Source organism: Labeo rohita, chromosome 5, assembly GCF_022985175.1.
Source record: "Labeo rohita strain BAU-BD-2019 chromosome 5, IGBB_LRoh.1.0, whole genome shotgun sequence".
In the NCBI taxonomy this organism is placed as follows: domain Eukaryota; kingdom Metazoa; phylum Chordata; class Actinopteri; order Cypriniformes; family Cyprinidae; genus Labeo; species Labeo rohita.
This window is the reverse complement of record NC_066873.1, coordinates 37,230,758-37,372,672: the sequence shown is the minus strand read 5'-3', so window position 1 is coordinate 37,372,672 and position 141,915 is coordinate 37,230,758. Positions and strand designations below refer to the sequence as shown.

The 141,915-nt window shown below is 35.2% G+C and overlaps 1 protein-coding gene across 1 annotated transcript; it reads right to left on the bottom strand.

Moving 5' to 3' along the window:
• Nucleotides 1–28,724: 28,724 nt before the first annotated feature.
• Nucleotides 28,725–141,701, bottom strand: galnt9 (polypeptide N-acetylgalactosaminyltransferase 9). Its single transcript, XM_051111095.1, has 11 exons — nt 140,844–141,701; nt 124,742–124,922; nt 109,913–110,079; nt 99,109–99,283; nt 73,559–73,756; nt 65,735–65,852; nt 44,418–44,603; nt 39,854–39,991; nt 38,715–38,810; nt 32,856–33,023; nt 28,725–30,826 (listed from the first exon to the last, which is right to left on the bottom strand). Exons 1-11 carry the CDS (start codon nt 141,082–141,084, stop codon nt 30,680–30,682), a joined length of 1,815 nt encoding a protein of 604 aa, XP_050967052.1. The 5' UTR covers nt 141,085–141,701; the 3' UTR covers nt 28,725–30,679.
• Nucleotides 141,702–141,915: the final 214 nt, after the last annotated feature.

Sequence of the window (141,915 nt, the reverse complement as noted above, 5' to 3'; positions counted from 1 at the left end):
TCAGCTTAATTCAGTTCTCATCAGACAGTGTTGAAGCAGTCAATTCGATAATATTACTAAATATAAAAGTCTTTTGATGCCATTGCTAACCAGCCAATATACTGCCTAGAGAGTTTTCAGCAAAACTTGAAGTGCAAAATGAATTAATTCATAAAATGTAAAAGACAATCTAAAACAATATATATAAAATTATGCATTTTTGTATCTGGAATTTTGACTCAGAACCTTATAGTTACTGAGATAAAGCCCTTGTGACAACTAGCCCCGTTTCCCCTTTTTGAACTTTCAAAAGTAATACAGAGGTCAGATATATTCAGGTGTTTCATAGTCTGCTAATGTAATTCTTTGAATCAGTTCCTGGCACCATCGGTGTCTCACAATGTATGTGCTGAAGGACCTGTAGGCCCATGGCAACTTTCTGCTCTGATGCAAGACTTGCGCATACCATGGAAATGATTTCTGCATTGTAGCTCAAAGAGATATTGTGAAGACATTTGCTGATATGAATGAGGGACTGGAAGTGCACCTTGCAACAGCAGGTCTTTTCTCTATTTTTTCATCTCTCTCTGTCAGACTTTCACACTGCCCTATTTTTCTACTTCTCTCTCTCATCAAAAGCCTCATCCTCCCAGCTCTAACCTCTCTTCCACTTTCTCAACCTCAGCCTCATTCCACTCCCATTCCTGAATTCATTTAATTCCCACCTGCCCTTGTTCTTCCTAGGCTCTTTTTGGAAACAGATGGCCCACGAAATAATGTTTGGCTGAATTCATAATATAGCATTATTAGTATTTCTGCCAAGTAAAGAATAAGCATAAAATCTAAAAATTAATGCAATCTGTGCATTAGTGAGGAACATTTTTAACTTACTCACTCAGCAGATTACACAGATACACCAGTATGTGGTATGCGGAGTCGTTGACTCATTCATTCAACTGATTCTTTTAAAAACACTAAACAATGGACCTTAGTCAGTTTAGACACCATAATACATTTAACACTGGTTGAGGCTGTAAGAGATAGTTTACATTCTTTACAATGGCACACACTGTATAAAGGTCCTAATTTAATGATTAATAACAAGAATCCAAATACATTGTTCGGAAAGGAAATTATTTGTACTACAGAACCCCTAAAGGGAATAAATATGAGATGGAAGGAAAAAATATATTTTACGCTACAGCGATCAAAAGTACGAAATCACTTATAACTCCTAAAACGTCAGTTACGAAAAATTTAGGGTATTTCGCATTTTTTAAAAATACTTACTTTACTGGGTTTTTCGCCCGATCGGAACCGAAACAAGGCAGAAACATTCTCTGGAGAGTGAATATAAAGGATTATCAAAAACAAAGCTAAACTTCGCTGTTCCAAAGGGGTGCCAAAAAGTTTGAAAGGGGCAGGGCCACTTTTAGTAAAATGCCTATAACTCCTGACCGGAATGAGATTTCTCCAACAAAATCCCAAAACACTTATGTAAGAGCTCAATCTGAGGTCACAGGGGGAAAAAATGCCTATAACTCCTGACCGGAATGAGATATCTCCACCAAAACCCAAAACACTTATGTAAGAGCTCAATCTGAGGTCACAGGGGAAAACATTTGAACTGGGGGAAAGGGGGGGGGATATTGCATTTTTAAGGGTGTAAACGATTGTACATTGCACGTTTTTTTGTACATATGCCCGATATTCATATCACACAATGGAACTCCTCATTCCGGACAACTTTGCCTACAGAACTACTGCTGTCAATCAAATCGTTTGTTAAATGTTTGAGAGAACGTAAAAAACCTACTTTTGGGAACTAGTCCTAGGTTTTTCACTCAATCTGGAAACAACTACTGCAGTACAATTCTCTGGACTCTCTAGGGCAATAATTATCAAAAAAATGTTGAAATTTACCCATTGGGAAGCCATAAAAGGGTCATTTAGAAAAGGGGCCTGTCCAAATTTACCCAAAATCCTATAAAGCCTAAATGAAAACTCAAAACTTCACGAAATCTGCTGAGCACATGCAATGATTCTAAACAAGCATGCAAAGTTTTAAGGGGATCGGACCACAGCTGGTGCTAAAACAGTCATAACCATTAAAAACAATAATATTTCTATGGTAAATTACCTAGGTTTGCCAAAATTGCTTTTTAAATCATTGATTTAGGTGGTTACAAGCTTGCTAAATAATGTCATTTTTCACACATGCTTAGATGCTTTAAAGCGCTTGAACCCCAATAATCGATCTTTTTTTTTTTTTGAAAGATGTTTAATCAACTAAGCAGTGATTAATGTCAGAAATTAAATATGCCTCTATCCTGACTAAGGTCTATTGAAATACAAAAAAATTACTCATTCATGAATAAAACACGTGCATTGCTCAGATTTCCAAGTTAATTCTTCTGTGGCTAAAACAGAAGTTACTCAATATTAACCTATTGTTTGATAAACTGCTGTATAAAATCAATCACATTCACAATCGACTGTTTAATTTGCACGGCTGTGATTAACTGCAATGTTATTCAGAACAACACCTGCTCCTGATATTGCTTTAATTATAGGCTACAGTTATTTTCACACAAATCTGTTATTGTATTTTAATCTAGTTCAGATAAACCGGCCTGCTGCATGTAAAAATGAACTGTAATTTACTGTTCACAATTGTCTACAACAAAACTGCATTCCCCATTACATCTTCTCCACTCCCGTTTTCTTTCCTCTCAGACCATCTTTCGTCTTCCTTCCTGCACGTACCCTATCCTTACTTTTGTCAGGAAAAAATGAGGTTTAGTTACCCTTACGATGTTCGCACAAGGTTATGCAACCACACAACGTCCCCACTCAACGCTATGGTTCAGTGGAAGAATATCAGTATCAGACTGATGAATAATACATCCTGATAGCTGTCACATTTATGGGCTATGATGCCCTACAAACACAGGGTTCATGGTGAGGGTAAGCAAGTTGCTCACCACAATAAACATAAATTGTCCTGCTACCTCAGCTATCACGGACTATGATTCTATAGAAGTGGTTTTGATTGAGAACATCATTTCATGAGAAGGTCTAAAACATGTCAGCAAGGTCTGATTTTATGGTACAAACAAGTACAACCAAACCAACTAATCATTAAATATAATGCAATATATTTAAACGGCAATGTCAAAATGAAAACTCTATATATCTACATATACATATAACCAGAAGTACAGACTTCATAATGCTAGGACCACAGAGACACTACAGCTTAATAGAAAAATAATGCTTCTAAAATGGTTCTAATTTTGATTTAAATGGAAGATTTTGACTGTTTTGGAGCAGTATACTATACAGTATGCACGGCAGTGAATCAATAAACAAACAGTTTAGTCTCTCTCCAGACTATCAAGGTCACTTTGCACAGAAATTGTATGAAGGCATCCCGGATGGGAAGTCAAGGTTTTGTTTGTTTGGTTTGTCTGTGAAAAGAACTAGAGGTTCAGTTCACTTCCTGTGAGGATTTGGGATGTGATATTGTTCTTGATCTTGTTCTTCCTCAAACAGAGGCTGGCATCTTCAGCCTTAGTTCTTACAAAAGAACCTGCATAAATTTGATTCCTCAAACTTCTTTAGAATGTTTGGAATAAAAACTTGTCAGTAAAACAAAGCTAGTGCCTTAAAATGCCCAGTCACACTGGCTTACATAACCAAAATACAGCGTTTAAGTATAGTAAAATGCAGTTAATGAGTTAAAGAAATGCAAAGTACTAGTTGGAAATGTTGCAGGAAAGATTAATGAGCGTACGTTGGCGTATCATTTTAAAAGTTGTTGTAGTACAAAATCTTTTGACAAGCAGTAATTGATTACAAGACTCAGGCATCAGGTACAGAATATTGCTTTTATCTCTGAATGTAAATTGTGTGATTATGATTAATGGGCCCTGGCCTCGGGAGTTTTGACTTTTGCTTATTCTGCATCTGGGGAAAAGCATGAAGTTGATGCTGCGTTTAGAAACAGAGCAGCTTGGAAAACACAAAACTGCCCTTGTGTCATTCAGCCATCGGTGAGGCTGTCACCGCATCAGTGTTAAATTCTGCTTTTTAAAAAAGTAGGGTACCACAAAGACCGATTTAATAAAAATGGCATCAGCTTGACCGGAAAGGTTTATAAGCTGAATTTATAAGCAAAATCTGCTTTTAATGTGGAGAAAAGCCATGATGAAAGGTTATCTCAAGAGGCTGTCATTTTCTAAATAAACCAATTCCCTTATTTACATTAGCCATGCTAAGCCAGCAGATAACCTGAACTTTTGTATAGAAAAAAAGAGACAACAAATGTGAGGTGATTTTTTTTTAAACTAAAAGAACAGATTGAAGTTTAGAGCCTCACTTTTAACTTCAGATGGAGGAAAAGCAATAACTGTGAAGCAAAACCCTGAAGACAGTTCAGAGATTCTGATGTTCACTCAAAGCTGTTATTCTAACAGAGGAAATATGACCTTATAAAGCTGGAGGGAGGGACATTTTATCTATGTCATCAATCAAACTCAGAAAACAATTTAATGCCTGTCAATAGAAAATGTTGCATGCCGTTCAGCACAGACGCCTCCAGAAGACATGACTAGTCAAGCAGACGACTGACACTTTCTCCAAATAACCTTTTGAAGAAAACTCAAAACTGTGATTTTTTCCCCCCCTTGTTATCCAGATACAATTAATGTTCAGTTGAGATTGAGTTTTCATCTATCTTTCTGTTTAGGGTCCCAGATAGAGCTGTGAAGCGATTCAAGAACGATTTTTGCAAAACATTTTGAACGATTCGATTCCAGATGATTCATTATAAAATTTAATGTGCTTCGATCAAGGTAAACGTCATTTATCGTTCAGTGAAATCGTGCGTATGCTTTTAGACACTTCCATTGTTTTTGCTCCGTCCAAACGCGCAGCCTCCAACTGCTCAGGTAATGTCAATGGTATGACTGAGCCACTAAAAACTACTACTAGAAAAGTAACACTACTTTACTCCAACTCTAGCAGTACTGGCCACGAGTACTAAGGAGAGATCACACATTGGCTGCTCAAAAGATGTGTCGATGAGAGCGCGCGCGCAATCGTGACGGGCGGTAAATGGAGCGCGTGAAGGAGAGATGTGAGGGAACGAACAACACTGTACAAGGTCTCTGTTAAAGGAGAAGTTCACTTCCAAAACAAAGATTCACATATAACGTACTCACTCCCTTGTCATCCAAGATGTTCATGTCTTTCTTTCTTCAGTCGTAATGAATTTATGTTTTTTTGAGGAAAACATTTTAGTATTTTTCTCCACATAATGGACTGATATGGTGCCCTGATTTTGAACTTCCCACATACAGTTTAAATGCAGCTTAAAACGATCCCAAATGCGGTTGTAAACGATTCCAGCTGAGGAAGAAGGGTCCAGCGAAACGATCGGTTATTTTCATAAAAATAATACAATTTATATACTTTTTATTCTCAAACACTCGTCTTGCCTTGCTCCTTGAACTCTGTGTATTAGGGTATGTTGAAAAACTCTGATCGTATTTTCTCCCTCAAATTCAAAAATCATTTCAAAATCATCTTACATCGCTGCAGAAGTACCGACCCAGTCTTTGCAAAGTAAACATGCAAATACGATCAAACACCCTTAACAAAAAAAAGGTAAAACAGCGATATAGGGCGATTCTGAAGTTGAGGGAGAACATGAAATGGGAGTTTTTCGTCATACCCTAACTGTCATGAACTGGAAAAAAACAGTCCAGGCAGAGTAAGACAAGACGAGCATTTGGCATTAAAAAGTATACAAATTGTATTATTTTTATGAAAATAACCGATCGTTTCACTAGATAAGACTCTTCTTCCTCGGTTTGTTTACAACCGCATTTGGGATCGTTTGAAGCCTCATTTAAACTGCATTTTGGAAGTTCAAAATCGGGGCGCCATATGGAGAAAAATGCTAAAATGTTTTCCTCAAAAAACAATTTCTTTACGGCTGAAGAAAGAAAGACAGGAACATCTTGGATGACAAGGGGGTGAGTACATTTAATGTGAATCTTTGTTTTGGAAGTGGTCTTTTCCTTTAATTCGTGCTTATAGTATTTTAATGTGGATATACTTTAAAGCACTGAATCACTATAGAAATCGCGATTCATTCGATTCTCAGTGTTTTAAATCAATTACTGGCAGAAATCAACGATTCATGATTCAAAAATCCATGTTTCAAGATCGATGCATATGCATCGGCAGGTTTTGTAATCGATGCATTGACAAAAAAGTAATAGTAATATAACAAAATAGTAATTTAAAATATGTTTTTCTGTCTTATCCAGAATTGTAATATTGTTCCCTTTGGGATCATATTCAGTAACATGATACGCCATAGAGAAAAGCACTGAAAATCTGAAAATGCATTATTTATAATCATGCTAGAGTCTCCAAGTCCTCAAAGGGTTATGGTTTCTTAGACATTTCAACCTGACATTTCAATTTTCTATAACAAAAGAGTGCAGGACACTAACTTGTCTGACAAATGGTTTTCAGACGATATTCTAGGTTTTTGTTGAAAAGTAATTTCTGTGTGATGGAAAAGAGCCCACAACTTTTCCCTATTGATGTATTCTGAGGACAAATGTGCCTTGATCTTCAGAGACAAGAGGGCTTTATGGAATGAATCGAAAAGAATGAATTTGCAGCACTTTCCATGTCAATAAAGCCTCACCATCAAAGGTTCTCTTATGAAGAAAAACCGGTTTTATTGAAGACTGAGGGATTGTATTGCCATTCACTACACTATTGGCCTTTTTAAAGAGAATACAGATAATTTCAGCTCCTTACTCTGGGACAGTGAATGTAGTTTTCTTTCTTGCTTGCTTGCCGTCTTTCTTTTACTCTTATGAACATTAGCATTCCACTCTCCATTTTCAGTACTTCAGTTCTTTTTAGAAATGTAACCCAATGCAACATTCGGCTAACCCATTTGCTCATATTTGACTAAAGCTATTTCTGGTAATCCAGTAGACCGTGACTGATTTTATTGCGTATTCTCTGTGAGTGCTTGACTATTACTTGCCATATTAGCAAAAAATGAATTTGCACACATTAGCCTGAAGTCCTTCTTGTGTTGAACCACTTTTTATATTGATGATAATCTTCTTCTCCAAGAACCCTGGAAATGGTGATTAAATGTTGATTTTCCATCAGTGGAGCGGCAGATGAGATTTTACATCCCTGTATCCCTGAAACCAGTCGAGGACAGATAAAACGAGCCATCTGAAAGCAATATCCCCTATGTTTCAGGGGTGATAGGGTCTGCATTCTGTGTAATAAATTATCTTATTGCTTTTTAACTAGAAGACAAAATAGGAATTTGCAATTTTGCTTCAAGCCAAATCTTCATAATGAAGCGCTCTACTGTCTCATCAGGTTTAGTGCAGTTCTTCAGTTCAGTTCAGTCAGAAATATTGTAATTACGTATCCAAGGAACTTTGCATTTAAAAGTAGGAAACTTACTTGGAATTCTAGATCTAGATCTAATCTAGATTCTAGATGATACTTAAGTTGCCAAGTTGTGATGTTAGAAAGGGCATGTTGATTTGAAGCATGGCAGAAACACACACACACACACACACACACACACACACACATATATACATATATATATCTTTATATAGAGATCAGTAGGCCAGTCATGGATTGCTTTATGTTACAAATCCATTTAGTTCTTATACAATACATAAACAATTGATAGAAAGGAATATTTTCATCATTTTGAATTCAGATGTTGAAAAGAGTTGAGCACACATGAATGCCCCAATAAAGTTGTAATTATGAGAGGGAAACTTTCTTTATGCCCAGAGTTTCCAAATTGTGTTATTGAAAAAATACTGAGGACATCATCTGTATTGATGTTAAATTTGTTAAAATATATAATATTATTTTTTTCTTGCACAATAATACTAGTTGCATGTGCAAAATAAGATAGTATTGAATTTTAAGTATATAAGATAGTGAATTTTTAAAAAAAGTAAATTTATGAAGGTGGTGTAAACGGAATTGCTTTACATTATAATGTAATAGTACAATATTGTCAAATTTTGTATGTTACTTAATATGTTTTGTTATTTTAAAAAAGTAAACAAGACCATCAATACTATGGAAGCCCACTTCTGCCACTGAAGTAAAAAAGGTAATTGTGACTTTTTAACTCACAATTCTGATTTTTTTTCTCAGAATTTTAAGATATAAAGTAATTTAGAGTTACAAACTCAAAATTCTGAGATTTAAACTCACAATTCCAAAAAAGTCGCAATTCTGCAATTTTCTATTTTTTTTTTTTTGTTTTATTTTGCGGAAATAGAAGTGTGTATGTCGCAATTATGAGATATAATCTCACAATTCTATGAAAAAAGTCACAATTGAGATTTTATACTCGCAATTACCTTTTATTTTTTATTCAGTGGCGGAAACGGGCTTCCATTCAGACACTGCATGTTTTGCGTTCCAGATACAGTATCATGCGAAGGTTTGGGAACCCCTTGCAGAATATATGAAAATGTGAATACTTTTAACAAAATAAGAGAGCTCATACAAAATGCATGTTATTTTTTTACTTAGTACTGTCTTGAGTAAGATGTTTTACATAAAAAATATTTACATATAGTCCACAAGACCAAAAAAAAAAAAAAAAAAAAAGCTGAAATTATTAAAATAACCCCCTTCAAAAGTTTGGGAACCCTTGATTCTTAATACTGTGTGGTTACCTGGATGATCAACGACTGTTTTTGTTTAGTGATAGTTGTTTATGAGTCCCTTGTTTGTCCTGAACAGTTAAACTGCCTGTTGTTCTTCAGAAAAATCTTTCAGGTCCCACAAATTCTTAGTTTTTTCAGCATTTTTATGCATTTGAACCCTTTTCAACAATGCCTATATGATTTTGAGATCCATCTTTCAGTTGTCCTCAGTTGTCTTCACACTGAGGACAACTGAGGGACTCAAACAATGGAAACACAATGCATCAAGAGCCGGGTGGTGAAAACTTTTTGAATTTGAAGTTCGAGGTAAATTGCAAGTATCAGGAAACATACAAGTACCTTCTGTTGCTTCCAAAGGGCAGTAATAAATGGGAAAAAAATTATATAACGATAGAAATATTTTGACATCTTCATCCTGTTCAGCCACCCCTGTGTTTGAGTCCTTCAATTGTCCTTGGTTTGAAAAGATGGATCTTAAAATTATACAGTCACTGCTGGAAAGGGTTCAAATATGCAAAAAAAAAAAAAGGTGGAAAACTGAAGAATCTGCAGGACCTGGAGGATTTTTCTGAAGAACAGTGCTCAGTTTAACTGTTCAGAACAAACAAGGGACTCATGAACAACCATCACAAAACAAAAAAAAAAAAAACAGTCGTAGATCATCCAGGTAACCATACACAGTATTAAGAACCAAGGGTAACCAAACTTTTGAAGGAGGTTATTTTAATTCAGCTATTTTTTTGTCCTGTGGACTATATGTAAACATCTTTTATTTAAAATATCTTACTCAGGACAGTACTAAATAAAAAATAACATGCATTTTGTATGATCCCTCTTATTTTTGTACAAATTATTCACATTTTCACATATTCTGCACATATTCTCCTAAACTTTTGCATGCCACTCTATTTATCATGGCATGGAACCCTGCACTCAAAAAGTTAGTTTTTGTATTATGTTAGTGTTTTAGTTGGAGTTTTGTATTATGGTGTTGTTGTGGTATTCATGTGGGTTCAATTTTATGAAATGTAATTTCCCCATCTTTCCAAACAAATTGATTCACTACATATGAGACAGAGGACAGTTTCCTGTAGTGTGTTTGGTAATTGCATCATGTTCGCTGGCCTAAACTAGGCTACAGTTCTGAAAACAACTGAGCTAGGCCTACTGTTTGTGTACCATAATAGTATTTTAGGGAAGTCTCAGTACCTGCCTGTCCTAGTACTTTACATTCATTTATATTGTTTGATATCCTCTCTGTCAATAATCCATTACATTTATCCACTCTTTATTAAAGCCAAATTGTCTTCTCCAATTTCATACTTTTGTTTATGAGTCTATCATTGAGCGAGTGCCGGGTAATTTCAGAGTCCGTCAAAAAACGCATTTCATTCCGCTGCTGATGTCAGGGAAGATGGAGTACTGTGCAATGTATCATCGCAGGGCTTGGACGATGCCCAATGAGGGGACGCCAACTCTGACAATTCAATTAAATCATCCAGCGGCCATACTGTGCCCAGCTGACCCGCTTGTCCGCACTGAGGCTGCAACAAAATGATGGTGTCATTTGCCTGAGTGTTAGAGAGTTAAAATCAATTTAGGCAGCTCGAGCAGCTATTCATCAGACTAACTAGAAAGGTACTAATAGAAGGCAGCGAGCTGAGAAGAAATCCATATGTACGATGAAATAAGATGCATTGTATGATGTACTCATTTAATTTTACTAGAAAGAACAGAGTGTTCTTTTTGGAAGCGCATTCGTGGTACTGGAGCGTGTGCAGTACAGCTTAATTGTGAAATGAGGTGCTTTTCTGCTAATTGTCCTAGGTAGAGAGGGACTTGCCTCAAGTGCTAAATTACCAGTGTATTTCTGACTTCATTAACAAATTGTTCTACTGGAGGCAGAACGACGGTGCCTCTGTGCTTTTGTGCTTTTTTTGTCGGCAGCTGTGCCCAGGTGCGCTTCTTACCATTGTAAACGCCATTTGTTTTACTTCCAACATTTGTTTTGCTACAACAAATAATTTCAGATCAAGTATTAAATAGCTATTTGTGTTTGTTACATGACTTTTCATCTAAGTGTGACAGTTGTTTTGTAAAATAAAGTACAACAAAATGTTTTCACACAAACTTTCCAGACAGTGGTGGAGATTTCCCAGTGACTCTTTTTGCATACGCTGATACACCAGCATTGGACTGTCGTTTTGAGTCACTGAATTATTCATTCAAATGATTCCTTCAAAATGCTGATTCATTCAGGAAATAAACAACTGTCTTGATGACTTTATGATTGATTTATTTATTCACCGAATCATCTGTTGTAATTTTTTTAAAACAACTTTAATAAAAAAGGCAATTGACGTTATGCACGGGACTACTTACATATTGATGCAGCCTGATCTTATGACAAAAACGCACCTTTGGGAACTTCTTCGCAAGACACAAAATACGTACCGCCATGTACGTTTTCATGACATATTCGATGTGAAATGTCCACTGAGTGGCGCTAAAAGAGTGTTTGTTTTTCCCCCCAAAACAGATCAACGTACATATGATCCGTTTTATGTGACATTGGTTTTGTATGTGTGACCGCAGTTCTGACTTGCAATGTCCACTGAGTGCCGCTATAACTATGCACTACACCTAAACCCACCTGATAGTATGAACAAAAGCAAATGTGACTTAAAAACGCAATCGCAAGCATGCCATATTTTTTGCTTGTTTTTCGATCTCTCAGCTCTTTTATTGTGAGTAATGGGATTTCGTACCCAAGGATTCCGCATCCCAAGTCCAAGCAAGGTTGTTACGTCCGGAAAGTGAAGCATATGGAGCTGTAATCATAACTAGGGCTGTCACGGATTATTTTGGTAATCGAGTAATCTGTCGATTATCCTGACGATTAATCGGATAATTATAATACATTTTTTTGTAGTAATAAAAATAGACTTGTGAACAATAGCCTTTAAAATTACTTAAAATACATATATCATAGCAATGAGGCAATAATAATCAGTTAAAAAAACATCAAAACCAAGTAATCGTAAGGTTTTATTGAACACAAAATGTATTCTAAACAATAGAGCTAATGCACATTTTGCAATAGAACAAATGATTGCTGAGGGCGCCAACGGCCTGACGACTGTTTTTACACTTTACTGCGCAATCTAATCCATGTTTAATATTGACTCAACCACATTTAATTCCAGTGCTCACTTAATCTTTAATATTTGGCCATTTCTTTATGATAGAAAAACTACAGCCGCTATAATATCTTGAATATGTGGACATCAAAATGTGTAAACTTAAGGGTTTAAACTTTTATTTTGAAATCGTGATGAACAGTTAGCATATTGAGAAAGATAATGTTGTATTCTCCTGTGTTTGCACAGGTTTATAAATGATTTACCTCACAAATCTGCATCTGCATCTTACAAATACGCATCTGATGGTGCACATTGTGTTCCCAGATGAACATTATAATAAACCCAAACTCACAACAACATGCAGAGATGGCGTTTAAGATGCTCCACACATGTAAATGATAACAGCTTGTGTAGGAGTATTTACTGTGAAGGGAGCCGCTCTGAGATGCATGTGCATAACCTACAAGCATGTACATAATTAAAACGCATATATTAAACCTGCATCGCATATATTTATTTAATTGAATTGTAGCATTTGTGAATTCTTAATAGCATTATGCTTTTGTATGAGTATTAAATGGGTTTAATATGTGGAATGTGCCACTTCCAGTATATTGCTGATTACTCAACATGGGCAAAATGCAAAAAAGGATTTTGCAGCCCTAATCATAACGGTGTATAAAAACGATTACAAGTGCTCACTGTTTTACCGCCTCTAGTGTTCATTTCTGTTAGAAACTGCGGTGATATGTACTTATTGGTATGTATTTTGCGTCTTGCGGAAAAGTTCCCACAGGTACGTTTTATTGTTATGAGATCAGGTAGCATTTATGCTAAAATCTCAGCTACGAGAGCTTCCAGTAGGCTTATAGCATACCAACGCTATCTTACAGCCAATTCGTACGTATTTTACAAGATGGCAAATTTGCATGAATTCATATGACCTTATTCGTACGATTTCGGTGATGGTTAGGTGTGGTCCTTCGTACGAAAATACATAAAATTTTTCACAAATTATATGAATTAGTATGAGTGAGGTTGTACAAATGCATACAAATTAGCAACCTTGTCAAAAATGTACGAATTACAAACCGTGGTAGCAGCAAACTCTTTCTGTCATATTCATAATAACTGTAGATTACAAATAATTACATTACACTATAATATAGTGTATATATAGCCTACTAGCATATGATTTTAAACCATTTTAAACCATATTAAACCACAATGTTTTAGTAATAAGTTCTACAGCGTAAGAAATGACCGTGACTTTAACGGTAAAAGACTGTAAAATGCTACGGTAAAAAACTATTAACTGGTTAACGGTAAGTTTCCCTACTATATACAGTGAAAAACTGTACTGGACATTACAAGTAATTTTACAGTAATATACCATTCTTGGAAGTGAAAAAGAATGTATATATTTACAGTGAATAACCGTAAATTGACATTCCCAGAATTCCCTGTGTTACATTTCACATTTGATGTTTTTTCTGCTTTTGGTGGTTATTAGTGTATTGCAAAGATACAAAACAGATTTCAGTACTTTCATAGGTTGGTATATTAACACTATATCAGTTAAAGAAATTACAGTATTTAAATATTAATACAAGTTAAAACCTAAAATGTTGCTACCATATTTGTACAGTAAAATTCTGGCAACCATAGCTGGCAGTTTTTCACTATAGACTTTATGGATTTTTTTTTTTTTTTTTTTTTTTAACAGTAAAGAAGTTTTAAATACCTGCAGTGTGAAGGTGGATTGCATCAATATTTGTTTGTCCCATCATGCAATAGTTTCTCAAGATTTAATTTTGTTGTGGTAAATTTTTTTTGTTGGCTAACCACGGAAGTGCTTGACAGTTATTTTACAATGGGGAAAGGTGGGACTTTTTATTCTTTCTGGACGGTAACATTTTCTCAATTTTTAATGAGCGTGTTTTATTTTATAATATTTTAATTTCATATATAAAGCATATGGCTTTAGATAAGAGTTAGCGTTATTTCTGACTTTTAGACCAGACTTTCTGCTAGTAAGCATATCAAACGTGGTCCAAAAAAGGTATATCTTCTAGAAAAGGACCTCAAATGCACTTTCAAATAAAGTATGGGAATCACATTCTCCAGGCTCACATCAGAGAGCTCTACTGTTTTTTCAGCCTTCTAAGAGGCAACCATTATAACTGTCACTTCTCATGATGCATAAAGGACTCTGAGCCGATTGGATGACCTTGGCAGAACTAATTTGCATAACCCTCAGCACCCCACCACCCCTGCCAGTATGCCATTCTCAGTTAAGGCATGAAAATGCAGCTTGCGTTCTAAAAAAAAAAAAAAAAAAAAAAAAACCCACACCCTCACACCCTTTTCCCCTCTCAGACACACAAACATTACATGATACACACTCTGTTAGTCATTTTCTGGAGAGCGTTGGATATTATGAGATCTGCGGTCTGTTGTAAATAGAGTCTATACTTATGACTTTGCAGAGTGCTCACTGATGCTGATCTCCTGCAGTCAATTCAGCCTTTATTAGTCTTTAAAAGTAGAAGAGACGTCGCAATGTAATTATTTGAGTATTGTCTATGTTGCCGCATAGCTTCATGCAAGCTAATTAATGTGTTTGTGACTGCAGACGGAGAAAGGGTGGTAGACAGACGGATGATTGCGTTTGCATTTAGGTTTTTATCATCATTACTGAATAATTAAATCTGAGGCTTTTTGAGAACAGAAAAATGTATTTTAGAAATAAATTGAAAATAATGATTGTGACTCCTCCTTTTTGATGTTCAAATGAAACCTGTAAATCATTGCTCAGATCAGTGTTAATCTTCCTCATATCAAAACTTCTATGTCTGATAGATTATTAGTTTTTGATATATTTCTACCATCTTAACTTTCACATAAATCTCACATTTACGAGGATCTCTAACTTTTTGTGAATAGGTGTGATAGTTCATTCTTTAGAGTAATTGCAGTGGCTTTTTAATTACATTTTCAATCTCAGTCCAATCACATCTTTGCATTCCTACAATAGAGATTTACATTTAAATTGACATTTTATCATGAGAGCCTGGCAGAGGTGCTTTAGCACAAAAGATGTTTCATTCTCTCAGGCTTTAAGTGAAAACTTCTCTCATGCTTTTCAGTCACTGTTGAATTCAATGCATCTGATATGTGAGCAGCAAGAGTTTGGAGATTAGAAGGGTTTAACTAGCATTTTATGCATCTTCAAATCCATTGTTTAAAGTGTGCATTTACTCTGTTTACAAAATCCAACTTTTATGAGAACTTATATCATTTACGTTGGGTAGAGTATGAATTAAGAAAATCAGATGCTACCCTGACAAACTGTATACCATCATACAAATACTACACCTTGCTAAAAGAAAAAAAAAAATGTTTGAAATGAACGATCAGATCAAAGAAAGCCAGGATTTACCATTCACAGAAGCTAAACAACGTGAAATATCACTCTCACGTGCGTACGGCAGTTAGCACAAGCGGTTTATGAAGTTTTAAATGTGGATATTTTTCTTACAGAAATGCATTGATTCGCTTCAGGAGGCCTCTATAATAAGAATAAATTATTATGGTATTTATTCATATAAATATTTGATATAATAATAATAATGATACATAATTCAGATATAATTGATACAATAATAATAATAATAATAACAATAATAATACATTTTATGGTATTTATTTATATAAATATTTGATATAATAATAACAATAATAATACTACTACATAACTCATATATAATTGATACAATAAAATAATAATAATAATAATACTTTTAAACGTACACAAAGTAGTGTGTGTATATATATATATATATATATATATCAATGTATTATATTAGATTTAATAACAGTAATTACATTAGTCAATATCAGTCAATAATGATTAAAACAGTAATATATTAATTTTCTGTATAAATATACTGCTATTCATTGCAATAATAATAATAATAATACATAATTTATATATCATTGATACAGTAATTATAATGAGAATACTTTTACGTTATTATATTATTACTATAATACTTATACAAAGCAGTGTACAACTAATTAATATACTAATGTATTATATTAAATTGAAAAAAAAAATATTTTAGTCAATAATACAATAATACATCTATACATAAATTTTCTGTATAAATATACTACTGGTTGACAGTTAATGTGTCACTAATTAAGATATACATATACATACATATACAACTACTGTGCAGAAGTCTTAGGCCACCAGTATTTTCACCATCACCAACAAAAAAAAAAAAAAAAAACTGGTTTAATTTAAAAAAAAAAAAAAAAAGGTTTATAAAGTTTTAAATATGGATATTTTTCTAACAGAAATGCATCAATTCGCATCGTAAGGCCTTTATTAGGCCTGTGTGGAGCACTTTTTATGGTGGGTGAATGCACTTTATTGGACAAAATATCAACACCCATTCAGTGCCATTATAAAGCTTGGAAGAGCCAGGACATTTTTTTAATAAAACTCTGTATTCATCTAAAAGAAGAAAGTCATATACACCTAGGATGGCTTGATGGTTATTTTTGGGTGAATTATCCTTTTAAAAGCTTTATTTCTTTAATTCCTTTAATTAAAAGGATGATTACATTTGTGACAGTCCCCTAAACACACACACATGCAATCTAGCATACCATGTTCAAGGTATGGTTATGGCCTTGGGTGTAATTGGTCTCAAAAGTACACAAAACCCTTTACAATCCAGCCTGATTGGACTGGGAAACCAGCTAAGACCAGTAGCTACGGTTTAAAGCAATACAGGCCTACAAGCTTTTGAATTACAGTAAAACCAAGGCCAATTTCGTATGATTTTGAAATTGTTCCAATGACATACACTTAAGGCAGCACTGTGCAGATCAATACAAAATCAACGACAACCATTTGAAAGCCTGGAATAAAAATACAGGACCAGAAAGATCACTTTAGAGAAGAAGTGCTACAGATTTATTGGAAAAATGAGGAGTGCAGAGGCTCCGAGTCATATACGAGGGCACTTAAATACACCACACCCCACTTAGAGATGACCCGAGCCATGCTGCAATTCAGCCCGAATATTTCAGTCAATGACCTTGACGTCTAAGCCAAAGAGTGCCTGATATCAAAAAAAAAAAAAAAACAGATGTGAGACCAGTGGCCTGCTGTGACCGGCAGGCAGGAGGCAGCATCAGCCAATCAGACGTAAGGACACACTGATATGGACACACAAGTGGTTGTTGCTAATGAATATTCTGCACACGTCTAAATCAAAAGCTGAGCAGAGTGGTCAGTTACAGTGGAATCTGGGGAATCAACTAAAACATCATAGACATTCAATGAATGTATTCAAAAGAAGATGATATTTCAGCTTTGTGTGTGTGTGTGTCAAAAATCAAATGTGAACATGACATTTACTCTCCATTCTCACTGTAATACACAGCACATTGAAATTAGAGCAAGTGCAGCTGCAATGTTTGTGAAATGTGAAGGCTTTTTCTGTGAGAAAATATCTATCAAATTATTTCCCATCAGTTTTTGCAATGATAATTTGAATATTTATTTATTTAATTAATTTAATTTGGACAATACTTAACTATAAAGTTATATACATTATATTAGCATCAACAACCTTATATTACATTTAATATAATAAAATAAAACTTAAAATAAAATAAAATTTAATATGATACATTAGTATATTAATTTGCTCAAAAAAGGCATTTTTGGTATATTTTACAATAAAATTATAAATATTAAAATGTGCCAGGTATTCTGAAGTAGCAACAACAACAACAACAACAACAATAATAATAATAATAATAATACATTTTTATGGTATTTATTCATATAAATATTTGATATAATAAAATCATTGATAATACATAATTCATATATAATTGATACAATAACAATAATAAACTTATACAAAGTAGTGTACTGCAAATTTTATATATATATATATATATATATATATATATATATATATATATATATATTAATGTATTATATTAAATTCTATAACAATAATTATATTAGTCAATATCAGTCAATAATTGTATTAAAACATTTATATATTAATTTTCTGTAAAAATATACTGCTATTCATTGTAATAATAATAATAATAATAATAATAATGATAATAATAATACATAATTCATATATCATTGATTCAATAATTATAATAAGAATATGTTTACATTATATTATTAGAATAATTATACAAAGTAGTGTACAGCTAATTAATATACTAATATATTACATACAATTTTAAAAACAATAAATATATTAATCAATTTAAGTCAATAATATATTAATACATTTTTTGTATATATATTATATTTTTGTATGTATAATATATTATTACATTTTCTGTATAAATATACTGCTATTTATTGATTTATTGATAAGTTAATGTGTTACTAATGTAATGTTTATATATATATATACACACACACACACACACACACACTACTGTGCAAAAGTTTTAAGCCACTAGTGTTTTCACCAACAAAAAAAATTATTTTAAGTCAGTTATTTCTATCTTTAGTGTGTCTGTCGAAAATATCATTAATTGTTAATTTTAATAATCCATTGAAATCTGATCTCCATCTGGAGTGACAGAAAAAACTGAGACAGACAAAATCCAGAAGAACCGAGTCAATGTCTCCAGGACACTTTAAGAAATCTATCTGCAATATATCAGTAAATCAGATTTTGAGATGTGTCTACATATTGCACTATCGTGGGCTGTGAGCTGAGGATGAATTTTCCGGATTTCGACAAGTAAATGAGAAATGAATGCTGGGTGACCAGTCACATCTGATCAAACCGGTCCAGCTGACGTGTACGGTTTGTATGACCAGGTCATTCACTGCACTGAAGACCAAAAAGTGTCTTGAAATGAATCCTGGCAGCTGCGGGGAGCCAAGCAGAGACCTGAGCAAAGACATGATGTGTGAAAATACATCAATGTCAAGCAGTTTTATTCTCAATGTTGATGCAGTCCAAAAGGAATAAGTTACAATAGCTTGATACACTATAGAAACTTGGGTTTGTGCATTTACATTGTGAGAGTCGGCAGTGGAATGTGACCAGTGAAGGTCGGTTGGTTGTCTTGACTCCTTCGCTTTGTACACTCCAGGGGATGACTATGTGACCTTCCTGAGATAAAATTGAATTGAATTGTGGAGGTTTTTCTAGGAAGGAAAAGGATCTTAGTCTTGAATAAACTATAAGTCAGTGGGTAAAATAGACAAAAGTAACCTCATGCTTCTGGACGATTTTTTAAAATGTTTTTTGTTTAAAGAAGTCCTGCATTTATTTGATCCAAATACAGCAAAAGCAGTAAGACTGTGAAATATTTTTACTCTTTAAAATAACTGCTTTCTATTTGAATATATTTTAAAATGTAATTTATTCCTGTGATCAAAGCATATACGCTGATCCAGAGCATCCCAAACATGCTTAATGGGTGACATATGCTGACATGTCCGGTGAGTATGCTGGCCATGCAAGAAATGGGATGTTTTCAGCTTCCAGGAATTGTAACATGGGGCCGTGCATTATCATGCCGCAACATGAGGTGATGGTCGTGGATGAATGGCACAACAATGGGCCTTTAGGATCTCGTCACGGTATCTCTGTGCATTCAAAATGCCATCAATAAAATGCACCTTTGTTCGTTGTCCATAACATAGGCCTGCCAATACCATAACCCCACCGCCACCATGGACCACTTGATCCACAACAGTGACACCAGCAAACCGCTCACCCACACAACGCCATACATGCTGTCTGCCATCTGCCCTGTACAGTGAAAACCAGCATTCATCTGTGAAGAGAACACCTCTCCAAAGAGCCAGATGCCATCGAATGTAAGCATTTGCCCACTTAAGTCGGTTATGACAGCGAACTGCAGTCAGGTCGAGATCCCGATGAGGACGACCAGCATGCATATGAGCTTTCCTGAGACGGTTTCTGACAGTTTGTGCAGAAATTCTTTGGTTATGCAAACCAATTGTTGCAGCAGCTGTCCGGGTGGCTGGTCTCAGATGATCTTGGAGGTGAAGATGCTGGATGTGAAGGTCCTGGGCTGGTGTAGTTACACATGGTCTGCGGTTGTGAGGCCAGTTGGATGTACTGCCAAATTCTCTGAAATGCCTTTTGAGACAGCTTATGGTAGAGAAATGAACATTCAATTCACAGGCAACAGCTCTGGTGGACATTCCTGCAGTCAGCATGCCAAACCCTCAAAACTTGCGACATCTGTGGCATTGTGCTGTGTGATCAAACTGCACATTTTAGAGTGGACTTTTATTGTGGCCAGCCTAAGGCACACCTGTGCAATAATCATGCTGTCTAATCAGCAACTTGATATGCCACACTTGTGAGGTGGATGGATTATCTCGGCAAAGGAGAAGTGCTCACTAACACGGATTTAGACAGATTTGTGAACGATATATGAGAGAAATAGGCTTTTTGTGTATATAGAAAAAGTCTTACATCTTTGAGTTCAGCTCATGAAAAATGGGGGCAAAAACAAAAGTGTTGCGTTTATAATTTTGATCAGTGTATATACATATATATATATATATACACGCACACACACACACAATTTTTAGGAAAGAAATTATAGAAATTAATACTTATATTTAGCAAGGATGCTTTAAATTGGTCAAAAGTGATTATAAAGACATTTTTAATGTTAGAAAAGATTTTTATTTCAGATAAATGCTGTTCTTTTGAACTTTTCTTATCAAAGAAACCTGAAGAAATTCTACTCAGCTGTTTTCAACATAATAAATGTTTTCTGAGTAGCAAATCAGAATACTACAATGATTTCTGAAGGATCATGTGACCGGAGTAATGATGCCAAAATTCAGCTTTGAAATCACAGGAATAAATTACATTTTAAAATTTATTCAAACAAAAAAACAGTTACTTTAAATAGTAAAAATATTTACAAATTTTGGTGTTTTTGCTGTACTTTGGATTAAATAAATGCAGGCTTGGTATGCAGAAGAGACTTCCTCAAAAAAGCAAAAAAAACTTTTGACTGGTAGTGTATGAGATTCTCTATGCTTTGTAATACATCCATGCAGTCAACAGCTTTAACAACAAATGATTGCTGTCGCTACTTTATTATAATTGTCAACATTTTTTTCTAGGTGTATTTGCATACAAATACAGTCACGCAGGGTCTAGTTTTAATTGTGTCTTGGAACGACATCTTTCTCTCTCTCCTCTGGAGATCTCATTACAGTTTCTGCAAGCTGTTCGGCCTCAGCAGTTGTCGCACATGCTCATCATTATAACACGGCTTTGCTCACTGATCTGAGAACGGTTGTGGTGGACCACCTACAGTGTCTAAAATTATGTTGAAAGTACTCAGTCGAGATCACTGCATAGAGACAGATCCTCACCTCTATTGTTTGGATTTACTCTTATTATATTCACATCAAATGAGTGACAACTATGTACCCACAGCCAACAGACCTCTTGATTCACTTCCCATTTTGCCAACAATAGCATCTTCTCACTTCTATTTTATTCCCACCGGTTTCTCAATCCTCTGAAGCCGACACTTACAAAAAAGCACTAAAGGGAATGTGATGCCTCGAATAATAATACCACAAATATAACCTTAATAGATACAATGGTTCTTTAAGGAATACCATAATAATAATACAGTGCAAAATAAAATAAATCTCTGCACTCACTCAATTGCTGTTATAACTAATTATTACATTTTATTGCACATTTATTTAAGAAATTAATAATTATATTTGGTAAGGACATATTAAATTAATTAAAAGTAAAGACATTTCTAATGTTACCAAAAAAAAAAAAAAAAAAAAAAAAAAAAAAAAAAAAATCCTGAGAAACAGTAATTGTTTCCACAAAAATATTGAATTTAAATTAAAAATATTAGCACCATAATTCATAATATAGAACCAATAATAATTAACCATCAAATCAACATATTGGAATGATTTCTGAGGTATCACGTGATGTAATTGATGACATATACCACATTTCACATTTAAATAATAAAACACTGTAAAAGAAAAGAAAAGAATCATTGCCTAATCATTGAGATACAAACGAAGGTAAAATAAAAATAATAAAATAAAATAAAATAAAATAAAATCACTGCACTCACTCAGTTGCAATTATAACTAACTATTACAATGTACTGCACATTTATTTAAGAAATTAAAACTTTTATTTAGCAAGGGCATATTAAATTAATCAAAAGTAAAGACATTTCTATTGTTACAAAAACTCATAAAGAAATCCTGAGAAAAACTTTCCACAAAAATATTAAATGTAATATTTAACATTTAATTAATATTTAATATTAATATCTAATATTTATTCAATAATATTTAACCATCAAATCAGCATTTTGGAATGATTTCTGAAGAATCATGTGATGTAATAACTATTCTTGATGACATACCACATCTCACATTTCAATAATAAGAAATAAAATAATAATAAAATAATTGCTGTTATAACTATTACAGTTTACTGCACATTTATTTAAGAAATGAATACTTTTATTTAGCAAGGGCATATTAATCAAAAGTAAAGACATTTAAAGTAATAAAATAAAATAAACTATAAAATTACTGCATTCACTCAATTGTTTCTGACTGTAATTTCCAACAACACCACCTTTATTAAACCAACTTTCCATCATTAGTGATTAAATGATCTAACTTAACTATCAGACAAGTGTTTGGAATAATTGAGATTAAGTAATATTTTTGAATATTTAGAATTTTAATTTCATATATTTCATTAATGTTACAAAAAAAAAAAAAAAAAAATCAAAAATACTAATATATATATATATATATATATATATATATATGAATATTTCATCTATCTATCTATCTTACAAAAACATCAAAAATCCTAAAAAAAGGAGAAGAAAAAAGGAACATGGTTTCCACAAATATATTCACTTTAAATAATAAAAAATTTTTTTTTTAGAACCATAATTAATAATTTAGCACCAATAATATTTAAGCACCAAATCAGTAAATTAGAATGATTTCTGAAGGATCATGTGATGTAATTAGTATTCTTTATGTCATATACCGCATTTCCCTGCCCTAGCAATAACCCATTATACCTAGTATAGACAAAAACACATTGAAAAATGTAGAAAAACTTCAGTTCAGCAATGTCCTTTCTATCTTTATCAGACTTTTTTTTCCAGTCAGTACCTCAGTGAAAGTATTCTTAGGAAGGTGTCCTCGTGACCTGCTTCTCTACTTCTTCTCATTCCCATCCTGCCTTCCTCCTCAAAGCTCCCCATTACTCTGTCCCGCCATCCATCCTGAGTGTCAGAGAAAAGAATGGAACGGATAATGTGAGTCATACATCAGTTTCCACTCTGGTGTTTTGTGAGGGGGGCTGCCCTTGTCAAAGGCGTGAACCTGTAACTGTCCTCTTTGGGCAAATTGAAAGCTGTCTCTCTCCTTTTGTGTCCTCTGGGTGTTTAACAACTCTGGGAGTGAAAACATTAACATTTTACAACTTCTACTTTTATCCTGCAAGGCCAGACTACACAACACATTTGTTTTTTTTTTCCCTTTTAAATGAAAGAGATGCTGTTAGGGAGACACTAGTTATCTGAAGACATTCACAATCATAAGGTACACGTATCTCGTCTGACAGAGTTAAGATAAAAGCAGAGGCATTTATTTTGCTTTGTTTTAGACACAAGACATAACGTGACATTTTTTAGAATTTGTTTAATGAATCATTGTTATCGCAGTTTAGCAGACATTTTGGTCCCTTGTGAGCTTATTACAAGGATGGTTTTTCAGAGCAGCCTTGGTTTAAAGTTGGCATGAAATTAATATTCATTCTATGTATTAAATCAAATCGATAAATAAATTAATGCTTTGCGAACACTAACTAACTAACTGTAACTAACTAAATCAATAAATAAATGATAAAATATCTATTATATCTACTATAATATACTAAAATATTTGGTGATTTATGTCTAAAAAGTGTAGATAGTATAAAAAGTGTAAACAGAATACGTATTTCAGAATTAACATCAGTGGAGATGACAAATTTTTTCAAATTAATTTTTAAAACAAACCAACAAACAAATAAATGATTGATTGATCATTGGTGAAACATCTATTATATCATCTACTATAATAATAGTTTTAGTAAAAAAAGGAAAAAAAAAAATATATATAATACAATAAAATATTTGTAAAAAACCAAAAACCAAAAAAAAAAACATGTATAAATAAGATGATTATTGGTAAAACGTCTATTATACCTACTAAAATACTACTTTAATATAATAAAATATTTGTAATTTGTGATAAAATATTTTTTGAAGTATTTTTAAATACAGAAATGGCTAAACATTGATTATATCTACTTTAATATAATAAAATATTTGTGATTTATATCAAAAAATGTATCAAGACAGAATAAAAAGTGTAAACAGAATGCATATTTATGAATTAGCATCAGTGGAGATGACCAATTTTATATAATCAAATATTTGTAAAAAGTAATGCATGCATAAATTTAATAATTGTTGGTAAAACGTCTATTATATCCACAATAATATTTTATCAAAATAAATAAATATTTTTAAAATAAATAAATAAATGACTATTGATAAAACATTGATTATAAATATAAATATAATATATAGATAATAAAATATTTGTAAATATCTAAAACGTGTTCTAGACAGAATAAAAAGTGTAATCAGAATACATATTTCTGAATTGGCAACAGTGCAGATTATTATTTAATGAATATAAAACAAACAAACGAATGATTGATCATATATAAAACATGTTTTATTTATATATATACTTCATATATATATCTAATATAATAATATTTGTGATTTATATCTAAAAAGTATTACAGACATAATACATGCATATTTCTGAATCTACAGCATCTACAGTATGGAGAAATATGCTTATGCCCTCATTTATCAACAGTGCGTATGAACAGTTTCGTAAGGTGAGTAATGGTTGCGTTAGAACAGTTTCGCACAAAATGTGGGATCTACCAACTTGTACTTATAGGAATGTGTGTATATATAAGCACAACTCTGAACAGAAAATCTACTAAATCTATGTAGAAAATCTACATATGAACTATTAAAAAAACAATAAAAGACACACTGCAAAGAAAAAAAGGCTTATCTTACTTACTATTTACCCCCATCCCCCCACATCATGATATCTTTTAGATATTTAGATGACTAGAAACAAGACAAAAATACTAAGTAAGATAAGCCTTTATTTATTTATTAGCGGTACATTTATTTTTTAGGAAGTCATTTAAAAAAGTAGCTATAGTGTCATTGTATACTTTCATGTGATTTACAAAGGGAGGTGCTGTTACCATATATGGTTCATTGGAGGCGTTTCTGAATGCAAATGACCACGATCGTGAACGAGCATGGTGCTTAACATGTGGGATTTATCAACAATGATTACTTACTGGTGTGCGTAAGAACCACATGCGCACGTTTGATAAATACAGATTTTTTTGTACTTACACACATTCAAAATTTCATTCGTAGGACAAAATATAGAATCTTTTCTACGCACTGTTGATAAATGAGGGCCCTGCAGAGTTCAGCTCCAACCCTGACCAAACACACCTGAACCAGCTAATTAGGATCTGAAGGAGCACTTGATAATTACAGACAGGTGTGTTTGATTAGGGTTGGAACTAAACTCTGCAGGAAGGTCGATCTCCAGGAACAGGGTTGGGCACCCCTGATCTAAACCCTGCTTCCTTTGTGTTATGGAGCCAAGCTCCTTATACAAACCTGAAGGCAGAGAAGGAAGAGAGTGTGTTCTGTTTGGCTGAGTTTTTAATTGGTCAGGAAAAAAAAAGGTGAGCTGGCCACCCAAAACGTTGTTGTTTACAAAGTCTATGGCTGTCACAGAGATGGGAGAATTCTCAGGACACCTATTTCAGTGATATCTGTCAGGTAGCAGGAACATTTTATGCGTGGTATTCAAGAAAAGCACCTATTAAATAGCTTCTCCTATCACAGCTTAATGTGCACAGACAAGTCTAAGTAAGCCTTTGGTAGGCTGATTTCCCCAAAGACTATAAACACTGTGACTCTGCAGAGCTTTCAAAACATGCTGTGCTTGTTTGCTGTGTTCCCACGTCAACTTATGAATCAGCCAATGGAGTGAGTTTAGGGCCGGACTATCAGCTTTTTTAAAATTATTTATTTACTTTCAATACATCTTAATAGAATGTCAGTATCCCATCAATGAATCAGCAGTCTTTGGATTTGAATTGCAACATTCATAACCAAAATAACCAAAATTCACTGGTATAGAGTGTCAAATAAAATCGATTTAGCATTTATGTGATGTTTTCAATGGTGCTTTTAGACTAACCATGTGCCAGTCCATTAATCAACACCATTACTGAGTATTTTCTCCTTAAAACTGTAGTTTTCCAAAGGCTGTCCCAAAAACGCAGTTTGAAACAGCCTTTTTTTTTCAATAACCAATCACGCCACTGGATAAATTCCTTTCATTAGCACACAAAATATACCAAAATATATAGGATTATCAATAAAACATAGGATATGCCAATACGATTGTCAGCACAAAACCAAAAAATAAAAAATAGAGCATACGGAGCAACAGAGGTACAGTAAATTTACAGTCATATAAATCTGAAAGCTAATGCAAACGTTTTTAAAATACCTTCTGGATGTTACTTATACAATTATTTTAATGTTTTACATTTATAACTTACTCCCTTAAAAGTAAGTACATAAGAAACAACAATCGAGAGTCTTTAAAAACCCTATTTTGTGCGAACTACTTCCTTCCGCTACAGATGAAATTTCAGATTGACAGTTTAACAGCTGAGCCCAAGCCTTAATAATTCAAAAACATTCACATTAGAACTAGCAAGGAAAGAATGTTGAGCAAAAAAGCAAAAAATTAAAAATATTTTTAAAAATAAATATTATCTTTATTAAAAAAAAAACCAAAAAAAAAACAAACAAAAAAATGCATATTTGAAGTCTAAACAAGTACATTCTCCCCTAAAAAAACTCTTAAAACTACATTACATGACACAAAAGCAGTACTGTTTATAAAATTATACTGGATTTGGGCGTCCGCCATAACACTCGCTGTGAGAAATACTGCAGCAAATAATAAGAGCAAAAATTGTTAATAAAACTGCCAAATTACAGAAGTGCTCGACCTTATTCATTTGAAATTGTCAAATCTGTGAATGTATAAGCCTAAATATTCAAAGTTTTTCTACATTCCCTGCTGAAAACTGCTAAAAACAGCCTGAGCAGCTAAAGAAGTGGCCAAAACCCATCTAAAACCAGCCTGCTGTGCTATGACCAGCTAAAACCAGGCAACCAGCTTAGGCTGGTTTTAGCAGTTGTTTTTCTGCAGGGTTTGAATCAATACTTAAGGTCATTGCACGCTGAGTTAGAAATTTCCGTCCAAAATTTTCACGTTAAAAAATAAATATGACCTCACATTGTCAATCGAGTTTACACACTCTGACCGAAACTTTTGTCCATCATATAAAAGGATAGGACAGGATGACGCATACGAAAATTTTGGACTTTTAGGCCTAATGGCTTGGATCAATTTGTAAAGGCTTTTAAATATAACAAAAAACATCCTAAGTTTAATTAACTTGTAAATTAGAGCTCTAATTTAATTGATTTTAAATCTATATAAAGTTCTAATTATGTTTTTTTTTTTTTGACTTACCTTTTTCTTCCTGTAGGAGTGGGCACGGCCATTTGTAAATTTTATGGATCTGGCTTCTAGTCTGGTCTCATCTGCGTCCAGCTATTTTTCGCTGTACAAAGCTGGTTTTGCCGCTTGATATTGCAAATTTGTGTCTTACCATATTATTTTCATGTATTATCTTAATTATGAACACACTGGTTTGTAGTGCAAACCACTTTAACATTTACTGCACGTTGTTGTTATTCTCGTTATTTCCCCACAGCGGATAATGAACCTGAAGTCTCACCCATAGGCTTACTTCCGCGTTGAAGAAAAAGGTGGATAGAAAGCAATACTTTCACCTGTTATATTTATTTAACCACTAAATCATGCTTTTTGTGTTTTTTTTGTTTTGTTTTAGTGCATCACCAACTCCCTCACTTACTGGCTCAGAGTGTAAGGCTCAGCAGGTCTACTGCATTAGTTGGTCGTCTTGGAGGAAGCAGATTGTGGAATGATTCATAGATGCGTGCTCACTATGCGTTTCCTCCTATGACTTCATCGCCGTGTATGTGTAAAAAGCATAAGCAAAAACACAAGCACCCCAGCCTGCTAATATATTTCTCCTATTTATTTCATTGCACCACATGCCTGCTATGGGTGAATTTGCAGCGACAGCGTTTGTTGGGTCTCCAGTGTGGTTTTAAATAAGATCTTCCCCTTGTAGATGAGTGGAGGGAGAAGACGCTTGTTTATGAAACCATTCGAGCTGAACAGCTGAAGCCCGGTTGAGCAGGTTTCTGCAATCTCTCTTAGTAAACGCGCTGGAAAACAAATTAAAAAATGCCTTGAGAACACAGGTGGTCATATAAGAAGTGCTTACAGTTGGATGGTTTCTTCCAAGCGTTTGTCAGACATTGCACTCTCTCTCTCTCAGGACTACATGAGCAATGAACACTTGAGAGGAAAGAAATGGAGTGGCTTTCACTGCAGATGAGAGAGGAAAAAATGAGTGAATACATCAATGAAATGCAGTAACATTTATTTTCGAGAGTTGTGAGCTTTTGAGTTTGCTTCAAAGAAAAAAAAAAGAGAAGCTGCACGCTGAGTTTGATCGCTTTGAGAAGCATTCAGTGCTTTAGTGATGAGTTGTGTGGTTTATGATTAGATTGTACATCCTGCAGTGAAAGTGTGTTTAAATGCAAAACTTAACTCTGGTTGTCCTTCATTTTTCTTAACTAGTTCCTCAGGACTCCAGACATAGGGCTTCAGAGAATCTATGGAGGCAAAAAAGTTAACAGCAAAACAAACTTCATTCTGTCTTTTATTGGCACTGATTTGGAGAAATTTAGCATTACATCAGTTGCAAAACAATGGATCCTCTGCAGTGAATGGGTGCCGTCAGAATGAGAGTGCAAACAGCTGATAAAAACACAATTACCCAGAAGTAATCCACATGATTTAACACAAGTTTTCACTGAACAAAGCAATATTATGGATAGAGGACTCTATAGAGCCAGAAAGCAATGGTTTAAAATGTAAAAAATGCTTTTCGCTTCACAAGATGTTAACTGATGGATTACTTGCTTATTATTGTAAAGTTTTTATCAGCTGTTTGGACTCTCATTCTGACAGCACCCATTCACTGCAGAGGATCCATTGGTAAGCAAGTGATGTAATGCTAAATTTCAGATGCCAAATCTGTTCTGATGAAGAAACAAACTCATCTACATCTTAAATGGCCTGAGGATGAGCAAATTTTCAGCCAATTTTTGTTTTTGGGCAAACTATTTCTTTAACATCTAATGAACACTTGCCATTGCACAAAAGGGTCTTTATAACAAAAAAAAAGTTCTTAAAATTATAAAAATAAGATTCACACTAAAAAAGAAAATGATTCTTTTAAGAACTGTTTACAGGAAAGTTTCTTGTGGAACCCAAAATGGTTTTGCTGTGGCAATTTTACAAAACTCCCCTTTGCAACCTTTATTTTTAGAATGCACTTTTTTTCAGTTTCCAATATATAACTTCAAATCCTGTTTACAAAATCACAATATTGAAATACAATGGGTTTCAAACAATGTTTCACGTTGACTTTGCTAGAAAATGAAACATTTCATACCAGTACTTATTGCTTCCGAATGTGGTTTCATCAATCAACACTGATCATTTTACTGTACTGATTTGCACATCAATTAAATCACGCAACGTTGTACAAAAGAAAAGAAAACTTGTTTTTATTGTTTCGATCTTCCTGGATTATCATGTTTTAAGTATTTTACAACGTGTTTCTACAATAAGACCTCTTAACATTATATTCATACTTTAATTAATTTAAAATCAAATATTTTGTACATGCTTAGGGAGGAACATTCCCTGGTCTGATGGCATAAAGATGGAGAAAGGCACATGAGTTCTTGAGTGAACACATGGTTTTGTTGTGCATTAGCAATTAAGTCTGTAAATCAAGGAAAGAAAATACTCAATAGCTAAAATAGCTGAAACTATTGTGTCAGATTAAAGTCTATACTACTTTCTTTTTTTCTTCTGTAGCACTTGGGATACCCATTTAAAGTTTCAACGTGGATATTCAATTATCCAAAGCAATTCACAGCCTGAAGAAATAAGTGTTGATATGGCAATTGATAAGAAGTAAAACTCGAGACTTTGCTCAGAGGGGTCTGCAACTTTCGTTTCCTCTTTCTTTGTTCATCCGTAACGCTTTTGAATATTTCTCAGCTCATCAGAATTCCACTCGGGAACACAAGTGCGCTGCAGTAAACTGGAAGTCTATACAGAGGACTTGCAAGGAGCAAGTGTTTCTCTTTTGATGACGGCCTTCTGCTTTATCTGCTCGCTCAACAGTAAATGCATCCAAAGATAGTATTTCACCTTTAGACGTCTATATTGAAAGCATTTTCCCCAAAAGAGAGTTCTTCTTGTCTGTCTCAACCCCAGACTCAGGGTTTGTGTCTATGGCTGCTCTCCAGCTCAGGGAGGTTATTTTTCAGGTTGGACGTTCCTCAGTGTCTGGGGTGTTTTATCCAGTTCCGAATCATCCATTTCTGCCCTGAGCAACGCTGGACGACCAGCCGCAGACCAAAGTTCGCATCTTTTGACATTTCAACCTCCAAACAACGTCCCGTGTCTCGACTTATGATGGGTCCATTCTAAGAAACAAATATTTAAGAACAACTGTGAATATCCTCGGCATTGCACAATAGTACAGTAAGTAAAAGAACACTTTTATTCAACAAGGATGCATTAAACTGATGCAAATCAAAATTCCTTTAATCTTTTAACATATAAGAGGTCATTGTGCTATAAAAACATACTGTAAGTTTCTTTATAGTTAGTCTAAAAACAGCTTATATTGACGTCAATCTGCCAAAACTACAAGTTGTGTATTGTGCCACTTTATGACATAGTGTAACCTAAAAAATTTAGGAGCACAGTCAAAATTTTAGCAGCACCTTCTAATCAATAATCCAAAAATCTGAGAAAAAAATCCTTTTCCATAACAAGGTGATATTTGACTCCTTAAATTGATTTACAGGGGAATATTGTTTTTACCTTTGTAATGGCATTTTTCTTTTTTAAAGTATGTCAATGTTTATGTCAAATTTTTTAAAAATGATATTTTATAAGCTTTTTAAAATGTATAATTAACAGAATAAGAACAAGTAGAATGAGAATAAGTTACCAATCAAATGAAATCAGTATTAACTAAACTAACTTGTACTACAGAGGTGACATAGAAGAACACAAAAGTGGCTTATAGGTGTATTTTCATGTTTAATGAGGCCCAGAGGTTGCATGAGTGCAATCAAATTCATAAATTCATGTTGAGATTAAAATTTTAAATATAAAATTTTGAACATAGAAATATTAAATGGTTTAAATAACTGAAAAGATACTTTAAAAATGAACTAAAACTGCCAGTAGGTGGCAGCAAGTCACTGATTTAATTACTGAATCATTCATTCATTTGATTCTTTCAAACATTGATTCATTAAGGAATAAATCACGTGACTGTCTTTATGAATGGGAAATTGATCACTGATTCACTAGATTCGTTTAAAAACGCACGTTCATTCATAAACTAAACAAAGCTGTGTTTGAATGGAGATGCGCAGCAGATCAGTTGTAAGTGTTTCAAACTATTTTTGATGACGAAATACAGCAAAATCAGGCTATAGTGTTATAGTCAGACAATGTACGTTACTTAATATTAACTTCTTGTTTATTGAACTGTTGTATTAAATCAGTATCTCATTTAGAAACTCCTCTAAAAATCATTAAAAGCTGTCACTTATTTTAGTTCATCGCGATCTCACAAAGTTCCATTTTAATCAGTGAAGCTCTCTACACTGCACAATTAATCTCTTTTTTACAGTCTCTCTACACTTTGTTTATGAAAGGATTTGTGAGATATGTCTGTGATACATTACTCAATGTTGCACAAACATGTAGAAACCTTTGAAGCTCCCCTCATCGCAAACTCAATTATGCTGATCGTGTCAGTTGCACTGGTGCTCCTAAATATTTTTTCATAGTCGCACGCAGTAGTTTTCAGTTGCAATGCGTTTACTTCAGAGTATACAATTTGCCATGCCTATTCAAACAGAGCATTCCAATAAGGGGGCTCAAAACAGGACAGAAAATAACATATTACTTGTAAATTATGTTTATTTTTTATGTAAAATCTTGATAACATTTTAAGCAGACCTCAGAGAACAATGCAAAATAATAAAAAAGGCAGTTCATGACTCCTTTAAGTGATAGTAAGACATAATGTTACAAAAGATTTATATTTCAAATAAATGTTCTTTGGAACTTTATATTCATACAAGAATCCTTTAAAAATATGTATCACAGTGTTTTTTGATCAAATAACTGTAGCCTTAAAGAGCATAACAAAGCTTTTTTTAAAAAAAACAACAAAAAACAAAAAAAACTTTGAAACATTGTACATTAATAAAATACATCTTAAGGGTGTTTTTTTTTTTTTTTTAATTCCTTTTTAAATCCAATTTAAAACGTGCATTTTTAAAGTATTAGTAATGGTTTTCTTTGACCAAATGACCTTCTCCATTTAGGTCCATCAAATGCTTAAGTTTCAAGCGGAAAATAAATTATTAATGTGAAGCATTTAGCAAGCTAATAAATAAATTGTTTTGTATGAGTGCATTCACTTACCTGAGTAAAATCCCAAAGCCTCTGGGAAGACCTGGTGACAGCATCGCATTTTTTTAAACTCGGAGTCCTTCCTCTTCCATCATCCACCAGGCATTTTGTGTCAGGCAGAAACGTAGTCGACCCCAGGGGTCCTAACTGCAATAAGCCTTCAGTGGTGTACCTCGCCAGCTGAAATAAAACATGGAGTTACAATGTGAGAAAATCAAGTATGTGATATATAAAATGAAATGGAAGGTCTTAGAAATACAGCTTAAAGGCATAGTCCTCCCATAAATGAAAATGCCATTATAGGTTTCACACCCTCATGTTGTTCCAAACCTGGATGACTTACTTTCTTCTGTGGAACACAAAAGAAAATATATACAAAAAATAAATAAATAAATAAATGCCTCAGTGTCTCTTTGTAGAAGTCAGTGCGGTCCAATGTTGGCTTTAATTGTATGGACAAAACCAAGCATTTTTAGCTGTTGCTTTTGGGCAAAACATCCCAAATGATCCATCACCTGCTGTCTCTCACATCAAAATTCACAGATATATTTGTTCAGTTTTCACTTGAAATTAATATTTTGGATAAAGGACTCTTCTCTACTTTACTCGGAAGCAATGGTTTCAAGTTAAAAACATTTTACTTTTAAATTTGCAAATTACAAATGTAGCTTTTTTGCTACATTCTCATTCTGACAGCACCCTGGATCACAAAATCAGTCTTAAGTAGCACTTAAGTATATTTGAAGCAATAGCCAAAAATACATCATTAGGTAAAGATCATGTGCCATTAAGATATTTTGTAAATTTTCTATCGTGAATATATCAAAACCTAATATTTGATTAGTAATATGCATTGCTGAGAACTGCATTTAAACAACTTAAAGGCAATTTTCTCAATATTTAGATTTTTTTTTTTTTTTTGCACCCTCAGAATCTAGATGTTCAAATAGTTGTATCTCAACAAAAAATTGACACTTGTAACTGGTTTTGTGGTCCAGGGTCACATTTATATCTTGAATGGCCAAATATTGACCTATCCTAATAATCCATACATCAATGGAAAGCTTATTTATTATCAGCTTTTTAATGTAGAAATCTCTCTCTCTCTCTTTTTTTTTTAAACCATTATAGGTTTCACACCCTCATGTTGTTCCAAACCTAAATGACTTTCTTTTTTTCTGTGGAACACATAAGAAAAAAATGCTGTAGTGTCTCTTTGTAAAAGTCAGTGAGGTCCAATGTTGGTTCGGACTCTAATGGCTTTAATTGTACTGACAAAACCAAGCATTTTTAAGGCTTTTTAACGGTTGCTTCTGTGCAAAATATCCCAAAATATCCCCCATTGTCCTCTCACATCAAAATTCACAGATATATTTGTTTAGTTTTCACTGGAGATTAATATTTTGGATAAAGGAAGCAATGGTAATATTTTAGCCAGAAGCAATGGTTTCAAGTTAAAAACATTTTAATTTTGAATTTGCAAATTACAAACATGTATCTTATAATCCGTTTACTGATGGACAGGAGTTGTATGGATTACTTGTGGATTATTGTGATGTTTTTATTAGCTGTTTGGACTCTCATTCTGACGGCACCCATTTGCAACAGAGGATTCACTGGTGAGCAAGTGATGTAATGCTAAATTTCTCCAAATCTGTTCTGATGCAAAAACAGACTCATTTGTGACCCTGAATCACAAAATCAGTCTAAAGTAGCACGGGTATATTTGTAGCTATAGCCAAAAATACATTGTATGGGTCGATTTTTCTTTTATGCAAAAACACATTAGGATATTAATCATGTTCCATGAAGATATTTTGTAAATTTCCTACCGAAAATATATCAAAATTTAATTTTTGATTAGTAATATGCATTGCTAAGAACTTCATTTGGACAACTTTACAGTCGATTTTCTCAATATTTTGATTTTTTTGCACTCTCAGATTCCAGATTTTCAAATAGTTGTATCTCAGCCAAATATTGACCTATCCTAGCAAAGCATACACCAATGGAAAGCTTATTCAGATGATGTATACATCTCAGTTTCAAAAAATTGACACTTGTGACTGGTTTTGTGGTCCAGGGTCACATTTATATCTTGAATGGCCTGAGAGGGTGAGTAAATTTTTAGCAAATGTTAATTTTTGGGTGAAGTATTCCTTTAAGAACACTCCCACATATATAGGCAGTACTTAGCTGTATGATTAAGAGCACCATGACACTGAGGTGTACACAAACTATCTAGAGAGATGGAAGTCTAGATAGCAGCTATCTATTACGGTAAGTACACGGCACTGAATAACACAGGTCAATAATTCAGCTGAAAGTCAATCTCTTAGATATCAGATCCCAAGGTCGGCACATCACAATGAAGTACAAGCTGACATTCAATGAAAATCAAGCTCGCTCTATTGAGTAAAGTTAATCTATAGAACCGAGGGTAATTGTCCAGTTACCAAGGTGAAAACTGCAGGAGGACAATAGAGTGAGTTCATCTTCATGCACACTGTAACATGATTCCAACTCTCATAGCGGCCATGCATTCACTTAGATGATGTATCACACATAGACACGCTCACAGAAGACAAAGCAACTTGAAGGACTTGAATATGCTTCTGATTTCGGATTGAATTTACAAGGCTACAGATATTTGTAATATTAATTTAAATAAATTAAAAAAAATAAAATAAATAAATGTAAATGATTAATTATTGCTGTGGCTTCAATGACAAAGTGGCCATGAATCATTCCTGTTTTTAATTTGTCGTTGGGCAAGGAGATGAAAAATGTGGAGGAAAAAAATGAAGCTTAGCGGTATCATGTAAAACCAGCTTTTATTGTAATTTGATGATACAATGGGAATATACTTCAATTGCTTTATTTCCCTTAGGCCTGGATTATGGACTAAGACTGCCATTCCCTTACAAGATTTAGGAGGAAGGAAGACAGAACGAGGCGGAGAGAGAGAAAGAGACTGTATTTTTCAAAGGATCATGTCTCTATTGTGTATGAATGACAGCGAAAAGGTCAAATCGTGCTGTCAAAGGTCACAGCCCGGTAGGAGAACTGTTTGATTATTCCACATCCATTTAATCCGAATGAATAAAAATGTCAGATGTCAAAGTCACATAAACTGATGACTTATAACAACTATTTTGCAAGGGTGGCAGTTATGAAAGGACAGGACACAAACTGAGATACAATCTACAGGTAATTTCAACCTAGGCTGCTCTCTTTCTCCAGGCAATGGTGCAATGCACCACGAATGTGAAGTAAGTGTACACTGAGGTTGACAAGATGTGTTTCAATTACAAATCTAATTTAATTCTCGCGATTCACATCAATATGTGCTTGTAAAAATTATGATTTTTTTCCCTCCAGACCGCTGCATATGTCAATCTTGATAGGGTAATTTATCTTTGCGAACGTGGCATATTCTTGGCTCTCTGTCCTAGCATTTGCAAGTAACATGATTCTTGCTGTCTGCTCGGGATACAAATGTAATGTAAATGCAAAGATGTAACCACAAGAAGATTGAGAACAAGATTGAGAGGCGTTTATATATATATGTGTGTGTGTGTGTGTGTGTGTGTGTGTGTGTATATAAACTTGATAAAATTTCACACAGAACTGGACAAAAAAAATGGACTGGACAAAATTATTGGCACCTTGTCATAATTGTAATTTTCAAGCATGTGATGCTCCTGTAATTTGTATTTAGACACACCTGTGGAAAGTAACAGGTATGGGCAATATAGTCATCACACTTGCAACCAGTTAAAATGGAGAAAAGTTGACTCAACCTTCGTGTTGTGTGTCACACTGAGCATGGAGAAAAGAAAGAAGTGTAAAGAGTTGTCTGTGCATTTGAGACAAAAAAATTGTGGAAAACATGGCCAATCTCAAGGCTACAGGTCCATCTCCAGAGATCTTAATGTTCATGTGTCCACTGTGCGCAATATCATCAAGAGGTTTATACCCCATGGCACTGAAGCTAACCTCCCTGGACGTGAATGGAAGAGCAAAATTAATGAAAAATTACAACGAAGGATTGTTTGAATGGTGGATAAAAACCCTGATTAACTTCCAAACAAATTCAAGCTGATCTGCAGACACAGGGTACAACAGTGTCAGCTCGCACTATCCGTCGCTATCTGAATGAAAAGGGACGCTATGGTAGGAGACCCAGGAGGACACCACTGCTGACACAAAGGCATAAAAAGCAAGACTGGAGTTTGCCAAAACTTATGTGACAAAACCACAATCCTTCTGGGAGAACGTACTGTGGACAATGAGACAAAAGTAGAGCTTTTTGGTAAAAGACATCATGGCACTGTTTACGGAAAAAGAAATGAGGCCTTCAAAGAAAAGAACACAGTCCCTACAATCAAACATGGTGGAGGTTCAAAGATGTTTTGGGGTTGCTTTGCTGCTTCTGGCACTGGATGCTTTGACTGTGTGAACAGTATCATGAAATCGGATGATTACCAAAGAATTTTAGTTATTTTTTTCCAAACGGCGTGCTACCAAATATTAAGTTTAAGGGTGCCAATAAGTTTGTCCAGTGCATTTTTTGGGTTCTGTGTGGAAGTGTATCAGATTTGACTTTTCTTCTCAGTTTTTTGTGTTGTTCCAATGCAAACAAACAAAAAAATAAAGATGTGAGTACCAAAACATTTGCAACTGCAACAATTTTCTGAGAGAAGCGTTTCATTTTCTGACAGAATTGCAAGGGTGCTGATATTTTTGGCCATATACACACACACACACAGTATACACGCTGCTGTTCAAAAGTTTGGGATCTGTAAGATTCTTAGTGTTTTTTAAAGGAATCTCATCTGGTCAACAAGGCTGCATTTATTTGATCAATAATCCAGAAAAAAACTGTAATATTGTGAAATATTATTACAATTTAAAACAATGATTTTGTATTTTAATATACTTTAAAATATAATTTATTTCTGTGATGCAAAGCTGAATTTTCAGCATCATTACTCCAGTCTTCAGTGTCACATGATCCTTCAGAAATCATTCTAATATGCTGATTCATTATCAATGTAGGAAACAGTTGTGCTGCTTAAAATTTTTTTGTAACCTGTGATACTTTTTTTTTTAAATAGACATCTTTTCTAACAATACAAGTCTTTACTATCATGTTTTATCAATTTAACATTCTTGATAAATAAAAGTATAAATGTCTATCAATACTTTAGTTCTTTTTAAAGATGTATTCATAAAAGAATCCTGAAAAAAAGTTTCGCAGGTTACAAAAAATATTAAGCAGGACAACGGTTTTCAACACATAATAAATCAGCATATCAGACTGGTTTCTGAAGGATCATGTGACACTGAAGACTGGAGTAATGACTGAAGAAAAGTCAGCTTTGCAACACAGAAATAAATTATATTTTAAAGTATATTAAAATAAAAAAACAATTTTTAAATTGCAATAATATTTCACAATATTACTGTATTTTCTGTATTTTGTATTTCAAATAAATGCAGGCTTGATAAGAAAACTAAAGAAAACATTTAAAATCTTACTGATTCTAAACTTTTGAATGGCAGTGTATAATTATATTTTTCAGTATTCTTTCCTAAATAGAAAGTTCAAAAGAGCAGTGTTTATTTCAAACAGAAATATTTTGAAACAATGTGAAAGTCTTTGATCAATTTGCAATAAAAATAAAATGAAACAGAATAAAAATAAAAGTATTAATTACAAAAAACTTAACAAATAAATATATAGAAAATTTAAATAATAAATACAATATTAATAATAATAATAATAAAAAAAACATACTGGCCCCAAACCAGTGGTGTAATTATTCTAATAAAAAGCTAGAAACACTAGAAAAAAAACACACTTACCTGTGACGACATGCCGTGACATGGGTAGAGTATGGCCCTGTCGTCCTCCTCTGACCCCTGATCAAGGCAGTATCCGCTGGCTTTACTGTTTCGCACCTAAAAAATAAGCAAACGTTAATAAACACAGGCAGCTAAATCATGACGCATGAAGCGTGAGCACACTGTGTACTATTAAGTTTCCCAGTTTAGCTTATAGCATTAGTGCTGCTCTGAATGTTGAACATAAATGCACGCACACATGCTTTGTCAAATCCATTTGGGAGATGACAACATTGACCGTCCATTAAACCTAATACTGGACAGAGGATGAGATATGTGGAATTTGTGGTCTGGCAGGGATATTTTCAGAGACAAACTATTCCAGTATAGCTATAGATTTCCCGCCCATGCAGTTCCAGAAATCAATGTAGAAAAGCAGGTCTCATTTTTTCTTCAACAAATTGAAAATACTGTACGATTTTTCTTCTTTTGAGATTTAGCACTGTTGAATTCTCTCTCTCTCTCTCACGCTCACACACACACACACACACACACACACACACTCCTCCCTCCTTCTACCCACACACACTCCAAAGTTAATAAGGGCCTCATTAAATCTCATTATGAGGAAATTGGAGCTAATCCCAATGCTTGCTACACTGTTGCTATGGAAACCAATTATCTTTACATTTCTACTGTATTACTGCGTTTTTTACCATTTGGTACAAAAATACAAATTGCAGTGCTTAATGTAATCATATGGAAATTACCATATAGTCAAGAAATATAGTTGTTTCTCAGTCGCCTTAGCGAGAATCACAGAAAAATAACATATTAAACTTTGATGTAGCACTTTAATTGTAATGGTTCCTTAATGGTTGATGGTTTTTGTTAAATGAACCATTAATTACGTGTACACACACACACACACACACACACACTCGTAGATAGTATATACAGGTAGTATATACTTTGAATCTTTAGCAAGCTGTTAAAGTGAATTATTACTTTAATATCTGCCAAAAACAAAGTGTAACAGAATGATGGATCTTCACAGGATTATAGAGACATTAAACTAACAGTGTGTGAAAGTATATGCCTTTCTATGAAAGGTTTTGTTGGTTTAAAAGGTGCATGAAGGGTTGGTTTGTCTTTATCACCTCTCCGTAAGTGATGGTGTTATTGTAAATCCTCATCTCGGGATAGACATGCTCGAGGTACCAGCGAAAGTTCCTGCAGTTCATTTTCTTCCTCAGCGCTACACGTTCTGACACGTCTCCAAAATCCACTCCTGGGTTCTGCAACAACAGAAAAAGACTGTTAGTAGTCATTTGGCAGGCGCTGTTTTATGCAAAACAACATAAACACACTAATTACAGGAGCAGCTCCTCCGGGACTCTGTGTTAAAAAAAATACCACAAGCCACTTTATATGTATGAATTCTAGTATATGAATTCTTTTATTTTACTTACAATATTAATATCACTATCTATATATCTATTATCTACAGTTTTATGTAAAAGTTTGAGAGCCCCTTGCATAATCTGTGAAAATGTGAATAATTTTAACAAAATAAGGGACATCACACAAAATGCATGTCATTTTTTATTTAGTACTGTCCTGAGTAAGATACTTTACATAAAAGATGTTTACATATAGTCCACAAGACCGAAAAAAAAAAAAAACAGCTGAAATTATTAAAATAATCCCCTGCAAAAGTGTGGGAACCCTTGGTTCTTAATACTGTGTGTGGTTACCTGGATGATCTACAACTGTTTTTTTGTTTTGTGATGGTTGTTTATAAGTCCCTTGCTTGTTCTGAACAGTTAAACTGAGTACTGTTTTTCAGAAAAATCCTCCAGGTCCTCCAGATTCTTCAGTTTTCTAGCATCTTTTGCATATTTGAACCCTTTCCAGTAGTGACTGTATGATTTTATGATTCATCTTTTCACACTGAGGACAATTGAGGGGCTCAAACACAACTATTAAAAAAGGTTCAAACATTCACTGATGCTCCAGAAGGAAACATGATGTATTAATAGCTGGGGGGTGAAAACTTTTTGAATTTGAAGATCAAGGTAAATTGTACTTAATTTGTCTTCTGGGAAACATGCAAGTATCTGCTGTTGCTTCCAAAAGGGCAGTATTAACTGGAAAAAAGATATTTCAACAAAATAATTAATCCTGTTCAAAAGTTTTCACCCCCCAGCTCAAGGTGACTGAAACCCTGTGACAGGAGGTTGTCCAGATGAAGGCCAAAAGGATGACCCTTTCAGCCACTGCAAGAGAAGTTTTTCATTGCAAATCTGTGATTTCTCAAATATTGCAAGTTTACAATGACACTAATTCATTCAAGTCCCCCAAAAAGGCAATGCAGAGACTCTCAGTGAGGAATTGGTTCAACACTGCAGCTGGAATTGCTTGCCAGTTCAGCGGGTAAGAATCTGTCTCAGCCAAGCGGCAACCTCCTGCTCTCTCTATTGAAACCAACACGGAAGAGACTTAAACTGCAACTCATCGACTGGCTGCTAGAGACCGGCTCCAAAAGGGAGTCAATCCCATAGACTCCCCATGTTAAAATGCCCAGCAGAAAAAAAATGTTTACAGCCTGGTTCAAAAAGTGATTTTGGTCTATGTAGCTAATTGTGCCCTTCATGTCAATTGTGAGGGGGGTGATTTTATTTATAACTCATCCGTTTAAATTATATTAAGCCTTGAAGTTCTGCATAATTTAGGGCGTGGCCACTTGAGTGACAGGTGGATTGCCGCTGATGTCACCACTGTCGCACTAGGCGGGCGTGGTTTCACCAACCAGCTCCACCCACGCCCCGCTTCTTTGCCCATTTTCCATTATCTGGGAGTGACATGCAGTGACGCGATTCCAAGATGGCGACGGCCAACTCCCACCCACTAAGACCTTCAAAAATGCTCTTCAGAAACCTATGGGTGATGTCACAGACACTACGTCCATATTTTTTACAGTCTATGGTCTCAGCATATTTAAGAGAAGTTGGACTGAAAGTGCACTCTTCAGCAGAAAGAATCAAAAGGCTGTGTGGGAAGAGGAGGATTGGTTCAAAGTTCACTTTAGTGATGAGAGCAAATTTATTTGGGTCTGATGGGAAACATTTTTTTTTTTAAAGACTAAAGCCCAAGTGCATAAAGAAGTCAGGGAAAGGTGGAGGAGGAAGTATCATGGTTTGGGGGATGAGTTGGGCCTCTTATACAGCTACAGTATACGGCAGGGTGAATGCAAATGTTTATCAGAAGCTCCTTCAGGAAAATGTGATACCTTCCCTGTACACATCTCCCAATCAGCCTGCAATTTTAATGCAAGACAATGCCCCCTGTCACACTGCAAAATGGGTAAAGCAGTTGAAGCTAAGAACATTGAAACTGTGAAACAGCCAGACCAGAGTCCTGATCTAAACCCAATTGAAAATCTCTGGAAAATGCTTGGTGACAAAGTTATGGCCAAAAAACTCACTACAGTTAGCAAACTATGGAAGACAGTGGAAATCAGCCGCAGATGTGCTGAATTCATTCATAGCAAAGGCCTCTACACTTCCTACTAACTTCTGACAGCTGTAACCCTCCAAACTTTTAATTGTTATCTTCTTTCATGCTACAGTGGTTACTGTGCTCTAATTTTGATCACCGTGTTCTCCTCAAAATAAAGATTTTTTTGAAATGCCTTGGATATTTTTGTCAAAAATGTTAGTGTATATATATATATATATATATAAGTATGTTGTATAATTATATAAATACATAAACACATTTATATAAAAAAAAAAGTTAAATCAATGACCCCAAATGTCCAAATGTTGTCGGGCCTTATTGCCACACTAATAATAAATGGTGCTACAAATTTAGCTGGCTAATTAAAGAACTGTTCATTTATTAATTTAGTGGGATTACATTCCCACAACCTGCTGTTAACTTAACAGACCGCTCAAGCTTTTTATAGATAGTTACGAGCTTAGGACAGTCTGTTCTTGTACTTCGTATTCGTCATTCACCGTGTTCCATCATCAGACCATCGCTCATGAACAAAAGAGCTCTAATCCGTCTGAAAATTGTCAGGGAGAACAGGAGGAGTGCGTGTTTGCATTTATGTCAGTCATGGGAGACTGCAATTGTTCTTTCATTAGGAGCCGCTAACATGCTAATCATCTGTTTAATTACCAGCGCTAGCGAGTGGGCTCAAGTAAGCATGGAGAAGTGCTCAGCGGATTGAAGCAAAGAACTTCTAATGGTATTCAGGAACTCTGCTAACACACTCAGAATCTAAAACTCAGCCTCTGATGCTGAGTGCTAGCACTAATATGAGTAGGGTTGCCAACCATCATGTAATATACAAAAATGGTCCTGTTTTTCAGGGAACAGAACTATGTTTAATGCATACAGAATGCAGTTGGTTCCATATTTTAAAGGCGTATGTCCAAATAGCTGAGTTCAGTATTTAACTATACTTTTAACAGGGTTTGACGTTCTGTTAATTAAAATGTCTAAAATACAAAGCACTTCCAATGGGATCCTGTTCAACTTGAAATATTAATATACAGCCACAATTCTCTAATGTTATAATTTGTCTATGTAGAAGCTAAATTGCTGTGTTTAATGATGTGTAGCAATTTATTATGACATTAAAATTCATTTATGTTTACAACAGACACAATGAAGTCATATAAAAGTGGCTGTATTTCAAATGCATTTTAGCACTTAATTCAGTCAAGCAATTATATATTTAAACATTTATAGCTGCAAGCATACTAGGAGTGTGCCCTGAAAAAAATGGTGTAGAAACCATTATATACAGGTAAAATAAAATACTTAGTCACTCTTTAAACCTATTTATTATCATCTTTCTTTCTGTCGCAACACTCTCACACTGCTTGAAAAAAAGATGTCTGAGATAACAAATGTATAAATTATTTTCTGTCTAAATCTGCAGTTTGGATATGCAACAGTAACACTGACTAGACTACTTTTGCAATTATGTGGCTTTTTTGTTTTATTAGTAAACATCACTATCATTATTGAGTTCTGAAGACCAGTTATGAGCACAGCGGGGGTATGTTTGTAATAGTACGTGTGTAATTGAACTCTACTGCTTTATGAATATCTATTAATAATGTATACTTGGCTATTATGAACTTGTTTTCCATTTCAAAACTGTGTGGAGATATAATTTTTAAGAGGTGAAGTATCTCATTCCATTTATTGACCAAGGCCATTCCTGAAACACTTCAATGCAATTAAACCTTTTAATAACTTAAGTGCTGGCTCTAGTTGAATTATCTTTTCAATACACCGCTGTTGCTTTCAGGAAGAAAATGAGCCTAGTGTTTACATATCAAGATTCTTAAAATGAAATGCATATTATATTAATTATAATGCTAGTTATTGCAAGGTACAAGAGTGCCCTTCATAAACTCATAAGGAAGGTATTTACAGCATTTTTGTGCGAAACTCAGCATCACTTAGTGCACAGACAATAGCTGCGGTAATTGTGTGCTAAGGACAACATTAAAACTGACTGTGACAAGTTGCCAAACTTAATCTACAAGCTCGTTCTGTGTATTGTGCCTTGCACAGAAGATGCGCAAGTAAATTAATCAGGACAGAATTAATCACAGCAATCATTTTCCATTAACCATTGGCTGCCTAGACTCAAGCAAATGAGGTTAGGTGAGCCTGATTGATAAAACTTTGACTTACATTCATGGGGATATTCCAGGCCATGTAGACATGGGACTTAAACTCATCCATCCAAACTTCTGCTGCCCGCAACGCGTTCCGCTTGGCGTAGTAGTCGATGTCATTGTTGTATGGTTTCTTTGTGCGTTCAATGTGAGCTACTCTGGCACACGGGAGAACCTCCATACTGCCACCACACTGCCACACCTGCAGAGACAGTAAACAAGTTTAGTGAACAACAGGTTCTTATGGAATCACAGTTCCACCATGGAATTAAAAAAAATTAAGACCCTAAATAAAAAGCAGTTCATTTTGAGCTCATATATTTGGTTGAGAATATTTAGATGGCAATATGATGTAAATTGCACATTGCATTTGTTATTGTTATACGCTTACTCTTACAGTCAATGCAATAAAGAAAAACAGTCAAAAAATGGAGTTCAAATTAACTACTTTATTATTCAATTATGGGCACCTTAGCATCAGTGTTGCTCATACTAGAACCTATGGAAGCTTGTTAAATAAATAATAAAAAGGTAAATGGTAAAAAGGTAAATGCGACTTATCTTGCAATTCTGAGTTAATATCTGGCAATTCTGCCTGTGTCTCACAATTGCAAGTTTATATCTCATAATTGTGACTTTTTTCTCCTGATTTTAAGATATGAAGTCAGAATTGCTTGACATAAACTCAGAATTGCTTGATATAAACTTGCAATTGTAGGATAAAGACAGAATTGCCATATATAAACTTAGAATTGTGTGATATGAACTCAGAATAGAGAAATGTTAACTTGCTATTTTGAGAAGAAAAGAAAACGAAACTTGCAATTGCTCGAAAAAGCCAGAATTGTGATATAAAAAGTTACTTTAATAAAATAATTTCATGGTGGAAAAATGGTGGAGTTTTTATCAAGCAATTCTGTCTTTATTTCACCCACTACAAGTTTATATCTCATAATTCAGACTTTTGTCTTACAATTGAGACATATGAACTCAGAATTGCTTGATATAATAATATACAGGAAAAGTCGTAATTGTGAAATATGAAGTCAACATTTCTTGATATAAACTCAGAATTGAGAGATATAAACTTGCAGTTGCAGGATAAAGACAGAACTGTCAGATATCAACTTAGAATTGTGTGATATAAACTAAGCATTGTGGAGAGGTTAGGTTGCTATTTTGAGAAGAAAAGAAATCACAATTGCCCAAAAATGCCAAAATTGTGAGATAAAAGGTTGCAATTACTTACAATTACAATTAAAGTTGCATGGTGGAAACAAAAACATAAATTGTTATTTGTAAACAGAAAATTTATGTTTATGTTTATGTGTCTATCAATTCTGTCTTTATATCACAATTGCAAGTTTACATCTCACAATTCAGACTTTTCTGCTCAGCATAGCAAATTAACATCACAACAATAGAGTTTACATCAAGCAATTCTAAGTTTACATCATGCAATTCTGAGTTCATATCTCGCAATTGGGAAAAAAGTCAGAATTGTGAGATATTAACTCAGAATTACAAGATAAAAAGTCACAATTACATTATTTATTTAGGTATCTATATATTTATTTAAAGGAGAAGTCCACTTCCAAAACAAAAATTCACATATAGTGTACTCACCCCCTTGTCATCCAAGATGTTCGTGTCTTTCTTTCTTCAGTCGTAAAGAAATTATGTTTTTTGAGGAAAACATTTCTGCATTTTTCTCCATATGATGGACTGATATGGTGCCCTGAGTTTGAATGTGGCTTCACAACGATGGTAAACGATCTCAGCCTAGAAAGAAGGGTCTTATCTAGTGAAACTACTGGTTATTTTCATTAAAAAAATACAATTTAAATACTTTTTAATCTCAAACGCTCATCTTGTCTTGCTCTGCCTGAACTGAGTGTTTTCTGACTCAAGACAGTTAGGGTATGTTGAAAAACTCCAATTGTATTTTCTCCCTCAACTTCAAAAAACACTTCAAAATCATCCTACATTGTTGCAGAAGTACCAACCCAGTCTTTGCAAAGTGAACATGCAAAGAAGATCAAACACCCTTAACAAAAAACGGTAAAACAGCAATATAGGACAATTTCGAAGTTGAGGGAGAACATGAGATGGGAGTTTTTCGGCATACCCTAACTGTCAAACACTCCAGGCAGAGTAAGACAGAACGAGCGTTTGGCATTAAAAAGTATATAAATTGTATTATTTTTATTAAAATAACAGATCGCTATGCTGGATAAGACCTTTCTTTCTCAGCTGGGATCGTTTGAAGCCGCATTTAAACTGCATTTTGGAAGTTCAAAATCGGGGCACCATGTCAGTCCATTATATGGAGAAAAATGCAGAAATGTTTTCCTCAAAAAACATAATTTCTTTATGACTGAAGAAAGAAAGACATGAACATCTTGGATGACAAGGGGGTGAGTACATTATATGTGAATCTTTGTTTTGGAAGTGGACTTCTCCTTTAATCCTGTGGTGGAAACAAGCTTCCATAGGTTTTAGTATGAGCAAAACTGATGCTAAAGGGGACATATGATGAAAATCCGAATTTTTTACGTGTTTAAGTGCTATAATCGGGTTCCTGGTGCATCCACCAACCCAGACAATGTTAAAAAGGACAACCCAGTAACTTTTGGTAAGCCTTTCTCTGCAAGCATGTCAAAAAAATGAGCTGCTCAGATTTCGCTCCCTGTGACATAGAAAGGGGATCTTATTATAATAATACCACCCAGTTCTAATGCCATGGAAAAATTTTGAACAAAGCATGCTAAATGTTCTATCGTTGGCTGCACAGATGAGCACAAAACACTTTTTAGAGTCCCAGCCTCAGAGGAGACAAGAGAGCAGCGGATTTATTGATTTATTTACTGTATATTTCACCGCTGCCACACAGACCTAATATAAACATACGATTTCTTTCCCAGCTTTTTACCTTCATAGACATAATGACTGTTTTTGTAACTCATGCGTTTTTAACATTAACGTACATATTTGCGCATACAAGCGCAATAAGACATGAAAGAGAACTTAGTTTAGTACTCACATGCCGTGTAACAGCCTGTTCTGGAAAAGGGGGCAGGGAGCAGCAGCTCATTTTCATTTAAACAGACATGCACGAAAACAACGTATTTCTGCTTCCACTCAAAACAGGCACATTCAAAATGATATAATAAATTGATAGGGGAATTTTAAGTTGAAACTTTACAGACACATTCTGGGGACACCTGAGACTTATATTACATCTTGTAAAAAGGGGCATAATAGCTCTCCTTTAAATATAAATTGAACTCCATCTATTTGTGCTTATTGCATTCTATGCTGACTGTCCTTACTGTGAGAGTCAGCATATAACCATAGCAAGTGATATGCAATTTACAGCTTATGAAAAAAGAACAAAGTCAAATTTATTTCCATCTAAATATTCTCAACCAAACATCAGATTGAGCTCAAAATGAACTGCTTTTTATTTAGGGCGCCTCAACTTGCCCGTTGAGGTTTGCCCCCATCATAATAGAAAGTGTGTGAGCTTGCTTGATACAGCAATTAAGTGTTAAGGGCCATTAGTTTGTGCTGAGATGAGAGAATCAGGGGATGATAAATGAATGTGTGGAAGAACGAGTGCAAATATGTTCTTCCCCTGAGACCCACCAGTCACACTATTATGCTGACTCTGTGTGTCTGCCTCCACATCACAGAAATATATGAAAAAACAGGCAGTAAATGTATGCCATTATAAAGCAGATCCAGCTTGCTGCTGCAGTGATGACAGGGGCACAAGAAAGTTCAAGGAAACAGTGCTGAAACTGCTTGGCTGCTGGAGATTAGATACAGAAGGTCTACTGACCTGAAAGGCCAGAGACTTACAAATGAACATATGTAGATTAATAATCGGCTATTAATGTTACAGGTGGATAGCTTGGAAAAGATTACGTATGGCACTGGACAAGGCATCCTTGGATTTTGAAATAGAAATACGTAAGAGAACAACAGTGACAGTGCTATTAGATTTGAAAGTACTACTTTCTTTACTTTTTAGCGCTTAACTGAAGATTCTTGTACCAGAGAATTTTTTTACCTCACCTTTTGACTTTGACAGCTTTAAGAGTTGTATATGTACAGTAAATGAAAAAAAAATGTCAAAGAAACAAAGGCTTTAATTTAGCAAGGATGCACTGAATTGATCAAAAGTGACAGTAAAGACTTTATTTTAAAGATTATTACAAAAAAAAATCTACTTGCAATTCTTTTAAACTTTTTATTAATTAAAAAACCTGAAAAAAAAAATCACAAAAAATATTAAGCAGCATAACTGTTTTTAACATTCATAATAATAAAATGTTTTCAAAATTATGAAAATCCAGCTGTACCATTATAATGTTAATTGCATTTTAAGATATATTAAAACAGGAAACAGTTGTTTCATATTGCAATAATATTTTAATGTATATTTGATCAAATAAATGCAGCCTTGGTGAGTGTAAGCAAATTCTTTCATAAAAAAAATAAAATAAAAAAATTACCAACCTCAGACTTTTGAAAGTCCATTTAAAAGTCTGCTCAAAGTACAAACATCTTTTATTAACATAAATTAAATTTCTGTGATTATATGCTGCTTGAAAAAACAGTATTCAGTCAGAATACAAAGCTAATTTTCAATACTCTGCTTTCTGAAACCAGGTGACGTAAACAGGGACGCTAGAACAAGAACTAATTGAAGACCAAATTAATATTTTGAACTAAAAGAAATTCAAATAAAAGAAGAAGTCAAAAGCACAAATACACAAAGGAAAAAATAATGAAGACGCTTAGAATTAATCAAGACAGAAAAAGGCATAAAATAACAAAGACTGCCTCGAACAGCGTTGTGCATTTTTGTTGGCTTTCGACTTGAGAGCTATCAGCCGAAGCGCGCTGCCTCTCTTTCACACACCTTGGCTTTGAGAGCTAGGGGTCCTCTATCTTCCACTAACCGTGACATTAATGGAACTAGCTTTGCATTCACTGACTTTCATTAGCTGTGAAAATACTTTCAACTTCAGCACCACTGATCCATAGTGCAACCTTGGTGTACAAAATCAATCTCAAGAGTAGTAGAGTTCTGTTATGGTCTCACAACCAGACGACACATGCTGTAGGTCTACCTTTTTCCTGCTCTCTCACTCTACAGTGAATACTCCATTGTGTGCTTTGTTCAAGCTCGATAAAAGCCTACTTTCAGTCACGGAGCAGACAAAAGACAACAAATTAACTTGTTAGCCTTCAGTGTTTGGATTAGAGTTGAGTAAAGAGACTGCCCACTCTCTCAGAAGGAAGCTGAAAACCTGTATTAAACAGCACAATGCTGGTGTTACCAAAGACAATTAAAACCCCCAAACCTATCGCACAATCACTTTACATGATGATAAGGAACAACGCTGAGATAACAACCCATGACATCAAAATACAAGTTAGCATTGAGGCTATCTATATGCTAATGTACTAAATGTTGACTAAATTAACTTGTAGCACATCATTTCTGTTGAACCAAAAATACTGATAACTTGTGTTGTTTGGAGAGGCATATTAATTTGTTTTTTGGCCAAATAAAATGCTCTGTAGTATAAGCATGTCGCAATCCCTTTAAATAAACACCGCCTGGTTTCTGGTGTCTTCATTGCTTTTGTGTGCAAAATCTGTCAAGAGAGGTTTTATAGGCCTGTGATGTAAACTAAATACTGCTGACTATTATGCTGAAAAATAAATAAATAAACAAACTTCCTGTTTCAAAAAGAAATGCATTAACACAGGTAAGAAAATACAAAGCCAAATTCATTTTGTTAGTGTGCATTATCAAACATGCAATATTCAGCTTGGTATGTAAAAAGATTAATTAGTTAATTAATCAATTAATTAAAACAAATTATTGGAGTACGTTTTACAAGAAAATACTATTTCAGTCTTTCTACAATACAATTTCATGTATAATTCAGTGTTACTTGCCATTTCTTTTTAACTATTTGTGAAATTTACTAGCAACTTCTCAGTGAAAATTGACTGAAATCTTACATCTACCTAAATCTTACCGTTTTTAGGTAAGTGATTAAAGAAAGTGCTTTATAGTGGCTTTTTCATATCTTACAATAACTTGTGTTTTTACGCTTGCTTCTGAATATGGAAGCCCTTTTCTGCCACTAAATAATTGCAACTTTTTGCAATTCTGAGAAAAAAAAAGTCTGAATTGTGAGATTTGAACTTGCAATTTGGAGGAAAAAAGTGAGAATTGCAAAATATATATTCTTTTATAATAAAAAATTGTGAGTGAAAAAGTCTGCAAGATATAAGCTTGCAATTCTGACTTTTTTCTTAGAATTTAGAATTTTAGAATTTAAACTTGCATTTGAGTTGTATCATGCAATTCTTAAAAAAAAAAAAGCAGAATTTCAAGTTTATATCTCGCAGTCGTAATTCGCAATTGTTTATATCTCGCTATTCTGACTTTTTTCCTCAGAATTGTGAGTTTAAATCTCGCAATCATGAGTTTTTTCTCATACAGTTGCGAGTTTATATCACTTAGGAAAAAAAAGGCAGAATTTTATCTCAAATTTTTTTAACTTGCAACTGCGCGTTTTTATCTTATAATTGCGAGATATAAACTCTTAGTTTATATCATGCAATTCTGAGAAAAAAGTCAGAATTGCGAGTTTAAATCTCGCAATTATGAGTTTGTAACTCGCAATTCTTACTTTAACTTGCAATTCTGAGTTTTATATTGCAATTGCGAGTTTATCCCTGCTGAAAAAAACAGCTAAAACCAGCCTAGCCTTGGTTGGTTTTAGCTGGTTTAAGCTGGAAGTAGCTGGTTTCGGCTGGTCTCCCAGCCTGGTCACACTGAAAGTGGCCAAAACCCCTCTAAAACCAGCCTGCTGACCAACTAAGACCAGCCTGGATTACCAGCTAAAACCAGCCATCCACCTTAAGCTGGTTTTAGCTGTTTTTTTTTTTTAGCAGGGATATCACACAGCTCTTACAAAAAAGTCAGAACTGCGAGTTCATATCTCGGAATCATGACTTTTTAACACGCAATTGCAAGTTTATATCTCACAATTGCAAAATATAAACTCGCAATCAAGACTTTTTTTCAGAATTGCAAGTTTATATCTTTATCTTTTATATCTTTATCTTTATAACTCTCAATTGCGAGTTTATACTTCACGCAATTCTAAGAAAAGAGTCTTGACTGTGAGTTTATATCTTGCAACTTTAATGAGCAATTTGCAAGTAAAAAAGAACTCAGAACTGCAAGATTTAATATTAATATTTAATATTTAATATCAGTCTTTTTTTTCACCTCAGAATTGGACATTAACTTGCGTTTGAGATATAACTTGAGTTTATATCTCACAATTCTAAAAAAAAAGTCAGAATTATGAGTTTGTAGAGATGTAAACTCGTAATTGCGAGGAAAAAAGTCATATTTGTGAGATAAAAAGTAGCAATTACCCTTTTTTATTGTTTATTCGGCAGTGGAAACATGCTTCCATCATCTGAATGACTGGATATCACAGAATAAATCTGCACACACTGAGGCAAAATATATTCTGACAAATCATATAGGCCCATAATTGCATATATGTAGGATGTCCTCTATAAAAATAGCCTCTGTTACTGTTTATATTTGACCTTCTTTGCGTATAAGCGGGAGTGATATTTTATGATTCAAGAGACAGTAGGGCACTATCATGCAGATCACGTTCCTGCACGTCTTCCTGCAGGTTTCTTTCATAACATTAGTAAAACAAATCATACTCTCTCTGGACTCAGGAGCCGTGTTGATGAAATGATGATTGTTGAAGAGCACCGACAGAAGCACATTTACCTCACGCTGAGAGGGTGGGACTGTCATTACTGAGTTCCACTTTTTTCCAGCCGTAATTAAGCGGTCTGGAGACGAGGCATCAAGGTCAAACAACACATGTCGAGCAAGATGGTGGCAGTACAACTGAGCTAGAGCCAGGAACACACTCTATAAGATTTTGCTGTCTGAGACAAAGTTTTCTTTAAATATTGGGCAAAGCCATTCAATACTGTTAAAACCAATACTGTCTAAAGCCCTCAGATGAGCATTGTATTGAGTATTGATTAGTTTAACAAGCAACAATAAAAAGGTGAGTGTACAAATGACTAAAAAATATACTATGTGTTAGTGCAATGCCAGATTTTTTTTACTATAACTATATAAAACACTAAGTATGATTCACTTTGTTAAATAATTCAATGCATAAACCATCTGCAATCTAGTTTAATCACACATCACCCTGCAGTAGCTATCAGATCCGATCTCCCAGACTGGCAATTGTGGTGAGCAAAATTCGCTCAGCACAGATTTTGTGCGATTGCAGTTACACGATTTGCATAATTCCTTTAGTGAACCGGGCGCTAAAACAATGCAAATAGCGCATGCAAATTAATGGTGCTATCAGCGAGTGCAATTCATTTACTCCTCCTTCTTACTCTTAATCAGCCATGTTTGGCCAGTGTTAGACTGATGTATTTTCATTTGTTTTTAAAAAGTTACATCATCTCATCCACTGAGACACATCCCAACCCTCTGAGAAAATCCCGCACCTCCTCTCTTGCTCCCTGAGCATTATATTTTCTGTCTCACTCTCTTTCCCATTCTTTCTGTGACAGGGAACAGACAAAGCTTTGCCATCTATTATTTTAATCACGTTAATTATACCAGACGGTTTTATGTGATGTACGGTTCAGATCAAGCACTGGCTAATTTAATTGGACCCTCTTGCCAGCCTGTGCTCTCTGAGTCATATTTCAATGATCAGCCGCTATTGATGATCATTACAATGATAAAAATAGCAATAAAAGGGCATGACTTAATGCTGTCAAACTAGGGGATAGATAAAAGTGCCACGGTAATTCATACTGAGACTTTAAAAAAAGGTACTAAAAACGATTTTGACATTGTGTCTCACTACCGCTCATTACGCTTCACCTGTAGAAATGATTTGGTGGTGAACAGCATAGATCCTCTTACAAACATTAACCATGGTGATATATACAGTATATACACAAAAAAACCCCAACAACAATAAAAATGACTAAAGCACATAACACAATTACTAAAACTTACATTCAAAATAAGTTAAAGTCCTAAAATCACAGAAACTAAAAAAAATTGTACATGTATATAAAATAATAGTTAATCATTAATTTAATTTCTTAATAAGTAATTAATTAAAGCTATATAGTAATATAAAAAAACTAATAAAAATGACTAAAGCACATAACAAAATTACTACAACTTACATAAAAAATAAGTTGAAGTACTAAAATCACAGAAACTAAAATAAATGTTTACATGTATATAAAATAATAATTCATCACTAATTTAATTTCTTAATAAGTAATTAATTAAAGCTATATAGTAATATAAAAAATAAAAATGACTAAAGCACATAACAAAATTACTAAATCTTACATAAAAAATAAGTTGAAGCACAAATATCACAGATCACAGAAGCTAAAATCCATTTTACATGTATATAAAAGAATAATGAATTATTAATTACATTTCTTAATAATAATTAAGCAATTAATTAAAGCTATATAATAATATAAAAATAAAAAAAAATAAAAATGGCTAAAGCACATAATGAAATTCCTAAAACTTAAAACTTCCTAAAACTTCCTAATAATAATTATTAATTAAAGCTATATAGTAATATAAAAATAAAAAAATAATAAAAATGACTAAAACACATTACAAAATTAGTAATACTTGCATAAAAAAATAAATTGAAGTACTAAAATCACAAAAACTAAAATAAATCTTACATGTATATAAAGAATAATTAATATTTAATTTAATTTCTTAATAATAATTAATGAATTAAAGCTATATAGTAATAAAAATAAAAAATAATAAAAATGACTAAAGCATATAAAATTACTAAAACGTACATAAAAAATAAATGAGTTAAAGTTGAAGTACTAAAATCACAGAAACTAAAATAAATAATAATAATTAAGTAATTAATTAAAGCTATATAGTAATATAAAAATAAAAAATAATAAAAATGACTAAAGCACATACAATTACTAAAACGTACATAAAAAATAAATGAGTTAAAGTTGAAGTACTAAAATCACAGAAACTAAAATAAATAATAATAATTAAGTAATTAATTAAAGCTATATAGTAATAAAAATAAAAAAATAATAAAAATTACTAAAGCACATAAAATTACTAAAACGTACATAAAAAATAAATGAGTTAAAGTTGAAGTACTAAAATCACAGAAACTAAAATAAATAATAATAATTAAGTAATTAATTAAAGCTATATAGTAATATAAAAATAAAAAATAATAAAAATGACTAAAGCACATAAAATTACTAAAACTTACTTAAAAAATAAAGTACTAAAATCACAGAAACTAAAATAAATTTTACATGTATATAAAAGAATAATTCATTATTAATTTAATTTTTGAATAAAAACTAAGTAATTAATTAAAGCTATATAGTAATATAAAAATAGAAAAAATAATCAAAATGACTAAAGCACATAACAAAATTACTAAAACTTACACCAGAAATAAGTAATTTTAGGTTGAAGCACTAAAATCACAGAAACTAAAACAACATTTAAATAAAAACTAATTAAAATATTTATATATTTATATATAAAAAATGACTAAAGAGAATAATAAAACAAAACTAAAAATTAAACTAAAAAATAAATAAGTTGAAACGGAAGTACTAATACTAAACTAAAATTGTATTTATTTTTTATTTAGTTATTTTAATTTTAAATTATTTATTTATTATTTTATTTCCTAATAATAATAATTAGAAATTAATTAAAGCTACATAAGAATATAAAAAATGAATAGAAATGATTAAACGTAAACTAAAATTAAACAGAAAATCTAAAAATAAAATAAAAACTAATCAAAATATTGATAAATACTACAATAGTACAAAAATATCACTAAACTACAACAATGATATTTATGCATATCATTAAATGACATCCAAAAGAAATGCTTGACTTTATACTAGGATAGGCAGGATAAATCTGGCTAGACGTGTCTAGCTTTGGCTATTGGACTATGAAAGAGAAACCTTGAGCCTGAAAGCATCTGTCCACTGGTAAAATAGGTAAAATGAGTTTATTCCAGATCTGCAGGGTGAGCTAAGCCTAATGGAAATCATAAAACTCAATTTTGGCTCAGATGAGAAAATAAATATAGATAGTACAGTGAGGGAAACACTGGAACAAACATCTCAGCTCAGGTTTTTACAAGCTTTCTGTGCCTTATTAATAATTTTGTCAGCTGTCAAGCAATATCTTTATTAAATGACTTAAGCTTTATTTTTGCCATTTTTTAATTTTATTTTAAAAATGCATATCATTAAATAACATCCAAACAAGATGCTTGAGTTTATACAAGGCTAGGCAGGATAAATCTGGCTAGACGTGTCTAGCTTTGGCTACTGGACTATGAAAGAGAAACCTTGAGCCTGAAAGCATCTGTCCACTCTGAGAAACTCAAATAGGATAATCGACTTTTCCATTGTGCCCTCTGGGGACATTCAAAAAAAATTCCAATTACATATTCATTTTCCCTCCCAGGACTCACAACCAGGATAAGATGCATGGACTGCATTTCTGCCAGTGAGCTTTACTAAATGAATTATAATTTCCCCTTCAGCCGTCGCTAACTGTGTTTGCAGAGGATCTTTAAACTATTTGGATTGAGTTGCATGGTAATACAGTCGTTTTTGCAAAGACATGAAGATAAAAATGACATAAGGAAATGGAATCGGATGACTGCACATACTTATGATAATGTCTAAGCATACAAACACTAGCATTCAAATATGACTTAACGAGGAATCCTTTGAGATAAATAAAGGTTTATATTTGCCATTCAGCTGTTCAAAATACACAGTAAATGTTTTCTCCTTTCATATTACATGTCTACATGTAATTCTAAATCACTGGTAGGAAGGCTGCATGCTGTGGAGTTCTTGGAGCGTAGCAGGAAAAATAATCTTCTCACGCAGAGCATGTGATGATATATAATGCAGTGATGTTTGAAGGTTAATGTTAAGTTTAAGCTCAGGGACGTTAGAACTCATAAATCAAGACTTGGCTCTAAACTGTCAGACAAATGCAAGCACGCAAAGGCCCAATTCTCTATGTAATGGGCTAACTTTCAGATGGCAAGGACCACACGATATGAAGATCTCCTTTATAAAATATAAAGACGGCTTTAGAATTGTATGTACAGTATAAACACCTGTTTATGCTCTGAGAGAGAAAAAAAGTGATATTACAAAGATATAAAATGCTTGCAAAATAAAATAACTGCTGTAAAAAATGTCAATGTACTAAAGCCAAAATAAATTCAAATAATAAAATAATTATTACAGGAGAACTCCACTTCCAGAACAAAAGTTCACAAATAATTTACTCACCTCCTTGTCATCCAAGATGTTCATGTCTTTCTGTCTTCAGTCATAAAGAAATTATGGTTTTTGAGGAAAGCATTTTAGGATTTTTCTCCATATAATGGACTTCATTGGTGCCTCGATTTTGAACTTCCAAAATATAGTTTAAATGCAGCTTCAAATGGCTCTAAACGATCCCAGCTGAGGAAGAAGGGTCTTATCTAGCCAAACGATCAGTCATTTTTTTCAGAAAATAAATGTCAATATAATTTTTAAGCACAAAAGCTCAAGTAGCACAGGCTCTGGGATGTGCGTTCACTACGCTACGTACTATTGAATCAAGAAAGGTCACGTGGAACGTAGGCGGAACTACTGATCCAGTGTTTACAAAGCGAACGCGCAAAGACTAAGAAAGTGCAAGTACGTTTGTAAACACTGTTTACAAACAAAAAGGTACAACGATGTCCTCTCAAGTTGTAGGAGAAAATAAGATATACTCAGACATACTCAGTAAACAGACAACGAACTTACACGTGATTCGTAGTAGTGACGGGAAGTTCGGATCATTTTACCGACTCTGACCTTTGAGTCTCGTTCAGCAAAATGAACAAAACTTTTTTCAAGCCATTTCGTTCATTTTAGCAAAATATAATTAAAATGTTACGTGTTACTTCCCTAACACATCTACTGCTTACAAAAATGTTGATCACACTACAAACAAGACAAAACTATAATGCTATAAGAAACAGAAAAGATTAATTCATTGTTTACCTGGGTCTTTAGTCTGTGATTACCTCACCTCACTTCTTATCTGACAAGTTTTCGGGTTTGAGTTGTTTGTTCATCACGTGACAGCCACATAAGAAGAACGAATGACTCGGAAAACCCGAAGACTCGAAACAGCTGAACTAATTCCAGTACTGAACCTAATACGATGTTGCGCATGCGCGACTGAATGAATCACTCCCTGAGACGATTCGTTCTTCCCGAGTCACATTGAAGATTCGTTCAAAATGAAAGAATCGTTCAAAAATGATCCATTACGAATTCGTAGCATTGTGGACGCGCATCACAGAGCCTGTGCTACATGAGCTTTTGTGCTTAAAAAGTATACACATTTTTATTTTTCGAAAAAAATGACCAATCGTTTCGCTAGATCCTTCTTCCTCGGCTGGGATAATTTAGAGCCCTTTGAAACTGCATTTAACTGCATTTTGGAAGTTCAAAATCGGGGGCACAACTGAAGTCCATTATATGGAGAAAAATCCTGAAATGTTTTCCTCAAAAAACACAATTTCTTTACGACCGAACACAGAAAGACATGAACATCTTTAATGACAAGGGGGTGAGTAAATTATTTGTAAATTGTTGTTCTGGAAGTGGACTTCTCCTTTAATATTAATATTGTCTAAACTGCAAACAACAACAACAACAAAAAAAAAACAATTTGTTGAGTCAACTTAAAATAATTTGTTACCCAACTCAAATAAGTTTATTCAACTTAAAATGTCAAGTTGTACTAGGTCACAACGTAGATATTTGAGTTGACTAAACTAAAAATTTGGTTTGTTAAACGTAAAAGCTGGGCTTGTTACCTAGCTGCCTAAAAATGTTTTAATTGAATCAACTAAAATATATCTGTTGTCACTTACTACAACTTAACATTTTAAGTTGACTAAACATTTTTAAGTTGACTAAACTTAAAATTTTAAAGTCAGCCAGGTAACAAATTATTTTAGGTTGACTCAACAAATTGTTTTGTTACAGTGTAGAAACTATTTACTTCTATTTACTCAGTAATCTTTTTTCTCTACCCTCTATTTATTTGTACAGAACTTCTATAAAATAAATATTGCAGCAAAATATTTTTATGAAGAATATTATCCTCTAATTCAATAATAGTAGGTACAAACTCAAAAATAAAATAAAAGAAGAAACAATTTATCAGTTTTTATGTTGCAAAGTTAGATCTAAGGCTGTCAAATGAATAATCAGGATTAATCACATGCAGAATAAAAGTGTTTACATAAAATGTACAAAGTATGTATAAATACACACGCATACATGTATGTAATCAAATATGTTATATGTATAATTTATACGTACATATAAATATTTTGTAAATAAATATAATATTTTTAAAATATATTTGGTAAACACTGTTATTTTGTATGCGATTAATTGTGAAAAAATCATCTGACAGCCCAAAATAGTTCATCACTTTTTTGTCACAAAACTGTATGTTGATTTTTTATTTCTTAATCTTAAACTATGTTTGTCAACAGAGTGAAATAATTGCCATTAATCTCACATTTTTTATTCATAAAGCAGAATAAAAATTAAATAAAAATAATATTAAAGTAAATTTGCATTTGTAGTGTATATGATTAATATATCATGATATTTAATAGCTAAGTCTCTGTAGTACATGAACAGTGGCATCAGCTCTAAAAGAAAATGTTTAAAATTCAGCTCATGCCATCTTTTCTTTACTTTACAAGCACTTACTTCAAATTGTGACGTTCTTGACATTTGCTCTTTCCCTTTAATATGTGTTTGATAAGCTGTAGTCTCTTTCCCCCCGGCGCCAGCTGCAAGAGTAGTCAGGCTGTCCCAGCCGAGAGCGCCAAGCCGAGAGAAAGCCACCATGAAAAGAAGAACAGCCATCCATTCCTTCTATTTTAACAAATTGTCAAAACTTGGTGCCTCAACTGAAGCACAAAATTACTAGCTCTCTCAGTGCACGTGTACAATGATGGGTAGGTACGCTACAGCGAGAAGATGTACCAGCACACACACACACACACGTAGACACGTAGACACATCGCATCCCTGGAGAACCAGTCCACTGAAACAGCATGATCTGTGGGATGTATCAAAAACCTCATACGAGCCATAACGGAGCCAAGCTCCGGCCCCCCAGAGTGCATGCATCTCTCATCTCCTCTCTCTTTTCACTAAACACAGAACAGGAGAGGTAAAATGAGTTTGTTCCAGATCTGCAGGGTGAGCTAAGCCTAATGGAAATTATAAAACTCAATTTTGCCTCAGAGGAGAAAATAAATATAGATAGTACAGTGAGGAAAATACTGGAACAAACATCTTCTTAGCTCAGGTTTTTACCAGCCTTCTGTGGCGTGTTAATAATTTTGTCAGCTGTCAAGCAATATCTTCAATATACAATTTTAGCTCTTTTTTTTATCTATCTATTTATTTATTAATACACCTTTTTAAACATCTTTTAAAGGGGTCATCGGATGCCCATTTTCCACAAGTTGATTTTTAAGGTCTTCAATGAAAATTTCTCAATGGTAGTGTAAATAACTTTTTACCTTGCCAAAATCAGCTCTGCAAAACTCATCCTGTTTTGGTCGAAGTTGCTTTAAATGTTAATGAGTTCTGCTCGCCCCGCCCCTCTCTTCTCTCTGTGGAGTGACAAGCCTGTTTACTTTAGCCGCGTTTAGCCACTGAACTTGCTAACTAGCACATTATTAGGAAAGGCGCTCGCAAAGATTCATAAAAGCCTTATACTCACTTCTGCCGTAAGTGAAGCTGGATCATGAATGATTTGCGCGAACATGGATATATGTAGATCGGGAGGCGCACTCCCTTCACAAACAAGCGTAATCCACTGCATCTTCAGCGGCTCAGATGTCAGGAGTAAATGACGACCACTATGTTTATTATTACATCCAGCAACACAACACCTCAATCTGAGATATTCTTGTCTAATTTACATCCCTGGTCTGGCATCGAAACAATGCAGATCGGACTGTTACAGCTGATCTGAGGTAAAACGCTCATGTCACTCAACTATGGTGGGAGTGGCCTCTGTTGGTGTGACACCATAAAACTAAATAAAAATGAAATAAGGAAGAGAATATGAACATAAATGGTAATAAGACAGTAATTTAGATTAAACTCACATTTTTGCTGTTGTAATCATCAATAATCAATAATCGGCTGCTGTAATTGGCAATCATCTTAAAATTTCTATAGGGCTAAATTTTTTAACAAGAAAGGAATACAGTAGACTTCTATATAAGCAGTCTTCTTTAATTTGAAATGAGTAGCTGCTCTTGCTAATGGTTTGTGAGCTTGCTGTCGGGTCCAATATAGTTTGCAGTTCCCCATCTTTCATTAACAAGCTCTTTGGAAAGCTACTTTACTTCATGTTATGAGAAAACGTGTCTAAAATGTGCTGGGAAAATGGTTTAAATATGTGATGTGCTAAGGACTCTTGTTAAAAATAACCTAATAAATAAATAAATATAAACAGATACATTTTTCAAAAAGTTCAAAATAAGCCTTTTGCAGCTTATTTTCTGATGTTTTTGGGAGGTTTGTGTTCAAAGGATTCACAAAAATGTTATTTGTCATGACCCTTTTAAAACAAATTACACTACATTCCAGTTTTGATGAGTTTCTTTGTCCTCCTGATGGTTATATCAGATCGGTTGTGATGTTACCTTGAAATGTCTGTGATTCAGAGATCTGAGCTTGTAAACATTTTAGAGTCTGCTGATCTTCTTGAATATGATCCATACAGACAAGGGAATGAGCTCCCAAAGAAAGCGTTCTGTCTCAGTGCCTCAGCCAATTTTCTAAAGCAACTAATAAACACATTCCCCCAATAACCCAATTAAAGAGAAAAGCTGCACTGATCCATGTGGTTAGTCACTAGTTAGTTATGCAAATGAATTCCATCTATCTACATAAAGCAAAGAGAGACAGACGCTCAATAATCAAGCAGCTTCCCATAGTGCATATCAACAGGACAAAATATATGCCTTTGAGTCCATTAAAGCTGCATTCGATTGACCAAAGGGCAAACCAATTGTGAAGGTACAATACGACCTCAAGCGAAGACGCGCTCAGAAAGATTTAAAAGCTTTACAATTCGGCAACATGATCCAAAGGTCATCTTCCTTCTCTCCCTTCACTGGTTTGTTTTGTATTCGCCTTTCAGAGTACGTATGTGTGCGTGTGGGTGTGAAGTGAATCGACGGCAGATGGAAAAGACCCTCTCGCCTGTGTTCATAATGAAAAAATTGCTCCCTTTTGGAAGGTTTGAAGCAAGGACAAAAGTCACTGGAGATCTGACATGCTGCTTTAGCCTCTGTTCAGGTTTTGCTTTACATCTGATTCTACATGAAATCCATCTCATTTAGTCCTTTAAATCATTAGAAAAGGTTCTGCAGAATCCGGTCTGTATCTGAGCAACAGAGTCTCGCTGAATTTGTTCATCGCCATTAGTTTCATCAGACCTGAATAAAGGAGGGAAAAAAACGACTATATGAAAAGGCCATTTTATGAAACAGTGTTTCCCCTGCCTTTATTTTAGGGGGGTGGCCCGCCCCCCCAATGGCACCCCCCGCCCCCCTTGAAGGTCAAGTTAATTTTATTTCATTTTATTTTCTATACAGTGCCAGATTACAACAAATGTCATTTAAGGTTACCTTTCCTATAGAACAGGTCTATACCTTGTTCTTTTATTAAACAAACTAAATGGTCTTATGTTTTTTATCTTATTTACACGATGCGCGTCTACAATTTCTCCCGCGCGAAAGCACGGACGGGATCGCGGAGTTCATTAATAAAAACGGAATTTACTCTATAGAGCGGAATGCCACTGAATTTGTAAATTTTTGGATGAATAAATCAAAACTAGGTCTGTCACTTAATTCATTAGCAATATGGACTAATGTCTGTGAATATTAAATGGTTTAGATATGAATCCTGCATATTCCACTTGGCTCTGCATGTATAAATGGCGGAAACGCAGTTTTGTTTACTACACAAATACTGAAGCATACGTGAGGCTCGCTGTGATTTTCGGCCTCTGCATCTCATTATATGAAAACTTGAACACATGAATCTCCAGAGCTGCTGTAAGAGTCATTTCATGTGAATTTTACCATTTCATTTGAGAAAATTAGCATCATATCAAACTGTATGCACACAGAAACTTCACGGCAACCTGTCAAAATAAAAGTATGGTTTAACGTGTAACAGAAATATATTACTCTTGTATTACTTTTGTACAGTATAATGTACTTTATATATATATATATTTACAACCAGATTAACCACTTAGTTGTAGAAAAAAAAATCTACAATTATTATTAAAACTTTTTTTTTTACAGAATATTCACACAAATTTTCTTCCATGTATTAATTTTAACAGTAAAACTTTTTTTTGCCAAAAAATAAAAGGGTTTAATTTTCATTTCATTAAAAATAAATAAATGTTTAATGCCTTCATTTGATTATCAGAAAAATTAAAACACAAACATTTCTAAAAAAAAAAAAAAAAGATTGAAAGAAAAAGATTGTAGGGCCCTATTGCAGAGTTTTGGACTCTTTTTTTTCACTGAAATAAATGTTTTTTTATTATACAGAGAGTAAAGTACCGAAAAAAGGCATCCCTGTGCAGCATCTTCATATACTGCAAGTTAAACACTGTTACTAAGATAACAGCATCTGCAAAATTCACAGATGTAAATGAAACTCCAGAGGTCTGAAAAATCTGCAGCTGGAAAAGAAAGTAAACAAATTTGTTGATAATCCTCATGCCATAAAACAGCGCTCACAAAAAAGGACCCCTGTGAGTCACCCTCCCTCAGCCTATGAACTCCTGCTTGCATTGGTAAAACAGCAAAATGTCACTTCAGGATAAAATCTAACTGATATACACTAAATGCAATTACTTTGGGCTGTAAGTGTCAATTCAGCTCTTTCTAAGCCACTTTACAGCACTTTTAATTTCCCTCGTGGGCATTTGGGACAACTTCACACAAATTAAACTCCCATCATACCGCTGCACATTTCTTCTAATGTTTTTTAGTCTTCATATAACCTATTCAATCAGAGCCTAGTGCTCTACAATATCCTGTCTTTCGACTCCCTGCTTCTCTTCTTTACAGAGTGAACTAAGGTTGTCTGTTTGGTGTGGCATAAGGTTAATTATTAAATATGTAGCTGTCAGTCAAAGTTATCCCTCCTGAATGAGCTGCATCAGCTTTGGAGGATTAACCAGAGGCTGAGATGGATCATATGTGCCATCACTGTGTTCGGCATCAATAAGCATTTGGTTTATTTCAAAGCTGGGAATTTGATGCATTTGCTAAATTGGAAATTCTGTCATTTTTGTCTGTTACAAGAAACCTTCTGCAGCATGTAATGACGGAACAAATGGAATTCACACTGAACAGCCTGCTGGGCTCATGCAAAAGATAAGAACACATGCTAATATAGGATAGAGTGGGGTAAGGTATAGTTTACCCAAAAATAAATTTAATTCAACACGAGAGTGAGCAAATGATTACATAAATTTCAATTTTCTTTGAATGAATAGCTCAGCCTAAAATGAAAAAGTTGTCTATGATATATTTCTTCTAAACATGCAGCATTATTGTAATGTTTTTAGCAGCTGTTTGGACTCTGATAGTTTGATCCTGATGGCACCCATTCAGTGCAGAGGATCCGTTGGTGAGCAAGTGATTTAACGCTAAATTTCTCCAAATCTGTTCTGATGAAGAGACAAAGTCATCTACATCTTTAATGACCTGAGGGTGAGTACATTTTCAGCAAATTTTCATTTTTGGGTGAGCTACTACTTTAAGTCCACTAGATCAAGCAATTTCAAACTAGGCTCAGAAAAAAATGTGCTAAAATGTAAAACAGTAAGAATCTCATCAAAAGTGGACTGTGAAATATTGGTAAATATGAGAATAATTCACATTTCAAATAGAAAGTCTTTTGATTTGATGTATAAATTAGTCTGGATATGTGACGGATACACTCAATGCCATATTTGTTGTACAAAAACAAACAAAAATGTCCTTAAAAATAAGTATCAGCAGATAAGCCGCTATGCAAAATATCAGAACATGATGCTGTTGGGGTGCAAACAGTCGCTGTGCAATTTTAATCAATACTAATTCTGTAAAACGCCTTTGACGTTTCAGTAAAACTGTTGATTCGGACTTAATGCTGATATGCAAAAGAAAGTACAACATTCTAGGAAACTAACCGCAAAGAAAACCACAAATGACTCAGTCTGCTTTTGTATCAACTGTCACTGAAACTTAACAAACAGACAATTGAAACTGTCTCCAATCAAACGTTTCAAACAGTACTATTCGTCTCCATAGTTCAGTCTGTCATCAGGCTGAAAAGACATTTCTGTCAACCAACACTGGCAATGAATCTTTAAAATGAATTAAAGGATTTTTATCCAAATTATGCAAATCTTCCAAGGATATTCACACCCCACAGAAAGAACCGCTTCTGAATTTAAACAAGTTCAATTCTCCATTGGCTCACAGACCATGTGGGCCATGAAATTTCTCTCAGGGCCTGCAGCTGCAGGAATATACTTTCTTTTTACCCTACCGCCTTTAAAGCATTCAAGCTTGTGTAATTTGGCACTGAGTACTTTCATTTCCTTCGGGCAACATATTTACTCCTTGATGCAGGGGGGAATCTGCATGCTTACGTCTCTAGTATGACGCCTTGGGTATGAAAGCATAAAGAAATGTAATTAATCATATGTCAAATTCTCAGGCTTTGTAGATAGAGTCAATTATATCATCACCTGTGAATTTACAGAGAAGATGGCAACAATCGTAAATTGTAATTTCTGAGAAGGTCTCATATGTTAAAACACCTCCATGCTTAATGAATCCCAATTACATGAATACAGTGGACTGTGAAAGTCTCAACTGAACAAAATTAATGAGGCAGACACTTATTTGTCTCTATTACAATTTAAAACGGTTTTATGTGAAAATTTTTACATCAACAAACTTCACTTGTCAAAGGCAAATAATGACATGAGTGCACAAATATGGATTTAGGAAGGACCGTACTTACCCTCATACCAAGTTCAATGTTCTCTCCTCCGTAGACCTCCATGCCTGGATCAAGCAGTCCAATTTCTCCAAAATACTCACGATCCACCACAAAAGAGCAGCCAATCATTGCAGGTGTCCTGTGCACAAGAAATATACATGAGCAGTGCATTCATATTCAGAAAGACTGGATGGGCACATGGAATGACAGACATACAGACAATTAGATAAATGGATGGATGGCAGGATGGATTGATGAACGGACGGGTGGATGGATGGATAGGAATTTTTAGAAAGAAAGAAAGAAAGAAAGAAAGAAAGGGTAGATAGACAAATGGATGGATGGATGGATAGACAGACAGACGATTGGATAGAGCGATGGACAGATGAATGGATGAATGGATAGGAATTCTTTAGAAAGAAAGAAAAAAAGAAAGGATAGATAGACAAATGGATAGATAGATAGATGGATGGACAGATAGACAGACAGATACACATGAATGGATAGAGCGATGTATAGATGAATGGATGGATGGATGGATAGATGAATGGATGGATGAATAGAAAAGAAAGAAAGAAAGAAAGAAAGAAAAAGAAAAAGGATAGACAATGGATGGATGCATGGATGAATGGATGGATGGACAGATGGATAGACAGATAGACAAATAGATAGAGCGATGGATAGATGGATGGATAGGAAAGAAAGAAAGAAAGAAAGAAAGAAAGAAAGAAAGAAAGACAATGGATAGATAGATGCATGGATGAATGGATCGATGAACGGATGGATGGACAGATGGATAGACAGATAGACAAATGGAAAGAGCGTTGATAGATACGAAAGAAAGAAAGAAAGAAAGAAACAAACAAACAAACAAAAACAAACAAACAAACAAAAACAAAGGATAGATAGACACATGGATAGATAGATGGATGCATGGATGGATGGATGGATGGATGAACGGATGGATGGGCAGATGGACAGACAGACAAATGGATAAAGCGACAGACAGATGAATGGATGGATAGGAAAGAAAGAAAGAAAGGATAGATAGACAAATGGATAGATAGATGATGCATGGATGGATGAATGGATGATTGGACAAATGGATAGATAGACGAATGGATAGAGTGATGGATAGATGAATGGATGGATGGGTGGATGGATGACAGACAGACAGACAGACAGATATGATACATAGATAGAAAAATAGATACAAGGATGGATAGAACAACAGATAAAACGACAGGCAGAACAAGCTGACTTTGAATATGTCTGGGGAAAGAGGTGCTGATGAATTAATAAGTCTCAGAGAGAGAAGTCGACTGGAAATCATTTACGAATCAGAGGTTGCAGAATTTGCCCTCTCACAGAGCATGAAGAATTTCTGTTGAGTGGGAGTGAGATGAGCCAGAAGTCATATGTAAAGTAGAAACTGTGTGTGTTTAAACCGAAATCCACACCACTGAGAGACTGTGTGCTGAGATTAATCAGGCATATAGTTGAGAAAAGTGTTTATTTGTTTTTGTAAGTGCTACTCTCTTTCTTCCCACTCTCCCTGTATTCCCACACGGTTTCTTGCTCTTTGCCGTGTAATATTAAAACAACTCCACATATGGCAGTTTGCTGAGATGGCAGTTATCTCTAGTTTCTCAGGTCAGAGATGCACTCAATTTAAAAACCCTTTCCAAGGTGTCCAAAGTAAATGTCAAAATGAGATATATGATACTTTTGTACAATTAATTACAGTAATTTGATGTGTTTAAATGAAAACACGCATATTAGCAAAAATGTGAAAGCCTTGTGTGAAAAAAGTATGTTGGGGTCATAGCAAGAACTGAGTTTTGTAAATGCTTACAGAGTTTACTTTTTACTTGTGTTCCTTCTAAAACTCTTGCCTTTTGTTACAAAAACTTTTGGGTCAGATCTAAGGTTTGTTGCCAACACAGCAAGGGGCAAGACGATTTTGAGTTGCCTCTACAAGCCTGTCAACTCTCCACAGACAAAAGATCTGTTGTGTTTCAGAAACTAAAGATGAGCTTAAAATTGAATGCCATTTTTGGTTTGGTGCTTTGCTGGTGGGTTGAAAGTGAATTGTTTGTTGGCTAACCACAGGTGGGCTTCTTTGAGAGACTAATGAATGCTACATGTACAAACATTTCTACTGTGATCAATTATTTAGATCACAAAGAAGGGAGGAAAAAAAGTCTTTGTGTAAACAGCGCTTTCTTAAGGAAAATATTTCACTTATTTCAGTATTGATTTAACTGTGATTTAGTAGAACTCAGTCACTACAGATACTTTTGCAAAGAGCAGATAGTTTGAAAAGAAATGTTTTCATTGCAGGAGTAGTCTGTGTGGTATGCTCTATTGACATTCTTTTTTTTTTTTTTTTTTTTGCTCTTGCAGTCAAGTACAGTGACTAAAATATTCACACCCTTGGAATATTTTATGTTTTATTTTCTAACAACATTGACAACGGACAAAGGAATTGAACAAAGGAATCCACTTTGGCCGTTTGTAACAATCAACAGAAAAATATTCTTTTGTCAGACAAACTCTTGCATTTGTAAAGCATCTGCTAAATGCATAAATGTCTATTGTTTTTTTAATAATAATCCTATTCAAACGTACAGTATTTCATATAACTGCAGGTCTTTAATGTCATATTTCTGATACATAAATAAAAAACTTAATTTCTGTAATTTCTTTCTACATTTTGTAAGCACTATGTTCACACATTAGTGAAAAATAAATATTTTATGCTAAGTATGCTACAAATATATTTACATATTATGTACTTAAAAATACCATGAAATTGTACTTTTAGTATACTAAACTGGTATATTTAAAGTCTGCTAAATTGGAGCGTCTAATTTTGTATTTAATGCACTTTGATTGTGTGGACGTAGTGCTGAAGTCCAACCAAATATATGATGAAGTACAGTTTTATGCGAAAGTTTGTGAACCCCTTGCAGAATCTGTGAAAATGCAAATACAAAATGCATGTTATTTTTTATTTAGTACTGTCCTGAGTAAGATATTTTACATAAAAGATGTTTACATATAGACCACAAGACAAAAAAAAAAAAAAAAAAAAAAAAAAAAAAAAATGCAGAAATCATTAAAATAACCCCCTGCAAAACTTTTTGAACCCTTGGTTCATAATACTGTTTGTGGTTACCTGGATGATCTATGACTGTTTTTTTTTTTTGTCCCTTGTTTGTTCTGAACAGTTAAACTGAGCACTGTTCTTCAGAAAAAAATCCTCCAGGTCCTGCAGATTCTTACATTTTCCAGCATCTTTTGCATATTTGAACCTTTAAAAAAGGTTGAAACATTCACTAATGTTCCAGAAGGAAACACAATGCATTAAGAGCTGGGGGATGAAAACTTTTTGAATTTGAAGATCAAGGTAAATTGTACTTAATTTGTCTTCGGGGAAACATGCAATTATCTTCTGTTGTTTCCAAAGGGCATTACTAAATGGAAATATATATATATATATATTTTAACAAAATAAGAAACAAATTGGACATCTTCATCCTGTTCAAAAGTTTTCACCCCGGCTTTTAATGCATCGTGTTTCCCTCTGGAGCATCAGTGAATGTTTGAACCTTTTTTAATAGTTGTGTTTGAGTCCCTCAGTTGTCCTCAGTGTGAAAAGATGGATATTGAAATCACACAGTCACTGCTGGAAAGAGTTCAAATATGCAAAAGATGCTGAAAACCTGAAGAATCTGCAGGACTTGGAGGATTTTTTTTTTCTGAAGAACAGTGCTCAGTTTAACTCTTCAGAGCAAACAAGGGATTCATGAACAACCATCACAAAACAAAAAAACAGTCATAGATCATCCAGATAACCACACACATTAGGGTTCCCGAAGTTTTGCAGGTGGTTATTTTAATAATTTCAGCTATTTTTTTGTCTTGTGGACTATATGAAAACATCTTTTATGTCAAATATCTTACTCAGGACAGTACTAAATAAAAAATATGCAAAATATACAGCATGCATTTTGTATGATCTCGCTTATTTTGTTAAAGTTATTAACATTTTTAAAGATTCTGCGAGGGCTCACAAACTTTCACATAAGTGGAACTATTGCAAGTATACTTTAGGTTCACTTTAAATGTTTTGCATTTATTATTATATGATATTATTTAAAGATGATACAATCCTCATCAATAGTGACATTAAAACATATTTTAGGCTTAATATTAAGAAATGTGCATTGTGCACAAGTAGTACTCCACATAAAGTTTAATTACAATTTTTATATCAGCAAGTCTCGAGCGATATGTCAGTAAATATGTTAATAAACTTGAACTACACTTAGCATAAAATAAATGCTGTTTCAGTCAATTACTTTCTTACTAGGGCAGCCTAGCCAAACTGGTCTTTTCTGGAAAATGTTTATGTGGAATATCATAGGAATCATGGCGTTTCTCCCCTTAGAGCGACTAATTGCTTATTTACAGACATTTGAACTGGACTGTCCTTCATTTAACAGTAAACATGAATCATTTAAATAAACCCTGCTGCAGTGTGCTATGAGTATTGGGATTCTCAGTGCTGAATAGCCACAGGCTAGCTGAGCCACAGTGGATACACAGAGAGCTTGAGAGAAGTGGAGCTGGAATGATTTCCAATAGCGCACCTCATTGACACACTGCAGGCCTGCGGGCGGCCATTTTAACCTGTCAATATCAGCACTTCAGAAAAGGGCTGCATGGACAATGACTGCTGCCTTTTTCTGAAATGAGATTTTGTTCAAACGTTTAACTCATATTGTTACCTCAGGTCACATATATGTGTTTTTTTCTTGTTTAATTAAGGGTTTGAGGTACAGTAGAAATCAATCTGGAGAGGTTCTAATTATATTAGTCTAACCCTCATGTTATGTTCCAGCAATTTTGACCTGGAGAGGATTTTCTTTTTCTCTGAAAATGCTAGTTAACGTTATTGCACTGGGATAAAACATCTCACTGATCTGAGTTTATGCACCTCAGGTTTTGGTTGATTACTGCAAAAAATGATCCACAAGTAAAGCTTTTTTCCCCTCAAAAGCTAAGGTGCATAAGCTCAGATCAATGAGGCCTCACAATCAGTTTCAAAAAGAAATACAAAACTTGTGCTAATTGAACGCAAACAAGTTCACAAAAGATTAAATCCAAGATTTGGTGATAATATAACATAATGAGAGTTTTGCAAGCAATCTTTGAACACCGATAACACCAAATTAGCTAAAGGATTTTAAGCACAGAGCAAGGACTAAATTAGTTTGGAAAGACTCACTAATTAAGATCCTAAAGCTGTAGCTCATCTGGTGAGGCATGACGCTAGCAACACACAGATCCTGAGTTTAATTCCCAAGGAACACACTTGCTGATAAAACATTTATACCTTGAATGCACTTTGGATAAAAGCTTCTGCCAAACATGTAAAAAGAAAAAGCAACAACTTTGCTTTAAAAGATGTCTTAGGCACATACAACATAGGCTGATAATGCTATATTTACAATAAATAAAAGTAAATAGGTTTGCTATATGTGAATTTGCCTGTGATAGCAGACATGCAAGCTTTTTGAGTTTTAGTGACAGTTAAATTCAGCTATACAAACAGTGCAAATGACTTTAATAAGTACATTTACACAAGAAACGTATATGTTTTAGATGCTACGTTCTACATACAAAAATGTATGTGTACACTTTAAGTACAAATAGCTATGAAACAAATGAGCTCTTGGATGCTACTGAAAAAACAAAACTTTTCAGTAACCAATATGTGGCATCACAGGGATCATCTCCAGTAATATTGGGCTATAGGCCTAGTTTCTCTCTCCAAATAGCTATCAGTCAGAGACATGAATAATGAATGGGATTTCTGCTGTCCTGATACTCTCACACAATAGTGACCTTGACCAGATTTCATACGAAATGAAAAAGTCCACTCTCCTCCAGCAGGGTATATCCATTGCTCTCAGGGGTTTAGGACTGAGCTGTAACAAAGCTCATTTCACCAAGTTGGTTTTAAGCATAAAATGAGTATTTCACTGTAGAGGTTCATGATTGGAGAATTGCAGTGTGGCAGGGCTGGATAACATAAAAATGTTGGCTGCGGTATGACACCAGCCTCTGCATCTTGTTATGAATACCAAATCAATATCTTCCAATAATTCCTAATTAATCTTTTTTGTTGTTGTTGTTGATAATATAAACTTATTACAATTCTACTTGCATGAAGTATCTGTACTCTTAAAAATGTCTTAATTGCACTGCATTAGTGGCATCTACAAACAAATCTTAGATGTAATTAGTGCTGCGACAATAAATCGAGCCATTGTGATTCGTGGATTGATTCTGAGATTTTCCGAACGGATCACGGTTTTCTCTGGAATTGATTCTGAGCTTAGTTTTTAATAGCAGATGGTGCTCTAATCTAGTTTTTAACCGCACACTCAAACGCTCATCTCGGCTCAGAATGCTTTTATGACATGAGATTAATGTAAACACAGCCTTACAAACACCCTTATAATTCGCTTCAACCTTTTTGAACTTTATGAATGATTATTTTAGGTTCAAGTGTGTGTAAGGAATTGGAAGCAAGCAGAATACGGATGTATTAAAAACTGCTATTAAAAACTAAGCTTAGAATTCAATTTGAGAGAGAACCACAACGCATTTGGAAATTTGATGCAGAATCATTTCTTGATTCGCGCTGCATTAATTTTAGTGCTGTCAAAACGATTAATCATGATTAATCGCATCCAAAATAAAGTTTTTGTTTACAGAATATATGTGTACTGTGTGTATTTATTTTGTATATATAAATACACAAACATACAGTATATGTGGCCCTGGACCACAAAACCAGTCATAAGGGAAATTGAAATTGTGTGTATTTATATATACATAATAAATATACACAGTACACACATACAGTATTATGTAAACAAACAGATTTATTTTGGATGCGATTAATCATTTAACAGCACTCATCGATTTATTTTTTAGTCCTGGATGTAATGTCACTATACTGATTTATATTTAATGTTTGACAACCAGTAAGTGTATAAATTTCTTGTCTTTTTGTATATACATGCATCCAAAATCAACAGTTTCTATTATATTTCATGCTTTTAGTGACAGTTAAATTCAGCTATACAAACAGTGCAAATGACTTTAATGACTTTATATCTCCAAATACCTTTTGGTATGCAAGTAATATTTGAACAAAAATATGAGATTTCATTCTTGTAGACCTCTGATGATAATTAAACTGAGACCTCGACAAACAGAAGTGCTATCAAACATAATATTAATACTGTTTCACTTATTTTAATGTGCTGATCAGCCATTTTGGATCCTGAAGTCTGGGTTTTTGTGGTTCCCCTGGGTTTCCGAGTCTGAATTGAGTTTCGGGTAGTCAGAACTTTTATCGTCACATTGTGTTACTGCATACGTTTTATTACTTCATCCATTTCCTGGGAATCAAATCTTACATGATCCTGTTGTTACAACCGTCTGAACTAAAATTCCGAGTAGCAGCACACTGTCGTGTAGGTCAGACACCAAAAATATCAAAAACAGTGATGTCTAACTGTGGTAACCCATGGTAGTTTTTTAGTACTGGCTGTGCAATGTGGATTGAAAAGTTTTTCTGCACTGTATGAAATAACACAGACAAATCCTTCAAGCAAGCAAAAACATTCATACATTTATTGCACATCCAGGAAACTAGCACCACCTTATCACTTCTAAAATATTCATCTGTTATATCCCTGGTCATTTATATTTCAGAGAAAGTCCTCATGCATTATGGAGCGGACCACTGGATGCCCTTACCTGATGGGGGCAGTCTCATCGCCTTTGTCCAGCCAATCCTGTGGTGGGATGATGTACATGCACCAGAGGCCCCAGTTGTAGCCGTGAGCCGCATTAGCGTATTGTTGTACCTCAAAGGTGTTGTACTTGATATTATCTATCGCAGGGAGGATTATCCTAGTGTGATCTTCTTTCACTCTGGTGAGGATAGGTTCAGCCCTGAATAAATGATAGAGATCAGAAATAAAAAGAAAGAGAAAGAGATTGAGAGTTGAGACATACTGAGCCTTTCTTGCTTTCAGTGCAAATAGTGATCGTTACATTCCTGGTACAAAGAGCAACAGAGGTAAAACAAGTGTTAGGATGTCAATGTGAAATGTTCTTGCAATATTTTGTTAAAATGTTCTCCAAAACGCCTGTACTAGAGGTTGAAAGCAGGATTGATGAGGGAACTACTATTCTACAACTGGGAAACATTTTTACACTGAATGCGCAGAATGTATGAATCGTCTCAGATTTCATCAGTGTGTTTTCAATAGCAAACTGTATTTAACAAGATATAATTTTCAAAGTTTCTTTTTGCATTTGATGAATAATTAAAGTTGATGACAAGGTGTTACATTTGTGAAAACTAATACAACATCACACACTCCACATACTTAATTGCAAATGTCTCTAGCAAACTGACAGTGTAAATAACCAAAACAAATTAAATGCTACTTTCTTATTCAATTCATCCACCTAGTATATCGCTTCTGCGTTTACTTTAAAATACATGTGGCTGTTTCCAAGAATAATCTTGGGTAGAAAATTGATTCTGTCATTTTTGGAAACAAGCTTGTATTCCATTATCAAAACCGGTGTTGGTTTAAAAGGAGAACAATCAAGCCTGACAGTGTAATCATCACATATTGACATTTGCAGCAGAAGCAAACACAAGACTAACAAGAAAACCTGCAAAAATTTTCCATCAGTCCCTCCTATCAATGTCCTTTTTTTTTTTGTACCGTTTACACTAGCTCAAATCATTTTTGTCTAGCATCATTCTTTGACTTCTGAATGTACTATTTGTTCATGTCTCTTCCATTGGTGTCCTTCATCTTTTTTAAGGTCATCTTTAAAAAGCTCAATCACATTAAGATAATGATCAACACTGAGATAAGAGTTTATAGGGCTGTGAATGGTGCTTTCAGAAAAAAAAAAACAGCCTGCTGAGAGGCTTCTTAATGTAAGTGGCCAATTAACAAGAAAGAAAAAGGTTTAAAAGGGGCTGTATATTGGTATCATCTAGGACAGAGGTCTTTTTATAGAGAATGCGTCAGGATTTCCATAGAAAGCAGTTGTGGATCATCTTTAGGGCAATACAATATTGTCCCAAAATTTGGGATCGGTAAGATTTTCTAATGGTTTTAAAGTCTGTTATGTTCATAAAGGCTGCACACTGACTTTTAACAGACCCCGTAAAAATGTGCAGTGAGTTTGGTGGGGGGTAATTGAGAATGAATGGAGAAAGTCACATGGGAGGAGGCAATGCCTCCATCACGATATGACTGGATATGACTGGTTTTGATCGGCTGCGATTGGTTCATGTGATAAATCCCACCTCTTGTATTTGTGCACGTTCACAAATCAGTCTGAATGAACAATATAATGGCGAAAAATAAGTAAGCAACTCACATACTGTAAAGAAGAGTCTACTGAAGTGGCAAATTGTTGATGAACCCAAATCCAAAAAGTGAAATCCACAGTGAAATCCACAGTGAAATCCAAAAAATAATCCAAAATCCAAACAAACAAAGACTTGACCTGACTTGATTTAAACAGACTTGATATAAACAACTCACCGACAGCAGGTTACATTAATACACGACAAGGAACAACGGCTACATGAGGGCTATATATACCAAACAAAGAGGGTAACATGACATGAACCAACCAATGAGCAAACAGACACGTGACTAAAGCAACCAATCAGAACATGACACATACAAGAGGGCAAGGAAATCACATGACTAGACAAGGACCATGGGAAAACTTCAAAATAAAAGACATGAAAACAGGTACATGAAAAAAAAACCAAACACCATGTACACATACTTAGTAGGGGTGTAACGATACATGTATTCGTACCGAACCGTCACGGTACGGGCATCTCGGTTCGGTGCATGAGGCCTTACAACGAATACAGGCAATTCACCCTGAAACCAGAAGGGGACGCCCACAGTAATGCAACTCTGTTTGATAACCGCCAGCAGAAGAACAGTGAATGCCAACAAAGTCCACTAGACAGTGACCATGTGCTGATTCCGTATGCGTCTCTCACTGACAAAGGAGTAAATATATTTCAAGTATTTATTCCTTGTATGTATATATGTACTGCAGATTTTATAGCTTATATATTACATTAATTTGATGTAGTATTTTCACATGTGGAAAAACATTGTAATTTGTACTACTGTCTGTTTAAAATAAATGAAAAGAAACCTAGCCTAGATTTTTTTTTCTGTTGTACCGAAATCGTATCGAACCGTGACCCTCAAACTGAGGTATGTACCGAACCAATATTTACCAAATTTGATGACTGATAATCCAAAAATTCAAACACAGTTAAAAGTTAACTTAAAAAAAAGAATGGCTGAACATACACAAAAAATGTGGTTTTATCATTTTATTGGGTTATTTTTAATATTTTTACCCAGGTGCTGGGTCATTTTTAACGCTAGGTTATTTTTTGTTTTTATTCCCAACTGCTGGGTTGAGCCTGTCTCTGACAAAACAACCCAGCTGCTAAGTTACAGTCAGTCAGACTGTGGGATTTTTGAGTCCTCTACAGGAGAGAGTGGTTCTCAGCGCTGCCGATTTGCACTTCTTAAGTAAAATAAAGGTCTGTATACATTTTATTTCATTTATAAAGTCTTTACTGTGCTGTAAATTGTATTATATTATGCAACGCAACATAAGGACGAGATGTCAGTCAGCTGCATCAGCAGCGGTTGTTTCACAGGATGGAAACGCCTTTTGCCTTGCATAAAATAAATGGATAATATTCATTATTGTACTGAGTTTAATCTTAAACTATGCTCTCTAATGTCAATACTGTTTGTTTATGGGCAGTTTTTGGAGTCAGTCATGGGATCCTTCAGCTATGAGTGAAACGCTAGGCTGCGGTCTGAAGTTTTTTGTTAAATGCTGTTCACCGCATTTAACCCGGTGAACAGCAGCCCTTCACAGGCTCAGATTTCGGCGACACACCGGCATGAGAATTAGCGCTATTTTGGTATAAAACAATTACGAGAACAGTTGAATAAACTAAAATTTCTACTTGTTAAACAAGTTCACATATATGTAATATTGTAAACTATGCTGTATTCACCCAAATAAATTCAATTGGTCTTGTATTTTGTCCATGTGTTTTTGCTTAATAATAAATGTTCATCTTTTGATTATTACTGTTGTTATAAGTTCCAGTTCATTTTAAACCAGCAATATAATAATTTTTAAACAATAGTTGACTTAAATAAAGTAACCCAACCAGCTGGGTCAAAATAACCCAGCATGTGTTCTGTCCAATATTTACTCAGCGCTGGGTTGCCAAATAACCCAAGAGTGTAAATTCACAAATAAAATATATAGTTTAAAGTGTTACTGCATTGAGTTATTATGTTGAAATAAATGTAAAATACTTAAAAACATTAAACTGATGTTATTCACACTTGGCTTTAATAAACAGAATATTGATTGCAATGTTAATGTAAAAAAATATAAAATAGATTTTTTTTTTTTTCTGACAGTGTAAGTAATGTTTATTTAACCAAGAAAATGTGACATGAATTTACTTTTGATTTAACTAAAAAAAGAAAAAAGAACTCATATTTTAGAACACTGCACACCACTGAAAATGTCACAAGACAAATTGAGTCATTCGTGCAAAATATCAAAGCCCTATACATCAGGCCAAGTCTGGTTACAACCAACAATTAGTAGCAGTTTTAACCGCCATGCAAATACATGGGACCCCCTGCTGGACCCTGGTTTAACCCTGGTTTGAAATAGTCAGGCTATACAATATTATGATAATAAGCAGCAGAAACTAAGCCCTGTCTCATCATATTCACATCTATAATATTTAACATTTTACCACTTAAGTCTCTGTAAGACCAGATGGCTGCTCTTTTGTGAAAACCTGGTCCTGAATATGCAGGACACAGCACATGTGGGGAATGAGAGGGTGTACTGATACGCTAACCTTGCAAGAGAAACCATCCCTCTTGTGAATCCATCTATTCATCTCCTCTGTCCTTGGGCCGCTGGCGTCATAACCTGGACTAGCTACATGTAAGATCCCAAAGGAGCCCATTTCGGGCTATAATAAACCAGCGGTGTGCAGATAAGACTCAACATGTGCAGCCGACTCTACTGGGTAGCATTTTTGTGATGGTGAAAACAATACTAATCTGATCACTTGATAAGTAGAGCAACCATATAGTGTGCTGAGATGGAAAAAAGGGTTTGTTGAGGGAAAAAAATAAATAAATATAATTCAAATATGGATGATTTATTTCTGCTACAGAATTTTTCTTGCATTTCTGACTTTTTTTAAAAAATATATGAATATATGAATATATTTTTTTTGTTTGTTTGTTTCCAAAATGGATAAAAAAAGTATAACATAATTGTATCACACAATTATGAATTGCAAGTTTATATCTCATAATTCTGACTTCATTCGCTCGCAATTCTGAATTGTGAAAAAAAAAAAAACAGTCCAAATTGTGCAATATAAACAAACTGTGCAATATAAAAAATTCTTAATTATGAGATAAAAAGTACCTAGAAACAAGCTTTTAAATTAAAAACTGAAATTTAAACTCTTAAAAATTGTTTTCGGTAATTAAATTACAGTTGTACAAACTTTTCAAAGCAAACCATTAAATATGCCCTAGTAAAAAAGTAACAGATTTAAATGCAATTATTGTATACTAACTATAGTTCAAGTATATTAACATATTTACACTTTTTTTTTACTTAAATATAAAAATTTTAATTAAACTTTATTTGGAGTACTACTTGTGCACAAAGCACATTTCTTAATATTAAGCCTAAAATATGTTTTAATGTCATTATTGATGAGGATTGTATGATCCTTAAATATTTTCCAATTAAAGTGTACCTAAAGCATACTTGCGATAGCTCCACTTTATCACAATCAAATATGCTTAAGAATATCTTTAGTTGGACTTCAGCACCACTTCTGCACAATTAAAGTGCATTAAGTACAAAGTTAGTTGTTCCAATTTAGCAGACTTTAAATATACCAGTTTACTATACTAAAAGTACAATTGCAGGGTATTTTTATTAAGTACATAATATGTAAATGTATTTTTAGTATACTTACCATGAAATAAATGTATTTTAAATACATTCTAGTATATTTATTTTTAAGGGTGGTAAAGTGGAAATACAGCATACAAACTCACCAACCACACTGGCAGCACACAAAAGAAAACATGCATTCATTAAATATTTTGTGAGCTGATTTTATCATCTATTTTATAGATGTCTGACGTTATCACTGAATGCTAATATGCATACCTACTGACTGCAAGCGGGAATATATATCTGTCTAGTGTGATGAAAGGAAAGTTACAGCCTATGCTCTGTTCACTCCAGGAAGTCACAAGAGAGATCAAAAATAAAAGTAAGAGGGAGGGGAAAATAAAAAAATAACTTTACTGTATCACAGTCATAACACACACTAGAGAGCTACACAAGGCCCAGCTCAAAACAAACATATCAAGTGCCACAGTAGACTGTGTGAAGGGAGCAAACAGAAGGGGAAAAAAACATTGAGAATATAGACATGAACATAGAAATGCAAAAGTCAGTGCTGCATTGCCTGCTCTAAGCTCAATGTCCAGTTTTTAAAACCCTGTCCCATTAATAACACAGCTGCCAGTAATTGCTAGGATTAATTACAAAAGGGACTCTCCTTTGGTATATGAGACAGGGTGTGCAGAAGGGCAACAGTGATCAGTTCTTTCATTACCCACTGGATATGTCTGCAGCTTTTCAAACAGATGAATGTACCAGACATAAAATTCGAAAAAATAGATAGGATGTTACTGTTGTACAACAGCCTTAGACTGACAATCGTATACAATATAGCAGAATTAATGCCGTGTTGAAACTGTCAGGTTTAATAATGTTAAATACATTTTTTTGGTTCATTCCAAGATAATTCTGACTTTTTTTCCTTGAAGCTGCAAGTTTATATCTCGCAATTCTGACCTTTTTTCGCAATTCTGACTGAGATAAAGTCAAATTTTGAGGGAGGAAAAAAATGATATGTTCTCAGAATTGCAAGTTTATATCTCACAATTCTGACTTAATAAATTTTTTTATTCAGTGGCGGAAACAGGCTTCCATACTTCTTTAAATTATGTATATTATGTCAGAGATAAATCCAGATAAATTAAACACACAGTAGAGCACAAAAGTCTCCAAGAATCTGGTATTCGAAAATGTGATTTAAACATGGAAAAAAGCTAAGAATATAAAAGTAACTTTCACGTTTGTAAGCAAAGAAATCACAACAATAATATTAATATTATTATTTTTAATAAATGTTTCATAATTTTTAGTTTTTCAGCTCAACCTTTCACTCAAACTGATATGCTGATAATATAATTCATCAGGAAAACTTAAATATGAAAAATGGAAAAAGAACCATTTTCAGACACTTGGATTCCACAGTTATACTCTACTCAGTGTTGTTATTGTTTACTAAAACTACTCAAAATGATTTTCCGTAATTAAAACAAAGTTGAAATAAAACATATTATTAGGGCTGGGTGATAAGGCCAAAAATGATCACGATAATTATTTGTCGATATCGATTATCGAGATAAATGTCAATTTTTTTATTTCTTTCACATTTAAAGGCAGATTTTTGCTACAATGTGAGAGTTTAAAAAAAAACAGATGGTTAATTGTGGTTTTAAACTATTCTTTATGGTCAGAACATGACAAACACTTCACGTTTTTGGATTCTTCAACAATTTTCCAAACATTTTTCCCTTAACAAAATAGACACGAAAATTGACACAAAATTTGACACGAATACCCACATTTCTGCCATAATACCATGATGCAGTTATTGCTACTACAGTAAATCTATGGTAAATGATGGCTGTGCACAATGTTTCTCCTGTTTATTAGTGCTATATCATCTGGCTGTGAAGTTATTTGTGTTCTTTGCTGAATTCAAGTGCTTCACACTGGATCTCCCAGCATGGTTTAGTGCTCGCACGACCGAGACTCATCAGTGAGTGAACGCATCTGCTCTAGTAAACAGCTGTGCTGCCATTTGAGTTTTGAACTGAGTCCGAGTGGCGCACTTTAAATGACTAAAGGTCTTTTTGTTCCGCCTTTGCTGCATAAACATTATATCGAACATTTATCGAACACCTGTTATTGTTTATCGAGGAAATTGCATAATTATCGTTATCAATTTATCGCTCAGCCCAACATATGATATTTAAAACTTAAACTTAAAGTAACATAAATAAATAAGTTACCTTTCAAATAAACTTAAAAATAAATAAGCTAATAAAAAAGTCATTTAAATAACAAAAATCACACAACCTAAAACTTAAATAATCTAAAATGTTCTTACATTTTTTGATTTTACTGTTGTGATTTTTTATTATTATTTTAATTCCTTTTATGTACAGCACTTTGAATTACCATTGTACTTACCAATTACCAACTGAAAATATTACTAAATACTACAATAGTGTATAAATAATACTGAAATAACACTGGTGACAACACAGACCAAAACAAGACTGTGATAATAGAGATGTACAAACTGTTCAGTGATAAAACACTGAAAACACACATTCAGATGCAACCTGGGACCTTAAGACAGTATAGTCCCACAACCCATATGTCTATCCCTCACAGCCACGTTTTCATTCATGTCAAATTAAATATGGCACTTACCTTGACTAAAGTCCACGGGGTACATCATAAATCACTTATACTCTTAGTCGAAACAATAAAGCGCTGCACCCCGTGCACAGTCTCGGGCAATTTGCTGAGTAAACGGATCTCTATCACCCACTGTGCTTGACTTGGCATGTCATCTTATGGACGTAAGTCCTGCTATCTTCACTGTCTTTCTCCTTTTACAGATAGCCAAGAAACACAGTCCTCGGAGATTAGCCTCCATTCTCCACAGCTGATGAAACTCCTGTGTGACACATCTCGAATTAGGAAACTTTCTCTCATGTAACCCTATCAGAAAATGAAATCTCGCCTCATTCACTGTGAAGATCCCATGAACTGTTCGTGTCTGCTCTGTGTGCTGAGAATAGTGCCTGGTTAAAAAGGTTAGACTAGGGCAAAATGTTTCCCCAAGCTTTTTTTTTTTCTAGTAGGATGGAAGATTTAATTTTTTACATGCTGTTTTTAAGCACATTATGGATCTGTTGAGCAGCTTAGAAGCTGGGATAGATTTATCGCCTTTGGACATGTTGCAGCCTGTCACGGTGAAGCTATGTTAGCCTCATCCTGTTAAATGTTTTACTTTTTCCCTTCTAAATATTTACGAAACGCTCCCAAGAGCGAGTCCATCACATTGCAGCATCTCACTCTGCAAAATTATACTCTAAAAATACATGAGCTCAAATTAGATAGTAAACTCATTACATTAGTCTGAAGCCTGCCCACTTGCTTCTCACATGAATTGAACTATAAACACAATGATTAATCATTTACCAAATATGATGAATGATTAATGTCATTTTCAAGACGCCGATACAACTAATCATGTCTAAATCCCTTCAGTGTCAAGGTATATTCAAATCACATCTCACTAATGGGTGATTTCCCAGACAGAGACTAAGCACACTCACCGTGTATCATTCAAATGTGGATTAACAGTATTTATCTATCATTTAAAATCAGCAAAGTCACTGACTAATGTTTACAAAAATCTTTGACTATCGGCTGGTCCAAACTGCAGCTTAGGCTGGCTGATACCATGGGATGATCTGACCAAAATGATCAAAATAGAAATAAAGGACAAAAAGAAAGAATGAATAAAAGATAGATACCTTGTGTTTCTACTGCTGACTATGGAAGAGGGATCTTTGAACAGAGCTGAGTTGTATAGTAATTAGATTACTGAGTGGGTCGTCACTTAGACTTCTATTCACTCTGACCTCATTGTCTCAATGAAAACATTAATCAATACACGGCTTTCACTGGGCTGATCCCTCCAGGAGCCCTCATGAACATTTCACGCAGACCTCTAAGGATTCATGGCTTTATTCGTCCCAATGAAGGCCTTTCTGTATACCATTCAGTTACACATTTGGAATCACCTTTCGATTGCTTAATCAATAGTTTCTCAGATGTTTACATTAGCTCAGGAAGTGAATCTTAGCATAAAAATGATTTTAAATTTGTCATTCGGCTGACACTTTTATCCTAAATAACTCCGAGTACATCTATTACATGAACAATGGGAGGTTAAGTGTCTTGCTCAAGGGCACATGATGATAGTTTATAGATTTCCCTTTGTGCAGGGTCAGATCAGATCGAACCTTTAACAACTAGGCTACATCACTAAGTGTTTTAAAATGAATTTACTAAATGGTTTAATTTATTTGTATCTGGAGCCAAATGTCTGGAACTGTAGGTCAGTGCTATTTGTGTAGGCACACACTAATTTGTGTTTAACAACTAAGGTAAAAAGTCAAGTGTAAAATTTCTCATAAGCTAATGGAAACATGGAAAAAAGCAACGTGATCTCATGATAATTCATATGCATTTTATGGAAAATGTGATTCTACAAAACGTACATTTACTTACGTTTTTCCAGGCACTAAAACGTACAATACTGACATTTTACAGCATCTAAACTTACAAATACTTACATATTTTCAGCATTTAAACGTACAATACTACTGTATTAACAACACCTAAAAATTAATCCTTATGAATACTGACATCACAGCATTAATTTCATTATTGTTGTTTTTATTTGTCATACCAATGACCTTATGTTTTCAATCGCATTATTCAATTGTTAATCGTTTATTTAATATGAAATTATGACATTTAATTCTGTCCTGTGTGATTTCTGCTGCATGCTTGTTTCCAAGAATAGGCCTACATAATGTTAAACAAGCTTTGGGGGTGGGTTAAGGGGTCTAAAAACCTAAATTGCTTATTGATAAAATGATAAAAATGCATATTCGCTATAAAATGGGTAGGTTTAGGTATGGAGGTAGGTTAACGGGGCTAGAAATCTAAATTGCTTGTTGATAAAATGATAAAAATGCTTCATATTTGCTATAAAATTGGTAGGTTTAGGTTTGGGGGTAGGTTAAAGGAGAAGTCCACTTCCAGAACAAAAATTGACAGATAATGTATGTTGTTTTTTGTGTTAAACATTTCAGGATTTTTCTTCATATAATGGACTGATATGGTGCCCTAAACTTCCAAAATGCAGTTTAAATGCGGCTTCAAACGAACCCAAATGCAGATGTAAACGATCCCAGCCGAGAAAGAAGGATCTTATCTAGCGAAACGATCTGTTATTTTCATAAAATTAATACAATTTAAATACTTTTTAATGTCAAATGCTCGTCTTGTCTCACTCTGCCTGAACTGTTTTTGTTCCGGTTCATGACAAAAAAATTCCCATCTCATGTTCTCCCTCAACTTCAAAATCGCCCTATATCGCTGTTTTACCTTTTTTGTTGAGGGTATTTGATATTCTTTGCATGTTCACTTTGCAAATACTGGGTCGGTACCTCTGTAGGATGATTTTGAAATGATTTTTGAAGTTGAGGGAGAAAATACAATCTGAGTTTTTCGACATACCCTAACTGTCTTAAGCCAGAATACACAGAATTCAGGGAGAGAAAGACAAGACGAGCGTTTGAGATTAAAAAGTATATAAATTGTATTTTTTTAATGAAAATAACTGATTGTTTCGCTAGATAAAACCCTTCTCCCTTGGGTGGGATCGTTTACAACTGCATTTGGGATCGTTTGAAGCTGCATTTAAACTGCATTTTGGAAGTTCAAAATCGGGGCACCACATCGGTCCATTATATGGAGAAAAATGCTGAAATGTTTAACACAAAAAACATCATTTCTTTACAGCTGAAGAAAAAAAGACATGAACATCTTGGATGACAAGGGGATACATTATCTGTCATTTTTTGTTCTGGAAGTGGACTCCTAGTATAAGGGGGCTAAAAAGGCATTGATACGAATATCTTAATGATATAAAAGATACGTAAATATTTTACGTTTTTTTTAGCGATTTGTGTTTTAAAAGGTGAAATACGTCTAAACTATATGTTTTACCATCAGAAAAAACATACAAAAATGTATGTTTTGTGCCTCTAAACGTTCCATATAAATACCTACGTATAAACAATGAGACCAGGCTGAAAAGAAGAGTATGGATTAAAAGTGTTCTGCATTTATTGAAACAGGTGTTGAGATGTACAAATGTATGTGACAAATGAATAAATGTGAGTGTGTGATATTGGTCAAATATGTCATTATGATTTTGTTGGTGCCTTTTTATAGCCTTTGATGTGATATAGTCAGAACTAAAGACCTATGCAGTTTTATATTAGTTTGCAAGCACCACTGAAGACTTTGTGGAGCTGCTTTACATAATTGTTGATTCACCTTTTACCACACTAATCTACTGGAACCTGATGAAGAATTCCAGATGAAAAATTTGAAGTGATTAGAGCTAATGAAGTATGAGAGATGATCATTTCTGAAGTCAGTCAATTGGAAGTACAAACACAGTAGGCTACTTGCAAAACAGAGCTAAAACCTCACAGCAAGAGGTTCACTGCCAGGCCTTTTCTACACAACCAGTGATACCTGTACTGCAAAACAGTGTCATACTCAGCATAGCATAGGTTGTATTTGATTCCTTTACACATATTGCCCATCTGTTGCATAAAAAAAAAAAAAAAAGGAGTACCACAAGCAGAGCAATACAATTACAAATAGTGAAACGGCTGTTGAAGTTCTGCTGGACTCTGATATCGGATTCTTATTAGCCAATCAGATTTGAGGACCAGAAAGTTCTAACTGTTTTATTAATTGTGTATATATAAATACATCTATATCAGAGGCTGCGCTAGACTTTAACATTGTCTGTCATTTTGAAAATATGGTAGGGCTGGGTTAAAAAAAAATCTATTTCTCGATTTTAATAGATTTTTATTTTAATGAACTAATATCTATTCTTAAATCCCAATCGATCTTTTGGTCTATGTTGTTTTTAGTTGATGAACAGTACGCCTTTTGATATGAATCAAAGTCTCAGATTTCAAATTCTGTCCATTTCATTAGGAAATTCAAGCAATAAATACCATTTTGGCACTCTTTAATGTGGCGTGATAGATCGCTGAAGCTAAAGTGGGTAGACTACTCGCCTGTGCGTAATCAAACGCATAGCAAAAGATTTGTGACAGTTTCGTTTTTGTTCTGGATCCCAAGCTCTGCTGCCACACTGGAGTGCACTCACCACCAACTGGACAGGGGTGAGAATTACAGCTACAATTTACAGTAGATCACCCTCAGTGTAATCCGTCAAAGTGATGGACGGCCTTCAGATTTTTCCATCACTGATAAAAAAATTCTGTCAGACAATTTTCGGTTAATGCAACCTCTGATCTATCTATCTATCTATCTATCTATCTATCTATCTGTCTGTCTGTCTGTCTGTCTGTCTGTCTGTCTGTGTAATACCACGCCGGCAGAGGGAGCCCTTGCCTGAGTACTGTCTGTTACCGCTTCCTCTGCTTCTTCTATTGTTAGAGTCCCTTGCGCTCTTGCGAAGTATTGTTTTGCTGTTTCGGACTCTACCAAGCGTTGTTCCATTGTTTTCTTCATTGCCATTGCTATTGTCAGTGTCATTGTTTAGTTTCATAGCCTTGTTTCATTCCCTTGTTTCATTTGATACTCTGGACTGCTCACTGACCTTTGACCTTTTTGCCTGTTTCTGGATTACGCTATTGTCTTGCCCTGGATATTACTGTTTGTTTGGAGACTGACCCTGTCTGTTTTGACCACGTTGTGTTACAGTCCGTCTGTCTGTCTATCTAGTCATCCATCATCTATCCATCCATAAATAAACTTAGATGAGTAGATTTTGACTATTAACATGATTAATTGGAAATAAAAGTGAATCCCATTAATCATTGTTTCATACGTGAGATCTCTGTCCATGTCACTATGTGATTAGACCACTAACTACTGAATTTTTGTTTTACTGATTTTGAGAGTTCTTTTCTGATCAGTAAGCAACTGTGTGGTACGTGTAGGATATTATCTTATGGAAATCACTCTTTTACAATATCACCATGGTAACCACCATTAATGCATTTCAGTGCTATGAAATAATTAGATGTAGATTTAAACTGAACCTTTTGCATAATATTTAAGATGAATCCCAATTCAGATAATATCCATTTTATATAGTATGCAAGACTAGGATCAGTGCACCCTTCTGATCAGTACATTCCAAATCACAGTACACTGAAAACCATATTTTTTTCATCTTTTCAACCCTTTTTTTTAAAGTGCTGAAAAATGACAGCGAATGCAAGGCCACAACATTGGTAATGTATATACTTCAGCTTGAGTATTTATGAATGTTAACGTACTATACTGATGCTAACATCTACAGAACGTGACAAATGGGTCTGTAACACAGTTTGCCACGTTATTTTTAGTGTGCTGTATGAAATTATGAAAATTTGGATTCAGCCACAATCATTAGACAAACCAAGAGTACCAAGTAAATATTAACCCATACACTGAAAAAACAAAAATAAGAATACTTTTTTTCTGCAAGTTTATACACATTTATTCACACAGTAAAATCCTTATTGCTAAGTTAAATTAAATGTATTAAGTGAGTACATAATTTTTTATTTTTAGTAGATAGCTTTGTTTAAATTCGTTTATCTTACTTTTAGATAGAAACTTTTAGTTTGTCACAGCACAAACATTTCCACAGCTATATTTATTGAACAAAGCAACAAATGCCATAAACAACCTATGGTAACCACAAAAAAATAAAATAAATAATAATAATAATTAAAAAATTTCAGAAACTCTTTTAACCCCTAAATGCATACCTTGACTCTTTAACAACCCAGGATGTCATTTACTATCCTTTCCCTCGTTCATTTTTTAAAGTTCAGTGTAAAAACATCAACTTTCTTAGTATTCCTCAATGTATTCGTATTCCCTCATGCAGGCATAAAACAAAAGTATATCATCAGCACAGAAACCATTACAGAAATTCTAACTGTTACCACTATAAATACTATTACAAACATTATGAACCATCAACTATTAATCATTAAACCCATTAAAAATGGCTTCCTGTAGTGTGTTTTGGGACATCTCCAATTACGATTTAGTGGTTTTAACAACCCGCCAATAAAAGGTGGCAAATTACCAGTAGAGATCTACAGGGACCATTACAGTTTCTATTAAAACCATTACAATTCCCATTATAACCAGTAAAACCATTATCAATTCTGTAATGGTTTCTATTGTTTGTTTTTCAGCAGGGTTAACTGGCTTGAATGGCTTTACTGCAGAGCAATTACTGTATGCAATGAAATATAAGTGTCACTGCCATTTGATGGTGTATGTGGTGAATAAGCTGCCAGTGAATCGCAAATATGAGCCAGATGCTGAATGTACAGGGAAAATGCGCTCTGACAATGACAGTGATGGTAAAGTCATCTGCTCAAATGTAACCCTTCTAACTTTCAAAAGGTAACAAAATATGCTTTATTCTTATTGTAATTGTTATTAAAATATCAGGAGAGTTTTATGCTATTGCAGCAGTTAGAAATCCGTGTTGGATAGGTTTGGGTCGCTAAAGACATGAATACGTAATGATGATTGGCAAAACATCCATGCATTTAAGGGTTAAACATAACTGACATAACTAAATATAACACTAGCAGGTCTTTGCTTTTACTTAGTTATGCATTTCAATAGAACAAAAATGATTCATGTAGTCCCAACACATATGAATTGAGTAAACTTCAATATTACATATTGATATAGTCAGCTAAAACACACAAGCACTTTACTCAGAGTTTTCTGCCTCTTTAACACACACACACACACACACACACACACACACACACACACACAAACTTCTTTTCACCCGCTGTGAGCAAGTGCAGCCAAGTCCTGCAACTTCAACAAGGTCACATTCTGGCCCACATAATCCATCTCAGTTATCAGTCTCTGCCATCCTATATTGCCATAATATGAAGAATAGGATGTTTTGGCACCTTTGTTTATGAATATATTTATGGCTACAGTTATCACATTCATTGAAACAAAGGTGAAAGCATACAAATGGCCTGTTGTACACACTTTACATCCAATTCAGCAATAATCTCTAGGAGCTTTTGGTGCTCTTGTACATGAACGGATGGTAGTATCGTTTATAAGCAATCTGAAAGATAAAATTAAATGCCTAAACTGCCATAACTCCTGCATACACTATGTTAGTGAGGAACTGGTGATATTTTCTGTCCCCTAGAACTTGGCTGGTTCCTACGATACTGATGATTTCAGGTTTTATCTTCCTCTTGGGGACATTCGGTCTCAACAATGTACGCAAAACCTCACACACCCACAGCAAAAGACAAAATCGATAAAGCTTAAGTGTGTAATATGTGTGCCACTTATGCGACCAAAGGGAAGCAAAAATAATGGTTTTCAGGGTTTTTTTCTGCAGGTCTTCCAAACCATTTCCTATTTTGCATTATTTGGTCCTGCTTCAAACTCTAAACTCTAAAACATATGAAAAAGAACTGTGTGACAATCTATGGTACTTAAACAATCGGAGACAGTGTTTACAGTCTTCAAGAAGTCAACCTAAGAATGGGCTTACTTACAGTTCAGCACACTCAACTGGGACATAAGAAAGTATTTTTAAAATTGAAAATATTACACACTTCAGCTTTGAAAACATATCAAAAGATCAAAGAATTACACTCACAGAAAAAGCTGATAAACAACTACTGTACGCTAGTTTATATTGTTCTGGGACATAGACCTACAAGACTTTATGATGTTTTGGTTGTTACTATTAAATTTTCAGCATCAATCTAGAAACACATATATAATGAATTTCAGATTCTGTGTTTTTCCCGTAAAATCAAACAGAGCTCCTCAAAAACCAGAGGTGGAGACGCAGGAAGAAATTGAAGGAGAGAGAAAAGGTGTGAGAGATAGAGATCAAGAGAGGGAGGTGTAGAGATGAGAGATCAGAGAATCAGCATGTCAAACACAACGGTGAACAATGGGGACTGGAAGAATAGGACACAGGGCAAAAGGTCAGAGCAGTGGGAGACTGGACATACTTTTTGGAAAAAAAGGCCTACAGATGAGGGCTCGACAATTATCAGTCAAGCGTCTAATAACGCACACACACACCCATACACAAAGCGTTTCAGAATTCAGCAGCAGATGATAAAAGAAGTCATGAATAATCAATAATGCTCACCAAAGGCCTTCTCTTGTATTCATACAATCACAGCTAATTCTGCCAGTCTACCGAACACTGTGCTGGGCCACTCTCTAAAGGTTAAACTTGTTTTATAAATAATGAAATTCTGTCAGGAGCCTGATACTTTAATACAGGCATATATGTACAACGCATACTGAAATACACACCGATTGTGACTAGGGATGCAAAGGTAGATCTTGTTCATTTCAGGCAGCTGAAAATATCTAAAAAGAACCACCGAGATGCAAATAAAATTCTAAAAATGTGCATAAAACATTCCAAATTAAACAGCTGAATTTGAACTGAAGCAGCAAGTACAATATAGCACCTTAAGCGAGTACAATTAAAATTAATTTTAAAAATCATAATGCTCAAACTATAATTTTAACTAGAAAAGCTCATTTGGTAAGGCAAACTTTGAATGCTGACTTGACAATGTCTTGTTTAAAATGTTTTACATGGTTTTATTCCTGTCATTCCAATTCAACTGTGCCTCAATAAGTCATGAATAATGAATGAGGTTAGAACACTGTGCTCTGTGCTGGAGAAAAGGTTTTGTGTAAGGCACAGTAGGTGCAATTTATGACCCTGGACTGGCTGTATACTGTAACTTCATGCCACACACACACACACACAGAGTACATCTTGAATCTGACAGGCCGACAAGCTCAAATTAGGGTGGAATTACAGGCTGCGGTATAATTTGTTATGTGCTGTCCACAAGCGTCACTCACACTGAAGACTCAAACACCTTTAGAAAATTACATAATTCACAAGCTAGTGCTCTGCAGACGACAAACTAAATTACACATATGCAACTGTATGTGGAGTAGAGTGACTGCAAAATTCGCCCATGCCAAAATCTGCTATAATCAAAACTTACTTTACTTGTCCATGTAATATAACACAGAACATATGCAGTATAAGTAGAACGCATACACAAGCATTCAAAAGTTTGACCTGAATAAGATAAAATAAAAAAGAGAAAATAATAGTTTAATATATAAAAATGACCCCGTTCAAAAGTTTACATACAGTCTAAACTGTACCTAAATGATCCACAGCTGTGTTATTTTGTTTAGTGATAGATAAACTGTCCGCTGTTCTTTAGAAAATCCTTCAGGTCCCACAAATTCTTAGTTTTTTCAGCATTTTTCTTTATTTGAACCCTTTCCAACAATGACTGTATGATTTTGAGATCCATGTTTTTCACACTGAGGACAACTGATGGACTCATATGCAACTATTACAGAAGGTTCAAACACTCACTGATGCTTGAGAAGGAAACACGATGGATTAAGAGACAGGGGTGAAAACTTTTGGAATTTGAAGATCAGGGTAAATTTAACTTATTTTGTCTTCTGGGGAACATGTAAGTTTCTTCTGTAGCTTCTGAAGGGCAGTACTAAATGAAAAAGATATGATATTAAAAAAAAGAAAAAAGAAAAATGTACACATCTTCATTCTGTTCAAAAGTTTTCACCCCTGGCTCTTAATGCATCCTGTTTCCTTCTGAAGCATCAGTGAGCATTTGAACCTTCTGTAATAGTTGCATATGAGTCCCTCAGTCGTCCTCAGTGTAAAAAGATGGATCTCAAAAGCATAAAGTCATTGTTGGAAAGGGTTCAAATGCACAAAAATGTGTTTATGTGAAATATCTGATTCAGGTAAGTACTAAATAAAAAATAACATGCATTTTGTATGATCCCTCTTATTTTGGTAAAATAATTAACATTTAGCAGATTCCACAAGGTGTATGTAAACTTTTGACTTAAACTGTTTTTGATACAAAAATGCAGCAAAACAGTTATACTGTAAATATTTTGTTTTTACATTTTAAAACATGAATTTTCAGAAGCCATTACTCCAGTCTTCAGTGTAATATGACTGGACTGTAGTAATGCTTGCTAAAATTCAGCTTTGCCATTATAGGAATCAATGACATTTTAAAATACATTGATATTAAAAACAAGTATTATAAATTCTAATAATATTTCACTTTATTGCTATTTTTACTGTATTTGCAATCAAATCACTTTTGAGAGCCTTCTTTCAAAAACGTTCTATACATGGTCTCATATCCCTTAGCCAATGCAGCACCATACGCAACATGACTTATATAAAATGACTGCCCATAGTATTACTGATCCCCTCTGTGCATAAAAGGTGGCAACAGTTATTTGAGTTGAAAAGATTTGCCGAACCCGTCGGGAGGTAGACACGAGGTTGAAAGATAACTCGTCAGACCATAATACTTTTTCCATTGCCCAGGGGTCCAGGTTTTACACTCAATACACCAGGTTATGTCTTTGTGTGTAGGCCTTGGAAACAAGAGGATTTGGAACAGCAGCCCTGCCATAAATTTGAGCTTTGTGAAGCTCATGACATACAGTTTTTTTTTTCTCTCTAGTGAAGAGGATTCAGGTTTGCGGTCATATTTGAGGAGCTACTTTTGTGGCACTTAGCAACTGTCCTGTCAAACATCCATCTACTACTCTTGGGAAAGACCAAAATGTTAAGTGAGGAATGAACTGAGCTTACTGTTTATTTGCACACTCTGTCTGGAATGTTTCAGTTGTTTCAGTTTTAATAAAGAAATTACTAAGTAACAGCACAAACGCAGCCACAAAATCGTAGCTCAGCACCATCTGCATGGCATTTAAATATAAAAGGAGAAGTTCACTTTCAGAATTAAAATTTCCTCATAATTTATTCACCCCTATGCCATCCAAGATGTTTATGTCTTTCTTTTTTTCAGTCAAAAAGAAATTAAGGTGTTTTTTTGGTCGGTCATTTTCTAAGAAAAACACAAATTTCTGTACTTTTTAACCACAAATACTCATCTTGCTTGACGCACATGTGACATAGGTGGAAGTAGTGACCCAGTGTTTACAAAGCAAACATGCAACAAAAGTGAAGTTGTAGAAGAAAATGAGATGGAGTTTTTCACCCTACCCTACCTTCTTCAACCGAAGAACTAACGCACGTGACTTTTCCAACATGAAGTCACACATGCGCATCACAGAACTAATGCAAGATGAGCATTTGTGGTTAAAAAGTATATACATTTTTATTTACTTTAGAAAATTACCAATCGAGAAATTTTCATTCTGGGAGAGAACTTCTCCTTTAAAAGTATAGCAATATATGAGCACCTAGTGGAAGGGATAATTCACTCAAAAACGTAAATTCACCATTCACCCTCATGTTGTTCCAAGCTTCTATGATTTTATTTCTTCTGCTAAACACCAAAGATGATATTGTATTATATGTATATATATATATATATATATATATACAGTATGTGATCATTTTGCATTGATAAGGGACAACACAAACTACGAAAATGTCTAGGTTACGTACGTAACCCTCGTTCCCTGAAGGAGGGAACGGAGACGTTACATATGGGAACTCGCTTGAGAGTCCAATCATCTCTGAGCCTTATTCAAAAGGCCAATGAACATTGGCGAGTGGTATTTGCATGCCGAGCCACTCCCCCGTACATACGGGTATATAAGATGGCGGCATGCAACCACTCATTCAGGTTTTCGCTGAGGAGCCGAGACACAGCCCGGCATCAGCGCGACGTAGAGTCGTGGCAGGGGATGTAACGTCTCCGTTCCCTCCTTCAGGGAACGAGGGTTACGTACGTAACCTAGACGTTCCCCTTTAGTCGTTTCACTATGACGTTACATATGGGAACAGACCCATGGAACAGGCCACGACCCTGACGTCGCGTTACGCACAGACCCACGTGTTGACAGGCGGACGTGTCAGCAGACGGATTTGAACGTAACCTTCCCAACGCCCTGAGGGCCGATAGAGGGGCCCCACAAGGATGCCAGTTGTTACTGAAGCAGGAGAGATGCTCGGTGCGTCTGAAGTGCCGAGTGCGATCCACGTATATACGCAGGGCGCGGACTGGACACAGCAGCGCAGAGGCCGGGTCTGCCTCCTCCAGGGGCAGAGCTTGCAGGTTCACCACCTGATCGCGGAAAGGCGTGGTGGGAACCTTGGGCACATAGCCGGGCCGGGGTCTCAGGATGACATGAGAATCGCCGGGCCTGAATTCCAGGCACACTTCGTCGACAGAGAAGGCTTGTAGGTCCCCTACCCTCTTGATGGAGGCCAGTGCAGTCAGGAGCGCTGTCTTAAGTGACAGATGTTTTAGCTCTACTGACGCAAGTGGCTCGAATGGGACCTCCCGTAGACCCCGGAGGGCGATGGAGAGATCCCAAGAGGGTACGAGGTGCGGTCTGGGAGGATTAACCCTTCTCGCACCTCTAAGGAACCTCACGATCAGTTGGTGCTTACCAAGGGATGCTCCATCCACTGCATCGTGATACGCTGCGATGGCAGCAACGTACACTTTGAGAGTCGAAGGGGACAGCCTGCGCTCCAACTTCTCCTGCAGGAAGGAAAGCACTACTGCAGTCAGACATCTCTGTGGGTCCTCTCCGCGAGAGGAGCACCAGTCAACGAACAGACCCCACCTCAGTGCATAGGCCTGCCTTGTAGAGGGAGCTCTAGACTGAGTGATAGTCTCTATCACGGCCTGTGAAAAGCTGGAGAGGCCGTCCAGGAGCCAGACGTGCAGGTTCCATAGGTCGGGACGCGGGTGCCAAATTGTGCCCATCCCCTGAGAAAGAAGGTCTCTCCTCAAGGGGATTTTCCAGGGAGGGGCTGCCGCGAGGGAAATGAGGTCTGGAAACCAGGTCTGGGTGGGCCAGTATGGTGCAACCAGCAGAACCTGCTCCTCGTCCTCCCTGATCTTGCACAGAGTCTGTGCAAGGAGGCTCACTGGGGGAAAGGCGTACTTGGGCCCCGGAGGCCAGCTGTGTGCCAGCGTATCCCTTCCGAGGGGAGCCTCGCTGAGGGAGTAAAACAGCTGGCAATGGGAGGATTCGGGGGAGGCAAACAGATCTGGGGGACTACCTGGGGGTGGAGTCGCCATTCTCCAGGATGGGTGGATTGCCGTGAGAGCTGGTCGGCTGCACGGTTGAGTTCTCCTGGAATGTGAATGGTGCATAGTGATTTCAGCCACGTCTGACTCCACAGGAGCAGATGGCGGGCGAGTTGTGACTGTCATGTTGACCGAGTCCAGCTCCACGCCGAGAAAAGAGATCCTCTGCACTGGGGAGAGTTTGCTCTTCTCGCTCGAAAGCAAACCACAGGAAGGGTCTGTGTCGAGGTAGAATCGAGACGTGAAAGTACGCGTCCTTCAGGTCGATGGCTGCAAACCAATCCTGGTGACGAATGCATGTTAGCATGCGCTTTGTCGTGAGCATTTTGAACGGCAGCCTGGGGGTTGGGGGGGTTGTGGGTGGGTGGGGAAGGGGACTGATCCCAGAAGGAAGAACGTCCTGGAGAAAAGTCTGACTGCACTGGGCAGCGCTTACCGGATCGGAGGAGGCAAGGCGTCGCTCGAGAAGGGAACACGGGGCCGGAGCCCCAGAGGTGAGGAAATTGACTCTTTCTGTGAAATTGTGGGTACCATCGACCCGTAGGCCGACGGCAGCATTTGAGCGCACAGCAGCTCCCGGCCCTCCACCGGGAGTGGGGATGTTGTCGTCCCCCAAAGAGCAATCTCGACCGCGCGCTCAACCTGGGGTACCGCCACATAACCCCTGGCTGCCCCACCGTCGAGGGTGGCGAGGGGATAGGAGCTGGGGCGCGGACGAGACGAGTAAGTGGCCCGCCATGTCCTCAACAGCTCCTCATGCACCTCCGGGAAGAAAGGCACTGGGGGGGGCGCGGCGGTGCCGCGGGTGCCCTCCCCAGAAACCAGTCGTCCAGCCTTGAAGGATCGGCGGTGTTTTGGGCACCTCCAGACCAATCTCCTTGGCGGCTCGGAGGAGCATAGCCGACAGTTCGGCGTCCGCCTCAGACGGGGCGGCGACCGCAGAAGGGCGCCGACCCGCCGAGACATCCGCTTCACCCTCCGACTCTCCCTCTGATGCTGCAGCAGACATCTCCACCTCCTGAGGAGCACCAAAGGAGACACTCGGCCCGGCTTGCGGGGAAGCGAACTGCTTTGGCCACTCGACGGAACCACGCGGTGGTGCAGAAGTCCGCGGGGCTTTGCTGGCCGGCGGAGCATTCTGCACGGTCACCTGTATGTCCCCCAAGTGCCTCCCCACGGTAGCTGAAAAACCTTGGCGGCTCAATGACTTGCCGCGGGAAGACAACGAGGGGAGCCTGCTCGCGAACGAGCGGTGGGACTTTAACGCGGCCATGGTCATGCGTTCGCAATGAACGCATGAACCATCCGTGAACGCTGCCTCAGCGTGCTCTCGGCCCAGGCACGTGAGATCAAGTCCGTCCAGCAAGGCGAGGAAACTACCGCATATGGAAGCGCACGGCCGGAGAGACATACCGGGAAAATGCCTTCCAGCCGTGAGAAATTTGCTCTTTTAGATCCTGGTTTGCCCAGGGAGGAACCGCGGCACAACTGTGCACTCAAATGGGGGCTCGCTGGTTTGCAAAGGCTCTTGTTTGCCGTTAAAATGGCAGCCCGCAGGATCTCGCTGGCGGCTGCCAAACGCTCTTTTAGAACAACTCTTTTAGTTTCTTTTTTGGCAGCACGCCAGCGGAGAGAGCGCAACTCACAATCAGGAACTCTTTTTTTTTCTTTTCTTTCTGCTCGAGACGAGGCTCCGAAGCGAAAATCTGATGATGAGTGGTTGCATGCCGCCATCTTATATATCCGTATGTACGGGGGAGTGGCTCGGCATGCAAATACCACTCACCAATGTTCATTGGCCTTTTGGACTCTCAAGCGAGTTCCCGTATGTAACGTCGTAGTGAAACGACTGAAGGGGAACATATTTTATTACATAAACAGTTTATACATAGAAAAAAATTTAATTTTCGATTCATCAAAATATCCACCATTAGCAGCTATTACAGCTCTGCATAATCTGGGCCTAAATTCATTGTATTCTAAACTTAATTGGCAATCAATTGTTGAAGCTATTAAGGTGTGCTGACCCAAAAATCTTTTAAAAACTTGGGCCAAGTTTAAACCAGTAACCAGGCATCACAGCTGGCAAAGGGTCATGTCTGACTTTGACATGTATATATTGCCATTATTATGTAATCAAAATGAAAATTATTATTGCTGATCTTCAATGATAATGTCAAGTTACTTTAACATATTTGCACCAAAAATGATAAGGATTTATGCTGATATTGTCCAAAACCACACTTTGCCAGGGGTCTTTCCAAACTTTTGGAGAGTAGTGTACATATCGTCACCTCAGAATTATAAGGTTCTATATAACATTTTTGTCAAAATTGAGTCACCCAGGGTTGGAACACAAAATCTAGGTCAGAAAATTACCTAAGTATGACCTATGAAAATGACATATGTTCTATTTGTAGTGAAATTATGCTACATTTTCAAAACTACGTTTTCCTTAACACATGAAGTACTTCGACTGTTTCTGTGACCTATGAACTTGCAGTTCATATATTGACTAATTGGCCTTTCTGGAATTCTGTTAGTTGCCTCCATTAGCTTTGAAACTGATATATCAAAGTGGTATATCAAACCTCCAGCATATCATACTGCCAATATGAAATCAACTATCCTTTGAAGCTGTGCTTGTGTGTGGTTATGTCAAATTACTTCAAAGTTTAACATGTGATGTTTCTATAAATAGAAAAAAGTTCTCATCTATGCATCAAATGTGTTTTTTTTTTTTTTGTTTTAACAAAATAAACATGGGGAAAGAACATGTCCATGGGAATATGGTGCAAAAACGATGCGAGAAACATAAGGGTAACGACTAGGGAATAGGGCGGTTTTAGTTTTTATCTTACAGTATATTAAAGTGATAAGAAATCACATTTTCCTTGATATTTTTAACATAGACGTTGGTGTGCCATAAAAACATATGCTAATTTAAAAACTTCTGCTTATTTTACATGTGACAGAGGGTGTTTCTTAAAGGCTAAGCAGTAAAAAAAACTGTTTATTTCTAAAAGCCAGACAGAGGGTGAAAAATCGGTATGAAAAACAAAATGATGACTGTTTTTGACATTAAACACTCTTTTAATGTTAGGGAAATGCTTAAGGGAAAAAAATAATAAATCATGATATGACCCCTTTTAAATACAGAACTAAAATGCATTTCATTTCCAACTGCTTCATTTCACACCTTGAAATTTGGAGCACACACAGAAGGAAAACAGGTTTAAATGAAATGGCAATCCAAGTTTTGCACGAGGGAAGCGATAATGAAACTCTAATTTAATTTTGGCTCCGAAATGAGGTATGCATCGTGTCTTTCCGACCGCAGATTCTGCATTGTGTGCCTGAGACGGTGGCCCTATTCAGTGATCATCTCTCCATTAAATGTTTATGTTGTGGAACAAAAAGGGAAAAGCTCATTAATGGTTAATCCATAATTCCCAAATGGAGGTCATACTACTCTAATGGGAGGCCTTAATAAGAACTCGTTGCTGTTGAGTTGAAGAAGGTGACAGATGAAGGATGCTTGAGTTCATTTAAGGATTGTGAGTGTGGTACAGCAAGTTTGAAGCCGTTTTGCATTTTCTAGAGGCAACAAACAATGGATATATTCTTTTACCTGGATTGTCTTCAAAAAATACACGTCTTGGCTGGCGGTTCCCAACCAGACAAGCACTAAATGGCATGTATCAGCTTGAAAAGACTTTTCAGCAGGGAAGCCCATTGCCATCAGAGTGGAAAAGGTCATTTAATTTGAGGTACATCTCATTCATCCATTTCTGAGATCATTAATCTGTCAGCCCATTTTTTGACAGATGCTTCAGATAAAAAATCCATCAGGATGCTTTCCTCAAGTCTAAGCTACCATTGATGTCATGATGAATATTCTCTGATAAATCAAGCCTTTGTCATGTGAAGCACACCAGTGATATTCTGAGTGGCAAGACAATGCCTCATAAAATAATAAAAGACTGAATCGTGAATCCCACTTACCAGCCTGCGTTGAACTCCACGTGGGCGTCAAAGAAGCCCACAACAGGAGCGGTGGCTGCATTCCAGCCGTGAATCCTGGCCCGTATGAGTCCCTCTCTCTTACTGTTCCTCACGATCTTCACCAGGCCGGGATATCGCTTATTCACGTAATGATCCAGATTGAACTTCAGCTCCACTACAAAAGAAAACAGAGCATGTGAAGGAAGGAAATCCAAACCTCCTACATCAATAATAGGATTTTTTTCACACAATGTAGTTTGATGCTACACTGTGTTTCTCTCATGCTGTGTTGATTAATAATGGTTTTTGATCTTATAAATTCCCCATAAACATAAATGATTGAATTTTAAAAATCATCTAATAATCTAAATAATGAACCAAAGCTGAAAAAGTAATTTATATTTGTTTTTATGTCTGACCCTAAGATGATTTGACTTTTTTTTAAATCTAAACCAACAAATGCTAATTATGTTTGTTTTTTTTATGTTAATGTACTTGGTTACCAAGGACACAAGGAGGAATCCATGTCAAGTGTACTTGAAGAAAATGTGTGTGTTTGAAGAAAACAGAAAAAAAAGGGTAAAAAACTAAATGTTTTTGATTTGCATCTTTTTTGTGTGTATGCAATCAAGCTCCAATTTTGTTAAATTAAGCAAAAAGTGTGATTATGTTCATTACACATTTTTTGGAAACATAAAATGCTACACTCTAAAAAATTCAGGGTTAAAAACAACTCAACTTGGGTTATTTGGCAACCCAGCGCTGGGTAAATATTGGACAGAACACATGGGGTTGGGTTAAATGTTTTTACCCAACACGCTGGGTAGTTTTACTTAAGTCAACTATTGTTTAAAAATTATTATACTGCTGGCTTAAAATGGGCTGGAAATTAAAAAGCACACACAGAATTATAGAGGCAACAGCAATAATCAAAAGATGGACATTTATTATTAAGCAAGAACACCCATGGACAAAAATATAAGACAAACTGAATTTATTTGGGTGAATACAGCACAGTTTACAATATTAAATACATTTAAACTCATTTAACAAGCATTTTAGAAAAAAAAGGAGTTTAAGTGTATCCAACCGCTCTTTGTAATCACTTTTCGCTGGAATAGTACTAATTCTCGTGCGGGTGTGTCGCCGAAATCTGAGCCGGTGATGGGCTTCTATTTGCCGGGGGAACTACTTACTTCAGACCACCGTCTCACATTTCACTCGTAGCTGAAAGATGCCGTGACTGACTCCATAACCTGCCCATAAACAAACAGTACTGAGATTAGAGAACATATTTTAACATTAAATAAAATTACAAAAAAATTTGTAAATCAGTATTATAATGAATAAAATCAATTTATGTTATGCAAGGAAAAAGGTACGTTGCGTAAATAATATAATTTACAGCACAGTAAAGACTTTATAAATGAAATAAAATGTATACAAACCTTTATTTCGCTGAAGAAGTGCAGCAAATCGTCAGTGCTGAGAACCGCTCTCTCCTGTAGAAGACTCAAGAAGCCTATGCTCTGACTATAACTCAGCAGCTAGGCTGTTTTGTCGGACACAGGCTCAACTCAGCGGTTGCGTAGAAAAAAAAACCCCCAATTTTAATAACCGATTAAAAATGACCCAGCAGCTTAGTTACAGAAAAAAATACCCAACACCTGGGTAAAAAATATAAAAAAATGACCCAACAAGCTGAACCCAGCATTCGGGTTAAAAAAAAATCATTAAAAAATAAAATAACCCAGCATTTTTTAGAGTGCAGAAAAACTACCCAGCACCTGGGTAAAAACAGCTATTAAATATAGCTATTAAATCTTGTCTCTTAAAGGGGTCATCGGATGCCCATTTTCCACAAGTTGATATGATTCTTAGGGTCTTAATGAAAAGTCCATAATATACTTTGGTTAAAAATTCTCAGTGGTTGTGTAAAACAACACCCTTTTTACCTTGCCAAAATCAGCTCTGCAAAAATCATCTTATTCTGGTCGAGGCTGCTTTAAATGCAAATGAGCTCTGTTCGCCCCGCCCCTCTCTTCTCGCTGTGGAGAGACGAGCCTGTTTACTTTAGTCACGTTTAGCCACGTTTAGCCATTAACTTGTTAACTAGCACGTTATCAGGAAAGGCGATCGCAAAAAAACCCGTTATACTCACTTCTGCTGTAAGTGAAGCTGGATCATGAATGATTTGCGCGAACATAGGCGGATATATGTAGATCGGGAGGCACATTCCCTTCACAAACAAATGTAATTTACTGCATCTTCAGTGGCTCAGATGTCGGGGTAAATGACGACCACTATGTTCATTATTACATCTAGCAACACAACACCTCAATCGCTCAATCTGAGATATTCTTGTCTGACTTACATCCCTGCTCCGGCATCGAAACAAAGAGGGCGGACTGTTACAGCTGATCTGAACGCTCATGTCAATCAACTATCATGGGAGCGGCCTCTGTCGGTGTGACGCCACAACAACAGGCATCTTGGAATGGCTCGATTTGAAAAAGGGGATATTATTTTTACAGATTAATTAAAAACCACTGCATGGATTTTTATCATTATAGGGTAGATATGTACATACACTACCAACACACATTAATGTTCAAACAACATGTAAAAGTGAACTTAACATCCGATGACCCCTTTAACAAGACACATTTGAAATGTGATGGATATGTCATCCAAACAAAACAAAAAAATATCCTGTAATATAGCTATATGCAAATGTATATGTAAACAAATAAAATATTACTGAGAGTGTGAAAAGTGTGTTTTGAGTTTATTTTCTAGTCCTAAAATCTAAAGAAACACCCTTATACTCTTATAAATAAACATTCTTTATTGGCATTCATGGTTCTATAAAGAACCTTCAACATTTATGAAACTTTTTCATTGCACAAAGGTTCTTAACAGTACAAAACATTCTTTACATTTTTAAAATGTTCTACACACTAGGAAAAAAATCTGTTCTGAACTGTTCACTGAAAGGTTATTTGGGGAACCAACAATAGTTGGTTTTAAACTCCCCATTTGGAATCTTTATCGACTTTCACTCATGATTCTGACTGAAAATAAACATTGAAAAAGCTTCCAAGTTCAAGAAAGAGGCTTGTGTTGAATTCTGTGCGATAAACTCAATAGCATAAAAGAAAAAAGAAGGTTTTAGTGGCACTATAGATGACATGGTAAATAAATCTGCCTGAATCTCCCCACTCCTTTAGTCTCTCAGAGTTAGCTATCTGTCCTCATTCAATAAGAACTCTGGGAGGTAAACAAATGGAGTGCAAGGAGAACACGCACACACTCGAGCGACAAACACACACATACACACACTCAAGGAAGATAGATGAGTGTTTGGGCTCTTTCCTGCAGGTTGCTGAGTGCTCTAGTTTCTATGGGGAGAGGAATAAGGAGGAACAGAGCACTCTTTAAGGCACTGATGCACACAACTACCTCCCCTCTCATTCATCAGCACAGAAGAACGATTAACATTTCAGTGTTTCAGTGCAGTGGGAAACCATGGCACTGGACTTAATCACCCAAGAATATGATTTAAAATTATTTGACATAAAAGCTGAGATGTTTTTATGTTTGCACATAAAGACTCATAGGCCACATACACACTAGAGGGTGACACGGGAGTGGATTTTCAAATCTCTCCCGTCCACTCCCACAAAAAAAAATCCCATCCCATCCCAATCCCACGAAAAAACTGGGAAAAAATCCCGTCCCGTCCCAATCTCGGAAGAATGACTCCCATTCCCTCCCACTCCCGTATTATTATTATTATTATTATTATTTTTGGCTAGAATCTGCCAGTTACAGTAAAGAATACAGTACAGATCACAGTATGCCCGTAACTTTTTTTTTTACATTAGTTGAATAAAAATGCAAAATTTTGTTTATTATTATTATTATATTTATTATTATTGAACTGAAAGCCATCTTAAATGCACAGTGTGCACTGCACACACATTAAATTTCACGTAAATCATTCATGCAGACACACGTTTCCTATTTGAATTGGTCCATTTGAAAGTAGACATTTCACTCTATAGATATATTTTTCTTGTCTCTAAAGCAAGTATACACGGAGTTTCGAAGTGACGCGCTCAAGTTCACAGAGACAGGCGGTAGAAAGCGCGTCCTTTTTGCTTTAATTAGTTTACAAAAGCGCAACGTTTCTTTGTTTTTCTGAGTGCACACAAATAAACGTTGAGTCTTTACAAATTCGAAAGATGCCTATCACTCTTATCTGTATGACCAAAAATGACGGTATTTTAAGAGCAATTAAGTGACCGCACCGGCGCCTCTGTCATGCAGTACCGCGCTACTATTCGGCTTCCACACTCGCACTGACACTTCAATAGCGCACATTTTTCTAGGTTAACATTAGATTGAGTGGCCATGTAAACTTGCTACTACATACATCTTCCAGATGAAAAGCCATATGGTCGATGAATGATAGGTGAGCATTTGGATGTCCTGCTGTATTACAAGTCGTTAACGATTTGTCCGTCATGAACTCACTTGCTTAACCAGCCACACCAAAGCATACAGAAGGAGAGAATAAAGAGACAGGTCAACTAGAATTAAGTTCAAAATTACAATATATCGTTTATAGTTTATTTATATAAAAGGTATATTTGTCTGTAAAGTTGGGTTTCATAGCGTTACGATTCCCGGTCCCGCCCACTCCCGCTGACATTTTTTCCTGTCCCGTCCCAATCCCGTGATTATTAGTGATTTTGTTTCCCATCCCGTGGGATTCCCGTGGGAATCCCGTGACCCACGGGATTCCCGAAAAAATGTCAGCCTCTAATACACACTGTAAAGTTTCAGGAGTGACAACCACATTTAAATACCATAGTGAATCCCCTAGATTATCATTTTATGTGTGTACCAAATGTGTTTGATTTCCACTATTTTTACGAAAGTAATATTACAGTGACCAAAGACTTGTTATGTTTGTCAGTTTTATTTAAACCATCATCAACAGAGTCATCATGTTTTGTTTTTATTTGGAAGGCTATCTCACAGAGTGCGCTCAGGAAAGGTTGCCATATCAACTTATTATAAGCAAAGCTTAATGAGCGTCTTTGGGCTCGTTGTTTGGGCTCCAGATTATAGAGTTAATAAGGTAGGCAGATGCAGGCCGCTATATTTTGTTATGTGGCTTATTTCCAAGATAACACATTTGGATTTGAGTTTATTATGGGCTTATTCTTATTTGCTGTCAATTTTTTTCTAGCAAGATCTGGCAACACTAATGAGTCAAAACGTACCCTGTGATTTCTTGCACCACACATGCAGAAAAGATACAACTCTGACACACATTTAAATATGGCATTAACAACTAGTTGTTCTATTCGTTCTGTACACACTGCATAGTAGTTGCCACAACCTGATTTTTTTGTGAGTACGGGTCGGTTATAGAATCCTAAACTACTGAACTATGTGTGAACACAACAAGATTTGAACTGCTGTTCAAAAGTTTGGGATTTTTCATGTTTTTTTTGTGCTCAAGATACAAGGCTGTATCTATTTGATCAAAAATACATTAAAAAAAAGTAATTTTGTGAAATATTTTTGCAATTTAAAAAAAAAAAAAAAAAAAAATTAATTTTAATATACTTTAAAATACAATTTATTTCTGTGAAGCAAAGCTGAATTTTCAGTATCACTACTCCAGTCTTCAGTGTCACATGATTCTTCAGAAATCGTTAGAATATGCTGATTTATAATCAATGTTGGAAACACGTATTCATATTTTTTGGGATCTGTGATACTTTTTCAGGATTTTTTGAGTGTTTCTGAATTGAGTGCTGCATCACAAAAAATAAATTATATTTAAAAGTATATTAAAATTGGAAACCAAAATTAGAAATTGCAATAATATTTCACAATATTTTTTATATTTATTTCTGACAAATACAGTCTTGATGAGTATAAGAGACTCCATTAAAAATATTAAAAATTATACTGATGCCCACTACTGGACGACAGTGTATTTGAACATTATTTTTGCACATTTCCACCTAAATTTCCACTGTGTTGTAAAAATAAATCTTATTCTCATTACTATTATAAGCAAATATAATACAATGATGTATACTGATATTGTACTTTACAATTTTAATAAAATATCTAATTTATTTTCCACTTTACAGAAATAAGAATGAGCCAGAGTGAATACCTGTCAGGAAAATACAAATGCACTCACATTATATAAATTACACCACTTTATTTTGTTTCTTGAATTAGTTTTACTTTTTCATTTTGGGGTGAAATGCAATTTTTTGAGAGACATTTCTGTGAGACTGACCCAAGTCCAATAAAAGCGCCTGCTAGATTAATAAATGTAATGTGAATGTACAGTACATAAACATGTTAATAAATTATATTCACGCTGACTGCTTTTAATGTCAGCTCTGCTCCAGTTATTATAACACGGCCATATTAGGGCGGGCACAAAATGCAATTCAGTGTGTTGAACAGCATACACAAACACACACACACACACACAAATGTGTAGTGGAAAGTGATAGGATTCCCTCTGGTGCATTCTAAATGAGATTGAAATTAAGAATCATGAGGCAGAAATACTTTATAAACATTCACCAATCAATAAAGAACAAATATCCATCCATCATACTGTGAACAGGAAAAGCAGAAATAAGTTCTGGAACACAGCAGATCAAAATTGAGCATTATGAAAATATTTGAAATGCATGCTGATCCTGACAGATGAGCAATGGCAGAGGGATTGCTTTGCTTTATTTAATCAACATAGAGGCTTTATCATTTTTCATCTGCATATATCAAGAACTCTGGCTTGATATACAACCGCACACAATAGCTAGCGAAGGCTACATATGGCACTGGAATAGCAATTAATGCAATTAAAGAAAGCCATTTTCCTCATGGATGCACATGTGTACGTGTGTGCCATTAGGCTTCTGCATCATCCACAAAAAAAAATTAAAATTCAAAAGTTTTTTTGAATTTTGTGTTCCAAAGAATTAAAAGAAAAGACAAGGGTCAAACACTAATTTTTATCCACAGAATTTGGCCAACTATACAATTAAATTTCTAAAGCATTGTGAAGTTTGCTTTTGAGGATATGGCTAGATGTCATTTACTAGCTGGATTCTCAAATAAAAAGACGTCCTTGAAAAGTATTAAACAAACTCTTCATCTAAAGGGCCTAAATTTATTTTCATTTGGATTGAAACCCATTATTATCTGTTTACAAGCGACGTCTAAATGAATTGAATTTCAAGGGCGCAATAGCACTCCATGTCTGATGAGATGAGAAAAATAGACGCAATGTCCCTTAATATTATTCACAAGGTGAGAACGAATGTTGCCCTGCATAACAGGATTCAGCTGAGATTAATCCAAACAGACAGGGATGATGGAGGGACAGAAAAGGAGGACAAAAACCTTATTGGCTTCAGTGAATAGCGTAACAAGAGAACGGCACTCTATTAAATGTCTTCATAATGGACAGAAGACTTAGAGAGACAGAGACACGCTCGCTAAGGTCAATTCATTATTCAAGCGGTGAGGGTGCCTGTACCTCCAGCCGTTTTTTGGGCGCGGACACTAAACTGGAGACGACAAGCTACAGCGCTGAGAAAAGGTCAAGCAGGCAACCTTTGCATGTTAACAGTTTAATGTCAGCTGGAAGAAGCTGAAACATCAGCAGGAAATTAGCATATGAAATTAGAAACGCTCAGAGAAGCTGACTGTGTGAGATAACAGCAAATTGGGAAGATAGCGGTACTGCCAGAGTCATCCGTTCTCCACAACGCTCCACCTCGTTGGCATCTCTTTTTTCGTAAACAAGATTTAAAGGCAGATTTTTGCTTTTAAATGAAATTTGTGTGGTTTTAAACTACTCTCTATGGTCAGAACATGACCAAACACTTCACATTTTTTTAATTCTTTACACTTTTCCAATCATTTTTCGTCAACAAAATAAATATTTGAACAGAAAAATGAACTTAGTTTCTGCATGTTTTTAAGAGTGATATTGTTTCAAATCATGAAACAGTTTGCAGTGCAGGCTGCAATATTAACCCTTAAATGCATGACTGTTTCCCCAATCATTATTACATATTCGGGTCTTTAGTGATCTGGACCTATATATCCAGCACGGATGGATCTCTAAATTTAAGAACAATTTCAGAAGAATAATGCATGTATTTAGTCATCAGATATTTATATGTTTGCGCACAAAAAATATACTTACACTATTAGTGACCCTATGCACTTTTTACAAAAAAATGATCAGAAAACAGACATTCTTTTATATATATATATATATTTTTTTTTTTTTGTTTGTTTGTTTTCCCTTGTTTTATTGTTTATCATGAATAGATTGAGGAATACTAAGAAAGCTGATGTCAAACTTAAAAAAATCCAGGATGGAGAGGGTAGTAAATGACGTCCGGGTCACTAAAGACCCGAGGTATGCATTTAAGGGTTAATAATATTAAATTTTTTGTCTCTTAGAAATGCACATTTGACAGTAGTTTGATTTAGGATGCAGATGTAAATTTATGTTCAACATCCAGAACAGTAACATCTGTAAAAATTGTAACAACCTAATTTTCATATGGTGAAATTTAATTATTCTGTTTGAATTTATTAGAAGTAACTATTGTACTTCCCTAGTAGCATAAATTTGCATCGTGATAACTACAGTTAAAACCTCCAATTCCAAGCGCTTCACACTGGATTTCACAGCGCTGTTTAGTGGTTAGGTGACCAATACTTATCAGCGAGTGAACGCATCTGCTCTGCTTTGCACTGCCGTTTGAACTCTGAGCCGAGTGGACAAATGGTCAGTGTGGCACGCTTCAAATAAGTAACGCTGTTTGTTGCAATTTTGATGCATAAACATTATATCAAACATTTATCAAGCTCTTGTTATCGTCTTATTGAAGAAAATGATGTCATCATAATTATCGTTTTATTGCCCAGGTTATCGCGCACGTTTATTAATAAACCATATAAATCATAATAATGAGCCTTTAATTGCCTACATAGCCTTATAAGCGCTCAAAAAAAGCTTGCCACAGTGCAAAGGCAGATAAAATAATTATGCATTTGTCAGGGAAAAACAGCAAGTAGACTGCATTAATGTTTTAATAATTTATTGATAAACTAGTGCTTCTTTGTTTTCGGCTTAAGAGATGAAGTCGGCGACACTGACTTGTTATCTCTGCAGTAGTGATGCGCATCTATACATGTTTCATACGGATTACATAATCTGAGAATATTTGTATTCTATTTGAACTGGTTCATTAAAAGTAGACATTTCAATCTCTCTCTATATATACAATATTTTACATGTCTGTAAGGCAAGTATGCACAGAGTTTCGAAGTGATGCGCTCAAAATCACAGAGACCGAGATGGCAGAAAGCGCATATTGTTTGCTTTAATTATTTTACAAAAGCACGTTTTGTTGTTATTCTGAGCTATTTTTGAGATTTGAAAGACGTATTACTTTTATCTGTATGACCAAAAATGACAGAGTATTTTGCAGTGAGTGGGCTACCATTCAGCTTCCACACTTCACACAGACACTTGAATAGCGCACATTTGGGTCTATTTAAATTATCCTTAATACTTTTCTGTGCCTTGAACATTTCAGTTGTGTTGCTGTGTATGTAGGGTCAAAAAGCTTTAGGATTTTATCAAAAATATCTTCATTTGTGTTCCCAAGATGAATGAAGGTCTTTGGAACGACATGAGGGTGAGTAATTAATGACAGTTTTCATTTTTGGGTGACTCTTTAAATGTAGGACTCAGGAAAATGTTTTAAAAAGTATCATTTTAATTCTCCCAAAATGAACCAATTTGCTAAAACGCATTCCACACAATACTTCAGAGAGTGGCACTGTGTCAAATGGCACACTCGGCACAGACTTGCGGTCTCATGGCCTTCGTTCAAGCATGTCCATAAGGTCCACGAGCCTGTAGGATATCCCATTTATCATTTTATGATTCAAAAGGATGCTCATGAGCGCCCCCTGTGCAGCCAATACGTGCCCTCAATCCTGAGCCAAACCTGCACTCACATGAACTACTACCCAACAGTGACGCAGAGGATTTTAGAAGAGAGTGGTTAATTATTGCTCCACCTTGCTTAGTTTTAAGGCTGTATGCGATAAATAACGTGACACAGAAAACATATTTTCACCTTACACTGAAAAAATAGTTCATTACTGAAAAAGCTACACTATTTTGAGAACAGCTGAGCTGCTGTCACACCAATGACAAATGTTAAGACACATCCAGTCTCTACTTTTAGTTAGTCCAACACTTCAGCGCAGTTTGACCAGATAAAACAACTGCAAAACATACAGCGTCAATGGGAACTGTACAGTAAATAATGTCTCAAAGAAAAATGAACAATCTGTCTTTCCTTTTAAAGGTTATTTATAAACCTTGAGCAGTGTGCAAGAGTACACACCTAAAGGTTTACTCTTGCAGTGTTTGTCTCTTGCTGTTTATTTTTCCTTTATTTTGTTAGTCTTTAAGCGCAGTCTCTAACCAAGCAACAAAAATGTTTGTTTGCTCAGACAAAACAAAGACTGTTACGGCATACCAAAACACGGGGATGCTGTTTTGCGTTTATTCACGCAGCATTTTATGTTCACTTTCGTTATAAAAGCGTTGATGTCTGGAGAAACTGGTAAACATTTAACTGTTGTATTCGGAGAAAACAAAACTATCAACAAATAAAAAGAGTAAAGGAAACACAAAGGGATGCGTCCCTACCGCTGTCACTGTTGTCATCCACCAGAATGATTTCTTTAAGCACGTGTGCCGGGGTGTGGTTGACCACGCTGTGTACGGACCGCAGGATGACAGAAAGAGCTTCATTCACAAAGATGAAGACGACAGAGATCTGGGGAAGGTCATCAGGGTAGGTCAACTGCTTACACCTGGAGAGAAACACAGACATCAGTGTATTCAGTTTGCAGCTTTATAGTCAGAACTAGGGTTGTGATGATAAATCGATGCATCACAATTCATGGATCAATTCCGAGATTTTCCTATTGCATTGCGATTCTCTTTGAAATCGATTCTGAGCTTAGTTTTTACAACAGCTGATGACGTTCTAATCTAGTTTTTAACCACACACTTAAATGCTCTCAAAGAAGAATGCTTAAGCGTGTCATGCAGTTCATACAATTGCACCTCAGCTCTGAATTATTTTATGACGTAAGATTAGTGTAAACACTCTTAACACCCTTGTAATTCACTTCAAACTTTTTGAACTTTATGAATGATTACTTTAGGTTCAGGTGTGTAAGAAATTGGAAGCAAGCAGAGTACGGCTGTTTCTAAAGCATGCAGTGCCATCTGCTGTTAAGCTTGTAATGAAAGCATTTCAGCATTTTGAAAAGCATATTTACACTGTCTGAATTGTTCCCTGTCCCCTATATAGGGCACTATGTGCTATTAACCATATAAAACATAGTATGTTTTGTGATACAGCATTCTGTGAACAAGTAACCAATTTCAGCTGTAGATTCAGTGTCTATTTATAGTGTACGGGGTGGGACACAGATTCTAGAGAGCATTTGATTGGACAGAATATCTGATGAGAAGCTGAAGTGCAGGGTTATGTCATCAAAATCGTTGATCCATATTGGCGAAAGTTAGAGACGGTAAGTATATATATCTTATATATTATATATATTATCTTATATATTATATCTTCTGAACGCAAATTTTGTCATTGTTTTGGACCACACTAGCTTACCGATAACCTTAAGGCTAACATATTCATACTAAAAAGCATAAAATGTAAATTTTGATTTCTTTCCCTACCAGCTTTGTTTTATGTTTGTTTTTTTTATAAGCTATCAGCCACCGCCAGCAAGTTTCTAGTATTCTAGCTTAATGCATTCTTTTTTATCAACACTTATGGGCTATATGGTCAAGTTTCATTAAAAAAAAAAACAAACAAAAAAAACATTTTGAATAAAAAGCTGTGTCGGGATCAGATTTACAACAATCAAAACATAGACGAGTAGATCGCTTCCATCAACAGCCCCAAAGCGTGCACAATCTTATACACATTACTGAGTCCATTTCATTCAGTAACATTGGGAAGTTTTGATTTATATGTTATTTAATGTTTGATGATCGCGTTATTTTTAGGGCTGGCAGTTTAACGTGTTAACTTAATTAATTTGTTATGAAAAAAATTCAGATTTAATTTCTTATTTACAGTATAATTTAAAAAAAAAAACGCCACAAAAAGGCTGCTTTCTTCACACTGTGAGCAGAAGGGCTGTCCCCAAATAGAGATTTTTCTGATCAACTAGTAGTCATTCATTTTAAGCATTAGTTGACTATTAGTTGCACGTTTAATAACAAACCATATAAATAAAAATAATGAGCCTTTAATTGCCTACATAGCCTAATAAACACTCACACTAAAAAGCTTGCCATAGCACACTGGAAGATTTAATAAATATGAATATGTCAGGGAAAAACAGCAAGGAGACTGCATTAACATTTTATTTAATCTATTAATAAACTAGTGCTTGACTCGTCATCTCTGCAGTAGTGATGCACCTGTATGAATGTTTCACATGGATTACATAATCTGAGAATATTTGTTTTCAATTTGAATTGGTTAATTTGAAAGTAGACATTTCACACTCCATAGATATATTTTTCATGTCTGTAAGGCAAGTATACACAGAGTAATGGCAGAGAGCTGATCCTGTTTGCTTTAATTATTTTACAAAAGCACAATGTTTCATTGTTATTGTTAGTGCACACAAATACAGATTCGACTTTACAGATTTGAAAGATGGATTATTCTTATCTGTATGACCAAACATTATGGAGTATTTTAAGAGCAAGTGACCAGCAAATGTCTTGCATTAAGTGCGCTATGTTCAGCTTCCACACTCCGCACACTTCAATAGTGCACATTTTACTAGATTAAAATTAGATTGAACGGCAATGTAAAGTTGCTACTACTTACATATTTTAAATGACAAGCCATATTTGAGGTTGATAAATGATAGGTGAGTGTTTGCGTGTCCTGCCCGATGTACTATACTACCACATAGACCAGCCGTTAACGATCTGTCCATCACGTACTGTCGTTCTTTTTTTTTTTCTGCGACTAAATGACAACTAAACTTCTTCTTTAGTCGACTATTAGGGGGACTATTAGGACTTGAATATGTTTACTAACTTGTAACTATTAATAACTATTAAGATAACTGAGATATTCTGTTTATTATAAGAACATGATGAACAAATGCTAGAGCTCTTTAAAGCTGGATGGATTCTGATTGGCTGTCAATGATCTGATCATTTATCAGCTTGAAAAAAACTATTTTTTGAAAGTGATTACAACAATATTGTTCCTCTGTGTCGTTTGTAGCCTTACTGAGAAAAGTCATATTTTGTTGAAGTACCAACCTGGATTACTCTCAACAGCATGTGTTGCAAACATATCTCTATTTATAGCTGGAATATAGCAGATTATGCTCTGGCTAAGATGGAAATGCTGAAACACAAAGCATTTCATTACATTTAGGAGCCCTGGAGGAGTTCTTATATTAGTACACAGTACATCAACGCTAAAAACTGAAAATACAACCTGACATTTCAAAACTTCAGATTTTTTTTCTTGCCACTAATAAATATGTGCATATTTACTGTGTTGATAACACTTTCTGCATTCCAGCTATTGACAACCCTGACAAGCCACTAAAATACCTAAATTCGTTTCCACCTTTACCTTATTCTTTGGGGGGGAAATTGAAGCGTGCCAATATAGGCTTTACTGCTCACAGTAAATGCTGACTGGTTACTACAGCAACCATAAGTTCTTGATCAACATCTCACTGTGAAATCCCTCCCTCCAGCCATCCTGAGCTCTGGGAAAACAGCATGAGCCTCTTGCCCGTATGGACTTACACTCAGCTCTTTTAATATGGCTGAGGATTATAGGGCTCAGGAATAGGTTATATTTCATAAAATACGATTACAGAGACTAGGTTTGGCATTTAGCAGATTAAAATTCTGTGGGCAATCACATTATTGAGGAACACCAATGTTGTTAGCTCACAAAAAGGTATACTGAACAAATAAGTAATCAAATTATATACAACCAAGACAATACCAGCATATATGTCCATCGATATTGCATAAAAACTCAATTTGAGCTGGAGGATGATTTTGTTATAGTATATACAGTTGTGATAGAATTGTTACAGTTTGTAAGTATATATATAACTTTTTGAATGAAAATTTTATGCATTACTTTACTAGTTACCTATATATTCTTGAATAAAACAGACACAGTTAACAATCTACATGTACATCTACATGTTATGGCAAATAAAAATACAAAAAATCTTACATAAAATTTTTTGACACATCTTCATATATATATATATATATATATATATATAAGCAGAAATATCTGTGTATGTAAGGCATTCAGTACACTGATAGCATTCAGTCTTACCCAATAATAAGGATTTGTTTTCATTCATACTGCAAAACAACAATTACAGATCACAGATGACTAATGGTCCACTAAAACAATGAGTGTGGCAATTTTTGCATGGGCATTTCCGTCATTATAGCCCCCATAAATTATTTTCCATGACAATTTAAGGAGAGCAGGTAATTGTGCCTAGTCTAGCACAATCATACTATCACGCTAACACAAATACTAGTTGTTTGTGCTGAATCCTGAATATGGTAAAGCCTTTTTCTGGAATAACAAGCAAAAAATCTCTATCTGACAGATATCACTGAAATACTGTCCTGAGAAATCACACAAGTCTCTGTTTTAGCCCAAGGCTCTGTAAACAGCAAAAAGGATCTGACCGTGGAGGGTTATAGCGCTCAGAAAACCTGGAATCGCGCCTGTGCCTGTCAGTCATATTACGCATTGGGGTTTGCTGCATTGTCTTTGAGGGACGGAGATTTAGAGATGAGGTATGCGGCTGAAGTGATGGGAGGCGGTCTAATTCAATGGCATAGTCTAAAATAGAGAAGTTAGCAAAATGCCTATTAGGCTAACTTTGCTTACAGCAGCTTTAAATTGTCCTCTATAGTTGGGTAGCATCTAAGGACCTTAATCAGCAGTGTGTAAATCGATGTAAAAAACATTCTTGTGTAAAATGCTAAACAGTTTATGCAAGAATGGATTTATGGATTTACAATAAATTCGTTTTGCTCATCATGAATATGAGTCCCTCAAAAATGTTTAAATTATATAAAAATATACAGACAAGCCAGTGTAAAAACCTATTTTAATTTGCCATACTAAGAATTTCTCAAGTCCGTTCAACGTTTTTTTTTTTTTTTTGAAAGTCAGACTTTTTTACCCTTACAGACATGGATAATGTTCGTTGAGACCCCCCACTGCCAGTCAATAACATTTAATGGCTCTGCTCCTCTCAGAGAAAATCCCCACACCCAATCTGGAGCAACAGCTTTCCCTGTGTGAACACACACACTTGCACCTGAACACCCACACGTGTGAAAGAGCCACATAGTCTTTGTGAGTCAGTAACGGTGATGTTCAGTGTTTTAACTGCAGGTGGAGAACAGCCGGTCCTGAAATGACGCAACACTACCAAAACACAGTTCACTAATTTCAGCTAGTTGCCAAGAAAACCTTTCTTATTTTCATTTAGTGTGATGTACTAAAATAACTAAAACAGAAATCAAATTCAAGAAAATCTATATAGACATCAGAAAATCCCCAAAAATCCCCAAAACAAATATACAAAATCACAAAAAGCTCAAATTTACACTAAAACTTCAAACGAATGAAAACTATAATAGTATCTCAATTAAAATAACACTTATATAAGCAGTGATGATATACTTCACCTTTAAAAGAGACCTAATATGCTCCTTTTTACAGTATGTAATATAAGTCTCTGGTGTCCCCAGAATGTGCATGTTAAGTTTCAGCTCAAAATACCCCACAGATCTTTTATATCATTTTATATCATGTCAAATTTGCTCTTCTTTGGGTGTGAGCAAAAACATGCAGTTTTCATGTGTGCACCTTTAAATGCAAATCAACTGCTGTTTCTGCACCTTTCCAGAAGGGAGCTGAGCCTTTACAGCTCACGCTTCAGATAGTCCATCAACAACAAATCTGGAGAATCTCATGCAGCCAGAATGTCAGAAATTATTCATGAAATATGCAGACAGTGATCGTTTTCAGAATAAAACTAACAAAATACAGCCAAGGTCAAAAGTTTACAGCCCCCTTTCAGAATCATTCAAATGTTAATAATTTTAACAAAATAAGAGGGATCATACAAAATGGATGTTATTGTTTATTTAGTACTGACCTGAATAAAATATTTCACAGAAAAAGATGCTAACATGTAGTGCAGAAGAGAAAATAATAGTTTAATTTATAAAAATGACCCAGTTCAAAAGTTTACATCCCCTTGATTCGTAGTACTGTGTTGATGATTCACAGTTGTGTTTTTTTTGTTTAGTGATAGTTATTTATGAGTCCCTTGTTTGTCCTGAACAGTTAAACTGCCTGCTGTTCTTCAGAAAAATCCTTCACATCCTACAAATTCTTTGGTTTTCCAGCATTTTTGTGTATTTGAACCCTTTCCAACAATGACTGTATTGATTTTGAGATCCATCTTTTCACAATGAGGACAACTGAAGGACTCATATGCAACTATTACAGAAGGTCAAATGCTCACTGATGCTCTGTAAGGAAACATGATGCTGTAAGAACCGGGGGTGAAAACTTTTTGAATTTGAAGATCAGGGTAAATTTAACTTATTTTGGTTTTTTGGGAAACATGTAACTATGTTCTGTAGCCTCTGAAGGGCAGGACTAAATGAAAAAATATGACATTTAGGCAAAATAAGAAAAATGTACACATCTTCATTCTGTTCAAAAGTTTTCACCCTTTGCTCTTAATGCATGGTTTTTCCTTCTGAAGCATCAGTGAGCGTTTGAACCTTCTGTAATAGTTGCATATGAGTCCCTCAGTTGTCCTCAGTGTGAAGAGATGGATCTCAAAACCATACAGTCATTGTTGGAAAGGTTTCAAATACACAAAAATGTTGGAAAACCAAAGAATTTGTGGGACCTGAAAGATTTCTCTGAAGAACAGCAGGTAGTTTAACTGTTTAGGACAAACAAGGGACTCATGAACAATTATCACTAAACAAAAAAACACAACTGTGGATCATTCAGGTAACAAGTATTAAGAATCAAGTGTATGTATGTAAACTCATTTGTACATCCAAAAACAATATTTGTAATGTTTGTGGTGCAGACAATATGTAAATAGGAGCTATAGCGACGATATAAACATGGCGGATTATGTGTGGTTCAATTATGGCGGGGTCAATGCGAATAGGGCAGATCATCACTAGTCATGGGTGGTGCTTATTCCTACTGTGATGTCACAATAGGGGTAAGCCCCACCCATGTCTAGTGATGAAATCTGAAAATGTGTGTTTTCAGACACTGCTTTTGATTTAAAATAGCAGTGGGTGGATTTTTACCATTATAGGCTGGTTGATTAAACACACACCAGTGTTCAAATACCTAATAAAAGTGAATTCTGCATAATAGGTCCACTTTAACTTACAGTTAGTCATTTAACAGGCATTTTTATCCAAACTTACAGAGGCTCAAAACTCAAATCATGTCCAAATGATCAGTTCTTGGATGTTAATCATGGGCAGCAGGCCATGAAAGCAAAAAATAAAAGCAAACATATTTATGGAATATTGCTTATATCAGCTAGACTGTGCTAAAGCAAGCATACAGCTATGGCTAGCATCCAGTGCATAAAAACAAAATATTATGATAGTTTCACCAGTGACAGCTGTGCAAATATCATTCAAAGCTATTTATAACAGTCCTCTAATACCACGTAGTTCTGCAGCCACAGCAGCATAAGGAAAGTTTGATTGATCAGGCCATTAAAGCATTTTTTTTTTCGCTTCCCAGCAGGTTGCTGTTTTTCCAATCCCTTATTTTTTCCTTCCTCAATTGCTCATGCAAAGCACCATGAATACAAAACTGATGTCACCAGCAGTATTTTTCCACAAAATGTGCATGAATACATAAAATAAATCCAAGTAAATCCTTCTACATGTAATCACAGGAGTGAAAACCACCGCCATGTTCAGGCCAAAACAACAATGCAATGTCACGACAAGCCTATTTTTTTAATTGTGCATTACGCAACACACTATTAAGTAATTTTCCCTACCTTACAAAATAATTGTTTTATGTCCTCTAACAGCTATTAATGCAATATATATTCATTTACAATTGACTTGTCTGTATGTGCATTTCAAATGTCAGAGATGCTTTTTCCCACACAATGTGGGCTGCGCCGTGTCGGCTATTCATTTAGCTTCACGACCATAAGTAATTTTACACTTTCATTGCTCTAGTTACTACCTGCAATCTAGGCCATTGCTCAAGTCTGAATTTGTACAGCTGGACAGGGGCAGGCAGCTACAGGCTGTAACAGGATGAGAGATGGACTCATCCGTGTGAAATAGAGCCAAAGCTGGCTGTCCAGTTATCATAATTTGACCTGGAACAAAGCATGACAGAAACAGACATCTAGATTAAGATGTATCCCTATCTCTCTCCTTCTCGCTCTTTTTTTCTCTCTGCCTCTTTCTGAATCATTTCTCTCTGTAAGACTTCACATTAACCTCTAACACTTCCTCTGCGCTCTGGTTCGAGTCTGGAAGCAGCTTGCTGATTGTAATCATATACCTTTACTAAAAAAAACCTTGTCACTGCACTGTTTTCACTGAAAACATCTCATCGGTACAAGAAGGAGTGTTGATAGTTCTCAGCATCCTTTAGATCTCATTACCTCTAAATCACAAAAAAAGTACAATCCATCTACTCTTTTATAAGTCGTCTCAAGATGTAAACACATTCCTGATGCCATACGCACAATGTGACAATTTATTTCATTCATTTGTAAACGTTCAGTCTTTTTACATACAGTTTACTCCGTCATCCTCTCCTGAGTCAATAATAAAATGGCTCCTTGATGTAGTTAAATCGATTTGTTTTCTTCGGTTGGTGGTAAATTAATTTGCGTCAAGTACTTTGAGCTAAGGTCGGCTTGACCTTTTTAAGAGACTACTTTTCTTGTGGCTGCATAAAAATATGTGGCCTTTGTTTGAGAAAGCACATCAATTAGACCTTCGACCAGAGAGACTGAAGAACCGGGAGATCTCCAATTAAACATACATTAAAGAGAAACGGCCATTAGTGCAACTGCCCCTTCTGGACATCAAAGACCTTTGGAGAATGACTCCTCAATTAGCCAAGAAACACATCAACAACTGTTTGCAGGGCATCAGCGTCAGAAACACAAACCACTCTGAGGCTCAGTGCTGCTGGCTGAATGTAACTGATTGTGTCCTCTACAGAACAGGATAAAAAGACCACTGGGCTCTGGGGCACAAATGCCACAAAGACCAAATCCACCCAGCAATGAAATACACAAACACATCCATAAACCTCATGTAAAGATGTCTGCACACTATAGCTGCTGAAACATTTTTAATGTTTGAAGTGTGTGTAAAGCCAATTCAGAGAATTGTTCTAAACACATTATGTTATAAATGTACTGCTAAAACACATTACAAAGACTGTGAACTACATACTACTGAACTGTGAAGTTAGACCATTAAAGGGCTCACGAACTGCATTTGTTTTTTTTTGTTTTTTTGTACTGTTCTCTGCGATCCACTTATGATGTTATCAAGATTTTTACATCAAAAAACATCATACTTTAGAAGTAAAAGGCTATTTTCTGTCCTGTTTTTAACCCCCCTTAGCAGAACGCTTAGTTTGAATAGGCATGGCAGATTGTAGACTCAAAGGTAAACAACACCCACTGCTATGATTGAACAGCATACATTCATTCCTCATAGATGGACCGCGCTGTGATTTAGGCTTAAAACACATAAATAACCCAGTACATATCAAACGATCTGTTATAAGAGACAAAGCAATAGTGACCACGTGATGAACACAGTTACTCACTTTTGTTGCGACATTACTGTCAGATTCAATATAGGGCGGCACAGCATCGTCTTTTAGCTTCAATCTTTTTGAAAATTCCACGTCAAATTGTGGTGCTCCAGCTACTGACGTAACCTCAGTTACCTATGGGTAATTGTAAACGAATCTGCGGTAAAATAAAGTAAACAAAGGACCAAGTTCTTTCTGACGCAGTCTAGAACTTTTTCCACAAATTGGCACTGCAGAGCATCCTGTTGTTTTCAGAGCCACCTTTATCGTTTGGCTTTTGCGTATACCTGCACGTTAGCCTCTCTCGTAAACACTATGCGCAAAACGGTGGGCGGGGCTAAATAGGCAGCAATGTTAATCTTCTTCTGTGGAGGTGGTGCTTATCTATCTATTACATCCAAAAGCTGTCATTTTGGCAGACTGCCTTTAATATAAGCTGTTTTTAAACTAACGACAAAAAGTTCTGAAACTTACAGGATGTTTTTTTAATACAGTGACCTCTTATGTGAAAAAAAGATCAAGGGAATTCATGACCCCTTTAAATAGTTTTTCACTACTTTCGTATTCAGGATTTTTTGGGCGGGTCTGAAATTATGTTTTGATGATGCAATGAAGCCACTCAGCACGGCACCTCCCCAAGCAGTGTTGCCAAGTCTGCGGATTTCCCGTGGAATTGGGCTACTTTAACACTATTGCCGCGGATGTTTTTGATGTCTGCGGGTTGAATCGGGTTGAAAGACCCTGAAATGTGAATTTACCAGGGGAACCCTGATAAAATGTGTATTTTATCTCCCGGAACTCGATTTCTAGTTTTGAGTACCAATTGGACAGGTTTTGTTGTGAAAATCTTGCAACTCTGCATTGTAGGACAAAGTACATTGACAGCTATAGAGAGCAGACAGCTCCTTATGCTTTTGAATTGCTCTTGCTGTATTTTGATGTCATATACTGATTGGTCTTGCGCAGCACTGCTTTAAGTTGAATGCACCTAATAACTGCAGTGCATTAGCATCAGTCGTTCGCCCGCTCAATTGTGAGTTATGGTCATTACCGTTAGTTACTACAGCCTACAGTTTGCTTGCTAGCTATGCCTTCATCATGTATAAACATATTATCTGTTGTATGGCTGTGTAAATCCAATTAGGATGCTAAAGGCATCCATTCAGGTTGTAGCGGTATTTGACAGTTGAGAGAGACGGCAGCTTTCCCACGAGTCAGGGTTGCCAGGTTTTCACAACAAAACCCACCCAACTGATACTCAAAACTAGCCCAGTCGTGTTTCAGAGGGGGTCCCCCAGTAATATTTGCATTCCAGAGTGTAAAATGCATGATTTTTGTCAGGGTTCCCTTTTACATGTTGTTTGAACATTAATGTGTGTTGGCAGTGTATGTACAAATCTGCCCTATAATAATAAAAATCCATGCAGTGGTTTTTATTTAATCCGTAAAAATAATATCCCCTTTTTCAAATCGAGCCATTCTCAGATGCCTGTCGGTGTGGCGTCACACCCACAGAGGCCGCTCCCACAATAGTTAATTGACATGAGCGTCTTACCTCAGACCTTCCTTAAATCAGCTGTAACAGTTCGACCTCCACTGTTTCAATGCTAGAACAGGGATGTAAGTTAGACAAGAATATCTCAGAATGAGCGACTGAGGTGTTGCTGGATGTAATAATGAACGTAATGGTTGTCATTTACTCCCGACATCTGAGCCGCTGAAGATGCATACGTTTGTTTGTGAAGGGAATGCGCCTCCCGATCTACATATATCCGTCTATGTTTGCAAAAATCATTCGTGATCCAGCTTCACTTACAGCAGAAGTGAGTATAAGGGTTTTTTATGAATCTTTGCGATCGCCTTTCCTAATAATGTGCTAGTTAGCAAGTTTAGTGGCTAAACGTGGCTAAATGCGGCTAAAGTAAACAGGCTCGTCACTCCACAAAGAGAAGAGAGGGGCAGGGTGAGCAGAGCTCATTAACATTTAAAGCAACCTTGACCAGAACAGAATGATTTTTGCAGAGCTGATTTTGGCAAGGTACAAAAGGAGTTATTTACAATACAATTGAGAAATTTTAACCAAAGCATGTTATAGACTTTTAATTAACACCCTAAAGAATCATATCAGCTTGTGGAAAATGGGCATCCGACGACCCCTTTAACATGACAAATCTTCACACTCACCTTTGACCAATTTAATGGATCCTTGCTAAATTAAAGTATTAAAAAATCTTACTGTCTCCAAAGTTTTAAATGGTAAATGGTAAATGGTACTTTCCTAATTTTCTTTTTGCTCCCGGGTCGGATAAAAAACTGAACAATGTTGTGAAGTACAGATTTACACTATTAGTGAAAAGCAGCCTAGATAGTAGGATCTGGTCACACATTTAATGAGAATAAATGTCCATGCATGTCAATGTGAAATGAATGGTTCTTTATCTGGTGCAGATCATTTATTTTAACAATTCAAAATATCTAATTGCAGTTGTTTTGGTCCACTAACAGAAAAAATATATCTAAAAGAATAAATGCTTTATTTGTGATTTCATTTTAGGCATTGTTGCATTGGCTTTTTTTTTTTTTTTTAATACTTTTATTCAGCAAGGAAGCATTAAATTAATGAAAAGTGACAGTAAATACATTTAAAATTCTACAAATGTCCTATTCATCAAAGAATTAAGAAGTTTACACAAAAATATTAAGCAGTACAACAGGTTTCAACACTGATAATAATAAAGTTTCTTGAGCAGCAAATCAGCATTAGAATGATTTCTAAAGGATTATGTGGCACTGAAGACTGAAGTAATGTTGCTGAAAATTAAAAAAAAAAAAAAACAGAAAAAAGTTATTTAAAATTAATAATATTTCACATTACAATTTTACTGTATTTTTGATAAAAAAAAATGCAGCATTAATAAGCATAGGAGATTTATTTTTAAAATAATTTAAAAATCCTACCAACTTTTTATTGGTGGTGCATATACTGTATATATATATTTTGCACTGCACAGGAGAATGATACAAACACATTTCACACTGTTAAATGAAAGATTATGACAGTGAGGACTGCAAGCAGACATGTTCTTTTTAATTTTTCATGTTTCTTACCAAACAAGGAGCCTATGAATTATTTACCACGCTTCTACGCTGTTCTACCGTGTTAAAGAAATCATTACAATTATGTTTCCATTCTTATACCAAGAACGAGGCATATAACAGGACCTTCTCCTCAAGCAGCGCGAGGGTCAGATTTGTGATGCTTTGGATTGTGCAAGTCACAAGGAGATATCTTAGGTAACACATGTTTGTGTACAGGAGCGTGAATGATTTTGTTTATCAGGGATGCAAGCAGGAAGCATTATTGCCAAGACGAAAGCACACAATGAATCGTGATTTATACACAGCTTGAATCACAGCAACTTCAAGGGGCTTCAGAATAGCAATTGCAAGACAGCCTCCATCATCTACAATGGCCTAAAATTAGACAGACCCATCAGTGTGAAAAAATATTTAGAATATTTTCAAATGTATCAACAGAAAAACTGGATACGTCGGTTACCTCGTCTCAATCACTGGATCTGTGCTTTGGGTCATGTTCTAAATATATAACTTCTTATGAATGACCATTAATATTCCAGTGCTGTTTCTAAGGTCGTTTTTCCCCATATAAAATACCCCTGGACTGTTGCTGCATTATTAACATTCCTACCATTAACACTATCCTAGTGGGCAGGGATACTATTCCACACAGTAATATTTCCTTTGTCAAACACAATGCTTTTTCACTGCTAGCTATTGACTCTATTAATGTGATTCTTCCCCGAAGGGCGTTGTAATGCTAAAATGTGGGAAGTGATTCAGCCAGTGGGCTATTTATAAACCCCTTTCCTTTGTATAACACTGTCTGAAAATCAACCCTGCAGTGTAGTTGGTTTTAAAGGGCTATGGCATTTATGTCAGGATAAGTCAAAGCAGCAAATAAAGTCGTATTTTGTTGCATTCCACCCCAAATTTTCTTTTTCCTCCAGAAAATATCACAAAGTGAATGTTCTCAAATATCTTGTGAACATCTCTGTAAATAATTAAAGCGATTGTTTACCCCAGAATGAACATTCTGCCATGATTTATTCACACTTTTCCCCCCAAAATGTTTAAGGATGAATTAAAATATTCTGAAAGATAATATTCTGAAAAATAATCTTAATGGGGTCATTATTACTTATCATATGAACAAAACAAAACAAAAATATAAATAAATAAATATGTAATCTAATCTAACTCCATAATATTTTCATACTTACTTTTAATAAATAAAATATTAACATTTCATATAACTGAAAGTGTAACTGAAACTGTAATACAAATGATAAAAAATAATATGTACATAAAAAAAACTAATAGAAATAATAAAAAAAATAAAAAAATAAATAAATAATGAGAACAGAAAAAACAAAATAAAACACTGCCAAAACCCACAACTTTACTAAAAAAAATTAAAACCGAAAAATATAAACTAATATAATATAATATAATACTGGCAAAACCGACTGCTTTACCAAAAAATGAAAACAGAAAAATATAATATAATATAATATAACATAATATAATAAATAACACTGGCAAAACCCACAACATTAACAAAAAAAATAAAAAATAAAGCAGAAAAAAATAATATATAATATAATATATTAATATTATTAATATTATTAATATAATAACACTGACAAAAACCCACAACTTTAACAAAAAAAAAGAAAAATACAATATAATATAATATAATATAATATAATATAATATAATATAATATAATATAATATAATATAATATAATATAATATAATATAATATCACTGGCAAAACCCACAACTTTAACAAACAGAAAAAAATTAAAACAGAAAAAAATAATATATAATATAATATAATATATTAAGATTATTAATATAATAACACTGACAAAAACCCACAACTTTAACAAAAAAAAAGAAAAAAGAAAAATATAATATAATATAATATAATATAATATAATATAATATAATATAATATAATATAATATAATATAATATCACTGGCAAAACCCACAACTTTAACAAAAGGAAAAAAATTAAAAGAGAAAAAAAAAGAATATATAATATAATATAACATAATATAATATAATATGATATAATATAATATAATATAAATACCAGCAAATCCCACAACTTTAACAAAAAAAATTATAAAAACTATATATATATATATATATATATATATATAACAATGGCAAAACCCACATGCATCAGGCAGAAATTAAAACACTGACATTTAGTTTAACTTTATGTGTAACTCAAAACTAAACTAAAATAAAGACTATATAAACATTAAATAACACAAAAATCAATAAAAATTCCAAAACCATACAACAAAAAACAAAAAAAAATGCAGTTTTTTTTTAAATAGGAGTGTGTGACCGACTAATGCCTTTGCACATTGCGGCTCGAAGTCTATTCTTGTCTCAACCTCCAAGGGCATGTTCTGTGTTTAAAGTCACTGCAGCATACTCACTTTTTGGGCCTGTAGTCCGGAATGTTCCTGTCCAAGGAGATGCGGTCGCTCAGTTGGGCGTTGTAGCCGTACTCCTCGTACCTCCCTTCACTCTCTCGGCTGTCCTCCCCCAGCGTGGCAGCTGCGCCGCCCTGTCCTAGACCTCCAGGACCCTCCACCAGACCCATGGGCTTGGCTAGACCTGCGAAGCAATGTGGGGAAAAAAAGATTTGACTTCGGTTAACATGACAAAGGTCAGGATATCCCATAAGTACGGAAAAGCGAAACCAAGTTCATTACTGCGGGAGAACCCACCGGTGACACGCAAATCACAACTGCTGAACAAGAGTACAGAGCGATAATTGGATGTTGGACACCAAGACACCACCTTCGCCTTTTGTCACCTCTTTCTTACAGACCTCCCGGGGGGAAAAGGTGGAAAGGAAGTGAACTGTGCTTAAAAGGTTGACAGTACAGACTTTCCCTTTGGACATACACCTAAAATGTCCAATCTATTCTCTGGCTCTATGTTAATTGGAATGGGATTGATGCAAGGGCTGTTTCCGGCACAAGGCACATCAAACGTTGTGCATTATGATACACAAAGAACAAGGCAAAAAAGACTAAATGCATTTTATCAGATAGTGAATGAGTGCCAGACGGTTGTTCTTAATTACAATCATTAGTCTTTCTGTTGAATATTCGTGGACTGCTTAAGTTTTTTGGTCAGAGTAATTGACAAACCTGGATTTAAACCTTTTTCAGTGCTTTAAAAGGGATGAAACAAGTGTAACAGACCCATTAAAGATGCTGTTTCATTTTGACATTTAAAAGAGCAAAATGATGTGTTTCACTGAATTATTAACGGCTACATAAAAATTCTATCACGTTTCAGAAATAACTGTATGATCCAAGGATGTTCATTTTAAAGCTCTGAATTACAAAAGCGTTTATCACATGCTTCTAAAATGGTTCTGCATTGAAAGACAGAAATATCTTGTACCTAATTATATTTTACTTGTTCTGAGGTGCCGTTGCACCTCAGAATATCAATTTGCATTTAAAAATTCTTTAATAATAGTTCATTCATTAAAAAGTATTCAGTGTAGTAGAGTGGGAAAAAGAAAAATTTTAGAGTGAACAAACCATCAAAACAATTAAACCATTTTGTTGTTGTTGTTGTTGTTGTTGTTTGTTACTTAATATTAAGAAAATAATGGTATATAACAAATAAAATATTAGATTAAAAACCTATTAGAAATTACAAAGTAGAAATGTTACCCTGGCAACTAAATGAAATAAGTTTAAACTGAAGAACTAAAAAACAAATATTGCACAAAAAAAGTTAAAAAACAAAAAATAAATCAAAATATTAAAAAATAAAATAAAATAAAAAAATATTTTAACCCCCCAAAAGCTAATACAAATTACAAAAATAATAATACAAAAATATATATATATATGTTTTTGTTATTTAGCATTAATAAAATGATGTTATATAACAAACTATTAGATATATTAAATATTAGATGAAAACTTAAACTTAAGTTACCCTGGCAACTAACTGAAACTAAAATCACAAATTACAAATAAATAAATAAAAAAATAAGTTAAAAATAAATTTAAAAAATCAAAATATATAAAATAAATAATAATCGTTTTAAAAAGTTTTAAAAAATAAAGTATTAGATGAAAAAACTTACAAAATAAAACTAATACCCTGCATGGCAACTAACTGAAATAAGTTTAAATTGAAGAACTAAAATCAGAAAAAAAGAATTAAAAAAAGAAAAAGAAAGAAAGAAAAGAAAGAAAGAAAGAAGTTAAATGAATACAAAGAAAATCAAAATATACATATATATATATATATATATATATATATATATATATAAATAAATGTAAAAAATATTTAACCCCCAATAACTAAGTCAAATTAGAAAGATAGTTAAAATATTTTTTGATATTGAACATAAAGTATTAGATGAAAACATTATGAACTTTAAAAACTTGAAAAATGAAAATTAATTAATTTAAAATTAAATGAAAAAATTAAAAATAACACCCTAACTGATAAAAGTTTACATTTTATTAACAAAAATGACTAAAAATTAAAAAATGAGTTAAATAGAAAAAAAGAAAAAATCTAAATATTAATTAATAAATAAATAAATAAATAAACAAATAAAGCTTAAATAAAAATTAAAATTGAAAACTGAAAATAAATACAACTCAAAATAGAACAATAGTACACTAAAATAACGCTGACCAGAAAACATCATAGAATCAATGTCACCACTAAAGTGTAAATTCACAAGTAGCTCACTGCTTTATTTTTATTGTGCACAGAAATTATATTTCATGAATCTAAGCAAGACTCTGAGTGTCCATGTTTCTCAAAACCACACAGTTGAAACCCAGTCTACCAGCAAAAAGCTTCTTTGATCATAAGCTTATCCTTTCCCAAACATCATAAGAACTGATATGAATCACTACAGAATTATTCTAAGTGTTTTTTGAGAAGGTCTGCTTGGATGGTTTGGCTTTGGGGAGTAACCGTGCTTGGCAAACGAATGTAGAAACCCAATGTTGGAATGTTGGAACCCAAACTAGTCGCTTCCACAAACACCAGTTGGTGCAGCATTAAACCCTATTCCACCCTCAACCCTGCAATCTAGACTTGCACCACAAATGGCTCCGTCCCATCTGATCTACATAAAGCATCCCAAGGCTGCACCTCTCCTCCTGGCAGTCGTGACCTCCCAGAGTGTTGACTTGTCTTGGAGGCTGAGTTCTTGGATCAAGAGTTTTTCTTGCAAGTTGGAGCTGAAATGGTAATGCCTTTCTGTAAACGTCTGAGGTTTTGTGTCTCTTTTACTGTCATTGTTATTGCCATTGTCTCGAAGCCTGCCTCTGTTGGCTGTTTTGAGAGAATTCTATTACATAGCGGCCTGGCATTTTGACACTAATCCCTAAGAGCCAGCTGTCTATGGCAGAGAGAAACTGCATATCACACTGACTTAATGCAGAGTTCTGCTAATACAACACGAAATGCTGAAAAGAAACATCATGTCATTTTCATTAACATAACATATATATATAACTCCAAAAGTTATCAAACAACGTTTTCGCCAACAATCTCTCTGATGTAAAAAAAAAAACAAAACAGTCTAAACTGGTTTGGAGGGTTTTGCCCCTTTTGTCAAGTGCTGGCCAACAAACTAAACCAGCTGAAAACCAACTTGGCCAGGTTTTCTAGACCAAGGACATCCAATCATACTCCTGATATGGTATATTTTCTAAAATGAGACATCCTAGATGACATATATGGTAGACGTGATCTCAAGAGGACGCAGCCTTTAAAATGAGACTACAATTATAAACTACCAGGCAAGTGTATTCAAGTTGGTTGGAGCTAAACTCTGGTTCAGGTGTGTTTAATTTGGGTTGGAGCTAAAGTTGTTGGCACTATCCGAGTCCTTAGACTCAGAATTATGTGTTTCTATGTTTCCATTAAAGAGATAGTTCACCCAAGAATGAAAATTCTGTCATTAATTACTCACCCTCATGTCATTCCAAACCTGTAAGACCTTCGTTTATCTACGGAACACAAATTAAGATATTTTTGATGAAATCTGAGAATTTTCTGACCCTGCATAGACAGCAACACAACTACCACGTTCAAGGCCCAGAAAGATAGTAAGGACATTGTTAAAATAGTCTGTTTATCCAGGCTGAGAGACAGTCTAAATCATTTTAAACCAACTTAAAAAAAATGGGCTGGTTTAAGCAGGGATGGCCTCTACAATCTTAAAAATAAAGGTTCCTTATAAGCATAGATGGTTCCATGGAGAACCCTTAATACCATGAAAACATTCGATGTATACAAAGTTCGTTAGTAGAAAAATGTTCTTTAGATGATTCAAAGGGATAGTTCACCCAAAATTGAAAAACACCTCATGATTTACTCACCCTCAAGTCATCCTAGGTGCATATGAGTTTCTCATTTGCACATGAATACAATCGGAGTCATATTAAAAAATGTCCTGGCTTTTCCAAACTTTATAATGGCAGTGAATGGGTGTTGAGATTTTGAAGCAAAATAAAGTGCATCCATCCATCATAAAAAGTACTCCACACAGCTCCGGGAAGTTAATAAAGGCCTTCTGAAGTGAATCAATGCATTTGTGTAAGAAAAATCTCCGGTCACACTTTATTCTCGCTATTAACAAACCATTAACTACGACATTTGCCTCAATAAACTCCTAATTTGCTGCTTATTAATAGTTAGTAAGGTAGTTGTTAAGTTTAGGTATTGGGTCGGATTAGGGATGTAGAATATGATCATGCAGAATATGTGCTTTATGAGTACTAATAAACAGCCAATATGTTAATAATAGGCATGCTAATAAGCAACTGGAGAAGTTCACTTCCAGAACAAAAATCTACAGATAATGTACTCACCCAGTTGTCATCCAAGATGTTCATGCCTTTCTTTGTTCAATCGTAAAGAAATTATGTCTTTTTGAGGAAAACATTTCAGGATTTATCTCCACATAGTGGACTTCTATGGTGCCCGTGAGTTTGAACTTCCAAAATTTAGTTTAAATGCAGCTGCAAAGGGCTCTAAACGGTCCCAGCTGAGGAAAAAGGGTCTTATCTAGCGAAACTATCTGTCATTTTCTAAAAAAAATAAAAACGTATACACTTTTTAACCTCAAATGCTCGTCTTGTCGTCTTGTGATATAAGAGGAGACTGGTTTTCCTTTGCTGTAAACAAAACTTGGTTCTCACGAGACTAGCATAGTCTCACCAGAGCTCACACTATGCCTACGTCCTAAGTCATCTGCTGGAATGCCACTCTCTTGCGTACGACAGTTAGCGGAAGCTACAGATTACGTTTTATAAAATGTTAAATATGGATATTTTTCTTATATAAACACATTGATTCACATCAGAAGACCTTTATCAACCCTCTGGAGCTGTGTGGAGTACTTTTTATGATGAATGGGTGCACTTTTTTTTGCTTCAAAATCTCAACACCCATTCACTACCATTATAAAGTTCGGAAGAGCCAGAACATCTTTTTTAATATAACTCTGACTGTATTCGTCTGAAAGAAGAAAGTCATATACACTTAGGATGGCTTGAGGGTGAGTAATTCATAGGGTAATTTTCATTTTTGGGTAAACTATCTCTTTGAAGGAGTCATCGGATGCCCATTTTCCACATGCTGATATGACTCAAACTCATAATGAAAAGTACTTTGGTTAAAATTTCATACTTTGGTTAAAATTTCTCAAAGGTAGTGTAAAACATCCTTTTTACCTTTTTACAAAATCAGCTCTTTACACAGCAACCCATTTGGTTGCATGTCACTTTAAATACTAATGAGCTCTGCTCACCCCACCCTTCTCTTCTGTGGGGTGACGAGCCATCCTGTTCACTTCAGCTTCAACTTGCTAACTAGCACATTATTGGGAAAGGCAACCCTTATGCTCACTTCTTCTGTAGGTGAAGGTGGATCACGAATGATTTGCACGAACATAGGTGCATTTAGGTAGATCAGAGGGTGCATTCCCTTCAAAAACGAAAGTAACGGTAATCCTCTGTGTATTCAGTGGCTCAGATATCAAGAATAAATGTCGACTGCAATGTTCATTATTACATCCAACAATAAAACACCTCAATCGCTTAGGAGCCATTCTTGTTCTACGTCCCAGCTCCGGCATCGAATCAATGGCGGTCGGACTGTTCACAGCTCACTCAGGGCAGGTCCAAGGTAAGACGGATGTGTCCATCAACTATCATGAGAGCAGCCTTGGTCTGTGTGACATCACACAGCCAAGAAGCTGAGAATGGCTTGATTTGAAAAGGGGGATATTACTTATAATGATTAAAAAAATTTCACTGGGTGGATTTTTATCATAATGGCCACCCCAATTTTTTTGTGTACATACACTGCCAACACACATTTATGTTCAAACAATATGCAAAAGTGAGTTTTGCACGCGATGACCCCTTTAAATAGTCTCTAAAATAAGAAAAAAATAAAATTTAAGATCTGCTTGCTGAAAGGTACTTTAGGAAAGCAAAAATGGTTCTTGTATGGGATCCCTGTGAAAAACCCTTTCGGAAACATTATTTTTAAAAGTGCAGATTTGGGGTTTTTTAATCTCCAAACTAGCTAGTGGACTGACATACTCAGATTATTTTAGTGACTGCTAATAAATTTGGCAAAGGAGATTGTTTTTTTCCCTGCTGTTCAGCTGAAAGTCACTACTTAATCTCTGTCTATGTAAATGTGCGTGTATGCATGTGTACGCTGATAATAATACGCTTTGAAGGCTGTAAAGAGACAGCAGTGATTACAGTGAGCTGAAGAAATTAAGTTACAAAGACTGATGGAAACATGCTCTGTTTGTGAACAAGCAATTACGTTGTAAAAAATAAAAAATAAAATATCTACAGCTCTCCTGCCACTATTTCAACCTCCAAATGAAAAGAGCACGATAGAGACTGGTGATTTGGAAGCTTCTAGTTTACAATTCTTAAGTAATAAGATAAAAATGAAGTCTAGAGAAACTAATCAGCAGTTGCTCCTAAACCATTAGCACTGTTCAGTATTTTCTGCTCTACATGAAGAGTGACATAAACACATAAATTTATGAAATGCAGGGTAATGTATGAAAAGCAACAAACAAACATTGTTTAGTGATGTTTTAACAAATCTGACAGAGGCTCATCTGCATACTATTTATAAGAGAAATAAAATAAAATAAATCACCTTACATGATGACCTTTGACCCTTTACCATGATTCTACATGACTTTCCTTTTAATATGTAATTTTACAATGGACACACAAGTAATTCAAATACAGAGTTTTAAGACAAAGAAGGAGAATAGGAATGATTATATCCTTGTTTTCAAATAACAGTTCTTTTTTTCCTGTGATTTAATAATTCATGCATCAGATGGTAATAAAAAATGCCCTGACCCAACTTTCTGTTTCTATAAGACATGCATCAGCAGATGAATTGTAATTGCATTCACTTCCTTTCTGTTCCACGCAGTCAATAAAAACAAATTTGTTCATATTAACAAAGTGAAGTAAAAAAGAAAAAAAACTGGACTCGAAAGCACAGGACATAATTCTTTTTTCTGAAAAAGTGAAGGACGTGTGTCTAAAATTCATGATCTCTGATTAGTGGGATAGAGTAAGTCTCTCTCTGTGACATTCTCTCTCTTACTGTAATGGACTGGCCTTTCCAGACTCATTATTTTAACAGGCTGCTCGGCAGTCTGTCTTTGAGAAATGGCTTATGAACACATCCTGTTAGCTACTTTTTGCAAAAGCTTTGAATTTCTTGACAGATAGCTCCAATTCCACTTTCTCTTAGAAGCATATTCCATGCATGTGTATTTAGGCAGTTCAGAAACATGAATACTTCACTCATGATAAGCTATTACCGTCCTGAAAGCAAGGATATGGATCTAAGGCCAGAGGAACAGAGGTTACTATTTTATGGCTCACAAGATTCGAGTCATCAGTTTAAATTTAACTTTATCTTAAATGTACTTATAAAAACACCTTTTACCATGCATGGAGTTTGTCAATGTACTAACACAACTATGTACTATAAACAACACAGACAACCGATACAGGTCGCGACCCTTTCAGCCACCGGCTCGACCAATGCGGTTTAATCCGCTCTGTGTTTGCGGAGGTCTTTTAGTCATCTGTTCTGAACTAGTCGTGATACTACGAGTCATGTTTATCTCCTTCTTTCTCGTAAAGTGCTCTGACAGCATTCAGGCCCGCTGCACTTCACTCAGAATTGCTTTAAATTATGTAACAAGATTTCAAAAGAAAAAAAACGTTCTTACTGACCCTCTCTGGATTCCAGGATAAGAAATACTCCTTTTTGAGGTGATTTAGGGGAATGAATGAATATAAAAATGCATGTCAAAACTGATGCGAGAGCAGCATAAATATTCATGAGGACAATGTGGTTAAGGGGACTGAATGGCAGGATTGGACAGTCCCCTTTAGAGGCCACTGTGAATGCATTAGACACTAAAATGTGCTGGGCCATAAAGCATCGATGGTAGTGAAATACCTACTCAGAAGCCTGTTTTATAACCCAAATGCATAAAGTAAGACATGGCAATCAAAATATCTGAATTGAAACTTGTCAAATAAATCAGGCTATACAAATTCTTTGGTAACGCTTTAGATTACAACCCGCAAAGAACTACGTAAGTATACTGAATTTACAGTGTATGTTTCTGTAATTATAGTGTACCTATAAAGAACGTACATGTAGGTATAAGGGAACAATATGTTATATTTGGGTAATAAGGGGATAACAAACCAGATATTCAACCTGCAAAGAACTACATAAGTATACTGAATTTACGGTGTACGTTTCTATAATTATATTGTACCTATTAGTATGTGTAGGTATAAGAGAACAATAGGCTATGTTACGTTTTGGTAATTCGGGGGCAACAACCAGATATACAACCTGCAAAGAACTGCGCAAGTAAACTAAAGTTACAGTGTATGTTTCGTATTTATATTGTACCTACGTGTAAGTATAAGGGAACAATAGGTTACGTTTGGATAATAACGGGGTAGCAAACAGATATACAAATAATTTATAATGGATTAATTTAAAAAACTTAACAGGTACCTGTTCTATTAAATCGTACGTTTGGTGCATCTATACGTAAGCTTTTTACAATTACTGGGAAATTATACTCTTGTTCCATGTAGTTACAGGGTAATTGTGTCCTCTGCGGGTTGTAAATTAAAGTGGCGACTGTTCCCCTCTTGTTCAACGAAGTTACAGGGTAATTGTGACATCTGCGGGTTGTAAATTAAAGTGGCGACTGTTCCCCTCTTGTTCAACGAAGTTACAGGGTAATTGTGACATCTGCGGGTTGTAAATTAAAGTGGCGACTGTTCCCCTCTTGTTCAACGAAGTTACAGGGTAATTGTGACATCTGCGGGTTGTAAATTAAAGTGGCGATTGTTCCCCTCTTGTTCAACGAAGTTACAGGGTAGTTTCAATACATAAACACACAATCTGAAAATATATCTAAAAATATTTTTTTATAGTCGCTAATCCCACTTCTACCTCTAAACCTAACATTAACTATGACTGAACAGTAATAAAAATATAAAAAACAGGAAAGTGCAATCACAATCATTTATTTATTGCAAAAATGTCAACAGCCATACAAAAAAGTAATCCAAATAACGATGCGTTTGCAGCCGCAGTCCTCTCTGGCAGAATACAGTAGGTCTGAGGTGCAGTAGATGAGAGCAGAATTTAAATTGTTAATCGCTGAAAATATTATCCAGATTATTGTCTTGATCCACTCCTCGAAGGCGCCCGCGCGTCATTCCAACACATCTCACCAGAAACACGGCATGTCGTAATCTGTGACGAATGCAGGCGAGAGCCAATGAACGTCCGATTTTCCTGTCGCAAAATGCACTTTAGCACGGGTTTATGGCTGTTGCTGCTAGAGATGGAGATGAAGATCGCCGGACAAAGCCTTGAATTTGGTTCTGGTCCTCGCAAATCGTATGGATTCTGAAGATCTGGGTTACAGCACACAAATAAAATTGTTTAATTTGTAATGATGATGCGTGTTCGGTGTATTTTATGGTTCTATTGTTAGTCACAGCATGTTAGAGAAAACGCCTTTGTGTTCCACCACGGCAAACGAAGTTAATATTACATGAATGATTAAACGATTGCAGAAATATTATTTATTTTAAGGGTTTAACGTGTAGTCATGATAACATTATGTAGATCTATTATTCTTGGAAACGAGCTGGCAACAGAAATCACACAGAACAGAATGAAATGTTATAATTTCATATTAAGTAAACGTTAAATGTTTAGATGATGTAAATATGTCAGTATTGTACATTTAGTGTCTGTAAAAATGTAAATAAATGTACATTTTGTAGAACCACATTTTACGTCGTGTTGTTATATGTATTGTACCCTGTAACTTCATTGAACAAGAGGGGAACAATCGCCACTTTAATTTACAGCCCGCAGATGTCACACTTACCCTGTAATTACATGGAACAAGAGTATAATTTCCCAGTAATTGTAAAAAGCTTACGTATAGATACAACAAACGTACGATTTAATAGAACAGGTACCTGTTAAGTTTTAAAAATTAATCCATTATAAATTATTTGTAGAATATCTGTTTGCTACCCCGTTATTACCCAAACGTAACCTATTGTTCCCTTATACTTACACGTAGGTACAATATAAATACGAAACATTCACTGTAACTTTAGTTTACTTGCGCAGTTCTTTGCAGGTTGTATATCTGGTTGTTGCCCCCGAATTACCAAAACGTAACATATTGTTCCCTTATACCTACATGTACGTTCTTTTATAGGTACACTATAATTACAGAAATGTACACCGTAAATTCAGTATACTTATGTAGTTCTTTGCAGGTTGAATATCTGGTTTGTTATTCCCTTATTACCCAAATATAACATATTGTTCCCTTATACCTACATGTACGTTCTTTATAGGTACACCATAATTACAGGAACATACACTGTAAATTCAGTTTACTTACGTAGTTCTTTGCGGGTTGTAATCTAAAGCGTTAGTATAGCAAACGGGACACCTACACAGCCTCAACCCTACAGGGGGTTTCTGCATGGTGTGATAAGCCACATACATACTGCCTAAACTTGCCTTTAAACACTACATAGATACTTCATCTAAGTGCCAAGTATGTTTGATGTGAGGCACACAGATGTGATGCAATTTTATTTTTAATTTTCATTTACATTTTTGGCAAATTTTTTGTTTGTTTTTTTTATTCAAAAGTTAAATCAAAATGACAATTTTGTCATCATTCTCTCACCCATTTTTTTTTCTGCAGAACATAAACGAAGATATCATACATGGGTGCATTTCCCAAAAGAAACATCATTACCAATAGAGTTCAATGGAGCTAATGACAATAGTTAGCTAATGATGCTTTTGGGAAACGTACCATAGGTTTGAAACAACGTGGGTGAGTAAATGACAAAAAATAAAAAATAAATAAAATAAAAAAAATTTAAAAGTCAGTGATGTCATTTAGTAACGTGTTGTATTTATAATATTACATTTATACATTTATTATCATACAGTATGTGGGAATCAAAAGTTTGAAAACCATTTAAACATTTTGGGGTCAGTAATATAGTAAATACTTTGCATTAAATTGATCAAAAGTGTCAGTAATAACTTTTGCATTGTCACATTAATATTTAAATTAGTGCTGTCAATCGATAAAAAAAATATATTTTTATGAAATTAATCAAGATTAATCATGATTAATTCCACCTAACATTGTTTTTAAATGTACTTTTATACTGCAATAATTTCACAATCTTCAAATTAATGTAGAAACAACAAATAGACAGTATATATTTCTTAATATTTGTTAATAAGAGAAAAGTATCACCGATACCAATACTGTCTCTAGGAAATATTTTTTTTCCTAATATTTAATCATTGACTATAGCCATTCAACATTACAGTATAAGTGAGAGCTATCAATTTTAACATTTATTAGACTTTAAAAAATAACAACTTGTAATTTAAGTGAACTTAAAACAATCTTCACATAAACCCATTATTTACTGTACCTGTGCCCCAGCAAGTAGGAAATACATTGAAACTGAAGTTCACTAATCATACACTAAACACTAAATTACATATAGATGATTCCTTAAAGCTACAAAAGTTATTGATTTCCTCTTTTTTTTCTTTTGTTCTTTGATTAACAGACATCACAGCAGCTGGGTTATTAGGTTATTTGGATGCTATCACTTTAAGAGCTGCCGCTGCTGAACGTGAAGTGGATCTGACATGCATGCTCGTCATTTCATTCGTGCTATAACTCGAAATGATACAGGCTACAGTGCATGCCATTAAAGTGCACATACTACGAACACAGTATAACGGCTGACAGGGCATGTAAATTCATTTTTACTGATGTGGCCTGACAACACCTCATCTGACCACAGTTAACTGTTGTTCTATTGAAGCCCTCTTGTCAATTGTTCCTTTTCCGCACTCGTTTGAGTAGTGACTGTCGCTAAGGCGAAGTGGAATGTGGAAAGTGGAAACATCTCCCTTTTGGCGAGGTCATAAATACATTCTGCAACTAAATAAAAAGCAATTCTTGTCAAGAAAAAAAGAGACAGAATCAGCAGTTGTGAGTAAGGTGGCCAACCCTAGCCCCGCCCCTGCGTTAAGTAAGAAATAATTGACGACGGGCCATTGAATTCTTAGAATATAACGTACACCCGATGTACACCCAAAGTAACTGAATGATTTTCGAAGAATTCAATGGAACGAAGTCAATTATTTTGTTTATACTACGGTTGCCACACCTCAAGACATCAATCAGATGATATATTTCAAGGCATTCGTCTGTTTTTTGTCCTTAAAACTCTATCGAGAGTAGGATTCATTTCTTTCACAGCTCTTCCAATGCCTCCGTTGCTATTTCCAAAACGTCATTTTAGACCTAGCAATGACGGTTGAGCTGTTAATAACAGACTAATGCAGTTAATAATGAAGTTTAGACAGACAGACAGGCAGGCAGACAGATGGAAAGAGAGCGAGCATCTCTCAAAAGTGATCAGCAGCAGCGTCTCTACTAGTAGCTTCGCTACTCGCTTAATCATCAGAGCAGCGCTAAAAACATTAGCATGCATGTTAATGTGTGTGCAAACTGTATGTGTGTGCATCTCTAAGGGAGAGAGAGTGGGAGACATAGAGAATGTGCTTTCCATACGTAATAAAATGTAATTTTGTGGCAAAAACATGGAAATAATGAACTACATTTGGCATGCGTTTCCCTGAAAATAACTGCACACCTTAAAATGTTCGCCAGCCAATCAGATTCAAGCATTTAACAGCCCTGTAGTATGAATATTTTTAAATCTGTTAAACTGGAAAAATTATTCAACTGCGTTAACACAGTAATTTTGGCAGCACTAATTTAAATACATTAATATTTCTAGTTCAGTTTTTAGCTTCCTATTCAACAAAGAAAGTTATTAACTGCTTTTAACATTGATAATAATATGAAATGTTTCTTGGGCACCACATCCACAATTTTAGAATGACTTCTGAAGGATCATGTGACACTGAAGACTGGAGAAATGATGCTGAAAATTCAGCTTTGCATCACAGGAATAAATTGCATAAAAAAGATAAAACATACAAAGTTCAGCTTTGCCATCAAAGGAAAATATTTCTTAATATTACAGTTTTTACTGTTGTTTTGATCAAATAAATGCAGCCTTGCTGAGCAGAAGAGACTTCTTTTAAAAACATTAAAAAATCGTATCCAAAACTAAATTTTACACCTAAACTTTTGGTTGGTGATGTAGTCATCTTTGTTTACATCACAGGTAGAAATCTGTTCAGTCTCCCGCATCTGTGTTTGCGGAGATAAACCGAACTACAGCTGTAGAAATTAAGCACACTTTAGCGGTAATGCTCACGGTAGATCTGCTGCCTAATCAGGGGGCTAATTGCACATTCTCATAGCTCTGCATTTTTAATAGCAGTCAGATAAAGGGTCTTTTCACAATAATCCAGCATTTCTAAACAACTGTGTTAAAGATGACCTACTGTCTATCCCTGAATGGCTCTTTGCACTTTGCTTTTCACTGTTAAATGCACTTGTTAAGTTCGTCCAAATGGTAAATGGCATTACACTTCCTGCACTGATTACCTTAATTTGTGCTGTCATAGTTTATTGTACTGTGTAGCTTTGTACAATGTAAATTAATTTGACTCCTGTGACTTAAAGTAATTGATTTCCATGCATTATTTAAGTAACTGCCAAACTATTCAGGTTTTATAGTAACATTTCCAATTTCCTCTCACACTTTAGTCTCACAGATATCCCTCAAGGTCAGATTTAGTTGGGTGATGCAAAAATCAACACTTTTGCACTTTTTTTGATTGTCGCAGGTTAAAAAAATGGTTTGGTTTAAAACGCTGTTGTATAAATCATCCATTCATTTACAAATGTGGTCCATTCCATCAGGTCACCTTCTTGCATATATAGTGCACTGGCTGTCAAGATGCAATTGCAATTTTTCCAAGCATGCCACTGGTGCCCTCTTGAAAAAAACAGGTGCACGATCATGCTGTGTACAATGAGACTCAATGAATGCTGGTGGTGGCAAATGATGACACATCTGTCCATCTCAAACCAGAATCGTTGTCTGTGATAATGTTTTATACATTCTTTGGAAAATTATTCACGAAAATAATGGTCGCACAAAACATTTACAGCATATTTGCTATGATATTTCAAGGGATGAGGGCAGCATCAACAACCAAACAATTACAGCTTTCCCGTAAAACTCACAGTGTCCTAGAAATGCAATTGGACCTTGTTGTAATCCTCTGGGCCTCATTGTCAGGACAATAAACAAGTGAAAAATGGACAATCACCTCAAATCACCTTTGGAAGCAAATACGGCGAACCAGAAATGTGAAAACCTCAAGGGAAAACCAATTCCAGTCTCAATATCACATACAGTCGGCGGATGCCTCGCACTATCGCACAAGTTTCATGCGCATCAGATAAATATGTGTCGGAATAAAATGTATAACGGCCCCAACATCAAGAAGATTTGTGACAGACTGATGAATTCTACAGAGTGGAAAAGCCTCCGGGGGAAATATGTGGTGGCACTTGTGCAGAATGAAAGCCCTCTCAATCAGTAGGGCACATTAGAGGGCTTTTTTGTGAAGCAGTGCCTCTTGGCTTTCTTCCAAATGCAAGAAGGATAATTCAAACTGACAGAGTGACCCCCTTCATACACAAATGGTGCTGGTCTTACGGAATAACAATCAGATCAAATAGATGCGCTAAGAAAAGCAAACAGGGAGAGAGAGGTCTTTCAACAGATGTTTAAAGGAAAGATAGCACATCATGTGAACTATGACCTTCATATGTTCTCCAGAAGAAAATGCTTTGTAGTCTAGGAACATAATGATTAAGGAAATGGGCTCTAAAATTCTAAGAAAAGAACTAAGAGGGAGCATGAGTGCATGGGAAGCAAGATCGCAGTAGGATGATTTCTTTTCAAAGGCCCGGATAGAAGCTGATGATTATTTTCTGCACTGATTTTGGGGTAAAATCCGTGGGATTATGTGGAATGGATTTAAAAAAGGTAAAATGTACTAAACAAAACTGACATTTGTTTTGGCGGCCGAAAGCATAATCAAATTAGCCAAAAATATATATACACACAGCTGGCATAAAATTCTATAGAAATCTGTAGATTTTATGTGAGCATGCACATTTTTATCCCAACCAAAGTTTTTCAAACATTATAGGAAATTAAGAATAATTTTACTATTTAAATAGTTTAATTATGATTCACTGCTGCTGTTTATTACATTATATTGTGCTTTTAAAAAGTAAGTAAACAGCCTGTAGATAAAAATTATTACAAATAAGTTCATAAGGAGAGGTCAGTTTTGCATTCCAGATTTAGACAAGCATGCAGAATTGCATGTTTATTAATACCTTATATTAATTCAAATTTGACCGTAAATATATAGACATGACAGTACTCTAAAAGATGCATACTTTGTTTTCAATGCAACAAAACTTTCAGAACAACTCTCAAGTTAGAGATGCAGGATGCAATTTATTATTGTTGCAATCAGGCATTGCATCTTTGCTATTATACAGTCTAATTTCTCTGATAACACCTAATAGTTTATCAATAACATTATGAAACCACATAATGCTTAACATATCATTACACTTAATCTGTTTGATTGATATGTTTTGATAGGTCAAATTAGGATTACGTGCACCTAATCCTATCTTGCTCTTCTTGACATGTTTATTGCATCATTATTGCAAGTCAATATGAATTGTCATGTGGTAAAGTATGAGGATGACAATCCTTACACAAAGTGTAAAAAGCATATCCAAATGTCTTAAACACTAAAACACTGCTCTATCATGCATTACATAATACCTGTAAATGACTTATTAATGAAAGACAAAGATGCTTAAAGCCCACGTACCATTTAACTGGTTATAGACCACATCTTCAAGTCGCTCCAGCCTTTTGAGAATGGACTGTTTGTCCATGGAGTTCGTAACTTTGGCATTCCTGCCTCGCAGTCTCTGATCCGACAGCCTCCCGATCTGTACGAGCTCTTCGGATCGGTCCTGGATCCTGCAGTAGACGGAGAACAAGATGATCCCGACGAACACCAGAATGTTGACCGTCAGCAGAGTTTTGATCTTGCGTGCCACAGCCATTAAAGCCCGAGAGCGACACTGTCAGACCCCTAATATTGATCCATATGATCCGCTGTGGTGGGAGCTGTCCTTTCAGCACCACACACAACAACCCGCGCTCGCCGCAGTTTCACAAGCTTAACAGCTGATCAGCGAGCATAAACGATGATGCAAGTATATATGATCTTTAAGTAAAAACACGCAATAGAGGCTGCAATCAAACCCCACCGCCTCGGGTTGTTGTGCTGACCCCCATAACAAACGTTTAGAAATGTGTCAGAGCAGCCTACGGAGGTTACGCTCCGATTAAAAGCACGCGTTTAATCACGCTGTGCACTCATGAGTCGAAAAGCACGAGATGTGCACGGTTCAGATGGCTCATTTTAAATGTCAGTGCATGTCAAACAGCGATCCTCCGTGTGCAGCATCCTTCAAGCGACTCCGTCAATCTGTTAAAGCAAAGATGCATCGCACTCGGGCATCGAAGTAAGACGCGATTTCAATGGCCGGGCAGATGCAATCCACAATCCTTATGCGACGAACGCAGGTGGAAGTAAAAAAGACGCTGTCAAGCGACGCTTTGCATGGCAGCGTTCTTCTCTCGCGCTCCCCGCATGCTCCCTCCCTCACATCCCGCTTTTCACGCGCTGCTCAGCGCTCTGGTGACGTCGGCAAACTCATAAATATTCAACAGACTGTGTGAGGGGATGAAAGGCTGGAATATGATAGATGATGAGGATAGCTGTTGGATTACATTCTAATGTTTTCACGGAGATTGGCCAATTGAATTACAACTCACAGAGTTTGTAGAAGAATAATGTTTTTGCAATTTTACCCTCAAGTGCAAATGTG

Coding starts and splice junctions, on each gene's coding strand:
- galnt9 (XM_051111095.1), bottom strand. CDS start 141,084: ATGGCTGTGGCACGCAAGATCAAAACTCTGCTGACGGTCAACATTCTG. Junction 99,284..109,912: donor GGATGACAACAGTGACAGCG/GTAGGGACGCAT, acceptor TTTCTTTTGTAG/TGGAGCTGAAGTTCAATCTG. Junction 38,811..39,853: donor ACACCATCACTTACGGAGAG/GTGATAAAGACA, acceptor CTTATTTTTTAG/GTGCGAAACAGTAAAGCCAG.